General features: G+C 38.3%; 2 protein-coding genes across 5 annotated transcripts; one reads left to right on the top strand and one right to left on the bottom strand.

Annotated features, from left to right (window-relative positions):
- Positions 1-1,144: 1,144 nt before the first annotated feature.
- Positions 1,145-18,192, bottom strand: LOC139743034 (solute carrier family 45 member 3-like). The gene is made up of 3 exons (XM_071653543.1): positions 16,637-18,192; positions 7,465-7,730; positions 1,145-1,649 (listed from the first exon to the last, which is right to left on the bottom strand). The coding sequence occupies exons 1-3, from the start codon at positions 17,787-17,789 to the stop codon at positions 1,437-1,439; spliced, it is 1,632 nt and encodes a 543-aa protein (XP_071509644.1). The 5' UTR covers positions 17,790-18,192; the 3' UTR covers positions 1,145-1,436.
- A 10,984-nt stretch (positions 18,193-29,176) lies between these two features.
- LOC139743032 (protein kinase C and casein kinase substrate in neurons protein 1-like) lies at positions 29,177-116,774 on the top strand. Of its 4 annotated transcripts, none has more exons than XM_071653539.1 (10): positions 29,177-29,304; positions 55,167-55,477; positions 84,411-84,613; positions 86,211-86,348; positions 89,178-89,404; positions 90,272-90,392; positions 90,997-91,142; positions 104,144-104,191; positions 113,668-113,801; positions 115,637-116,774. In XM_071653539.1, exons 2-10 carry the CDS (start codon positions 55,264-55,266, stop codon positions 115,741-115,743), a joined length of 1,338 nt encoding a protein of 445 aa, XP_071509640.1. In that variant the 5' UTR covers positions 29,177-29,304; positions 55,167-55,263; the 3' UTR covers positions 115,744-116,774. The 4 variants fall into 4 exon arrangements, with proteins under 4 accessions (XP_071509640.1, XP_071509639.1, XP_071509641.1 ...); XM_071653538.1 differs by lacking the exon at positions 104,144-104,191 and adding an exon at positions 100,810-100,929; XM_071653540.1 differs by lacking the exon at positions 104,144-104,191 and adding an exon at positions 98,542-98,577.
- Positions 116,775-125,030: the final 8,256 nt, after the last annotated feature.

Here is a 125,030-nt window from a genome sequence, read left to right as displayed (position 1 = left end):
CCACCTCAAGTGCGGCTGAGCTCCCAGTGCATGCCAAAGCTTGTGATTGGTTGTATCCCCCTAAAATAGTCACTTTTCTGTATCCAGCAGAAATTATTGGTCACACAGATTTTTCATCACTTCTCATAGAATTTTAAAATTAATGTCAAATGCATAAAACTATATCAACGCTTGGTACCACTTGAACAAGAAACCTTCACGAAACAGCATTAACCTATTGAGGATGGGCTGATTTTGCTATTACAGTATGCATTTCCTATAGACACCTGCCCGAGTATCCTCGGGACTCGTCTTTGACGGGTTAAAAATCCTCTGGTTGGAACATTTGGTCCCACTTGTAACAATTTGAATGAAGAGATATAATAACATCCTTTCTCTATGGAGGGACATCTTTTGGTAGACATCTCAGCATCTGAACTTGATATTAATATTTGATATATGCAAAAAGTGACATAATATCATACAGAGTATTTTCACCGCAACATCCGTGTTTGAATCCTAGATTCAAGCCTCACATCTTGCCCATATGAGTGAATGGGTCTATATATGCTACCACATAGAGAGACTGACTTCTGTCCAGAGTTACTGGACTTGGAGTGTGCTTATTACCATCCTAGATGTAGTCCTTTATCTTACTCCTTCCCCTTTCATACCGCTGGCAGTATAAAACACTTCCTTTAAAAAAGAGTGTCCTTCATGCACATACTCTTTGTCCTTTAATCATTCCCATAATGATGAGGTAGTATATCAACTCTCTGTTTAACTAGATCTACAATGTATTTCCATCACTTGGTTCTCAAAATGTGATGCAAAAAAAAAATGCCTGATATCGTAGACAATCTTGACTGCACTTGTTGGCTATTTGCATGACAAAAGTGGTTTCAGACCTTAAATTGTTAACCTTAATTCAATTCAATTCAATTCAATTAATTGTGACCATACTGTGTGACCTTTGCAAGAATACCCCCCTCTCCCATGCCCTAATCATTTACTCAGTTTGTATGACCACATTACATATGTGGGGCCTAGCCGCAGGATACATTAGGCTATCATGGTAATGTTCATTTAAGTGACATACAAACTGACAAACAACGCACAAACATAGCAGGTGTACAAGATGGACACACACAGGGGGACCCAAAAATAAAAGACACTTTCTCTCCAAAATCATCCTGAGCTAAATGAGTTTTACCATTCACAACACATATCAGAGCAAAGTGGGAATTATAATATAAGTATCTATAAATGCAGCATTCTACGCAATGCTTGTCCAACATAAGGAAGGATGATAAAAAGAGATTCATAAAATGGATATTGAATGTGAGCCATACAGGAAATACAAAATAGCACATACATAAATTAATACTATACAAAACATAATGTACAAATACGGATTGGACTCGTTGTCACCCGCCACTGGGGGGTGGGGGCGCCCTCTATTTGATTCTGAGAATGAGGAAAGCGCTCGCCAGGCTGCTGACAAAGGCGCAGGCGATGTACGCCCCCGTCGACTTGGTCAGCTCGACAACCACACCGAAGGCGAAAGAGGAAATGACCTCTGAGAGGATGTAGGCGCTGTCCAAGAGAGCCAGGTCGGCCCCCTTCCCGTGGAGGTCGGCGCTGGATGAAGCCGCATCCTGGAGGTAAACCTGAGGGAGCAAAGACGGGTGCAAAGATGGAGAGGAAACAAATCAACGTGAAGCTGTACTGGTGACAACACTGTTTGCTTGTTTTTTCTTACTAAAATTCTTGTTAACTTGTAATTTCTGCTATTTCACTATCTACATGTATGACCCGCTACAACAAAAGGATCGCAAAGTCGCTGACGGGTGAGCCGAGAAAATCGAGTTTGAAGTCAGATCATCAAAATCCGTCAAAACGCTCATATTTTTGTTTTTGACATAATTTTGTAGTCTAATGTATCTTCTATCATCTGCCGAAAGTTCGAAGCTAAATGAACAAAGGAAAGGCAAGAAAATAGCATTTTTCTGGGCCACGATTTTCTGACTTTCAACGGAACAGAAACATGTCCAATGATTTGGATTTAGCGCCGCAGCTAGACTCTGCCCCTAGCAATGAGGGAGTGATCTCATTGGTCAGTGCGTGGCATCCTGGTTACTGATTGGTCGTGTGTAGACCACTGGCGCTACGCTTGAATGAACATCACGGAGGTTGCTAGGAGCGTATCTTCTATTGTCAAGCGGTGAAAACTGTCCTGCTTCCCACTGATTATGATAGCGTCGGAAGGAAAACTTTGAAGGCAGTTTTCTCGAAACGCTGATTTTTTAAACCACTCGACATGCGCTAATAAAATCATTGATATCTCCGCAACCGAATACTTTTATGAGTCATGTTATATATGACATTAAAGTGGAAGAGTAAGGGAATAATGTCATGTCATTTTCAGAAAATTGTCCTCCCCCGACTTTCGGATCCTTTTGTTGCAGCGGGTCACATATCATGTTGTAATGTGACATTGTCTTGGTATACAATGTAATTTTAGGACTTACACAGTAGATCCATTTACTGCCACAATTACAGGTATGTGATTATAATTCACTCAAAAATTATCAAAGGTTTTATGTGTTTTTATTTTGGAAGATTACACATGATTGTAAAGTACAGGGCAATTCAATTATGGGCTGCTATGGTAACTCACGAATAACCCAATCACAATTTGAAAAGTAATAATAATTTAGCAGCAGAGAGGTACCGTACGAAACATTTCATAACATTGTACAGTAGACATAACTAGAAAAGCACTCTGAGAGCACAGACCTCCGCCAAGCAGCTACTTTCCACTGATGATCTTGCTCTTCACAGAGATTAGTGATTTCCACCCATACGTATTCTTGTTGAAAATTGACCGATTTCCCAATATATAGAAGCCTTTGTTACGTCATAAACCCTCAGCTGCGCGGTGCGCTTTGCCCTACTGAAGAAATTTGAGCACGCACTTTAGTGCGCGTATAAAAACCTCACAAATGCGCAGCTTGAACTCCCAAGTTCATTGACCCTATCTGCAAAAATATCGAAAATCCTTCAAACAATATATAAAAAGTTCCAGATCACTACAAAAATTTTATCATCTGTTCCTTGTGTCACTCTCAACCTTTCCTGCAAGTTTCATCCAAATCCGTGCATAACTTTTTGAGTTATTTTGCACACAGACAAACAAACAAACAAACACACCAATGGTAATGAAAACACAACCTCCTCCCTTGGCAGAGGTAATGATTTTTATAAGCCTTTCCTTCCCACCAGATATTGGATTGGGAGCAGAACTCAGCTCTGGGTTGGTTGATCCGATAGCCTCTTTCAAGGACCCTAAGGCTTTTGATAGTACCGACAATCGCTTGAAAAGTACGACGAAGCCCAGCACATCAACACAAAGGGCCTTGAGAGGTCTGCAATTGTGATTAACGGTACTATTCATGAGAATATTTAATGAGAAGCACTTAACATTCTCACTGGTTTCGTTGTGATTGGCCCACCAGCCACTGCTGCAAAATATGCAACATTTAAAGCTTTTTCCTACAGTGATTTGCTGATTAGTTGTGATACCAAGGTGCTGGTAGCAAAAAAAAAAAAAAAAAAAAAAAAAAAAAAATCTTAAATTTTACCAGGGCTCCTATCATTTGCTTTTAAAAAGAAAAAAGACAGTATAACAATGATATAAATTCTAAGTTGTAATTTTGGCAAATGCCAATGAGTGCTTGCTAATATGTAATGCCTTGCAATGAATTCTTGCAGGATTGTGAAAGACAAAAAATATCTACAGTTCACAGTGTGTAGACAACAAAAGTGATTACAGCATCAACTGAACAGAATGACCCAGGATGATATCATTATTTCTAACATGATGACATTTTGAATAGATCTGCCAAACTTTCAAGTAACTATGCAAAGATTTTGACTGACAGCATAGCAAACCAAAAATTAATTCTACCATTTCCCATCATTTCATGCCTTTACACTAGCACACTCACATATTTTACACTTACTCCCTGCATTGCAGGCCTAATCCATGTTTCATCGACAGTCAAGTCCATATGTATTTAGCGCATGTCTCTACCTCTGTGTCTCTGTATTTTGCATTTCAGCATGGATAAACTGCACTCAGATAATTAACACGTATCTGGAAGGCATTTACATGCAGTCCACACGATATACAAAAAGTAATACACCCTTACTTGTCTCCCCCATCCCCACCATGCCCACTATCTAACCGTTTCTGAGGTACCGAAGGTACATTGTACATGAAGTACATTGTGATCCTTTTAGTTGGTGAATATCTAAAATCAGACTGAACAATAATGTACCGTATTTCATATGGATAGGTGGAAGAGAAGATTACATATTTTTGTGTCAGGGCACAGTGGGCGAACAGTGTATTATGGGTGTAGACACATGCAAGTTCATAGTCCCACATGAGATTATGGGTGTTTGTTTTCAGTTGCAAAACAATAGCAATACCAATACACTGTCACATACAGCGTATTGTACATCAGTGATATTTAGAATGTTGAGAAGTGTGTAAAAGTAATGTTTTCAACATTTCTAATATCTGAAACCAAAACAACCTACATGTAGCAGAGAAATTTACGGAAACCATGGTGACAGAGTGAGAAAGACACTTCACCTCTTTTCAAGTAAAAACTTCACAATTTTCCATGTCTCCACTAGAGTACGCATAGATGCTCCACTGGATGACAAAGACTGACTCTATCATGGCTGGATGCACTCATCTACACTCGGCAAGAAAAAAGAATTAAACACTTTTTCTAGTTCAAAACTTTCATAGAAGATTTGATGAAAATCCATGGGGGCATTTCATGAAGCATTTTTGTCCGACAACTTGTCGGACAAATTTGCTCTCAACCAATCAGATGCAAGGATTTCAGTAGCTTTCAACATTTTGTCAGACGAAATATCTGACAAAACGCTTCATGAAATGCCCCCCATGTATTATACACCATATTAAAAGTAATTTAATTGGCTATCTACCTAGTAGGTCAATATCAAGGGAAACTTTACCCATGAGTGGACATATTTGTTTTTGTCCTCCAAGGCACAAAAGTGAAAATTGCAAAAATGATCAAGCTGTCATTCATGCATAAATACTCTACCATGTAACAATGAGAGCAAACGACAAATAATGTGAAATTTCTCTTTTTATTGACTTACCAAGTTGATTGCCAATTAAATTACCTTTCATATGGTATATAATACGTTAACATTTTGCCAAAAATTCTATGTGAAATATAAACTTGAAAAGTGTTTACTTTCTTTCTTTTTTTTTACCAAGTGTATCATTGGTCTAGAGCTATAATTCTAAGCATTTGATTTATCTGCAACACCCCGGAGTGACATGAGTACCTCCTTGGGTGGACCAAGAACTCCCGCAGTATAGAGATTGTCAACAAAGCTAACAAGCATTATTGGTAGAAATTTCAGAGCATTTAGTCTTTCCAACTGTACAAAAGTGGAACACAACTTTGCAGAAAGTGTACCACTCAGATGGTTCGTGAAAATTCCTTTGATACTGATGATCTGCAAATCACAAACACTGCTGTCAAAAATGGCACACCATTTGTTTGGTCTTTCCAACTGTGCACTGTACACTGAAACACAACTGTGTGAAAAGTATACCCCTTGGTGGATTCATGAACTAGTTTTCTAAGATCACAAATATCACGAACATCAATGAAACAAAATCTTCATTATTCGGTCTTTAAACATCACTTGTCAGTGAGGAATATTCTGGGAGCTCTTGCCTTTATCAGAATAACATTTCTTAGTATCAGAATAACCTAAATTCATCCTTCACATACAACTGCATGGACAATGCAAATGACATACACTGTACATGGTAGCATTTTTTCCAGATCATATCAAAAATTTATTTGGTCTGGCATCGCAAACTTAGAAAAATTCAACTGCAGCGCACCATCGACTGGGATACAATTATTTCTGCCTTTTCAAGCAGTCGGTATACACGTATCCTGCCTCAAGTAGGGTTTTCTTTTACAATTCTAAAGACAACATTTGTGGATCGAAGTTAACACGTTGAGCACGGACTTATTTTGCTATTTACATGCATTTTCCATAGACACCTGCCCGAGTATTCTCGGGACTCGTCTTCAATGGGTTAAGGGTGATTCCTGAGAAATATGAGGTCCTCTTTGCATCAAATCTGAGCAGCACACCTGGACCGAAGTATGAATAAAACCTAACTAGGCAAATAGACAACCAGGAAATACAATGGTTATGGCACCCCTTTGGGCAGAGGTATCACAAAGTAGGGTACCGGTATGCAAAGTCTACTGTTAAGGTCACGCTTGACAAGCTCTGCTTTGAATTGTAAAGACAAAATGATTGATGTACTGTATAATACCTCAAACACAAAGGAGACAGCCTTGTATAAAATTTGTTCTGTAGTGATGGAACTTTACATTGTCATGGATCAAGTCAATGGTTCAAAATTCATGGAGAGATGGATGGTAAATAAATAATGACTGGTGATAGGTGGATAACAATACACACAATGACTTGGCTCACACAGGAGGTACAACAGATTCCTACTCATTTCGGCTGGCAGAAACGACAATTACCTTGTCATTGAATGCAAATTATACCGCCTGCAATTGCCTTTGTCTTGATAAACCTAGATTATCAAGATTTTCTACTTGCACTTTAAAACACGCTCACAAATATGCATAACAATATGTGAATTACACATGCACACACACACACACACACACACACACACACACAAAATTGCTGATATAAACTTCTCAAAGCACCTCGACCTTTAGAAGGACTACAACTGTAGACACTCTCCTTAGCAATTTCATGATTGACTAGAACACTATAAATGAGTAGTCATATCACAATCACATGGAGAGATTCTCATTCTTTTGTTCTGATATTTACAAGTAAAATTTTCTGTGAAATATGGCAATTTTATTGATCTCATGTCTTGCTTAAATGCACTGTTAAAAACATGTTTACCAGTAACAACGTGTACTTGCATTCTGTAGAGGAACGTCGCAGATTGTCAAGCCTGTAACGTTTAGTGTGAATTTTGCATCACGAGCAAAGAATACTGTATAAACTCGCTGTGAAATTTATGAGTTCGCATACATACGTCAGTACATAAGATTGTTACTGAAATTTAGATTAAAGTCTCCTGTACATCATGTATAGGCCTACACATGATGTACAGATAGAGAAACATATAATTCAGGGATGCCAGTTAGAATGAAAGCGAGGACCTGAAAATCATCTACATGAACGTTTGTACTTGAAAGGGCCAGATATTTGAGTCCACCGGGTCTAAACTCAAGGCTTTTGCCTGTAAACTGATATCCCTGGGATACAGAAACTCTTTATTAATCTTTCTTTGAATAAAATAGATGCAGTAACTGTCATCAAGTTGAAAATATATAAATGTTTGAATACCTCTTTTTTCTGGTGATAGCTTGTCAGTAGCGTGTACGGCACGGTGGTAATTGTGGCATTGGCGAAACCTGTGAAGGCGGCCAGGAGCAGTGTGAACGCGATGCTGTCAATGAACAGCATGAAGAAGGTGGCGGCCGTGAAGACGACAATGCCGAAAAGGTACGTCTGAACGGAGCCCCAGCTGCTGATGAGCGGTCCGATGACAACGGCAAAGACGGCAGAGAGCACACTGTGGAGCAGCAGCCCAAAGCTGCCCATGCGAATACCTTGAGAACAGAATATAAAGGGGGGCGTTCACACAAGTTTTAAGGGTGTCACAACCTTGTCAGACCATACAAATCACAGAACAGTACATGTTCACTCATTGGTCTGTCATAACAAAATACTGTAAAACACGATATATTCGCGGCACGAAATTTTTGCGAATTGGAGCAGACGGCCTTTTTCGTGGCAAGAAATTTTTGCGGATTGCCACTGAAGTTCAATGCATGTAGTGTAGACAAAAACTTTCGCGTGCATTTTAATTTCGCGAATTTTGGCGCTCGTGAAATTCGCGAAATTAAAATTCCTCGTTTTACAGTATTTGTAAGCTTATGAGCTTTATTTCTGCATTTCAGGGATGATTTTGCACAGAAGAAAGAAAAGAGAGGGAAGGGGGTGTATAAACATACTGTACATTGTACAAAAAATGTGCTGGGATTGTGTGTACAATGCAAGATCATCGCATTGTATTTTGGAAATTGTCACTATGTGCCTTACCTGAAAATACATGAGGATCAAGAGTATCAAAATACATACACTGCAGCACAATTAATAGTCCTGCCGCCACCATTTGAAATACACATCTTTTCATACAAAAAAAAAAACAGTCAGAAGTACACATACAAGTGTACAAAAACAAACACAATGCAAACAAAATCTGTCACTTCAGTGAATGTTATGACCACTAATTTAGTTCAAAGGCATCTTATATTTTAAACATTTCTATTTCCTGTGGGATGGATAGATTTACATAATATGTGAAGGCATTGAAATGACAGGAGTAGATAATGTAATACATAAGATTAGAGACCAATTTAGAGAGAAAACATAGTAGTTTGAGAGTTTGAATAAAAAAATACACATGAACACTGTTCATAGCAAGCTGTAGATCTGTGATGCAAGTTACGTTAAGACAACGCAGCCTCTTGGGTTGGACAATGCAAAGGGTTGTCTCGCACATACTGTGCAATACACCACTTTGGGCCTACAATGTACAGTTTATACTTTAAAGCATCATTATAGCATTCGCGTCACAGATCTAATGCTTGCTAATATAGTTTTGAGCACAATTTTAAGCATTTTTTTAAAGCATACCTTGATTTCCAGAGCGTCACAGAGTGTAAAATTAGTTAGCATTTTCTTGTCTACACTACTACCGTACTGTGGTAAAATCTAAGTACCGGTACTGCAAATCTGGAATACTTCAAAAGCACATCTTTATCCAATGTTTGAGTGACATTAATAAAAAGAGCTCAGAAGTAGAATAAAGTTTCACTGATATTGAACAATTTGTGGTGATCTCTTTTATATCATTCATAACATTCAAGGTAAAGATTACATAGTACATATTGTGTATAATTATGTAAATTATTCTCATGAATTCATCCAGTCAAAATACAAGATCAATGATGAGTTGAATAAAAAAACAGGAAACAAACTCATTGTTGTGACGTTTCGCCAATTATCAATCGGCTTCTTTGGACAAATTAAGCTCTTTTTGCTGGAATGGCCCTTACAGTGTATATGGTGCGAGATTGTGCAGAGCACGAAAGACGGCTATAGTCCATGGGCCAGGCCAGATATTGGTACCATCTGAGGTGGCAAAACCTTTTTGGTGTCATTTTGTTTGTCGGGCATAGATATGCTTATCAAGCTATGATAGCATTTCCAAATGAGTAGCTTAGTCATAGTAAATGAATTTTTAACCAATGTGGTCTCGTTGTTATATCCCTATACTTCTGAATCGAAACTAGCCGCTATACAAAGAAGAGCACTGTCTTCTGTATGTTCCATAGAGCTGTAAAATGCAGCTCTATGGTATGTTCACAGGTGTTCTGTTGTAAACGAGGTGCGCTTAGTCTTTATTCAAGGCAGCGAAGAGAATATCCAAAGGTTATGATGTCCACAGCGCTTAGTCTTTATTCTAGACGGCGAAGGGAATATCCAAAGCGTATTATCTAAAAACAACAACAACAACAAAAGCAATTCCTCGTGAATTTTACCGTATCTTTCAATTATTTATCATTTTCCAGCGAAAACGCTACGGTGAAAACGCTGATACCACGCCAATGTCGCTTTATTTCCCTCCAACAATATAAGATAATGCAAAAACAATGTATCGGTACACTACGATACATTATAATGAATGATATTGTAAATGAACAGAGTGATTTTTGTTTAAAACTGATGTATTTGTTGAAAGGGTAGTATAAAAACAGTATAGATAATCCCTTTTATGAGGAACTTTAAATATGATAACGGTACATTGGTCTAGATAAAGACTAAGCGCACCGCGTGACAGCTGTGGACATCATAACCCTTTGGATATTCCCTTCGCTGCCTTGAATAAAAACTAAGCGCACCGCGTTTACAACAGAACACCTGTGGACATACAGAAGGCAGTGCTCTTCTTTGTATAGCGGTTTAGTTTCGATTCAGAAGTATAGGGATATAAAAACTAGACCAAATTGGTTTAAAATTCATTTATTATGACTAAGCTACTCATTTGGAAATGCTATCATAGCTTGATAAGCATATCTATGCCCGACAAACAAACTGACACCAAAAAGGTTGTGCCACCTCAGATGGTACCAACAACCCATTTTTCGGGTCTTGGCCCATGGACTACTAGGGGTGTTAAGGAAGTCATCTGGGAACGAGTGGAGAGACCCACACTCAACAAGAGAGGAGGTCTCCGCTTCAATTTATCACACGCATGGGACCGGGCCGTTCGCAAGATGCCAAGCCGCCTTTACGCGCACTGGGCAAGGTCCAGTGCGCTCTGCACAATCTCGCACTTTTAAAGGGCCATTCCATCAATGGGAGTGTCATTCGCCCGAAGAAGCCGATTGATAATTGGGGAAACATCGCAACAGTGAGTTTGTTTTCCAGTTTTTTGATTCAACTAATTATTGATCATGTATAATTATGCTTTCTATGATAATTTTCTTCCATCAACATGAGATCTCTTCAGCAATGAGAACAGTCGGTGACAGATACACTGAACTTCCTGTGTTTAAAACTTTAATACCTGGGTCAAGGAGTAAAATTTGCAACTGAGGAAAAAAATAATTCTGGGGTTTCCCCCACATTCCAGACTATTGTTAGAAGCTGCTACAACTACATTCACCACCAAACTGACAATGAAAAACCCTCAACTGTACATATGGTGCTACATCTGTACCCTATTTTAGTTCCACCGGTCCTTTGTTTGATTGTCTTTGAAGTAAATTCCCACATCTGGTAAAATTTAAAGTTTTGGTATCATGACCCTCCCTAACCTGAGGCAAAGGCAAACTTGTTGAATAGCATGTGAGCTGCGGGGGGGGGGGGGGGGGGGGGGGGGGGGGGGGGGGGGGGGGGGGGGGGGGGTCTGCAGGTTTAAATCCTCCTCCACCCTTGGGCTTTTTTGTTCCTTATTTTTTTTTTTTTTTGCTTGTCAGCCGATTTGACAAGAAAATTGTCAACGTCAAAGGGTCAACCCTCCCCCCCCCAAAAAAAACCCCCCCCCCCCAAAAGTTAGATATCAGCTCCTAGGGAGAATGGTACATTCTGTTTCAATCTGAAACGAATTTATTGCATGTATTTGTTTTACATTTGAAGCAATTATTGATGCTATATAACACACTACTGTAAAACATGATATATTCGCGGCATGAATTTTTCGCGAATTGGAGCCGACAGCCTTTTTCGTGGCATGAAATTTTTGCGAAGTGCCACTGGCGTTCAATGCATGGATAGTGTAAACAAGGACTTTCGCTTGCATTTCAATTTCGCGAATCTTGGCGCTCGCGAAATTCGCGAAATTAAAGTACACGCGAAAATTCCTCGTTTTACAGTATTTATCACCAAGTAACCAAGGGACCAACTACTTAAAGGGGATGATATAGTTTTGGTTGAAATGGGGCTTCAGGTTTCCAACTGTTTTTGTGAGATACAGAGAAACTTTTTATGAAATATAAAATAGTAATTCTAATAGGCATTAGTTAGTTTATACAATGAAAATTGGTTTTGAAATGGCTGAGATATACAGATCAAACAAAGAGGTCCTAATAAAAGGTGGGACCCAGCCTTTATTCAGACCACTTCGTTTTACTTTGGGGTTTGTTGGGCAATTCCGCAGTTAGGTGGACATGACATGGATAAAAGAAATGTGCCTCTTTATCTTACTCTTTAATCTAGGTATCAACTAACGCCATGGATGTTCACCAATTATTAAGGTCTTTCAATTCAGTAGATTTTATCTTTCGTATTGATCGATTTCGCGAGATCTAAAACCATCATTTAAAATGTACATGTGGGACTGGGGATGCTGAAATTCACTTAAATGCAAATTACAGTGGGTTCCTTTAAAATTTTTTCCTCAAAGTTTTGCTAAAGGGTAAAAGATAAATACATTTAAATACCCCAGAAGTCATGTGACATTTTGTCAATTACAAAAGGGTGAAATGACCTGCGGAATTTCTCCGGACAAATGTAACGTTACTAACTGTAACGTTACTAACCATGCTTTTGGAGGTCTAGCTAGGAAATTATTGGTCGAACTGCTAAAAACATTGTGTGAACATTTGTCATGATGCAATAATTGAAATTAATGCAACACTTTGTTTGAAGTAACTTGATTTTTGCACACTTTTTGTTACAAGACATTGATATTTTTGTCATGTCCTTTTTCCGTAACGTTACTAACCAGCCCTTTAAGTTGCCATAGCAATGCTATTATTTCTTGGATTGTATTCACTCTTTTCTGTATCATAAACCTGGGAATGATGAACATGTTTTTGACATAATTTTGGCTTGAAATGAATAAATGGTAATTTAGTAGTAAAAACAAATATCTAAATTTGTTCAAATGTAACGTTACTAACCGCGGAATTGCCCTGTTTGTTTTTCGAAATCTCAGCCATTTCAAAACTGATTTTCATCAAATAAACTTTGAATATCTCTCAGAATTTTTCAAAAATGGTTTCTAATTATCTCATAAAAAGTTAAATCCTAATCCCCTGTCTCAACAACCAAAACCAAACCATCCCTTTAAAGTCACCTTCTAGGGACTAGGCAGTAAGGATGAAATACCTTGCCAAAAGGTCACAACCACTAACTGCTGCCAGAGGTATTGGAAAGCAGGAATCACAAGAATGAGAGACCCTAATATAAACTTTACAGTGCACTCCCGTTATAACGAACACCGTTATTACGAAATTCCGGTCACAACGAAATAACAATTTAAGCCGCAACATTATTGGCTCTATGTATTTTTATTGCTTATTTGTTTGGTTATAACAATAATGTTAAGGGTAGTAATTATTCCCCATGGCTGCTTCTAAGAGTGGTTAGTCAAGTACTCTCTCATCACACTAGAAAAGTGAAAGCATGTCAAATTTTCCTTATATTTTCTTTATAATTGTTGTCCACACATGATGTCATAAACTCAAGTAAGTCTCCTTATCCAGTGGTTCCAACACCAAAATTTTTAAAATTCATAAATTTTGCATCGATTGTCCGATTTTCCTTAAACTTTCACTGATGTGCTCTACTAATGTTGCTGCTTTCACTCAATCCACATTGCTCTTTGGGTTTTGATTTCCTTTACCATAAAAACAGAATCTGGAAAGGGAGAAAGAGTTTGAGCACCCAACTAGGCAGGGCAATGCAGAGAGAATTTAACCCCTCAGCAAAGTAATTTGAAAAACATTGATACTCTCACACCTGAGAGGAGAAAAAAGTCCATCACCATTACTCAAATCCACCCCCTCCCACAACCCACGCAAGAAAATGAAAAAACAAACACATTTACCTTTGAAACAATATTTTGTGAAAAATCCAGTATCGTGTACATCAAAGCGGTCATATGTGACAGATCACAAGCACTGTTGCTGACATTAAAGCAAACAAGTTGATGTGGCATTACAAAGTTTATCAAAAATTTGATGTACACAATTTCTTCAAAGTCAATCACTTTCCTAGGATACGTTAGTGACTGACTCTCCTCTGTCTAAATGCCAAAGTCCCAAATGCTTTGAAATGCAAAATTTTTCAATTTTCCATGAGGCAGGTGAATACTGTATTTTGCTGTTGTGTCTCCTCCACGCTTCACTACACAAAATCAAATACTACAGCGTACAGCCATTTCTTTTCTTTTTTTTAAAGGAACTGTGCTAATCCAGTTGCTAGCTTTCTTTTCTGTGTCATTAGAAGGTTTGGGGATGTTTTCATAGCTTTTTCTCTTTTATTTACTAAACATGTAAGTAGGAAGTATTCTATCATTTGAATGCTTGTATTTTCAGCTGAATGATAAAGAAAGAAACAAACAAACAAAACATGCCTAAAATAGGAAATTAATGCATGGTCTTCCAACTTTTTTAAGCTTTTGTTTTGGGGATTTAGAAGAATACAGTTCATAATGCAAAATTCATCATCATAGTGATAGGTAATAACTCTTGGTTTTGAATTTGATAATCAATCTGATGAAACATCTGATTAGAAAACAAAACAAAACAAAACATGCGGGCCATTTCATGTACATTGTTACTTCGGAATATCAATCATTCTGCCATTAACAGTCGGTACCTCACAAGATTCACTTTCAGCTATGCACTGTTTTCCAATCACATTTTGGTGCTTGCCATGATATGCTTTTGGGTTTTTGTCATTTTTGTTTTTGTTTTGTTTTGTTTTGTTTTGTTTTGTTTTTTTGGGGGGTGCTTTTGCACAAAATTAAAACATGCATAAACAATGATACCACCTAAACAATGTAGGAATAACAAACAAACAAACAAAAATATTGATGTCTGTCATGATTTACTTGTACTTATTATCACTGTATCATTTTTTTCTTAAATTTGCTACACTGAAATCTATGCTTGCTCCCACTACACCCATATTCCGTAAATCTACTACAGATTTGTACCTCAGCAGCATGACACAAGTTTAATCTGCTTTAAATGCAGTCTTTGCTTCAATGCAGCACTTACAGCAGAAATCCACCAAAAAAATACATAAACTTCAAAATAAAGAGAGAAAGATTCCCTACGGAATGATATAAGAAAGACAAAAATCGGATAAAAAATAAGGAAGATATGACATTTTGAAATTTTACATTTTTTCGGACATTTCTTGACCAGTCCTTATGAATATGAGCGAGTTGATGATGTCATACCCTCACAATTTTTCAACATATGAAATTTGAAAATATTGAACTAGCTTATACAAATAAAAGTATGTTGCCATTCCAAGATATCAGAGTTAACATACAAATTTGCTCTTTTTTATTTTGGTTGGTTTTAAGACAAGTTTTATATTCATACAGTTGAAATATGAGATATTTGTCATTTCTGTAATACTGTATAATGAATACGAAATTGTGAGAGCATGACATCATCAACTTCCGAATTTGAATTTTCATAAGGACTGGTCAAGAAACGTTTTCCGAAAAAATGTAAAATTTCAAATCTATGTCATATCTTCCTCATTTCTTATCCAATTTTTGTCATTTTTGTATCATTCTGTAGAGAATATTTTTCTCTTTCTTTTGAACTTTATTTATTTTTGGGGTGGATTTTCTCTTTAAGTCTGCAAGCTCTGGGGTTTTTTTGTGTGTGTGCAGTGTAAAAATCTGGAAATACAGACCCTTTCTCAAAGCATCTAAAGGGGAATTCCATCCTGACATTATGTTGCTACAATGTATTTGTACAAAAACAGAAAAGTCAGAAAAGTAGATCAATGAAAATTTGGCGGAAAAAATAGACACACACAAAAAGTAATGAACTGATTGTTTAGAGATCACAGCAAATTGGTCTCTGTAAGACACAAATGTTGAGCAGCTCTATATTTCATTTGTAAACAAAGAGTCACAAATTTTAATTTTTTTCTCATGAGATCTGTTCTAGGCACACGATAAGAGAATGTCATAGTATTTTAATAGGTAAAATGAAAATTAGTGAAATTTTGTGTACAAAACATATACACAGCTGCTCAACACCTACTTGTTGTACATCACAGGCTTTCCAATTTGTAATACTCTCTAAAACCTTTGTTAGTTCATAACTTTTTGTGTATGTCTGATTTTTTCCCAAAATTTTCTCTGCTCTACTAAATTTTTCTGTTTTCATACAAAGCAAAATACACAATGTACATTGTACATTGTACTATAGTATTAGGATGGATTTTTCCTTTGATCAGCAATCGTGCACCTTTTATTGCCTTCTGCTGCTTATGCGTGCTCAAACAACAGCTGAGATGAAACCGTGTAAACAAAAATTGAGGAATACATGGGTTTAGATATTCAAGACTACAAAGATATGTAGCCATGGTAATAGTGATATTATGGTACAGTTGTATTAACAATATGATTTCAAAACAGCATCCCAGGAAAGAAAGAAATATATCAGTGTTTAAAAGGAGACTTCATTAGGTGTATCACATGCCAAAAAAGCAAGATATTCAACAGATAAATTGCATTTCTTTGGCTGGCATTAAAAGAATGCCATTTAAGAAACAAATTATGGGAGCACTTCAACTCCAAATATGATGTACATTCATTTTCTATCAATTGCTATTTCAATCTAGACAGCACAGTCTGTTTTAAAAAACAAAAAATTAATATCTTTTACAGCATTTAAAAAAAAAAAAGGTCTTTAAAGACAATACGCAGGGATTAAAAGTTGCTGGTTTCTTGGAGGCTCTCCAATCCGTAGAGCATTAATGTGCTTCTCTAGTGGCCAGAGAAAATGAAATACAAACATGCTAATCACTTTTGAGCCTTTGTATCGTAAAGAGTAATATGTCAAATCACAAATTAGTTTTTCTTTAGTTCGGCTAACCAGCACATCTGAACTTTGTGAAAGAACAGCATACTGCAATACATCATGGGAAAAAAAAGACACAAAAGTGCCAGAAGGTTCAAACTCACCATTTTCGTAGGCTAGCCTGCTCAGGGAACCAGCCGGTGAGTCGGGGTTGCCATGGTAAATGGACTCGCCCACGTAGTCCGTGAAGTAGAGGCGGAAGCCCATCACCGCCATAGAGGTCATGAGGTGAGCCCACCAGAGCCTCTGGAGAGCTACGGGCATTGTCCTCATACCCCTGATGGTGTCTCGTATGGGGTCAAGACTGACCGTCGGTAAACAGGAAGAACACAATTGGCAGCAGGACTTCCACACAAGGGAGCATCGTGTGTGCGTGGACAGAGCTGCGGAGATGCGGTTTAGTTGTTTCCTTGGCGATGGCTGTGGGTCTACGAGGGTGATGCCGTTCAGCTGTATGGGTACTGGCGTGGCTTTGCCGTCCAAGATGGGCAGCTGAGGTGTGCTCCCGTTCAGTTTATGCACTTGGGGATTGTGGGACATAGGCAGGGACTGTGTTTCGGCAGCAAGTGGCAGGTTGATTGGGGGGTCGTGGGCAACGTGGAATGAGATGACTAATGTCAACGAAAAGAGGATCAGGAGAATCATGAAGAGCGTCCTCTGCTGGCCACCAAAGTACCTACCAACCTCTGTCTCTTCCCAGTTGACGGACACCACCAAGTAGCCCAGGCACGCTCCAAGGGACATCATGAGCGAGAAGACAGCAAAGCTGCGGTTGCGCTGCGACTCTGTCTGGCACGAATCGGAGAGTAGCGACTCGATGGGCGTGTAGCAAATCTGCGAGCAGAAATCGAGCAGGACGACTGCAAATGCGATCAGAATCAGGCTGAAGGGCCTCACAGGGATGTAGCCTTGGAAGCGGGTGGCGACGGCCACGCTGTTCGGGAGCAGCATCAAGGCAGCGATGATGCCCACGGAGAGAAAGAATATGAAGGGGCGGCGCCGGCCGTACCGGCTGGTGCACTGGTCACTGGCGGTGCCCATCACGGGCAGGAGGAAGAGTGCCAAGAAGGGGCCGAGCGCCATGACGGTGCTCATCCCGCTTTCGGAGTATCCGGCCTCCAGGAGGAGCGGCGGCAGGTAGCTGAATGCAGCAGACGAGCAGAGTTCGGTACCGCATGTGATGAGGTTCACACACGTCAGGTACCGATAACTGAAGAGGTAACTGTCCCTGGATGATGGTACTGGTATGGAACTCATTTTCACACATTCCTCTCCAAATTAATCAAACTGAGAAAAGAATAATAATTCTATAGCAATGGTACACACTGTTTACATGTCCATAAAGCAACATTCTAGAAATCAAGATTTTACCAAGCATGATCAGTGATCAGATTTCACACAGTGTTGTAATTTCACTATGCCAGGAAGATCCATTGTGATGAATCATATTGTTCTTTTTACCGGTTTCATGCTCTTAGAATTGCACTCAACACCAATCGTCTTTGAAGCATCATTAAATGTCATTTTCCTAAAACCATTGACTACCAAAACTGCCAAAACAAAACTGATTTTAATGTTTACCTGTCATATCAAACACCATCCAAAAAAGCAGAGTTCTTGTATCGCAACTGATTGCATTAGTCACATCTTTCATCGTTGCTTCAAGTTCAACATAAACAGTATCATCCATATTCACTGTGAGAGGTGAAGTTACCCTGCTCAATGAGACTCACAAGTCACTTTGCTCTCTATCGTTACAGCCTGTGATGTGTCAGTGCTTGGTTAGAACCATATTTGCTCCAATCCAAGACAAAAACATTCACACGCATCAGCTGCTGCCAATGCTCTTTCTACTCCGTCCGTTGTGTCCAATGGTATCTGTACAGCATGCTCCGGGCTGGTGGTCCCTGGAGTTTCAATTCACCTAGAGTGTCCTGTGAATAAGATTTTTATAACAGATTGAATACTCTTCATGTGGTCAGCTGTCCAAAGGAAGTTACGTTACCAACAAAGATCTTACAATTCCACCACCATAGAACCTACATGTACTACATTGGGCTGTACGATCATTAAGCTCATACAATAGATCTAACTTAGATTCTATATTGTATAGGTACTATAAATATAGACTAAATCTATTTCTGGTTTTTTTTTGTGTGTGTGTTTTTTTTTTTGTGTGTGTGTGTGTTGTTGTTGTTGTGTCGTTGTTTTTTTTTTTTTGGGGAGGGGGGGTGTAATGCACATTGGAACACAGAGAATAATTTGTCATCCCTGAAATTTACCCTTTTTATTTACTGGACGGACCCAACTAAAAAATGGTATTACTCTTAAACTAAACTTATAGGCTCTAAACTTTACTAGACTATTCACTAAATAAATAGTCATAACGTTATTAGATCTAACTCAGTAACTGTAACGCATGTTAGTAATGTTAACTTCAAGTTCGAAGTTTCGTCTAACCAATGTTAGAAAGTTTCCCTACCTGCCTGCAAATCAAATCAAACCAGACCGTCTACATCAGCGAACTAGCGATGCTAACTTGGTTGACAACTGATGACGAGGAAAAATCGGCAAAATCGAGTACTCAGTGTTATGATTATATCAGCAAAACAAAGTATATTTCGAACAACGGCCGCGTCCAGGCCAGTCGAAGATCACAAAATGACACATGCATGGGATGCCACGACCGTCACCGACCCCGATATTGCCCGGCTCCAGAGAGGGCAGACGCCCGTACAATTCGCTGCTAGTTCCTGCGATGCCGCATCCAAATTCTAACTACAGTGCAGCGCATATACTAGTACTCTAGTGATCTGTCGGCGTAAAAAGCGCGTGTATGTTCGCATCATGCGTGACACGCTTCACCGTTTAGCCAGTGACACACATATTTTGTGTGTCTTGCATGCTCGCATCGTACCATCGGGGAGGTGGAAGAGAGAGGTACCATACACGACAGGTGTAGTTTACTGTCCGGTGCGTACACATTTTTGTGTACGTGGATCTCTCGACTACAGTGTCTGTAGGTTCTTGGCATTGTCTTGTGTACATTATGGATGTTGACATTACGGACAACTCTCACACACGGGAACGAATAGCCTTTAATCAAGGCGTGTAGGATTATATTTGTACCTTCTTTTGAATTGCTGGATACTGGTATGTCACCACATGACTGCAGAGCAATGTCCTTGTTTGCTCTATTTGCACAGCTGTTTCATTTCTATAACTACACTTTATTCGAAACATTTTGTTAACCATGCAATATATCGTTCTGGAAATAAAGGTACTTTAAGAACAACAAAGAGCCTCAAGACCTACCTTTTTATTTAATTCAAATTGACAATATTGTTTACCTGTATGTATATCTGTACGTATATTATTTGTTGTTTATTGTTCTTATTATCTTCTGTGATACTCTGTTGTAATGCGATACGTTTGTGTACTCTGTTCTACAGCGCCATGAGCATCTTTTTAGGTAGAATGAGTGCTTTATAAGGGTCTCTATTATTAGATTATTATTGTTATTGTTATTATTATTATCATTAATAACATTAATATATCATAACAATTTAATTGAGTGTCTGAATATAAGAACGACCCAAGTCCATGGAAGGTCATTTCGAGTAAACTTAAAAAACAACTTCATATATTTTTTATTTGTCCAATAATATTCTATTTAACTGTGATGGGAAGGCAATATTGTATATACAAATTAGTTCATATATTATTATCACAGTTAACATTTACATTAATGGTGGAGTGGTCATTTTGTGTGATGGACTTGGGTCGTTCTTTGAATCATACAGGATAGGCTGCTATAATTATTATTAATGATATGGTAAGAGAGTTTTGTTAATTTTTTTCAGCTTTTAGTTCCGCATATGGCCTACAAAAATGTAGTTGTCTACCACAGTATAATGTCCCTCATCACTATACTAATTCATCATGTGTGTGTATTATTCTGTGTGTGTGCTCATTTGTGTGTATACATGGAGCTATAATGTGCATTATGTGTATGTGTTAAATGCGTGGAAATGTCTTCCATCTGTCTCTTATAAGCAATAATATGTGGACGATATGAACTATAAGGAACCTCTACAGGTACCCAGCTCTAAACTTTGCACATGCAAATAAGTGGATAAAGCTGTCCCCATCAACTCATGGTTGCACATAACTAATGTCAAGGGTCAAAGGTCATTGGTCAAGTTTAAATTGCAAAATGTCACACCTAATTATAATCTTCCCCTTGTCTCTGCAATGCGGGAATGTATATCTTCATGAAATTGTAACACACATATTACTACACATCAATTCTTTGAACAAGATTGTTCAAAAATGTAAGGTAAAAATGCTGTCATTTCACTAGTTTCTCCATCTTCTAAAATGGTTAGATTGTTACATTTCTAGTTACTCCTAAATTCAGACCATATAGTCAGATGCCTATATTACTAACTGAAAATATGAATTACTCCACATAATTTCCCAATAATTTTGTCTTATTCAAATGGCAGGAACTTGGTTCTTTTGCCATTTTTGTACCTATCCCCCACTGCTCTAAAGCCTTTTGCTCTTATTTTACTTCCATTTTAACTAATTCCTTTGTTTTTCCCAACCGAACTCCTCATCACTGTCCAGCAAGTCATGTTCATTTTATGTATACATGAATAGGCCTGGACGAGAGGGCGCTATAATAATTATGAATATAAAAATGACCCAAGTCCTGGACGGGTTTATCGTTTATACAAGATGAGTTCATACATAAGCTACCATTTCCCGTGTCAAACTAAATTTGGCCAAAAATTGGACTTGGATCGTTCTTATATTCAGGTCTTATTGTCACGTATGTGGTGCATGCAGTATAGAATAGAAGTAGCAGTAGCGATATTCATTAATTTTTCTTACCCGTAAAAATAACGTGAAGAAATAAGTATCAGTGCCTGCAAATCATCAATCATGTGTTTCTGGTGTAAAGTAATCACGGAGCAATGATTGCAGTTGCCATGGCAACAGCTACAAAGGTGATCACGTCTTGACCACATCCATCACGCATGTGAGGAGTGTGGCTGTTGCTCCAAAGGAAGATGCTATATATTTCACTAAAATGTCATTTTGGATGCATATCAGGCTCTCCGCAGGAGATGCTGCCTCGTTTAAACTAGGAAGCAAAATCCCTCTAAAAACTTGATCGGCCGACAGTGTTGGATTCAGTACTGATGATAGGCCTAAAATAGTACATAGTACGACTACAGCGGCGAGTTCACGAGTATACAGATCTTGTTCCGCCGGGTTGATTCTAAGTTGAAGTGACATTGAATTTATTCATTTACTATAAAATACAAAGCAGATATAGATATCAACTTTTTTACGAGGCGATTATAACAAAACATAATATTCAAGTATATCAAAATTACATCAGAAACATGTCCAATGATTTGAAGTAAAATATAAAATATTTAGGCATATTTCAAAAATACAAACAAAAATAGGGGAATTTTTATATTCACTATTCGTATAAATGCTGCTTAGCTGAGGAAACGCTTGCATGAAAGGGGGAATCCAGTCCAAAAATAAGTTAGTCGGATAAATAAGAGTAAAATCTTATGAGTTCAAATGTAAAATTTGACTGAAATTGGATGAAAAATAAGGAAGTTATGAAATTTAAAAAAAAAAAAAAAATTTTGAAAAATTTACTAGAATTTGCCACCTTGCGATTCTCGTTCTGGGTACACTTGTGTTTATAGAGGCCTTATCAGGATTTTCAGGAGCCTCTTACACAGCAATGTAAAGAAATGACATTATTTCGCTATTGGGATCTTTACTGTCATCGCATGATAAGTAATTAGCATTTTTCCACTTTGTTTAGGTCATTCATTTTTATATAAACGTATCAGAAATAACTGAAATTGCATCATTTACTTGTCTGCATGGATACATCCATGCATCGAGTCTTGAATATTCTCATTGCAGATTGGCAAACAAATGGTTTTTAAAGCCTCAAATAAGAAAATGTTCGTGCGTACAGCTGTTCGAAGCCACGATTGTAATGAGGTTCTGAGGTGAACGCGTCCTGGAGCATTTTAACATTCAACAGCGCCACCTTGTGACGTTTTAAAGAACAGTTAACGGATAGGCCGTTTTTATCGGAGAGATTGGTTTACCAGGGGCGTCACCAGCATTTTTTCAAGGGGGGTGCGTTTTGACACTAAAATGTTTACGAGATTTTTTTGGACAGACATTTGGAATATAGGAAGCTCTCAATCCCTAGACTTTTACTGTTTTTTTTTTTTTTTTTTTTTGGGGGGGGGGGGGAACCAAGCGGGGAAAGGGCACCGGCGTAACTAGGATTTCATCTTGGGGGGGGGGGGTGGGGGGAGGGGGGTTAGTATGCGAGGGAGCGAGCAAGGGTGGGGGAGGGTGTAGAAGTGCCGGAGGGGGGTGTACCCCCTATAAATGGATTATGGAATGACGGTGTGAAACGACAAATTACTGGCAACGATATCAGGAGAATGGCATAACGACTACATGCGAGCGAGGGGAGCGAGCGAGCTTGAAAATTTTGACATTTTACAGTCCAAGAACTGCCGTTTGTAGCCATATTTTTGTGCTTTGTAAATTAAGGGGGGGGGCGCGTACCGGGCGCAACTGCTGGTAATTACTGGCAGCAACATCAGGAGAATGGCATAATAATTAAATGCGAGCGAGCAAAGAGAGCGAGCTTGGAAATTTTGACATTTTACAGTCCAAAAACTGCCATTTGGAGCCATATTTTTTCGCTTTGGAAATAAAGGAGGGGTGGGGGGCGTAACGGGCGCAACTGCGGGTAATTACTGACAGCAACATCAGGAGAACTGCATAACAATTAAATGCGAGATTGAAAATTTTGACATTTTACAGTCCAAAAACTGCCGTTTGTATAGCCATATTTTTTTGCTTTGGAAATTAAGGGGGGGGGGGGCGCACCGGGCGCAACTGCTGGCAATTACTGGCAGCAACATCAGGTGAATGGCATAACAATTAAATGCGAGCGGGCGAAGAGAGCGAGCTTGAAAATTTTGACATTTTACAGTCCCAAAACTGCCATTTGGAGCCATATTTTTTCGCTTTGGAAATAAAGGAGGGGTGGGGGCGCAACGGGCGCAACTGCGGGTAATTACTGGCAGCAACATCAGGAGAATTGCATAACAATTAAATGCGAGCGAGCGAGCGAGCGAGCTTGAAAATTTTGACATTTTAAAGTCCAAAAACTGCCGATTGTATAGCCATATTTTTTTTGCTTTGGAAATTAAGAGGGGGCGCAACGGGCGCAACTGCTGGCAATTACTGGCAGCAACATCAGGTGAATGGCATAACAATTAAATGCGAGCGGGCGAAGAGAGCGAGCTTGAAAATTTTGACATTTTACAGTCCCAAAACTGCCATTTGGAGCCATATTTTTTCGCTTTGGAAATAAAGGAGGGGTGGGGGCGCAACGGGCGCAACTGCCGGTAATTACTGGCAGCAACATCAGGAGAATTGCATAACAATTAAATGCGAGCGAGCGAGCGAGCGAGCTTGAAAATTTTGACATTTTAAAGTCCAAAAACTGCCGATTGTATAGCCATATTTTTTTTGCTTTGGAAATTAAGAGGGGGCGCAACGGGCGCAACTGCTGGCAATTACTGGCAGCAACATCAGGTGAATGGCATAACAATTAAATGCGAGCGGGCGAAGAGAGCGAGCTTGAAAACTTTGACATTTTACAGTCCAAAAACTGCCATTTGGAGCCATATTTTTTCGCTTTGGAAATAAAGGAGAGGTGGGGGCGCAACGGGCGCAACTGCCGGTAATTACTGGCAGCAACATCAGGAGAATTGCATAACAATTAAATGCGAGCGAGCGAGCGAGCTTGAAAATTTTGACATTTACAGTAAAAAACAAACTACCGTTTGTAGCTATATTTCTTCGCTTTAGAATTTAAGGGGGCGCATCGGGCGCAACTGCTGGCAAATAATGGCAGCATTATCAGGAGAGCATAATGATTACATTCGAGCGAGCGGAACGAGCGATCTTGAAAATTTTACATTTCACAGTCCAAAAACTGCCGTTCTTAGCCATATTTTTTCGTCTTGGAAATTAAGGGGGAGGGGCACCGGGCGGAACTGCTGGCAATTAATGGCAGCAACATCAGGTGAATTACATAACGATTAAATGCGAGGGAGCGGAGAGAGCGAGCTTGAAAATTTTACATTTTACAGTCCAAAAATTATTTAATTATGGTTTAAAGAAATCATAGAAAAAATATCTTATTTCTTGATCACCCTTTCATTCAAAAAGCAGTTTACTAACACTTGAACTACTATTTCGGTAGGTTTTGTTTGTTTTTTTAACCAGCGGATTGGGAGGGGGCGCACCCCCCCCCCCCCTCCGTAGTTACGCCACTGCTTTTGGGTGAAATAATTGGACAGATTTCTTAAATTCTAACAAAAAAGCAAGAAAATCTTTTCATCGCGGGAATTATGATTATGTGGGGTGGGGCAAATGGTGCGCTTGCCTTCCAATATTTTTATGGGGGCAACATTTTTGTTTTCTTTCAAAAGCAAGAAAATCTTCTCATTACGGGAATTATTAATTATGGGGGGGGGGGCAAAATTCAACTATGCTTGCCCCTCCAATATTTTTATGGGGGTAACATTTTGTTTTTCTGTCAAAAAAAAAAAAGAAAATCTTCTCGTCTCTGGAATTATGGAGAGGGGGGGGGGGGTGGGCAAAATGATATGCTTGCCCCTCCATTTTTTTTTTTCATTTTTTTTTTTTTATGAGGCTAAGGCTCGCTCTTGGGCTGGCAATATGGATTGGTCAGAAGTAACGTACATAGTCCCTACATACTTGTAAGTAGCACACGTACATGCAAACGTGACTATAAAGTGCTCCGTATCGCACGGATGTACGATACGGTCGATAGATAGTAAACACTGTAGAATACTAATAGATATGTATAAAATCAGTGCTGCCAGAACCAGGGGTGCGAATTGTTTTTGCCGACGATTTGTGTGTGTGTGTGTGTGTGTGTGTGTGTGTGTGTGTCCCTGGTGTCAAATATCTAAAAAAAAAAATAGAAAAGAATAATTATTTTGCGTCCGGCGTTGAGGTCGCTCGCAGACTGATTTTTTTTTTTTTTTTTTTTTTTTTTTTTTTTTTTTTTTTTTTTTTTTTTTTAAGGATCTGAAGGGGGGTGCGTTCGCACCCAACGCACCCCCCCTGGTGACGCCCATGTTTACCGATATGTATAGTCCTTTTTATAATGAAGACAATACGAAAGACCAGTTAAAGTGCAATCCTATGATATACATCATGTTTGAATAGATAAACAGAGTAAAGTCAAAGAAACAAAATCATGCGGTTCATCGCAATCGGACTTAGACCTTGAAGATAGGGGCTATAATCATGAAGGAAAACATGATCTTCGTAATTTCATCATTATCTTTTTATCCTTTTTGTTGTCGTTGCTATGTAGAAACCGACTGGAGAATCTTTGTTCGGCGATGAAGCCGAGAGGACGATATCTCACAACTCGCCTTCGAGAAGGCCAAAAGAAGAGATAATTTTCGCCCGAGAAGAGGTTGAGTTGAGTCGAGATCTCGAATCGAACCTTCTCGGTTGCGGGCCCGAAGAGATCTATTTCGTATTCTCGGAGGCACCAAGAAACTTCCGTGTGTTCCTGATGGTGATTTGTTAAATGGTGTCATTCAATCGGGTTCTCTTGTCTGCATGTTTCCCTTCTCTCTTTCTAAAACATTCTCTTATTTCCTTCATCCCACTTATTATGTCCTCCATTTCTTTCTTCAATGCCCGTTTTCCTCATCCTCTCTCGCCTCCGCCACATTTTCTTCCTCGTCGCATGATTTTAGAAAATGACAATTTTTTTCTTTCCTTCAATGAAGTCCCAAATTTAGCGCTTCAGATATGCACTGTGCAAATCCTCCTGCGTGTATTTGTATGCATAATGTGTGTGTTAACCAATCTGGTTGTTTCTTTTATCTTCATGTCAAAAAACAAACATTTTTATCATTTTTGAAGTCCTACCTAATGTGCAACTATACATATTTTACGATTGAATTATTGAAATTTTTTGTGTGTTTTTTTTTGTGTGTCTTTTCTTCTCAAGACAATCTGCCTTAATTTTGTCAGTCAAGTAATTAGATATCGTCCTTTTTTCCCCTTCTTTTTCTTCTTCTTCTTCGTCTTCTTACTCTATCAAGTGCAGGTGGCGGTGCAGGTGGTTACTGAATGCCGTTTGCATGCAGAGAAAAACGGATAGATTCTAGAATCCCATGCATGTACGCTATCAGAGAACTACAAAGCAAAATGAATAGTGCCATCTTTTGTCACTCACAATAAACGCTCGGTAATTGGATTCGATAAAAGCTGCAGAACCGCTCCGTTTTGTTTTTGTTTGTTTTATTATTACTCCGTACTTTTTCTTCTTATCCGTTCCTTCTTTCCTTATTTTTCTTATTTCCTTTTGTCGCCCTCTTCATCTTCTTCTTCTCTTCTTCTTCTACCCTATCTTAATATTTGAGTCTCTTTACAACCATGATCACATAGTTATTGTATAATGACTGGAAGAACAAAGTGTATGATTGCTGTTAATCAATAAAAGGGGCATTGGGTATTCAAATGCTAGGGCGGAGAAGGTAGAAACCCAGAAACTTGTAGTCTGACTTCCTGAACACATCCCCGACATACATCATGATGTATATATTAATTATTTGTTCTCTTGCTCTCATTTTTATCGGTGTTTTTGAAATCACAAGACCTAGATGATGTTGATGTGGGGAAAGAGGGAAGAGTGAGAAGGACGCTCACAACTGATTACAAAGTACTTATAAAAACTAACAATAAAAGAAATACCAGTGGCATATAATTGAGAAAAAAAAACTCCTCAAAAATGTACAGAAATATATACATACAATAAGTTAACAAAGAGTGAAAATATATGGAGAAGACAGCGAGAGAAGGAGAAATATTTATTGAGAAATGAATGGAGAGAAAGAGGAGAGAGTGAGAAAGACAATTTAACCCAATATTACTGGAAATATCCAAATTAGAGATGGATCAATCATTTACTTGTGAAAAGACAGTTCTTCCTAATCTAACCAAGTATTGAATCTATTTCGTCCTTTGTACATGTTTGTTGTTGTTGTTTTTTGTCCAGATTGTGCCTTCTATACAATAATTTGTAACTTGTTTAAGTATTAACCTTTTCTTTCGTTGTTCATATATTAAAAGGGATGGCATAGTCCCTGATAGCAGACTGACGTCAAGGGATGGTATATTGGTGGTGATGAGAATTGGGCCTTTGACTTTTTGTGGTATACCAAGAAACCACTTTGAAATAGTCCAGAGGATACCATTTTGAGAGGAATTCAAAGTTTTTTTTTTTTATGAAAGTCGGTTTTGGAATGGCGGAGGCACCCAAGAACAAAGTAAAACAAAGCGATCGTAATAAAAGGTGGGTCCCACCTTTTGTTAGGATCACTCTTTTTGGGATATCTCAGCCATTTCAAAACCAATTTTCATCAAATAAGCGCTGAATTCCTCTTAAAATTACATGCTCTTTCATATTTCATAATAAGTTTCTCATTATCTCACCAACAGATGTTAGAAACCTGAAGTTAGGTCTCAACCGAAGCTTTACGACCCCTTTGAGAGGCTGCACTGAAAAAAAGTAATGAAATTCATCATCAATTTTATTCTCATTACAATGAGCACAGAATCTTTCATTTCTATAGGTAAGGTGTTGGATGTACTTCTCAAAATGAAGCTCCTCCTTGAAAATTGAATAAAAACTTGATTAACAATCGCTTCAAAGTACGAACGAATAAGAGAAAACCGTTCTCATATAAGGCGCCAAAGTACATAGAACTTTTTCAAAGATGGTAAGTGGTGCCGAACATCATCGCTATGACTCAAAACCTTTCTTATGGTAGAATGTTAGGAAGAGGGAAGAGGAAGAAGGAAAGAGAGAGAGAGAAAGAAAAACCCCAAGCAGATAGTGAAAAGAAAGAGGAATTCATGCCGGATTTTGAGAATTCAATGTCACGGAAAGGGGGTGGAGTTTAGTCCCGCAAAAGGGAACCCACCTACTGTTTCCCACCAGGACCACTGACGCCCTCCTTTCATTGAAAGGGGTACACGCACACGCCCTTTGCCCGTTTGGCCTGACTCAGGTAAGTTATTATACTCCCCCATTGTCTACAGTGTTTGGTGTCTTTTGTGGCTTCGTCGATCCCATCGGAGGTGGAAGCTCCCTGATCCCACCATCCATACGAACACATACAGACGTTCATTGGAGTTGGGTCGCGACAAATTTAGCCAAAGGGGTGTGTAAAACGCACACTCTGACCGAATAATCGCCCACACTACCCTGTTTCGGTAAAGGTTTCACCCACTTTCAACAATTTTCTTGGGACAGTTTGCTAGCATGGAATTAAAAACTCACCTTTATTGCCCTGTCCATTCTGTCTTATGCCCAATATGCCGGTGTTCCATCGGTTTTTAACATTTTTAGGCAGTCATTTACAAGCCACTTTGGCGATATATCAGCCCACTTGCCTTCATATGCCATTATCGTGGAATCCCATTGAAATACGAAGGGCCGGGTGAAAACGGTGTTTCCGCTACGTATCAGAATTCGGTGGCTTAGCGCAAATATAGCGGCGAAAAATCCCGCTGCTTCTGAAAGCTTCCGGTCTTAGATTGTCATCAGTTGACGGCAGTAATTCTATCGGATTTGGTAAGTCAATCAGTGTATCATGACGGTTTCCAGTTGCCAAACTGACCCAAATATTTCGGGATCTGTCAGATTTTGATGTTGAACGAGTGCAGTGTGTAACGGCTGCGCGCTACTATATTCACCGTGCAAACACCATTACCAGTGCAGTGTAATGCACTGTGATCGGGTAGGCGGGTGGGCCTGGCTAGCTAGCTCAGCTCAGCTCAGCAGGCGATCATGGTATATGTGCAGCGCAGCTAGTTGCCTGATGCAGTGAACGCCTTTTATATGATGGTCGTAAAACTTACAGTGTGTAATGCCATGGGTCTTCTGCTACTTATGTAGTTAACACTTCACCAATGCCTTTCATCAGAACATGGTACTGTGGAGGGGCCCGGGGGGCAAATGGTTCTGACAAAAAGATGGGGGTGGTTTGTTTATGGCCCCCCTCCATGCGTCGTGTCTAGAATTTGTGAGAGATGTGATGATTGCAAACCAAAATTGTATCATTTAAACATTTCAATTCAAGATCATGACATCGATTGATGATGCAATGTATAAGAAACACAGGAATAGATTAAAGTTTTAAGCTGAATAGAATACCATCCGTGAATGAATGAATGAATGAATGAATGAATGAATGAATGAATACAGGAAGGAAGATCGACAACAAGCAAGGAAAGAATCTGGTACTGTATTCTGTAACTTGTTGTATAAGCTGTTATTTTCGCGTACAAATATTTTTCCAAATGAAGAGGTCACAGACATTTTTGCAAGATGTTGTCACATTTTTGGCACGGGGGCTATCAATATATTAAAGTGCACTACATATAAATGCCTGTCGGTTGGAAATATTTTTGCATGTTGTTAAAGGTGCGATCCAGCAGTGATTTGCAAAATTTGTGAATATTAAACCCTTACGAAAACAGCTTTATATTGATACCATACTTACATGTACATGACACGTATGTTGTAGTCCTATCCTTAGGTTTATGTAATGATCCTCATGTAATATGATCTGTTGCTGAACAAACATTTTTTTCATGTACAATACACCTGCTAGTTGCTATACAGTATCTGTCTTGATATGACTCAATTCCAACAAACCAAGAAAGCATTTTGCATGAACTAGCTGTTCATTAGTGAACTGGGGCTAGTGTATAAGAATACTTGCATTGCTTACCAAAGATTATACTTATGGTGACATTTTTAAAGCCATTTATCCACACAAGTTCAGACAGTAGGGCCTACACTCATAGTATGTGTTCTGAATGAATGAAGTGTATCCAGACTCTTGCAACTCTTGTTGTATAGAAGTTACAAAATTCACTTACAGTTGAACCTCTCTTATCCGGCCTCCCTTTATCCGGATCTCTCTATTATCCGGACGCAATCTCGCCGTGATTTTTTAAAAATAATTACGGGAGGAAAGGGGGATTCCCAACTCCTTGAGAATTCCTACACAAACACACATGAATTACATATACTTGATACATTTCTTAATAGTTATTTAGGTAAATATAATCCCAAGAATTTAAAAAAGAAAATGATTTCATTCTTGCAAACACGAACCTCTAATTTGGGGTCTGTTACTGAGTGTAACAATGAAAAGGTTGCAGTATACACATTACTGCATGTGGTACTACAATGGGCTACTGTACATGTGTATGTATATTATGTACATGTATAAAGCATTGAGTCTCCCGTATCCGGCCAAATCCCTTATCCGGATGAGCCCCGGTCCCGACTTGTCCGGATACGAGAGGTTCAACTGTATATGCTTTGAGGAGTATTAATCTTTACAAAAGAAAAAGAGAGAGAGAGAAAAAAAAACAATTTAAAGAACTTGCATACAACTCACCAGAGAGCGAAGAAGACCTACGGTTCTGTAGAGGAGAACTTTTTTATCTGATAAGACAATCAAATTTGCATGGCTCTGTGGATCAGATCGAGTGTATATTATATGATATATGTACACTGCACTTCCCACAGCCACTGTGGAAGTGAAATCAAGTAAAACCCCAAATGTTCGGGTGCATTTTAATTTTGCGAATTTCATTGGAGCCAAGATTCGCAAAATCAAAATGCATGTGAAAGTTCTTGTGTACACTTACACGTGTATACTCATTATGCATGGAATGCCTGTGGCAGATGGCAAAAATTTCATGCCACAAAAAAGGCCATCGACTGCAATTTGCGAAAATTCATGCCGCAAATATTTCTTGCTTTGTACAGTATGTGCACATTTCTTGTCGTAAAATACAGCTACAAATGGCTGCTTACAATTGTATGTACATAACATTATGTGAAGACATGTTTGCACTTTCATGGTTCCTACAGTGTACATGCATCCCACAGTGTATCAGATTTCAAAGACAATAACTTCATACTCTCATGATATACCCACAGTGCACAACCCAGGGGCAGATCCAGGAATTCCGAAAGGGAGGCGCATGCGCCCCCTCCATTTTTCTTTTCATTTCTTTTGTTTTTATTAAAAAGATAAAGGGGGGGGGGGTGCGCCTGATGCGCTCCCACCTGGATCCACCACTGCAACATGCACTTTGTTCATGTCTAGTTGTAGCAATTTTCATGTCCGAAGTTACTCCTATTATACATACATTGTACATACTATTATATACACACTGTACATAAAGTAGTTGTAGTATGAACTGACAGTTGTAAGTATCTACTGAAACTTTCATTCTGATAGTCTGTTTTTCTGGTGCGTGATGCTTCATGTGATAAATTTCGTTGGCATCTTCTATTAAGGAGCTACACTGGGGTGGGTTTGCTGTGGTGCTTTTGAGGTGCTATGGTTTACCCACATGTGGTATTTTGTATAGATCTACCGCAAAACTTTCAAATGGTATGACATGGACTGTCCTGTAGCCCAAAGTGGGGGGGGGGGGGGGGGAGGGTGCAAAATGCAAGTTAAAGGGTGTGTACAGTTCTGGTCGAGGTGAGGATTTATCTTTTAACGGTTTGTGAGATAGAAACCACTCTATGAGATGTCAAAGAGCATGAAATTCTAAGGGGTATCAAAAGTTTATTTGATGGAATCGGTTTTGAAATGGCTGAGATATTCAAAAACAAGGTGAAACAAAGAGATCCTAATAAAGTTGTGGCCTGTCGCCTTTTATTATTATCACTTTTTTGGATATCTCCGCCATTTGAAAACCAATTTTCATCTAATGAACGATGAATCCTTCTTAATATTTCATGCTCTTTCATATTTCATAAGAGGTTTCTCATTATCTCACTTAAGAATGTTCAAAACATGAATCCCCATTTCAACCAGTACTGTACAGTCCCTTTAAACTTGGGCTGATAAAATTTGTAGTGATGATGACCCAATGGATTACTGGGGGTTACATTACCCTGATGGCTTGATGAACAGCCTTTTACTTGGATTTTCGAAATACAATGTACAACCTTCTAGGAATTAGATACTGAAAGCAGGGCTTCTTTGCCCCTCCAGATGTCATTTTTCATATATGAAGGCTTGTGTGGCAGATGTATTTCTCGATACGTGCACGTACACTGTAACTAACTGGTTAGATTCTCCATTAACTACTTTTGTGACCTCTGCAATGGGCATCAGTGTTTGCTCTTCCCAACAAAAATGCCTACATTTGTACTTGATTATAAATCAATACAATATAGAACAGGGCACCCATTATCTGGGGTGTGTATTGGTCCCCACAGTAAGCGTGACCTTTGCCCCCCAGCAATTACCCAGAGCGTGAATTGTGCAGTGTCTGATTGTACATAACTTTCTGCCTGACTGGTATTCAGACATTCTGTGCATTCTTTGAGTGGAGACACGCTATTTGAACACTGGAGTTCCGAAGTCCACACCACATGAAAAGCATTCTAATGAGTTTGTGCATATTTGATACAGTATCGTTGCTTTCGTTTATACAGCATCCTGTAAAAGTAATTATTTATTGTACAGCAGGGTCCATTGTCTTCAATGGTCAAGTACACTGTACAGTCACCAAAAAACAAAGGTAGTCACTTACTGTTTACCAAATTGGGAGCAGTGATTGAAAAGTTTTCTGATAGGCTTACAATTTGATGCATATGTGTAGGTCAGTTGAATTGTACAAATTATCCTACCATTAAATTTTTGCAATAAAGCCTAAGGAGATATCACTATTTTTTTTTAATGAACCATAACTGTAGACGGTTTATTCTAGAAACAACTTTATTATAACTATTGTTCACACTTTGTATCAACAGTATTTAACATTAAAGGACAAGTTCACCTTCATAAACATAAGGATTGAGAAAATGCAACAATATTAGTAGAACACATCAGTGAAAGTTTGAGGAAAATTGGACAATCGATGCAGAAGTTACGAATTTTTTAAATTTTTGTGTTGGAACCGCTGGATGAGGAGACTACTACAGCTTGTGAGTCATATGCGTACAACAGTATAAAGAAAATGTAAAAGAAAATTCAACATATTTTCACTTTTTTCGCATAATAAAAGAGCACTTGACTTGCCTCTTTCTAAAGGCAGGGGGAATAATATTACCCATAACATTTGTCGGTAACGAGTCAGGGGAATGTGTACTTTTTTTCAAAAGATGGAATTTTGTGAAATTCTCTTTATATTTTCCTTATATTGTTGTACGCATGTGACATCTAAGTTATTCATACACTGCAGTAGTCTTCTCATCCAGCGGGTCCTGCACAAAAACTTAAAAAATTCATAACTTTTGAACGGATTGTCTGATTTTCCTCAAACTTTCAATGATGTGTTCTACTAATATTGCTACATTCTCTCAATCCTTATGTTTATGAAGGTGAACTTGTCCTTTAATTATACTGATTAACATTTTTACATTGGTTGTTTTTATAACTATCTTACATTTTACAACTATTTCAAACCACTATTGAAAAAGCTGGGTTTTTGTTTCATCTGCAAATGGTAAATAATGCCTTTAAATCAATACCAGTATTATATCACACCTAAGATGGTGTGCTGTATCAATGCTCAGCAAAGTCACCGTTCATAGAATCAAGGCTCTGTCCATCATTCCTTTGAGAAAGTACTTGTAAGTAACATAACAGTGCATAAATGTGGGGGCTCTTCCATTTCAGAATAAGAATCAAATGAGAGTCCCTGACATCTTTTCTCTGTCTCAGTAATTTGGTTTTTGTTTTCTCAGTATCTGTATGATATTTGGACACCCTAGAGGACAAAATGTTTGAATTTTGCAATTGTTTACAATTAAAGCTTAAAGGGCTTGAAGTTTGTAGGGGTGAGGCCCTTCAATGCATAGTGAAACAAGGCATAGGTTTGTGTTTTGTGACTGCGGCTATTGAGATTATGTATTAAAGAAATGACCTACAGTGTACATGTACATTTGTACTGCGTGCAGTATACACACACTGTTTACTTACAAGAATACAAACAAAAAAATTGTTGTGATTTGTTATAAGAAATAAGCATTGGTCATGGAAGACCAAACAAGCAAATCAGAATCTATGGAATAGAATATTAATCAAGCATTTGTGGAAATGGAACCTGCACACACACACAAAAAAAAAAGGAATAAAAAGAGTGATTTTTTTTTTATTATGACGGCAACACTCGAAATGATAGAAACTGATTCTTTCAAGTCTGCCATTAATTTAAACTGTGCATGTCATACAATGTACTTCTGTCAGACCACGACAACAGACCACGACAAGGAAATACAGTGGGCCTACATTTTACTTGTAGCACATCACACATACAGTACACGTCACTCATGCACCACTCATACTTTGGCAGGAAACATTGCAGCTACTGTACATGAAGAAATGTTTGAACAATGTACACTAGTGATGTATCCATGGATTATGTAGGTACAACATTATACACAATGTGACATCCCATGACATAGGAAGGCACACATCCATGTCATTCTGCACCAGACAAAAGTGTACACATGCACAGCACGCACTTGTTAAATACAAAACATTTACACAATATGTAGAGGTATAAATCTACGCAATGTACAAGCCCTGTATATAGGTACAAGTATATTTATATCTACACGATGTACAGGTGTACCTACAAATGTATACTCTACACTGAAGTGTTGTATCTATGTGTAGACTACTGTTTGTATCGTATGCATTTCGTGTGTTCACACTGTTGTCTCTGTAGGCCAGGAGAAAACCCTGTGATGAGGGACTTTCCCGTCTAAAAGAGAGAATCTGCTAGAAGAACCCATTCCCTCTCCCCTCCCCCTCCCCCTCTCCTTCCCCCTCTCCTTCCCCCTCCCCCTCCCTCTCCTCCTCCCCCTCCCTCTCCTCCCTACCCCTTTGTTTGGTTTAGGGACCAATCTGAAAAGAGACTTGCAGGTTTACACATACTGTACAACATTGCGCAATAAACATCACATGTATGTGATGTGATGTGTATACACAGATGTACAGTGAAGCCAGTGAGCTACACTGTACAGGGTACACTACAACAACCCATTTGTTCGATCTGTAGCATAAACCAGTCATGCATGAACTACCCCATCCCTTTAATACTGTCAATCATGTTGCCATTGTAAGATACAATGTACTGCTACAGAGCAAGTTTTGGAGTTGTATTAGAGTGTAATGCTATGGTTCACTTGTACAAGACGTACAAAGTACGTCAGGTTATGAATTGGGACATGTACATGCCTTCCAGGGGTGGTATTCTGAGACCGTTTTATCTCTGTTGTAAGTCTGTTGTAACACATCGGTATTCTGAACACCGTTTTATCTCTGTTGTAACTTCTGTTGTAACTTCTGTTGTAACTTGTGTTTTATCTTGCGCACTCTTTGCCTGCGCATACCATTGTCTTAGGGTATGCGCACGCGCGTAACAGTGGGCGCAAACCTGAACACCCATTAGATTACATGGTATTCTGAAAACTGTTTTATCCTCTGTTGTAAGTCACGCCCCGTGCAAATTTATGCTTCTGAGATAAAACAGGGTGGAAGGTGTTTTAACTCCGTTGTAACTTTCGTTTTAACTTATGTTAGATAGTGAGATAATTCATCATGTCAATATTGTGGTATGCGAGTTCGAAATAAAAAGATATATAAAAAATAAAAGCAATGTATGTACAGAAAGGCAAAAGATATAGCAGTTTGACAAAATGTAAACTCATTCCACAATACAAAATTTGGTAACAGCAACACTGCAAGTATACATACCCGTTGCATAAATAATGCACATAGATAAAAACACAAACACATGAACAGAAAGGTTACCGGCACCGTCTGCAATTTTTTTTAAGCACTATTCATTTCAAAAATGTGTTTCAAAATATTATACATTTTTTATATGATTTCACTATCTTCACCAATAAGAATTCATTATCAGTGCCTTTGGGTGTTTCAAAAAAAAATTATTGCTGGGGATGGCGCGAATCCTGAGAAAAGTATTAGAAGTCCAAGGTTCCATGATGGAACTTGACGTGATATTGATCTCCAAGAGATATCTTGTGAAGATAGTGACAACAACAACAACAACAACAATGATAATAATGATAATAATAACATGGCATTGCAAGGGCTTAACTTTTTTTAGAAGCGTCTAGTTCCCCATAAACCATGAAATTTGGGTTCCTCTTATGAACGCCAGATATCTTCTTATTTTTTTTAAACAAAATTTCAAATAAAAAGACTCAATCTGAGATAGCTTTGCGAATCCCCTTCCGCACCAACTATACGTCAAAACCGGTACGTAAGAAGGCATAAATGATCAAGCTTCTGTTGTAACTTTATTCTATCTCTGGCTCTCTTTACCTGCGCATGCCATTGTCCTATTTGTGCGCACGCCAGAGAATGAGCGCTTGTTAAAACGCGCAGAGTTAAGCAAGGCGCATTTGCCCAAGGGAGCAATCTTATTGGTTGAAATGTCTTAGATGCTACTTCTAACAATATTTCCTATTGGATATGATTATTGCGATGGGCGTGGTTATCATGACTTACAACACCGTTAAAACAGTTTTCAGAATACCGATTTACAACTGTTTTAGCGGTGTTGTAACTCACAGACTTACAACACAAGTTACAACACAAGTTACAACAGAGATAAAACGGTGTTCAGAATACCACCCCAGGATGCTAACCAGTACTGTCGAAGGTTAAGAAAGGCATACTAAAGTTCTACTGTATTTCCCCGAAGTCCCGTGTACATTTCAAGTCTAGCCGGTTGCCGCAAAGACAAAGGAAAAAGTAACAGTGAAGGTCAGACACTTGTATTGTAAACCACTTCCTTTGAAGTCCTGACTTTGAACATTGTACAATGTACACTTGTATAGTATGCCTGTACTGTTTTGCATAATGTATGCTATGCAATGATTAGTACATGTGAATGGGTATTTGATAACTCGAGATGATTAGTACATGTGAATGGGTATTTGATAACTCGAGTATACCATCGCTGCACGGCTGAGCCCACCTTCATTTTAGTGTAAACGCGCAAAAGGCCAAATGCGGGGCCAAAATTGGCTGCGCATTTGGCCACACTCTGGAGGTGGTCTCGGCCGCGGCAGAGCCACGGCCGAGCCTGGCCTTTTCTTAGTGTAAACGCAAACTTGGCCAAATGTGCAGCCAATTTTAGTCTTTACGATTTCGTTATTCAGGATATTAACAGGGTTCGAAATTGGCGATGGTCCGCTGGCCATTGGCCACCCAAAATCACGTCGGACTAGCTAAAAATCGTAAAATTCTGAAGTTACTAGTCCGTCTGGCTAGCCAAAATATTGCTTCAGTGTCAAAAATTGATTCTAAGTAGTCCGCCTGGCTAGTTAAAAAAAAAGTTAAGTGCGACCCCTGATTAACCCCCCTCAACGTCGAAAACTAGTATAGTTTGAGGTGGTTTTGTCCTGCAAAGGATTTTTCCTTCGGCAAAGGCCTTTGCCCGAACGGCGACTTTGTCGCCACGGAATCCAGTTGGCAAAGGGTCTGAAAACCAGACTATACCAAATTGCGTTTGTTTACAAGCAGAGCCCCACTACGACAAAATATTGAAAGGTTTGAATTAAAAGCGCGGCCAAGCCCGGCAGTGTAAACGGACAAAATTTTGGGGCTCGGCCCAGCCCTGCACTGTAAACGGGGTCTATGTTTCCAAAGATCTCTACATAGGGGGACATTCCATATACAGTGTAGTACTGGCAATACTGTACCAATGATTACTAGTTTGAATCATTTTTTAGTTGTAAACATAACATCCACCTGTCAAAGACAATGTTGTGTGTTTGCCAATTTATCCTCTCGTTACAGTATGCTCACACACACTATACCCACACACACACACAGTATGCACACTACATGTATATGCACACTTTGCATGTACACAAGACACCTGTACACACTACAGACTTTATAAATTGAATCCCTAATGATTATCAGGGCATGAATGTGAAATGTCATTGCATGATACAAATAGGGTGACAAAAAAAAAAGAAGAAAGACAATATGCCTGCTCGTACACACTGTACCACATGACATATCACATTGTTGGACTACTCATGAACCTTCTGGCATCCATTTCCTTTACTGATAACATAATTGAAATCCCTCATGATAGTAAAACTTTCCAGTTTTGCTGGGTACAAATACAGACCCTGTGTATTGAGTGGTGGCAAAGATGCTATTTATTCCGTGAGACAGGAGCATTCAAACAGCTCCACGAACTTGTTTCTAAATATTGATGCATGTTTCATGCCGTAGTGGTAGATCTTTACAGTACAATGTACCTGTAGAATGGATGTGTGTGTGAGTGTGTGTGTGTGTGTTTGTGTGTATCAGGTGCTTTTTTTCCCATTTCATTCATTGCTTCTTTGAAGGTGCCTTACAGTGATTTCTGTTCAAAGTTGTGAGAGCATGGTATTTTTTTTCTTCATTTTTTTGCAAAATTTAATTGCATGTTCTTGTACTGTCCTAGCAATAGTGCATTCCAATTTTGACTTGGATGGGAGAGAAAGAGAGAGAAAGAGATAGAGGGAAAAAAAAAGGGAGAAAGAACTACAAACTGTGTATAAGATATTGTAGAATACAAAGCTATCAGTGCCTGGAATTTCGCTTCTATTGCAACCTCATTCAATGCAATCAATGGCATACATATTTCAGATTCATTCAGCATAACCATCACTACACATCGCGCACACACAAACACACACACACACACACACACAAAACACACACACACCACACCACACATCATATGTACGCATGATACACAAAAAGACCCCATTGAGGGTTTCCTTTTTCATCTTCATTTCATTTATAAATGCTGTGAGGGCCGTGCCCAGGTTGTGGTTTGGGGAAGAAAACCGCCCCCATAAGAATGCATGATCTGCTAGCGTATTTAATGAGTTATGTGAAATATGCTAATCTGTAGTCTGCAGTACAATGTAGTTTGCGGAAGGGAGGAAAACTACAATGTACAATGGTCTCACATTGACAATGAGTTATTTTTTTCTCTCAGTGAACATGTTTGAATTCCATTAATAGATCAAAATTCTAGGGCAGAACATTAAATGTGCAATGAACCTTTGCTGACACAGTTCTGTAAAAAGTGTGTTGTACTTTGGAAGAAATCCAAATCACATACTGTATTCAGTGTTTTTCAGTGTTTTTCATTGTTCACCTCATGATTCAGTTGCCACTGAATGTTGTCAGGATGTAAAGAGTAAGCACTGAATACATACAGTAGACTCCCGTTATAACAAAGTCCTCGGGACCGGCAATTTTTTTTCGTTAGATGAAAATTTTGTTATAACCAAACAAGTAAACAAATACATAACATTGTATCCCGAAATTTTACTTCATTATAACCGTGTTCGTTATAACGGGAGTGCACTGTATTGTGAAGTACACACAGGTCTGTACTCATAAATCCTTGATCTGTGATTTTTGTGAACTACATGTGATGTAATTTACAAGCCGCTTGTTACTCTGAATTGAGAGGACACTTTTTGTGATGCAAGGCAAATTGGATTAGTCATTGCCATGATGAGATGCAAAATCTCTGAATATTTTCGCGGCAAACCCACCACAAACATGTACAACAATGTAGAAGTACTCTCTGAACCTTTTTTTGAGTGTGTGATATTGCATGCTGTGATTAAATATGTTTGCCAATGGCAATGCATGATTTTGAGTTGTACCCCGAAGGACTTTGGCCGCACAACATGATGCAACGAATGTACAAATAGGCCAATTTCTGCATTTTTATAACCTTGGTTCAAGCACAACATACCGATTTTTATATGATGGACACCTCAACTTCAGCGTACATTGTAATTATTAAATGTAACATGACATTCATTATACAATGTACACATTGTACATTTGTGCATGCATGTAATGCCACTCGTATCAAAGGGATTTCCTATAATTAACTGCAGTGTTTACATGTATACAGTTGTACTTGTTTTTCATGATTGTAAACGTTCAATTTTCATCTTTGATTTGCATCTTTGATTTGCATGAAATATTTTCACTGGACTTTCCTTTACAACTATCGCACAAATGAAGGCTTTTAAAGGTAGGGGATACCTTTTACAGACCTCCCAAAATGCAGCAAAACATTAAATATGAACCTCAGGGGACTTGCTTAGGCCACTGCTTCGAAATTTAGAAGTCAACCGTTATCTAAAATTTGAATAATGCACAAAACTCAACTACTCAGTAGTTCTGTGTGTCAGCCACACTTAAGCCTTTTTGTTGCATTCTTCTGTATTTGTGATCTATAAACACAAATCTAAAAGTACTAGAGTTGATGTAGTAACTAATAGAGTGTGTGGTAAGAATGTATATAGAAATGTTTGTAAGTGTTGACGAACTTTCTTCACAAAATATACATGATGGACACACATGCAGTACATGGGTCTGCAAAGGTAGCCTAGTAATGTACTGGAATTTACGGTGAGCCCCGAAAACAATTCATTTCAAAATCTAACCGTCAAAAAAATGTACTAAATGTTACCTTCCACTTTCAATACTTTATGGGAGTTTCTGAAATGATATTCTCTTCAACATACCACTGTATTTATACAACTCTTCATTTAAGGCGTGCAAATGGGATTCCCTACCTTTAAAGCTCTGTCCATATGTGAATCAATAGGATTTAGATTTGATGGTCCATCACAAAAGGATTCATTAGGCAGGCACTCATACTAACACTTTGGCTTTCTCTTCAGGCATTTGTGACAGATGCTGTTTTCAATACCTAGGGCAACAAGCGTGTCCCTCTTCCGAGTTATAAACCAAGTAGAGCTTCCCATGCTTAAAAACACTGGGGATTTCAGACACCTGTGAATTAGCAATGTGGCACTCCGATGCATTATACATTGTACAAGTGTATGTGCAAGGAACAGATGTGGTGGTCAGAGCTCCGCATAATGTAGCTTCATGTAAATAGGTGTGTGATATACAGTATTTAATTTTGTAAAGTCTTATTCATGTACAATGTACAGTGTATGTGGTACCTGGTACACTTTATTCCGCTGGAGACTAGGCCTACGTGTACATTTTGAGATACATTGTACAGTCCTGAATACACGTACAGCATAATTTTGTAGGTGTACTGTACATCTACAGCTCCAATGCATTTCTATAATCAAACTACAATGTACCATGTACATGTAGCGTGTACCACAGTAGTTTCTATTCTGAAGTTATCTGCAATGTGATCTTTATCAGGTACATGTAAGAAGAGAATATGCTCTGTAGGATGTACACTGTATGCTGTTTACAGGAAAATTTGTTCAACAAATTTCACATACAGTATAATCTTGCATGGTGTGCTTGTATACAGTACGTTCCTATAGTCATGTAGACATCAATTTTAATATAGTAAAAGCAATAATTAAAGAGCTTGACCAACATTTTGAATGGTACCACAGGTTTTCTTCAGGCGTAGATGTTACGATGTGGTGTGGCACCAAAATCACTCAGCAGCTACACTGTATAAAAAGTAGATTACAGTATTAACTCATTGAGGACAAGTCCCGTGTATACATTGTACTTTGGCATGTGTCTATGGGAAATGCATATTGTAGCAAAATTCGCCAATCCTCAATGGGTTTAAAGGGAATGAAGTGCATATAAAATTGCATTCCAGTTTTGTACTGCTCAGAGATACTATTGTACGGTGTATACTCTGTAGATACAGTGTAGGGGCCTATACCTTTGTATACAATGTGTCAATGTACACGTACGTATGCTCACTAACGTCTACATTTATAGTCAAAAGCCTTACAGTATTTGTACAATTGTAATTACACCTGTACATGTTTGAATACAATTGGATTTGATTTTTTTAATCTCTTTTAACCAAATTATTTTCGTGAATGGTTGATCTGTTTTTTGTTGCCAAGGTATGTGTACATATCTATTTATGGACTACACCAGTCCTGTACATCAAATGCATGGGCGTACAAATAAATCATACTGTCTCTGACTTGTTACAGTTTTGCTCATTATGCGCAAATCACCACTGTAGGTCAGTGTATTGTAAACCATGTGCATTGTAGTGTAAATGGTATGGTAGGGTACGCTATGCAAACAGTAATTATGCAAACAGTAATTATGCAAACAGTACAGGTGCGCATACATTGTGTATGTATACTGTAAATGTGTGGGCATGTGGAGTAGCAAATGCATACAATGGATGTGTTGCCGAGTAATTTGTGGCAATGTTATGCAATCAATCAATTGTGATGCTGCTCATCATTAACCATTGCAAGTCTTCCACCCAGTCCCTCTTGTTATTAATCAGTGGATGTACAGTATCGTAGTTACCTTTGCAGGGCTGCCAACCTTTAGTGAGAGTTTGGCGTGAGACACTGCGAGGGAGCGGAGCGACCTCCTGGCTAGCGCCTGGCGGCCTGCTGTGCAGTCGTACGTACTACGTACACAGTCAGTGTATGTAAAGCGATGTAAAGCACATGTCAAAGCCATACATGTACTGTAATTTGCCAAAAGTACAAGCTACGCTCACGTGGTATAGGTAGAAACCAATCGTAATCCAATAGCTCGTCTTTGTGCGCAAACCGAAAACGATTATTATTGGTTTAAAAGCTTTACACCCGCGCAGGAAAATCTCAAAATTTTGGGCTTGGGCATATCGATATTCGGAATATATCAGAGAATTTAGAGATAAATATTTATTTTTGTAGTCATGTACATTCCATTTTGGGGGTTTTCGTTTAAATCAGAGTGAGACAGTCAAAGTTGGTTGAATTGCGTGAGTCTCACGCTCAATGCGTGAGAGTTGGCAGCCCTGCCTTTGATACTTGTTTAGTAAGTTGGTATACAACTGTAAGTAATGTACATGTACATTGTACACTGTATGTGAACCACAGCAAATATAAACACAAATTTTATATCGTGATCCAAAAACCTTTGTTATCCGTATGAATAGGCCTTTTATCAAGGCAAGTAAAATGCAGGTGCACCTCATACACAGTTTGTATGAATATACAGTACAGTGTACCCCCTCCACCATGTTTCCCATCTTGTCAACCCCACCCCCCCCCCCCCATGTCGTCTTTCCCTTTTTATACTTCCCCTTCCTTCCATGGTAGCTTCCACAGACAACATCACTTCCCTCTCGCTGTCCATTGGTTGGAGTTACAAGTACAGTTGTATCTATGCATTCATCATTGGGAAAGTCCCTAGATTTACATTTCAGCATTATTACTATTAAAAGCAATTTACATGATAGGTGCACTTACACGATAGATGCAGTCCTGCGGATACAATGTATATTGTTGTAGGGACAATCCTTAGAAATTCTGTTTCAATTGTTTTTAAAGGGACTGTACAGTACTGGTTGAGGTGAGGATTCAGCTTGTAACATTTTGCTAGATATTTAGAAATCACTTTATAAAATGTTAAAGAGCATACAATTCTAAGGGGAATCAAAAGTTTATTTGATGAAAATCAGTTTTGAAATGACTGAGATACTGTATCTTAAAACAAGGTAAAACAAAGAGATCCTAATAAAAGTTGTGGCCTGTCAATTTTATCAGGATTCGCTTTTTTGGATATCTCAGCCATTTAAAGGCCAATTTTCATCAAATTTAACGTTGAATCCTTCTTGAAATTTCATCAGAGGTTTCTCATTATCTCACCCCCCCCCCCAAAAAAAAAATGTAATAAACCAGAATCCTCACCTCAACCAGTACTATACAGTCCCTTTAATCTTTAATATTTTCCTGCCAAGATTGCCATAATATGTAACGTGATACAAGTCTATAGATGTAAAGCATCATTCAATACATAATTTTAAATGGGCGCTTCATTCATACTGTATGCGTGACGACAACGTTGTGGTCATACGAGGCTCAATATTGAATGTGCATGACTTTGTGTGACATGTACTTACCGTGGGAAGTGTCACTGGAAGTGGAAAAGGAAGTTTGAATTTGATTGACATCACCACACACATGACATATTCAACAAGGAAAAAGTTAAAAGGCTTGTTTCTGTGTGTGTTCATTGTAATACATTGTACCCCTTCTGTCTAATGTGTTGTATGCTACAGCTACCCCATCCACACTGTAGAAGTGTTTTAATATGCAGCTGTTTGCTGAAGCTATTGACAAACCAGTGCCAACGAATACTGCAGCTGACTTCATGAATACAATATAGTCCATCGACAAACCACATCACCGTTGAAAGCTGTGTGTCGCAATGTGACCTTTCATAACTGACACTCACTTTTACTTCTGGTTATCACTTATACCATAAATTGGTTTTGTTTTCATATTTCTTTTGTTAGTTTTAAATCATATTTCAATGTGCACTCTACATCATAAGGTTCATACACTGTAGTCTGTACAGTAGTTTACATAGATGAGGTACAGTTGATGCACGATACGCAGTACATTGTACACATTTACAATGTACATTGTAGGTATACATTTGTACCCATGTTATTGTATGGGGTATCCATGAAGCGTTGATGTATTGCTAACCAGGTAGGGCTAAAATTGGTAAAGCGAGATGAAAGCGGATTACGATATTCCCGCTTTGTGTGACTCGTATCCTAGCAAAGCGAACTCCAAACATGATCTAGTGACTAATCCAGACGGTCTATCCCATGACCTTGAGTGCTCTTTCCTCTTTCTTCGCTGACGAGTGGATCATTGGTAGTCTCGAAACGTCAGACCTCGTAGAAACTTGTGCATCAATCTGTCCAGACTTTGTTACCTGCTCGCAAGATCATTTTGATAGTTGATGTACAGAGAAAACAAGAAAGAAAGTGAAACCTTCTGCACTTTCAGGTGCAAATCCTGTCAAAGAGGCACTCTAGAAATAGTTGTGTTTATATCGTATGATATATTTTGGGGAGCATTTGCGAGCGGGACTTGCTAGATGATATTGCAAGTGGTAAATTCGACGATAAAAATTCAAAGCAGTTCGATGAGAAATGAGTTTTATCCATTTCCAGACAAAAGTTTTGAAATCAATTCCTCACCTTGAGGATTATCAAATATATTTCTGTATTCAACAGGAGGTAATGATTTTGAGAGTTGTTCCTTTCACAACTGTTGAATAGACTAAAAAAGAAAAATCAGCAAAAAAAAAAAAGAAAAAAAAAGAGAGACAGTTGTATATTATTTTTCATGTAAATGTTGTATAACAGGCCTGTTTTTTGTGTCATATACGTACAAGTGTAGTTCAGGTTGTAGCATTTAATGTCCAGATCAATAGATTCATTTGTCTGCTTATAGTTGTACCAAAGGGCAGTAGCTGGTCAGTGGGTGTTTTACAACCAGTCTTCAATTTGTTTTTAAAGTCTAGATGAACTTTAGTAGTATCATTATATATTTTTCCAAATCTTCCATAATTACAGTTTTTTTTCCCTGCAATTGTTATCTAAGGCCGCGTTTCTTGCGTGCCGAGAATCACTGTTTTGAAACACTGATTTGAAACATGGTTTTGTCATGACAGCGTTTATAAAATTTTTTTTTCCCCGAGCGTGTTGGGACTCTCTCAGACTGTGCCATTACATGTATGCAGCTCATTCTGCGCAATTTGTTCCTCAGCAAAAGGTCAAACAGGGCGTGTGCAAGGCAATCGTGACATCATTTAAACAGTGTTTGAGATCGCTGAACTTGCATTTAAGATTTTCAAAACACTTTGTAGAGAAACACTGTTTAAATTTACAACTAGCGTTCATGAGATTTTTTTTTCTTGCTTGAAACAGTGGACATTTTAAAAGTGCTGAGGTTTGAAACACTGTTTCTGGCCGAAATAAAGTCTTATAAACGCGGCCACAGATTATTTGAAGACAACTGTATTGTTTTTGATGTGAATTACTCTAGACATTGAGGATTCCTTGGTTTTCATATATTAAACTAGATGACTTTTGTGTGCCATACCCTTAGAAACCAACTGATTATAAACATTCTAGCAAGCCTGCAATTGTGATGAAAACCTGCACTGTACTAGTGTACAATATTACTGTGAGTTGTTTGTGTACCACTACTTAGCATTTCAATGGAGTGTAGTATTACGTACATTGTGATAATGAGCTCTCGTTTGCTTTGTGAAGGGTATATAATTGTGGTCAAATGCCATCCAGTATCATGTACATGTACATTATAGTTTGCTGGTATTAGACTGAGCGCTCTTATTCTACGTACATGTTGTGTACTTGTACATTTGCTGGACGGCAGGTGGTTGTTGATAAAATCAGTTTTTGTACACCTATTAACTCTAAATTTCTTGTTAGAAAGCAGTGAGGGAGATGATAGACAATTAAAAGACTGAACCAATTAAATGCAACGGTGTTCTTTGTGTTGATATTTGAGGAGCCAAGATTTGCATGGTAAAAATGGGTACATGTAGGTCCTACAATGTATCTCATTGGCTATTAGAGGGACTACAATGTACAACTGCAGGTGGCAACTTCATGGCGATTTCAGTCTCACTGGTTGCGAAGGCATCTCTGCGAAGTCTGCTGTTGTTGTCGTGCTAGCAGTGTATACACCCCTTGAGATTTCACAGACAAAAGATACAGTGTAGGCCTAAGTCTTTTGAGAAAATGTTTCATGATCCAGGGTAATCTCCTCTCTATGCACAATGTAATATGCTAGAAAAGTAGGTGCTTAAAGTACATTTGCATGGCATTAGAACAAAAAAGCAAGTTTGCGATTTTTTTTTTCTGAAACATAGGTTGCCTTAAATTAGTATTCATGAGACACTCTAATGTACTGTAAAGCCAGAAATGTTCACATGCATTTTAATTTCATGAATTTTGCGAGAGTCGAGATTTGTGAAATAAAAAATACACTCGAAAATTGTTGTCTACCCTATACATGTTACATGCATTGAATGCCAGTGGCAATTGGCCAAAATTTCATGCTGCAAAATATCTTGCTTTTCAGTATGTACACTGCCTGCCAATATTTCAATACACCAGAGAGAAAAAAAACCCAGAACTTCCTCAGTGTGTGTTTATGTAGGTGTGTAGGAGGGGATTAAAGTACTTGAGGTTGTTGTTGATGGTCTGGAAGTGTCTGAGCTCATCTCTGGAGATCGACATTGAGATGACAGTGAAAAATGATCTTGTCCCAGTTTAAAGGCCGTCCAGGATTGAAGTGCAGAGGGCACAGAAGTTTGAGGTGGTAAGGGGGGGTGGTGGAGGTGGGGATGCTGGGGGGGGGGGGGGGGAGAGGAAGAAGAGAAAGAGGATGATGGTGATGTGGACAGTGTCGTGTGATGAATGATGCTGATAAACGAGTGACTCGGGTCAATCAATCATTGGGTAGGAATGAAGAAGAGAAAAGGTGAGAGAGATGGGAATGAGAGAGAGCTTCTACAGTTGATGTCTTGTCAGAATGAGATGTGCATTCATACTGGCTTGATGAAACATGCTTGCAAGCAGCAGAAACTTACATTAATCTCATAGCAGATATTGCCTGCAAGAGAGATAAAATCTTTAATGTGAATGCACCTTGTGACTTTTCATATATCTTTCACCTTGTCAGCATCTGAAATTTTTCATGCCCATGTGGGTATGTCCAAAGCTATGTACGCAATCTCCAGCCTGAGATAATGATGGTATGTCACTTTTGTCATCATTTGACAGTACCAGCATCTTGTACATTGCAGTAGTGTCATATCATTGTAACGTGCAAGGTAAACTGTTAAAGACAACAATTTGAAAGGAAAGGAAAATACAAAAATGTGAGATTGAAAAATAAAATACTGAAAGGCTGATACCATTGTAGTTCATGTTGTTGACTGAAACAAACAAGAATGATTGAGGTGATACTTACATGCTCTTTATGCCAAGACAGTAGATTCAACTTTCCTATAACAAATGTATACACTGGCAATGACCTACAAATAAAAACACAAACACACTCTCAACAAACCAAGCAAGCTGAACAGTCATCAGAATGACTGGTCTCTGCCAAACGTACAGTTCGTCAGTCGAGAATGAGAAGGGCGTTAAGTTGCCACTAAACCCATAGTGTTCGAGACAACTTAATGCCCTTCTCATTCTTATAGCTGACGAGTTATAGTATTAACAACAGATCACATTACATTATATTAAATGGGTTAGTCAAATACTGGTTAGTGATTGGTTAAACAGAGTCACGTGATGGAGGTACATTCGTTATGTTCTCCCATGGGCGAACATTCTTGGTAATGTTCTCCCATGGGAAAACATTTCCACGTAACAAACAGAATGCCTACGTGTAGGATCGCGCGCACAGTGAATTTGGCTCTGCGCGAGCGAGTTATATGTAGTGCGTAGTGCGCGATAGCTGCACATGCACGCTTTGCTGTTACATGTTGGCCGTGGCTGCAAAGTTCGTAGGAGCCTACAGATCTCTACGATCTTTGGTGGTTGACGTTGACGTATTTGACTCACCCATATAATATAACAGATGATGACTTTTGTTGTCGGGAACATGTACCAAACGTTCCCCCCTCAGGGTTTGAAATGCTATTTCGGGAGGCTATAAGTCCCTCGACTTCGTCTCGGGACTTATAACCTCCCTCAATAGCATTTCAAACCCTTCGGGTGGAACATTCGGTATGTTCCCTCCCCCGCCAGTCATCATCTAATGATTGACTGGGAAGTGGATTCTCTGTATAGAATTAAGTACACTGTACTCAGTTGGAGCAGGTGAATGACAACATATTTAAGGAGCCCATCATAAAATACTGTCAAGCGAGATATTTTTGTGGCATGGATTTTTCGCGAATTGGAGCTGACAGCCTTTTTTTGTGGCATGAAATTTGTATGAATTGCCACTGGCATTCTATGCATAAAGTGTAGACAAAAACTTCTGCGTGCATTTTAATTCCTCGCATAGCTTGGCTCTAGAGAAACTCACAAAATTAAAATGCATGCAAACATTTCTAGTTTTATAGGAGGTCTTGAGAGAAAAAAAAAATCCATAAATTTGACCACATTTCCATGTGTTATGAAGCCAGCTAATGGGAAGGGGAATTATGAAAATAAACATGTCACTCTGTTATGGTATGTAATCCTAATCTCTGCATCATGCGGCTAATCCCATCTCTCAGACCTGTGGCTGATCTGCTCTACCTGGAAACCACATACAAATCTGGTTTAAATCCATTTTTAGAGGAGTTCTGTGAGCTGGCGATCACATTCTCAAAGCAGTGCCAAACTTTGGGGTGTTGGTTTGTTTGACCATTAAATCTGTACTGTGAACAGGTTAAAGGGACTGTACAGTGTTGATTGAGGGGAGGATTCAGCTTGTAACGTTTTGCAAGATATTTAGAAACCACTCTATGAAAAGTTAAAGAGCATACAATTCTAAGGGGAATCAAAAGTTTATTTGATGAAAATTGGTTTTGAAATGACTGAGATATCTAAAAACAAGTTGGAACAAAGAGATCCTAATAAAAGTCGTGGCCTGTCAATTTTATTAGGATATCTTGGCAATTTCAAGACCAATTTTCATCAAATAAAGATTAAATCCTTCTTGAAATTACATGCTCTTTCATATCTTATAAGAGGTTTCTCATTATCTCACCAAAAAAATTTTATAAACCTGAATCCTCACCTCAACCAGTACTGTACAGTCCCTTTAAAAGACTTGAAAATGCACATTTGTTCATTCGTGTGTAGGGATTTAGGTCAGATGTGAAGTATAAAGGATGGAAATTAATTTATGCTGTTGAATATGGGTGTTCTCTCTGACTTTGAAATGTTGTCCTGTAGGACCCATGGTTTAATATGGCTTTCATGATCACTTAAAATTTTCCACACTGGATTAATTGGCCCATCAAGGTCAAACTCAAGGTAATGATAATATGATAAAGTTCTATCTTTTCCAATTTTATAATATATTATCATGTGATTCGCCAATCAAGGAATATTTCATTTAATAGCAGAATCACATGTTCATATTCCCTCATTTGCAAATCAAAGAATTCTTTCAATTAATAAGATAGCAGAATTACATGTTCATATTCTCTCATGGTACCATGTTATACTCACTATTAAACTTTCATGAAACTTATGGCAGGCTTGGGTATACTCTCCTCTTGACTTTTCAATCTGCAGCTTTGATTTCACAGAGTACACTACTGTATAAGGTGTACATGTCTTTCTTTGACTACTTACTCTACTTACTCGTTTCATCGATTTTCGGCACGACAAATTTAATCCCCCAAAGCATCCTCGCAACCCCCACAGCTCTGCTAATCTTTTACGCGGCTCGGCGGTAGTTGCCGTCAATCGTAAGCATTTATTGGTGTGGCGGGGTTTGAGATGCACTTGGCTGTAAAATGAGGTGGAGTCATGTAAACATGAGAAATTGATTCATGGCGATGTACATGTGTTGTGATGTTTTTACAAGAGCTTTGCATGGTAGAGCAGATGCTTGTTGTGGCTCTCCTCTCCCCCCCCCCCCCCCTCCCCGAACTACCATATTTTAGAAAGTTATTATGGTATTTATAATTCAACACGATTATATGACCTGGGCCCTGTTTTATCAAGAGTTACATGTACACGTATAATCGATTATATAGTTGATTTCTATCATAAGTCCATGGTAGCCTGTATGGTAAGGAAATTTATATTAACTAATCGATTATATCTTTTGATAAAACGGGGCCCAGATTTTATTGAGGATGCTGCCATTGCGTCACACATATTCCCTGTACTTGCCAGTTTTATACATAATAAGCATTTGCTCAGCACCATAACTAACTGCTTCATAGTCTATTATGCTCGGGGGGGGGGGGGGGGGGGGGGGGGGGGGGGGAAGAGTAAGGGGTGCTGCCAGTAAATGTACCCAGCATTAGCAGTTGTCCTATTTTTACTCCTGGGTCAAGTGTGTCATTGTGGTTAAAGCCATCTCATCCAAGGATGTAAGCATGTGGCGGGATTTGAACTTAAGACTTCTATGTTTGAAAGTCAAAAATCGTAAATCCACCACGTACTGTAAAACACGATATATTCGCGGCCTGGAAATTTCGCGGATTGGAGTCGACGGCCTTTCTCGCAGCATGAAATTTTCGCGAAATTGAATTGCACACGAACATTCCTCATTTTACAGTATACCACAGTGCCCCATTATAGGAGAATCCCAGAAAGAGTGACACCATGCATTCAACATACAAGTGCCTCCATATAGTGTATTAAAGCCATGTGGGGTTTTTACATGCCTCGATTGGAAAGATTAATTTAAGTGTATTTGTAGCATATAAATCATTTTTTACAGCACATCATTGTGATTTTGGATCAAATTTCCAGCTACACATACAGTTGTAAATGGGCCAGGGGATATTATCTGCAGGCCTCATCATTAGTGGTTGCCTGGTGGTCCGGGGCTACTAAAAATTACTGTTAGGCCACCAAATTTTACAAATCATCTTTCGGTGGCCCCATCAGGCTTCTAAAAATCAAAATGATTTGTTATGTTTCCTATTTTCTTATTGCACTTATTTTTTTGTTTTTTTGTTCGGGCCACCAAATTTTGAAATTGATGGCTTGAACTTGCCACCAGAGATAAAAGGTAGTGTCGAGCCCTATTGTGTGCATGCAATTCTGTAGGACATCTCCAATTTGAATGCGATTATGATTCAGTCTTTTAGATAATGTGTCTTTCATTTGGCCGAAATGGCCTTTATTTATTTTGTATGTATTGCATCAAGACCATCGAGATTTTTGATGTGTTAAAACTACACGTGACACACATTCCTATCATTTTGCATACATATTTATATATTGTTTTATTATAGACTTCTGTAATAAATTTGGAAATTGATACAGCCATGGTTTATGAAATATTGATGCATTCTAAGGAGCATTTAATTTATTTAAATAGTGTCAGCTGAGAGAAGTTTACTGGAGTGAGCAAAAATGGAAAAAAGAAAACATTAAACAAACAAATAAAAACTTGGCAATTCAAGGCCCAAATGTACATTGTATGTTTAATGTTTCCTTCAAGGAATGGTGGATGATGTACTCTCTGCCATGTGTGCAGCAGTGCACCTTTTAAGTCAGTAGTTGGGAAGTGTACCTTTAAAGGTGGATGCCAGGAGATTATAATCTTGAAGGGTTCTAGCATTGAACGATGTCGCAGCTTTCATGGAGAAGTCATTGTCGATGGATCTTGGGCATGTCGATCTCTTTCCTGTGCCTAAATTTAGAACGCAGTGATATTACACATTTGTAGCATCAACAAAACAAAGACCATCATGTAAAAAAGAACTCTTCATTTTTTTTCACCTCATGGCAAATGTAGCTGCAAACAATGATTAATGTCAGTAGCCAGTACAGTGCTCTGTTTCATAAAACTGGATGCCTTGCCATAGGTTTGCATGTACTTAAGTATCATGTACAGTTGCAGTGTATTTTATGTACAGAAGTCATTACTGCAAGTCTGTGTGTTAAGCCACCATCAAACGAAGGAATATCAACAGTCAGTGTACTGATAAATTGCAAAATTCTCCTTGATAAGGGCCATAAAATGGCTAGAAAGTAAGGGTTGTTAAACCGTCCTTAAAGGCATTGTTTTGCACGTATACATACAAATATATGCAGGGGCGGATCCAGGAATTCAGTGAAGGGGAGATGCCTTTACAAAATTGAAGGGGTGCGCACGCCCCCCCCCCCCCCCCATTTCTTCTTTTTACTTCTTTTGTTTTAACAAAAAATAAAGAGGGGCTGCGCACCTGGTGCGCCCCCTCTGGATCTGCCACTGATACACATGTATGTATGTTTCCAGTAAGTTGTGAAAATCCGAACTGCAATTTCATACACTCTATAAACCCAGTCTCTGATATTGAGTTGAATAAACCCGATTCCCAAACAATAATGTATGAAAGTACCAGTATACATTTCTAAACTTAAACATTGGTTTCAATACTTGCGTGGTGATTTGGGTTCACAGATAACAGCAGTATTTGTGCAACTGTTTGTTCAACTGTGCGTGTGATTGAGTTCTATCATCCATTTGAGCATCACTTTGTACGGCTGAGTGGACAAAGTTTGACAGTTTCTGACACTGAGCTTCTGCAGTGATACACAGTGTCTTTAAAGGACAAGTTCACCTTTATAAACATAAGGATTGAGAGAATGTAGCAATATTAGTAGAACACATCATTGAAAGTTTGAGGAAAATTGGACAATCCGTTCAAAAGTTATGAATTTTTGAAGTTTTTGTGCAGTAACCGCTGGATGAGAAGACTACTGCAGTGTGTGAATAACTTAGATGTCACATGCGTACAACAATATAAGGAAAATATAAAGAGAATTTCACAAAATTTCATCTTTTGAAAAAAGTACACATTCCCCCGACTCGTTACCGACAAATGTTATGGGTAATATTATTCCCCCTGCCTTTAGAAAGAGTCAAGTCAAGTGCTCTTTTATTATGCGAAAAAAGTGAAAATATGTTGAATTTTCTTAACATTTTCTTTATACTGTTGTACGCATATGACTCACAAGCTGTAGTAGTCTCCTCATCCAGCGGTTCCATCACAAAAATTTTAAAAATTCATAACTTTTGCATCGATTGTCCAATTTTCCTCAAACTTTCACTGATGTGTTCTACTAATATTGTTGCATTCTCTCAATCCTTATGTTTATGAAGGTGAACTTGTCCTTTAAGAGAAGACACTGAGTTCCCCTGCTGGCCGCCCCCTGTTTCCAATCGACTACCATGTACTTGCACACAATATTGTCGTAGCTTCGATGATTATTGCTTGTGACTCACTCAGGAGGTTTTCACCAGTTTATTGCCCCTGTCTGACGGTGAGGTGTGTGTCACAGTCATTGTGCTGGCATCTCTTGGGCTGTTTTCACACGGGTCGAGAATAACGTAATTGCAATGCTGAATTACAATTACGATTACAATTACCATTCAAATTATCGTCATGATGCGCAACCGAGGAAGACTTCGCGGATTCTGCGGATTTGAATTTCAGAGCAAGGAGGGGAGGTGTGGCTTCTTTCAAAGTTCTGAACAAGTGCTCTTGAGCAGTAAAGTAGTGCGTGCCTTGACTGCAGTATGAGCATTTTAGGAGTGCGCTCTTTATGAAATGGGTAAAAAATCACGGTAAGCTCTGCCCCCAACAAACAAAAGATAAGTCAATCTACGCACATGACTGTTTTGTTCCGTAATTCTTGAAAATCGTGATTGGAAAACACCTCCGGACCCTCGTTTTCATCATGATAGGAATTACGATTAAAGTTACCCTTTACGATTCCAGTTTGCATACACACTGCCAAAGTGTGTCATTTGAATCATGATTCGTGTGATACATCATTGGGTTCGTGATTCAAATTATGCACTCTCAGTACCGTACGTGTTAAAACAGCCTACGACTGCTTATATGACAGTAGGTGCATTCACATTATTTTACTCTGCAGGTTTATGGCACAGCATTCGTCCAATACATCACCGAGTTCATAACGAGACACCACCGCCAACTTCACAAACCGAGCCACCTAGTGTATCGCAAGCACCATGTCCACATACAGCCAGGAGAATGGCATTGACCAGTCCAGCCGCAGCTTCTGGGAGGTGGGCCAGTACGCGCGGACGGTCAAGCGCATGGAGAACGGCCACAAGCTCAGCAACGAGCTCATCCTCCTGATCCAGGAGCGCAGCGACATCGAGAAGAAGTACGCCAAGAGTCTGAAGCACTGGTCAAAGCGCTGGAATGAACTCATTGAGAAAGGTAGGCAGAAAACTTTGCGAAGTCCCCCCCCCCACCCCTTCTCCCCTCTTTCCTCCCCACCCCATCTCATCCCTTTCCTCTCCCCTCCCCTTCTCAAGCCAGAAGCTGCAATGAGGATTTCACTAATTATGAAAATGTATCTCCTAACTCTTCTTTGACATATTGTGACATGATCAAGGAAATGACTATAACTTGTATATTAATCACTATTATGACTTTACCAATTAGGCATATAAAGTATGCACCATGTGTACATTGCAAATAACAGATCAAATTACTATAATGATTTTTCATTGCTGTACTTAATAGCATCCATGGTATTGGTTCCACATTATGTAAAAATTTATGGACTATAGTATACAATATCATATATCATTTCCTTTTGGAAGAAGTGAACCCATGTTGATTTGGAAAAAAAAAATAAATGGATAAATCAAGCAAAATAGTTGGAACTTGTTCCTCTTTCCTTGGCTATCAACCCATGACAATCACATGAGTGAAAATAATTTCTACAGTCATCAGACAGACATGAAAGATGCTGCCATGTACATTACTGTAGTCTACAGTAAACAGCTGCATGTATACACATTATATCCTCATGTAGTTTGGAATAAAGTATCAATGCACTCAAATGATTAGCAATAAAAGAAGAACTGAATACAGACCTGTGTATATTTAAAAGCAGAGGTTTATTTTCAATCAGTGCAGGGGCAGAAAGGACTGCCCACATGTAAGAGACAACTGATTCAGTGGGACAATTACCAAGAAAGTTGTGCAGAAATGAAGATGTTGATGCATCTCACATTTGTAGCATCAGAATGCATCACATCAAAATACTGCCTTGGTAAATTGTGATTGCTGGTGAAAACTCTTCGTAACATGAGAAAAGTCATATTTTTGTTCTATTATTCTGTACTTTTTTATCCCAGAGAGTGTGTATACTACATGCAGACATGCAATATCCATCAATTGATATGAATATTTATCTATCAAACTGGTGTGATTAATAAGGAGCATCTGACAGCATAGCCGAGATGTGTAAATTGTAAATGCCCTATGTGTCCTGCCTTGTTTTTGTAGGTGATTTAAATGTATGTTCAGTCATGCCCATTGCATCTATTTCCCCCCCAATTTTTACTCAAAATTCCACTGATTTGTTAGCTTTTATTCTGCTCCTTCAAGCAGAATATACTTCGCCTCAGGGTCTATTTCCCTAATCTTTCCTATCTGTGTTCTCCTTATCAAAAACATGTCACACATTGATACTCGTAGAAATGCATATCTGTGTCAAAGTATGGATGCAGTACAAATTGCATGATCATATGGCACTCCATGTATTATGCATGAATTTTTCCAGAGATTCAGTGGGATTAAGAGAGGGGAGGGTAATAGTGATGTTGGGCGGACAAAGAGGAAAATTGAATTTAAAGAGTATTGGTGTACGCTGCAGTTGAAAAGGTGTTCCCATTGTTCAACTGGATTAATGCCTATATCACAGCCGTCGATGAAATTAAAAAATGAGATTGTAAACCTGCCGAGAATGTTGTCCAGAGTGACAACAACTGTCATATTAGAGTAGCAGATGAGTCCAAATTTTGACAGACAATGCTTCCAATTCATCACCGTTTCCATTTCACTTTTGTTTCTTGTCACCTGTTTGCGCCTGTAGGTGTGGTGCTCACTGGCATTCAAACGATTGTAATGTTCTTCCGAAAATTTGCCTGATTGGGTTCAGATGGGTTATTAAACTTAAAGAAATCTGTTCTGCGTGGTTTCTACTCAAATCCTGCTTCAAATCAAACAGTTTTCTCTTTCTTGTTGTCTGTGGAAAAAAAAAAAACATCATGAATTTTCAGGGTACATTATGTAGTTTTTTTTGTGAAAAATGAATTTAAAATTAGTTTAGACAACTACACATTCTTGTACTCTCAACTTGAGGGGAGAAGGAGAGAGAGAGAGACTGCTCTGCAAGTAGAAAATATTCAAGACCATAGGTGAATTGACCTTTGAATATAAGTATCATCTATGACATGGTGTCCCATGGGCACTCTTGAAGGCTTTTTTGGGAGTCACATAATCATGATATCAACAGCATAATTTCTGATTATTATTTATCATTCTTTTATTTATTTTTCTTTTTTTTTTGTGGGGGTTGGGGAAGGGATTAACCAGCCAACCACAGGGGTCGCACTTAACTTTTTTTTTAACTAGCCAGGCGGACTACTTAAAATCAATTTTGACACTGAAGCAATATTTTGGCTAGCCAGACGGACTAGTTACTTCAGAATTTTATGATTTTTAGCTAGTCCGACATGATTTTGGGTGGCCAATGGCCAGCGGACCATCGCCAATTTCGAACCCTGGACCATACAGGCATGTACAAGTGCATCCTAAATGCCAATACATGCACAATCATCTTAATTCTACTTTCGCCCCAAATACATGTATGTTGATTTTTCAGGCTTTTGGGCAGGTAGCCACAACCTGCCAATGGTACCAGTATATCAATGTCCCTCCCTCCCCCCCCCCCACCCCTCACGAATGGAATAATAGTGAAATAGAACCAGTGAAATTTGTAAGTTTTGTTATACAAAAATTGAAACATTGAGAAATATCTTCTGCACGTGATATCCTACAGTCTTTGTGACAAAGATGATGACCGTATGTCTGATATGCCATATTTTTTAGGGCATACAACTGTACCATTTGCGAATCGGGACTCTGTTCAGACAATCACATGAGTGGTTAAGTTTGCAATCAAAACCACAGTGATGGGATGTGTTTAAAAATAAAGTGTTATTTCCCCATCATTAAAGTAATTTCCCATTTTTCAAAGACAACACTGCATATATATGGTATCATGTTACAGGATGCAATATTTTGGCATGTTCTAGATTTCGCAAACATCAGAAGATCCCCCCCCCCCCCCAAAAAAAAAAAAAAAAAAAAAAATAGATAAATAGATGAAAAATGAAAAATACAAATACAAATAAAATAAAAATAAAAAATAAAAGAAATAAAAAATAATAATAAATGAATAAATAAATAAATAAAAAATGCAAAAACAAAACCACCACAAAATACAGTGTATGTTTGGCATGGTGTACAGTATAACCTGTACAGCAGTTCAAGGTATTTCTAGGACACCATGTAATTGATGACTGACTGACTTTCGCATTATGAAGTCTCAAATTTATTTTTGGCTTCGATACTGATCTTTTGCCACATTGCCTGTACGTATAGTGTGCACTCTATATCATTCTGCTTCTACCTACAGTACCTGTACTATGAAGTTAATATTCTGTTGAGAATCAATTTTATAAGAGCAGAGAATTTCTGCAATGTTATTCAAAATGTGAAAGTTTAACGAAGCCCTATGATCTAATAGCAATATAAATACAATCTTACATTTGTATAGCGCCCTTATGAACTATTTACTGTAGTTGTTCACAGCGCGTTACATCACATTGTCTATAGGGCAACATTTATAACATACACCATACATATCTATTTAATATTTCTTTGATTGTATTATATACCCAAAACGATTTTAAATCCAATACCAAAAACAACTGATACACAATTGATACACATAAACTGTACCAAAGAGACAGTCGAGGGATGGCATTGTACAAATGTATCATTTGTGATATTTAGGCCTACATGTACCTGATGTGCTACCTTTTTCACAGTGATCTAGACGTTGTTGTCAAAGGGTAAATTTAATTGCATTTCAACTAGAGCTTTACTTTGCCTGCCAGATTTACAGCTAGAGACCTCAGCAAACACAGTTTACAACCTGTAGCATGGACTTTGGTCAGGCCTGGCTTAGGGAGGTACTGCTGTACGTACAGTTTGTATACATGTATCATGCTTTGAAAAAGGCGTAGGGTCTCTGTGAATCCACATTTGGTATCAAACTTGTGGTAAATACACAAATAGTGCTACCTGGAGAAAAAAAAAGGAGGAAAAAAAAAATCAGTCATGGTAAAATCCTTCATAATTTCCTTAAGTTTTATAGTCTCAACTCAGATAGAGCTAATAGTATGCCATTGTATGTATTTTGAGGTGATATTATATTTTGCCAATCTAATGAGTGAACAGGTGATCAAGAAAGTGTCACATGTGCCCTAATAAGTGGTGTTGAGACAGTTTTGTGTTTGAGGAGCATGATTTCACTGACACCCTGACACCCACAGCAGTTTATTGCTTTTTGGATTGCACTATAAAGAAGGATTTTATTTGCCTCCACTCACACATGGCAAAAATAAATAAATAAATAAAAAATAATGATAATGCCAATTCGACCACAACAAAACGCATTGAATTGCTCATGCCTACATGTAGACAGTAACTGGAGCATTTAAACTACTGGCACTCTCTCCCAGGAATTGATGTGGTACGTGTAGTTTGGATCATAGAATTAAAAAAAAAAAAAAAAGCATGTCATACACACCGTTTGAAGCAAATTTGTCTCAGGGGTTTTCAAAAGATATCAATATGGACTGATACATTGCATCATGATCGGCGTCACTATATGATAGTGATTCTTTCTTGTGTCCTCAAGAATGATAAAATTAGTTTTTGCACTCCAGAGCAAAAATTGATGTCCTGCTGCCATTTTTCGAGCATGGTGTGTGTAAACATGCCTCGTGTAACAATGGCTGTCACGCATTGCATAATTGTAATGTGATACTGTGTTGTGAATACCAAGCCTCTGCTACCTGCCGTGTTCTGTTACCCATTTTTGCAAAAGTTGACGGTACATGAAACTGTCTCGCATATAGATGTGGAGGAAATAGTTTGATTTGAGATCATCGCGTCTTGCACGTGATCGAAGAATTCTCGTCAGATTGCGCATTGACGATGCGACCGTCAGAAGTAAAGTAGGGCCCTCTTGTCTCCGTATTAGAGCAGGAATTAATTAGACTCCTACTCAGACGCTTCCTGAATTCAATCCTATCAATTAGACAGACGGCCAAGGGGGAAGACACTGTTGAAGCTCCGAGGTAGTGTTTATATGCGGTAGTCTCCAAAATCAGACACTTGGTCTCAAACTTGGTGGCATATTACATGTATGTACAAATGTACCAATAGTATTAACAGTAGACTTCTGTCTTCATAATGTATAAATGTTCTGATAAGGTTGTGCCTTGTCCAAATGATAGTTAACTCAGCAATATGGTTGTTATTTATCTCCTTTTCCTTTTTTTTTTTTACTCGCTGAATGTATACAGTTTTACACCGCATTTATAAAACTATAAGAGATTGTATCAACAAGTTGTAGCTCTATATTTAAAGCAATTTCTCTGCTGGAAGATCTCAGTTGATTGGGAAGTGTACTCCTTGATGTAAAGTTGTTAATTTGTGTACATTGTATGTAAACATTAAAGGGGTGAACATGTAGTATATGATATGCATACGTAGGACTGTCAAATGTACTCGTAGACAATGTGTAGTAATCTAACATTGAACCTTGCATTTTGTAGATGAGTAAAAAGTGGTCAGCAAGAACACCTACAATATACTGTAGGCCTATATTTCTTCCAATGTCTAAGTAAAAAGTCAACTGTTGAATAAACCTCTCTCTCATTTTCTCTCAGTACCTATTTCTCTCTCTGGTACATATAACTAGCCAGTTACTCCAAATATTTCTGTAAAAGATAACTTTCACTATAGCGCACACTAGAACAACATCGTCAGATTTCCAAGATCATATGGCCAATTTGCAATGAAACACCCAATTTCCCTGTATAGAGGAATAGATGAGGGAGAACCCTCCTCTGTTTCTAATCATTTTCCCATGTACACATTACTCGGTGCAAATGTACATTGTAGTTTTAGCAAGAAAAGCACGGCCCTTTTGGCGAAACACGCTTTAAAGGTGCATAGTCCCGGTAGTGTAGAGGGGGCTGTTGATGATACTGCCGATCACCGTTAGCATTGAAATGAAGATTACCGAAGTTGAGCTGTCATCAAGAGTTTAGTGCGTAGGTGTTGCTATTGTAACGTTGCCTTCGTTGTCTTCTCTGCGCATCGCGCAGTCTGTAGTAATGCCAGGGTTCGTGCATATGTGCTTCTTATTATGACTTCACAAAAGAAGTTTGCTAAAGCTGTCATTCCTCTCAGCCGAATCATGAGCCGAACTGTGATCGGACCACTGACTACAGTGGATCAGACTTCTTCGGACTCGGGGAAGTGGGCCACAGCGTAAGCGCTAAAGAGGAGTCTATAGCATAGGTCTCTATAGGAAACTTGCGCTGTGCGCCCGCGTACGCATTTGACTAAAACACCGGGACCATGCACCTTTAAAGATCATGAAGCGATGGGATACTGTGGAGTGGAAAAGCTGGCCTAGCTCAAATGTCTTACAGGCCTACTGCGGAGATATTTGCGGTGTGGAAATTTTCGCGCATTATGTATTCGCCGTGTGGAAATTTTTGCACATTTGGCGCACCCAGGAGCTGGCATGAAAATGAAAGCACACAAATATTATTGTATGCCATACATGTATATCCTAAAAATTAATATTCTAATTCTGCAGAATTAAAACACGCAATATTCATCTTACTCAGCCGAGCACGAAAAATTACTTGCGTGAAAGTATCCACTTTAACAGCTATTTGAGGATCCCCATAATGCATTATATGTATACAGCTTTATCATTGAACTTTGTGTTAGCAGGAAATGTATCTAGTAAACAAACAGCCATAGAATCTTGCCTGGAACCCGCCATTACTGATGAGCGTACACGCGATACACATGTGTTCGTTTATTTTTTTATTGATTTCATATTTTATGTTATACGTGTATATATTTGCTGACCAGTGCTATTCATGGTTATTAACCCGTTCCATCCTGAATTCTGAAATCCCCATAGACGTCATCAGGGATACACAGGCCACTAGGTTCCCGTACGGAACGGGTTAATAGTAACATATTCCGATGGGCAGCAAAAAAATCGGGTCACCCATAAAACCCATGCCACCACACTACCAGTACCAACCAGCAAACAGATTTGTAGGTAGGAAACTCAAATTCGTGTACAAGGCTTAGCTTCCACGGTTTTGTTGCACTTTGTAACATTAAGTCCTGTTTTGTAGCGGTTCTCGTATATCATCGCGGCAAGCATGTACATGTATGTTATCGCCTGCCTCCAGATGGGGCCGGTGCGAGCGTCTTGCCTTTCTTGTTTACACGAAATGCTCCTTCTTTTACACAAATTACGTCCTTCGCCGCAGAGAAGATACCATCACTGACTAATGGCCCACTCGCAGAAATGGAGAAAAAAAAAATAGGAGCCGCAAAGTTCACCGCTGACAGCTTCTGGCATTGGCGCAGACCCAGCTGGCTTGGCATGAATATGCACGTCATGTGACTTGCGGCAAATCTCTATTTCAGTTCCTTCCACAGGGATTACTTCCCTGAATGAAAGAGAAGGAGGGGGAGGGGTAAATCGATTGGAGGGTGCAGCAAGGTACAGGTTCCTTACCCCTCCCCTCCTCTTCCTCCTCTTCCCCCCCCCCCCCCCCCCCCCCACCACCTCACCCCCACATTCAGTCAGTTGGGTCAAATCCATACCTGAACAACTTCACCTTTAATATTATTCTCGATATCCCGACAAAATTCACAGACGACTCCCTACAGGAAGTTTGTCGACCTATGAAACTAAGTCTCTTTGCCTGCAATCATGATAAGTGTTAAATTGCCATAATAGATTTATTCACTTTTTGGAAATACCGAAACCATCACCCAGAATTCGCAGCAGGCAGGGAAGTGAAAGTGACAGAGCATTGTGATTAAAACAGATTGCGTGTAATGTCAACTTTTTAGTTCATTTCTTTTTTCTTAGAGCATCAAATATCACTAACAATAAATCATTGCAACTCTTAATTCTAAAGAGAACTTTTACTGACAAGCCTGTTGGGAAGGTTGTTACATATTTCCTAGAATACAGCATTTAAAGGACAAGTTCACCTTCATTAACATAAGGATTGAGAGAATGTAGCAATATTTAATAGTAAAACACATCATTGAAAGTTTGAGGAAAATCGGACAATCCGTTCAAAAGTTATGAATTTTTGAAGTTTTTGTGCAGTCACCGCTGGATGAGAAGACTACCGCAGTGTATGATGTCACATGCGTACAACGATATAAGGAAAATATAAAGAGAATTTCACAAAATTTCATCTTTTGAAAAAAGTACACATTCCCTTGACTCGTTACTGACATATTAGTCTAGCAGCCAGAAAGGGTCCCCGTGCACCCCCCCTAAAACAAAATTCTACGATATGTTCGAAGATCGTCAGAACCTGTATTTTCCGAATCCGGTTGTCGCCAGCGGAAAAAAAGGTTGCGCGCGCGTCTTATTTGCATATTTCTAAGATGGTCGCCGCCCGTTGCTAGGAGACGGATTATTTTTGAATAACTTTAGTTAGGAATAACAAATTACCATAAAAATGGTATCATTTTGAAGAGAATTAAATTTCCTACAAGCTGATACCCCATTTGATGGGATAAATAGTTGTTGTCATGAAATATTAAGGAAGGAATTATGTTTTTTAGCATTTTTCTAAAAAGATACGGAATTTGGTTATAATGTTCTTTTCCATACATTTAATATGCATTTACAAATAACATTTGAAATTTCCTAAAATTATCCCCCAGTCATAGCTATTATCATGTGAAAACGGCTTTCCAATACATCAATTCCTTTAAAAGTTACACGACATTAAAGGGGATAAGGTTCAATAGGTTTTACAGCAATATTATTTTAAGGGTTATAATGTCTCCGCGCGCAATTGCGTAGGTTCTGTATCTGGGGTTTGTTGTAGATCACTGCTATCTATTGATCAAATCTCATCGAAATCGGCGAAGAAAGAAAGAAAAATTACACTTTCTATTCCTTATATGAAATAAAAATGTTTTTTTTTCTATTCTGTGTTACCAAACTCAATCCATTCAGCTTCCCATATGAACAGTTTCTTGTCTTTTTGGATTCCCTCCAAAATCACAACTTATCTGATATTAAAAAGTTAAAGAAAAAAAATTACGTGACAGTTTCCTCTTATTGTAAGATTAAAGTGAAAAAAAAAGAAGAATCTTATGCTAAAAGCCCTAAGAAATAAAGAACTTGTTAAATGGCCTTTCAGAGTTTAAAATGAAACATGGCTATCTTATTTTTTCATAACAAAATGAAGGGAAGTATCTGTGTAGTTCATGTCGGCCCATACTGGGTTACTATTCTTCAGAAATGGTCCCCGTGCACCCCCCCCCCCCAAAAAAAAAAAATCTACGATGTGTTCGAAGATCGTCAGAACCTGTATTTTGCGAATCTGCTTGTCGCCAGCGGAAAAAGGGTTGCGCGTGCGTCTAATTTGCATACTTCTAAGATGGCCGCCGCCCGTTGCTAGGATACGGATTATTTTTGAATAACTTTAGTTAAGAATATCAAATTACCATAAAAATGGTATCATATTAAAGAGAATTAGATTTCCTACGAGTTGATACCCCGTTTTATGTAATAAATAGTTGTTGTTATGAAATACTAAGGAAGGATTTTTTTTTTTACATTTTTCCCAAGAAATACAGATTTCAGTAATGTTTTTTCCATACATTTAATTTCTGTTTACAAATAACATCGGAATTTTCCTTAAGTTAAACCCCATAAATAAGTATTATTATGTGAAAGCGGCTATTCAATACACCAATTCCTTTAAAAGTTACACGACATTAAAGGGAAAAGGTTCAATACGGTTATACAGAAATTTAAGGGTAATGTCGACGGCCGCACTTGCGTAACGCGTGTAATACTATAATAATCATTGCAAGTATGAGACCCTATCACTTCTTACATCCAAATTATTGATTAAATATCATTAAATCTTGTGGAATATGAAAGCAAATTAAATTTTTTATTCGCTATCACCTTTGATCTACTCAGCTTCACTTTTAGTTTACGTCTTTTTTCATCAAATAGAATGAAGGCCTTACGAGAGGTGTAATTTCATGACGGCCGAAACGGGCTTACCTGGATAGGGGTTTCCAACATATCGATATTAATCAAACTTCTCTTCATCAACTCTCATTCTTCTGATCACCTTCACACACATACTCACACCTCCAATATCACACACAGGCATTCATGCAGGGGAAATGAGCTCAGTCGTGAATTTCGTGAATTTATTCAATACGCCATTAATGCATTCATGGAACATCAAACTCGAATGCTTTATTTAGATGTCGAAATAAGAGTTACATGTATACCGCACAAGCGAAATATTTCTCACCATGCTCTAGCAGGAAATCAATTTATTTTTTAAAGATAAGATCGCACATACGTGTTCTCATTCTTTGGTGGTTCGCCTGATGGTTTTTAAACATATTGCTCACACGTTTATTATTGCCAAGAAACTAATAGATAGATTACAAATACCAAGGAATGGCATTGATAAAAACGAATAGTTGCAAGTCAAATCCAGTCGCTTTCAAATTCTGTTTTTTTTATAAAAAATGATTTCATGCACTTAACTTTATCACATGGGTTGATTTAAATGCAATACAACGTAAACTTGGTTGTTAAATCCGTTAGGAGTGACTAATAATCAATATTATACAAAAATGAGAGAGAGAGAAAAAAAATGTTATGGTTAAGTAGACCATGGATCTATAAAACATGAGGGAAATGTTTGAGGGAACATTAACCATGCATGCGTGTATGTATGTATGTGTGCATGTATATACTATAACTATGTATATATAATATATCTATATCTATATATAAATATATAAATATATATATATATATACAAATAGATATATATATATATATATATATATATATATATATATCAATCACGTTTATATTTATGCAGGTTTGTATACTTTTGTGTTGTGTGTGTTTGTGTTCAAGGATGTTTGTGTATGACTAATGTGTTAAACATTAGACATATTCAGAGTGTAAATGTTTAACCACAACGAATACAATATTTTCATGTTTTCCACAGAAATTAGACATCTATTATAATTAGATAAATTTGCTAAAATGATTTGAAGTGTATCTGCTATAGGCGCATCTGACGTGCAATCCACTTTATAGAGCGCATGTAAGTTCCGCTGGAATAACAACTCATGCATGAGTTAAATACACCATCCAATGTTTTCAGATATCCATGCCCTACTCGTCCGCCGGTCCTTTTTAGATAGAGTAACTACAAATGTGCATGATCGATACCCAAAAGATTATTGACATTGCACGTTAAACACTTTCACTAGGTTGCCATTGTCGCGAGTCTCGATATGCTAATACATGTATACTATCTACCACAAATCGATTCTTAGTCTACGAGTGACCGTGGTGATCTTATCATGGCTTATCACATCTTGAGGTCTATGGTGGTAATCGTGTTGATCGTAGAAGAATTATTGGACTGTTCGAAAAATTACTACGATCAACACAATGTCTTTGACAGACATCAAGGTTTGATTATCTGATGATCAGCACGATTAGTCCGCGAGTAAGACCACGATTTCGGGCGAATCGAGAAAGTGGACCCAGCTTAGTGAATTCCACGAGAGTGGTAACGTACCATAAGGATAATCAACACGACAGTTTCAATACCGTACATATCAATATTTACATATCTTCCAAGATTACTTCACCTATGTAATCTAGATTCTTTTGTATGCCTCCGCCAAGAAGTGGTGCCGGAGGCATTATGTTTTCGGGTTGTCCGTCCTTCCGTCCGTCCTTCTCTCCGTCCGTAATGAATTTTGTGGACAGCGTAACAAAAAAAAAAAAAAAAAAACAACAACAACCTGAAATTTGGCATGTATGTGTATTGGGGGTGAAATTCTGCCTATCAACTTTTGGGTGCACATGCTCAAGGTCAAAAGTCAAAAGGTCGAGGTCAAATGCTTAAAATTTCACTATTTCCCTCATATCTCTGCAATGCCTAAAGATATTTTCTTGAAACTTAGTGTATACAGGTATTACCCAATTAAAATTCACTGGTAAAAGTTTGGGGTCATAAGGTTAAGGTCAAATGTGAAAAGGTCAAGTGAAAATGTTAAAATTTTACTTTTTTTCTCTGTATCTTGGATATTGTTCAAGGTATCTTCATGTCAGGTCAGGATGATCTGCTACTGGTACCCTGTAGCCCAGTACAACCTGTTTCAGGGTCGGATTGTCGGCGACTAAACCGGCAAACCCACCAGTCTCCAACTGGAGAATGGTGAGGAGGGTGGCTGGACACCCTGGTGGAACTAGAAACAAGATCTATCTTAAGGGCATCGACTCTGGAGAGTCAACGATGGCCATCCAGCAATGCAGAAGGACCCGGCCACCCACTGCATTTTCTTGGCCACGATAGTTCTTATGAGAGTTCGTAAACATTGTGGAAAACCGGCATCTGATGGTGGGACCCGCAGGCCAGATGATGCGTCAATGGCTACTGGGGAAGAGGAGCGTGTTGCACCGACTAGGCACAGCTGTAAGGACGCAGAATATACTGCCGATAATCCTGTGCATGAAAGGAGCAGCACAAACCTGAGAAAACCTAGAATTATAGGGACATGGAATGTTCAAGGAATGAATGCTGACAAGATGGAGATCATCATAACCCGAATGGGAGAACAAAATATCAGTGTGCTTGGTATTTCAGAGACTTGGTGGCTCAACCAAGGTCGTTTCACTACCGAAGATGGCTACGCAGTTGTGTATTCAGGCAAAGACGGCGGAAAGAGGGAACACAGAGTAGGCTTCATCCTGGACAAAAACTCGGCTAAGTCTTTCTTGGGTTTCAACCCAATAAGCAAAAGAATTATTACTCTCAGACTGGAAGGTCACCCATTTAACATCTCCGTCATCCAGGTCTATGCGCCAACATCTACTGCATCTGATGAAGCCATGGAAGACTTATGATCAGCTCCAAGATACTCTTGACAAGATTCCGAACAAAGATGTTCTTGTGATAATGGGAGACTGGAATGCAAAAATTGGCAAATCAGTGACCAAGTCTAAGATCGTCGGAAAATATGGATTGGGAGAAAGAAATGAACGTGGAGATAGTTTGGAAGATTTCTGCCAAGCTAATGACCTGATTGTTGGAAACACTTTCTTCCAGCAGCACCCCCGAAGACTATGGACATGGAAGAGCCCCGGGGACAATGTAAGAAACCGGATTGACTATATTCTCGTTAAAAGAAGATGGCGCTCTTCACTGCTCAGTGTTCGGACAAGACCAGGTGCAGACTGTGAGAGTGACCACCAGCTTCTGGTTGCACAGCTGAAACTAAAGCTCAAAGTAAAGAAGAAAGAGACACCACCATTAAGGTTTGATGTAGACAACATACCGGAACAGTACACTGTTAGTGTGAGCAATAGATTTCAGGCACTTCTTCAGATTGATGATGAAGAGCTGTCTCCCAATGAACTGTGGGAAGGAATGAAAGAAGCAGTGTTAAGCACAGTTAAGGAGATCATCCCAAAGAAGAAGAAGAAGAAGCAACCATGGTTATCCAGAACAACATTAGAACTGACTTGCTGACAAGAGACAGGATGCGAGGAAGAGAGGGGATATGGCTGAGTGGCGAAGACAACACAAAGAAGTGTCAAAAGCAGTTAGAGCTGATCAACGTGCCTTCGTTGAGAGAAAATGTGAGGAGATAGAAAGAGCAGGGAGTGATTCTAAGAGGGTGTATGCTCTGGTCAAAGAAATCACTCAAAAAACATCAGCAAGGTCAGATGTCATCAATGACAGAAATGGTACCACCTTAACAGAGGGCACAGACATAAAGAACAGATGGGCCTAGTACTGCAAGGAGCTCTACGAGCAGAAGACCCAGGCATACTCTGCCAACAGCAACCTAGGGGAACAAGAGTTAGAACCACCCCCGTTATTGGAGGAAGTGCGCCAAGCAATGAGAGAAATTAGGAACGGGAAATCACCAGGCTGGGATGATATCCCAGGCGAGTTATGGAAAGCCTCTGGTGAGGAAGGCATAAACATCACGTGGAAACTATGTGACAGAATCTGGAGGAATGTAGAATGGCCCGAGGACTGGGGAAGAGCGGTCTTTATCCCGATACCTAAAAAAGGAAATGTAAAGGAGTGCTCAAACCATCGCACCATTAGTTTGATAAGCCATGCCAGCAAAATACTACTCAAGATCATCAACAACAGAATGAAACGGCAGATGGAAAATGAGATATCTGAAGAGCAGGCTGGTTTTAGAGCAGGAAGAGGCACGAGAGACCATATCATCAACATCAGAAACATCATTGAGAATTGCCGAGGACACTCTGTACCACTCTACCTGTGCTTTATAGATTACAGCAAAGCCTTTGATTGTGTCTGTCATGCAAAATTATGGAACACTATGAGAGAAATGGGTTTTCCTAGCCATATAGTGAAGCTCATTAGCAAGCTATATAAAGATCAAGAGTCTACAGTACGAACAAGCAGAGGTGACACAGAATGGTTCAAGATTGGTAGAGGTGTCAGACAGGGATGCATACTATCGCCCCAGCTTTTCAACATCTATGCTGAACGGATTATGAGAGATGCCCTGGGAGATTTCCTTGGTGGAGTGACAATAGGTGGCCAACGGGTAACAAATCTCAGGTATGCGGATGACACCACCCTGGTTTGCAACAACAGAAGAGAATTGATGGATCTACTCAGAGCAGTAAAAATAGCAAGTGAAGAGAGGGGGCTAATGCTGCATACTGGAAAGACTAAGATCATGGTTGTAGATGGAGAACGGAGTTTTGCAGATGGTGTCTTTTCTCTAGATGGTGATGCCATTGAAGAGGTGGAAAGCTTCGAGTTCCTGGGTTCCATCATAAACACCAAAGGGGACTGCTCCCAGGAGATTAAACGAAGACTAGCAATGGCCCGGAATGTGGTACAAAGTATGACAAAGCTCTGGAAAAGTAAACTCCCTTCCTCCCTCAAGGTCCGGCTACTAAGATCTACAGCCTTTGCCGTGGCATCATATGGCTCAGAATCCTGGACAATGAAGTCAGCAGACAAGAAGAGACTGGATTCGTTTGAGATGTGGTGCTATCATAGGATACTGAGGATACCATGGAGAGAAAGAAGAACAAATACATGGGTGCTAGAGGAGCTTGGAGTGGAAAAGAAACTACGGGCTGATATTGTGGCCAGAAAATTGACATATTTTGGCCATGCTACCAGACATCACTGCCTGCAGAAAACAATCATCCAGGGAATGGTTGAGGGAAAAGGTAAAAGAGGAAGACCCGCAGCAAGCTGGCTTGATGACATCAAACAGGTGACTGGAGCAAGCATTACAGAGGCTACCAGAGCTGCCGCTGACCGCAGACAATGGCGTTCTCTCATCCGAACCACACCTGCATATTTGTATGCTACGTGACTAGAGAGAGAGATCTTCATGGAACATAGTATATATTATGCATGTACTGACTGGAAGTGATTATCTAGGGAATTTGGGGTTCATGGGGTCAAAGGTCAAGGGCAACACTTCAAAATTTTACTATTTCCCTCATATTTATGCAATGCCAGCAGGACTTAAACTTGGTGTATGCATGTACAATGTTATAACCCAAAATAGAGATTCTCTGGCAATTTCTTTTTTTTTTTGCCAAAAAGGTCAAAGATCAAGGATCAAGAGAAAGTGCTGAACTTGCTTCTTCCTCCATGTCTCGGAAGTGGCTTATGGTATCTTGAAACTTAGTACATATTTATGCATGTTCTGCCTGACAGTGATTCTCTTATGAATTTCAGGGTCAAAGGCCAGATGAAAATGGTAACAATTTTTCTACTCAATACAAAAATTGCACTTTTTCTCCATACCTTGAAAATTACTTAATGCATAAACTTATGAAAGGGCCAAAGTCAAGTTAAAGTCCTAAAATTCCCAAATACATGCTCTCCTATTCATCCAATTAGACCTAGGTCAAGGAAGGTGACCATTTTGAATTTTGAATGGAAACAATGTCATTATCGTTTTCAAATTCCCAGTAACAGGGCATTTAATCTTGTTGCTTTCGCGTGGCCTTTCTTTCTATGATATACAAGAAGTAAATTTGTTATTGCTTTCAGCAATAACAAATTGGGGCCCGTTTATCTATATCATGACGAACCTCCGGAATAACGAACCTTTGGGGGAAAAAATGAACCTTCGGAATAATAAACTATAACTACTATTGTTATATTGTACAAGCTTTAACGCCGACATCTATTAACCTACTATATTACTACTTTCACTCTTTGAAAGGAAACACGCCAACAACCAACGACACAACAGGAATGGAAACAATGTCATTATCGTTTTCAAATTCCCAGTAACAGGGCATTTAATCTTGTTGCTTTCGCGTGGCCTTTCTTTCTATAATATACAAGAAGTAAATTTGTTATTGCTTTCAGCAATAACTAATTTGGGCCCGTTTATCTATATCATGACGAATCTCCGGAATAATGAACCTTTGGGGGAAAAAATGAACCTTCGGAATAATAAACTGTGACCAATATTGTTATATTGTACAAGCTTTAACGCCGACATCTATTAACCTACTACTACTTTCACTCTTTGAAAGGAAACACGCCAACAACCAACGACACAACAGGAATGGAAACAATGTCATTATTGTTTTCAAATTCCCAGTAACAGAGCATTAATCTTGTTACTTTTGCGTGGCCTTTCTTTCTATAATATACAAGAAGTAAATTTGTTATTGCTTTCAGCCGGCAGCATAGCTTTCGATGGTTTGTGATATCATTAGAATTAAAACATTGAGCTCTCCATAGCTGACAATTGTAAAGTAGTAGCCCGCCAAAGTTGGATTACCTTTTTTTGATACGCACTGTATAACCTGAAAAAAAAAAACAGATTTATTGGGTTTTTATCAATTGTACATTATAGCCACTCAAATAATGATGTATTGTTTGAGTTAGTCTTCGTACACCACTTAATTACCAACTGCTAATAGTAGTCGTAATCTTCGTTGTAATATTAAACTAGAAATGTTGCTATGACGACTGGTATGCCTCCGCCATAATGCATGATTCTCCTAATAGGTCTATAGTACATGTGGACAATGTGTGATTACATTTTCACAAAATTGGCAAAATATTATAATGGCATGTTTGTCACAAATGTGTTGAATGGTCACCTTCCTTGACCTAGGTTTAATTGGATGAATAGGAGAGCATGTATTTCACTTGATCTTTGACCTTTGACCTATCGTAGATTTTTTTCTGGGGGGGGTGCACGGGGACCATTTCTGAAGAATTTATGATGTAACCCAGTATGGGCCGACATGAACTACACAGATACTTCCCTTCATTTTGTTATGAAAAAATAAGATAGCCATGTTTCATTTTAAACTCTGAAAGGCCATTTAACAAGTTCTTTATTTCTTAGGGCTTTTAGCATAAGATTCTTCTTTTTTTTTCACTTTAATCTTACAATAAGAGGAAACTGTCACGTAATTTATTTTCTTTAACTTTTTAATATCAGATAAGTTGTGATTAATTTCACGTTCTTGGAGGGAATCCAAAAAGACAAGAAACTGTTCATATGGGAAGCTGAATGGATTGAGTTTGGTAACACAGAATAGAAAAAAAAAAACATTTGTATTTCATATAAGGAATAGAAAGTGTAATTTTTCTTTCTTTCTTCGCCGATTTCGATGAGATTTGATCAATAGATAGCAGTGATCTACAACAAACCCCACATACAGAACCTACGCAATTGCGCGCGGAGACATTGTAACCCTTCAATATTGCTGTAAAACCTATTGAACCATATCCCCTTTAATGTCGTGTAACTTTTAAAGGAATTGATGTATTGGAAAGCCGTTTTCACATGATAATAGCTATGTTTTGGGGATAATTATAGGAAAATTCAAATGTTATTCGTAAATGCATATTAAATGTATGGAAAAGAACATTATAACCAAATTCCCTATCTTTTTAGAAAAATGCTAAAAAACATAATTCCTTCCTTAATATTTCATGACAAGATTTATCTATCCCATCAAATGGGGTATCAGCTTGTAGGAAATTTAATTCTCTTCAAAATGATACCATTTTTATGGTAATTTGTTATTCCTAACTAAAGTTATTCAAAAATAATCCGTCTCCTAGCAACGGGCGGCGCCCATCTTAGAAATATGCAAATTAGACGCGCGCGCAACCTTTTTTTCCGCTGGCGACAACCGGATTCGGAAAATACAGGTTCTGACGATCTCCGAACATATCGTAGAATTTTGTTTTAAGGGGGGTGCACGGGGACCCTTTCTGGCTGCTAGACTATATGTTATGGGTAATATTATTCCCATTGCCTTTAGAAAGAGGCAAGTCAAGTGCTCTTTTATTATGCAAAAATATTTACATTTTCTTTATACTGTTGTACTCATATGACATCATGAGCCTTAGTAGTCTCCTCATCCAGCGGTTCCAACACAAAAGTTTTAAAAATTCATAACTTTTGCATCGATTGTCCAATTTTCCTTAAACTTTCACTGATGTGTTCTACTAATATTGCTGCATTCTTTCAATGTTTATGTTAATGAAGGTGAACTTGTCCCTTAAAGGATCTTGTATTGTTATGATTCATTTTATGAGAAAAATTCAAAAGAATTTAAGGTTTATTTTAGGGAACAACATTACTCTATTGGAGCTTACATGTATAATTCATGTTATTGTATATCTTAGAGGAAATCCACCCCAAAAATAAATAAACTCTACAAGAATAAGAAAAAAAAATCCTACAGAACATTCCAAAAATCAGATAAGAAACAAAAAAGACATGAAATTTTGAAATTTCACATTTCTTTGGAAAACAGATCTTGACCAGTTCTTATGAATTAGAATAATGTGAGAGCATGACATCATCAACTTGCTGATTTGAAAATTCATTATGACTGGTTAAGATGTATTTTCCAAAAAATTTTGAAAATTCAAAATGTCATAACTTCCTCTTTTCTTATCTGTTTTTGATCATTTTTGCACTGTTCTGCAGGGATTTTTTCTCTCTCTTATGAAATTGATACAATTTTAGAGTGGATTTCTTCTTTCAAAAAAAGAGAGAAAGTTAGTAGAGATGAATGTCACCTTGTCTTCATATGCAAAGCAAATAAATGTCTTGGCTTTGAACACGTATAGCTTTAGTACAATAGTCAGGCAGTATCCTCATATGATATGTATTCATTTCAGGTCTGCCAGGCCATCATCCATTGTCATGTCAGTATCACAACTAGACATAAAAGTCTAGAGGTTGAACAGACGTAGGAGGAATATCTAAAGAATATTTTATTGATATCATAACGCAGTGAACATTGGGGAGAAAGTAGAAGAGAAATCATACTTCCATTGAAAGAAGAATGCAGCTCTGTGTTCAGACTTCACTGTGATTGATGGAGAAATTGATATCAAGGAAACAGTGGTACAAATTCAAATTAATGACTCTTGCACTGAGTTGTTTTTATTGCAACTGAGTTGTTTTTATTGCAACTGATTGACAAATTGCCCTTCACAGATGTAAATAAACTCTGATTATTCAATGTTTTGATTGCAAATAGCCATGATTTAAAAAAAATCAAGAACATGTAACTTTGGTGCCATACAAGTTGTACCCAATTACACCAGACATGAAAAAATGTAGAGCTTGTGTTTTTACCTAACTTGAATAGTATGTCGAACTGCATGCAAATTAGATGTAGATTAGGTGGTGACATCATCCACTCCCACCTCTCCCATTGGCTTGTACACTTGCATGTATACATGATAAGGTTTTTTGTTTATTTGTTTGTTTTTTTTTTGTTAAATGACTCAGTAGTGTGGGGAGAGAAGGTCAATCTTCATTTGCTGATTCCAAGGTACATTTAAAAATAATGACTAGTACAGGCCTGCCAGAATATAATTGCCCATCAGCGAATACATCACCAAAGAGTATGCTCAACGGTAACGTTTCACTCACAGTCAAGATTCTTCAGCGGCACGTGCACTGTGTGTAAAGCTGTACACGTACACAAATCATTTCAGGGATTTAATACCAAACTTTAATACCCAAGTCGGGCCAGCCTTCCCATTGCAGGGTCTCACCCTCAGGATTCCCCCTCAAAAGTCATCATCACAAGGCTATTACAATGATCTGATCGAAAGTAGCTTCAAGGTGTATTACCGAAGGGTATTGAGTGATCTTTAAAGAACAAGTTCACCTTCATATCATATACATGTGGATCGCATGAATGCAACATTGAACAGCAGAATACATCGGTGAAAGTTTGAGGAAAATCAAAAATTCCGTTCAAAAGTTATGAATTTTTAAAGCTTCTGTGCAAGTCACTGGTGGCTGGATGAGAAGACTACTACAGTATATGATGTCACGTGTGTTGAACAATATAAAGAAAATAATACAGAGAATTTCACAAAATTTTTATTTTTTTTTGAAAAAGTACATATTTCCCCAACTTGTCACTGATGCATGTCAAGGTAATATCAATCCTCCTGCCTTCTGAAAGAGGCAAGTCAAGTGCTCTTTCATTATGCGAGAAAAGTGAAAATTTATGTGAAATTTTCTGTGTACTTTATATCATTCTACACATGTGACATCACAAGCTTGTGATAGTAGTCTTCTAATCCAGTGAGGGCAGCACAGAAACTTTAAAATTCATAACTTTTGAACAGATTGATTTTCCTCAAACTTTCACTGATATGTTCTGCTAATATTGCTGCATTCTCTTACATTGTAGTCCTTAATATGTATGTGAAGGTGAAGTTGCTCTTTAAAGACGTGGTAGCATTGGGTTATATTGCTACATTCTCTCAATTCACGTGTGAATCAAGGTGAACTTGTCCTTTAATGTCAAAAACAGGAAATCTAATGAAGATTATTTGTGCTCAGGTATACAGGGGACTTTTGAAGTGATGGTATCGTTGCTTCATTTAATTGCCATGTGGTTGTGACTACCACTGTTTTGGAAAAACAAGTGAAACTTTATATTTGCATAATTTTCCTACTTTATGTCTTGTTTAAAGGAAAGCTGTCATTTTTGTGGGATTTTACTTTTCTATTATTGTCATTTTGACCATGGAGAGGCATTACACGAGGTTTAATCTTGAGCTGGATATCATATGAAGAGTATATTCTGTGTATGCATGAATTTAACATCAAACAAATTTGTTGTTGGCATAATAATGGTATAGCAAGATGAGAGGGGATGTCACAATTTCATAATTGCACTCTAGAAACTTACATTAAATCAACAATCTGTGGTAGTACTGTACCTGGCACATACTGTATTTGTGTGCTTTCCGAGGATGATACTAGTATTTTCAAATAGGGACTTACGGATCATTTTTTGAGAGTTGTTGCATTTACAAGCAGGAACCACTTGGACAGAAAGAGATATACTAAGTACTATAAAACCAGAAATGTTTGCATGCATTTTGATGTTGCGAGTTTTGCGACAGCCATGATTCACAAAATTAAAGTGCTTGCAAAAGTTCTTGTCTACACTATATGCATTGAATGCCGGTGACAATTCACGAAAATATCATGCCGTGAAATATTGCGCCGGCTCCAATTTTCACAAATTTCATGATGCAAAAATATCTTGCTTCATACTATCATCCCTGCTGGAAAAGCACACTAAGCAATTTTCCATCATGGTAATGACATACATTTTATGTGTCTCCTGGGAGGCATTAAATTTTGACTCGTTAATTTCACAGCCATTAGTTTAAACTCTGGTAAATACTTCACGAAAATGAAAGCATCACATAATTTGTGGGATATACATGTACATTCTATTTACTGATACAGTACATTTCCCTAGCCAAATTCAACTAATCACACATCCGGTAATCTTTTTGTTTTTTCCTTTTAGTTATCATTTTGAACTGTCTGGAACATCTCAATCTACAATGATGCATTGGAGCAAGTCTATTCATAGAGGGTGAACTAAGCGTTTTGTTCAGAAACTAGACAACGTGGCCCAAACCCAATGACATCCAAAAATAACAATAACAACAACAACAGCACATAGAAATTAAGCATGGATGCCATGTGTACAAGATAAATGTAACTTACGATTCTAGTCTGTTATAAGGTATGGGAAGTGTAGTGCATAGATTTGTAAGTAAGGAGGTACAGTACAATGTAAAACTGGTCAAGAAAAAAATGAGAATAAGAAATAAATGAGAATTTTGGGCATAATCATAGTTTGATCACCGGTTGAAGAGAAATTTTAAAAGAGATTGTGATGGCATTAGATGGAGAGGGAGAGAGAGAAAGAGAGAGAAAGAGGGGTGAAAATGAAACGGTAATTTCTCTAACAGCCATTATCACTCATCAGAGGCAAAGTTCCATCAGATGGAATTGATTAAAAAGTGCGCAAATGTACAGTAGGCTACCAACTGAATTTAAGAATCATGATCCACTGTGCATAAATCAGGATGATGTTTGATATGAATCAGGCATCTACTTGTATTGGAATGGATACAGTGTGTTGAAGCAAGTACTTAGTACTAGAGGGTGGGTGGGGGGGGGGGGGGGAGAAAGGTGAAATATATTATAGGGAGCGTGCAAGACGCAAACAGGAACTACCTACACAGACCGCTGGCTGGTTTGTTATTCACAAGGCTAGCATTAAAGCTACAGTGCAGTCTTCTGTGGTATATAAAAAGAATCTTGTAGAGTCTGGTAAACCTGTTTGTATGAATACAGAAGAATAATGTTTGTTCTCCAGACCCCCCCCCCCCCCCCCCCATTTCCTTTGCTGGCCAAGTACAAGGTAGGTATGCTACATACACATTGATGTTTAACTACATATACAGAAGATTTAGAACTTTCAGCAAAGCTTGAAGTTCATCGAAAGTATTCCAACTGCTGTGCCATATCTAGAACTTTGTACGTCCATGACTGCCAATGCACAAGCATTTTGTTGTACATTGTATAGGAACTCTCTCTGTATGGATGGAAGCGTGAAGTATCAGATGAATGTGAACGCAACTTTCACAACCATTAGTGATCAAGCACCTGAGGTCACTCTAGACCAGAGTTGCGATGGAGGGATGATTTTAATTAAAGAGGTGTTGATTTCGTTGGAACGAGAGGGCGTCTTGTCAATCAATAACAAGATTGTCAGCCAATAAATTCCTACACATGGTGTAACTTTTCCTCATAGTTTCATTGTAATGTTATCACTTCTTTTCAAATTATATGTTATTGCTTGGTCTTGGTGCAGTAGGCAAGATACATGTACAATTGTATGCCTGGATGGAGTGGACAGACAAAGTAGATTGTCAAGAGTAGTATAATAGGGATTTGGGTGATGTAGCTACACTAGCATCCCCCTTTAATACAGTGCATTTGCAACAATTCAAGAATTTTGCAACAATTTGATGTACAAATGAGTCTGTCTCAGGCTGCCAGTTAACCATCTTTTTATAGCACTTTCTAGAATATCTGGTGAAAAATCATCAGGTCTACATTTAGCAGACATCAGTTTGTGCCTTTAAAGGCATAATTTACCTTTTGCAGATGAAACAAAAACTCAACATTAGTGCTTCAAAATAGTTCTAAAATGTGAGTTAGGGATAGAAACAACCAATGTAAAAATTTGAACTAGTATAATCTATGTAAAGTATTGTTAAATATAAACAATGTGAACAATAGTTATAATAAAAATGTTTCCAGACTAAACCGTCTACAGTTATGGTTTAATGAGTAAAATAGTGATATCTACTTTAAATATATTATAGACTTTATTGCAAAAATTTTATATGGTAGGATGTTTTGTGACAGCTGACCTACATTGTATGCATCAAGAGTGCTATCTTGAACCTTTTTTTTTTTTTTTTTTAATCACTGCTCCCAAAGGTAAACATTCACCTTTAAGCAACATTGACTGGACTGCAGAATTGGGTAGAAAATGGAATAGCCTGTGAAGTATTGCATAAAGACAGAAAATGTCCCAATTCTTAAAGTTTTACATAATTTTTACATGGCTCTGCTTAGGATACCTTTCCCTTTCCTTTCCATCTGCCCCCCCCCCCCCCCCCACTACACTACAGGTACCTCTTTTTGACACCCCTCCTCTCCCCACCCTCTCCTAGCTGTATTTTGCTATAGTGGAAAGTCGTGACCTTATAAAATTCACCCCATTATGTATTAGTAATGATTCAAATTCATGGCGATTGGTGTATTCCCAGTAGTAATGGAGGAGGTGGCGAAGAGATATAAATTCAAATCATACTTCAAAGGCACATTACACAAAGAATTTTTTTTTCCCCCTCATCCAAATTGGCATCTCATTCTAAAGGCAAGTGTCCTGCATTTCGTACTTTCAGGGCAAGCACCCAATTGTTTTTACCTGCCTAAAAGTGAGTTTTATGCATCTGGGGCTATTGGGCTGGTGGGTAGGCTATGTACCATTCTAGACTCATTAACTGGCCTTGGAGCATGTTGATATTTTTAAATACTTTTACATATAAACACGTTTTACACACACACATGGATCATACATACACTCGTTCTGATCTGCTACCACACTTCATTGTGTTTCAAATTTGATCAAGATAGGGAGGTTTCTTTTAAAAAAAGAGAGTAAGAAAAAAAATAAGAAAAGAGAAAGGAGTTGAAAGAATGTGATGGTAGAAAAAAAAAAGTGTCCTACATTCTGTGGGCTTCTCTGGTCTCATTGAAGCCTTTTCTCTATATTCACTCTACCATTAGACAGACAAGCCCTGTTTACAAAGCACTGTGAGTACCATCGCATAGGGAGTATTTGTCCTTGCTTAACGTGCATTTCTGCAGATGTGCTGTTTATTTAAAGACACATTATACATTCATGCGATGCACAGGCCCGAGTGGAGCCCTGAGAATTGCATCATAGGAGAATTAAACCTTCGGAATGGTTTAGATAAAGATTGCGTCGCCCCTTGTGCAACCCTGGAAATTAGATTCCTTTGATAAACTGGTATGAATAATGCAAACCTTTCCTCAGAATTATAAAGCTGGAAACTTTTTTTTTGATATGATGGAGGGGAAAACAATGCTCTATAGATTTACAGCGAATTCATTTTTATACCCTGAAAAAATTCCAACAGTTATTCTGGGTTCAAAAGGGGAGTGTATTCTTGGGTGACATGGGGTTACTTTTTCTTTTCATTTTTAAAAACTGATGTGTATTACTTAAAGATTTCATGTACATGATTTAGGGAGACATCATTCTTGCACCATGCACAATTTTATGATTTGTTTAGAAATGGATGCAACCTTTAAAATTAAACCCACAGGGTGCTGCCGAGTGTCGCTTCTAGAGTTCATTTTAGTGCATTCAATTCCCGAGATTCACAAAATATGCATAGCTCATGTTGTTGGTTGTTTTTTTTTTTTATGGGCACATAAGAATACTAAAATGGTGAATAGACCCTACAAATGTACTTTGCCCATCATGCATCTACAGAAGTGAGACATTTTATTTCTCTCTCTCTTTCCACACTTTACTCCACCTCAACTCAGCTGTTGCCACTGGCAGCTACACTGTATTTACATAGGTACCATGAGACTAGAAACATTTGTGACATAAAACCTTTATGCATTGGAGCCAACAGCCTTTACCACAGCATGAAACTTGTATGAATTGCCAACCGTGTACAAATTATGAGTATACTACCTGTATGCATACTAATGATACTGAAAAACTAAAAATTCAATGCATGCTAAAGTTCTTGTCTTCACTATATGCATTAAATGCCAGTGGCAATTTGCGAAAATTTCATGCCACAAAAGAGGCCGTCGGCCCCAATCTACACAAAAAAATGTCATGTCATGAAAATGTCTTGTCTCATGATACGAAGATTTTTTACACACATACATACTGCTGGTCGATATACACTGTAAAACACAGAGCAAAATTGAATGTACAGTACTAAACATGTAGTTAAAAAGAACCAAGCAAACAAGCAAACAAACATGCACTACAATAATACGGGTACTGGTATGAGTACCGGTACTTGTACAGTGTGCAGCATTGCACTGGCATTCAATGCTTTTAGTAGACAAAAACTTCTGCACACATTCTACTTATAGTGAATCTTGACTCCTTGTGAAATTTGCAATAATTTCATGCCCAGGGAAAAGTCTGTTTATACAGTATTCAGTCTCCCTTCGTTCAGTCTTTCTTTGTACAGTCTGTATCAATTGCATCCTGAAGAAATTATCACTGAGGTCAATTTGACCGATAAACTCAGTACATGTAGACATATTTTATACAATGTACCCAGTGAAGGCCTGTGGATAAACCATGAGAGTTGAAAATTAAGATGGTAAAAGGTTGTTGTAGACTTCATGATTGTAGTATTCAAACACCAAAGCTCAATGGTAGCACCCCTTTCCTTGAATGCAGGACATGTGTAATTTAACCAGACTTACCAAGTTATAGATTTGCTGTACATGTATGGCAGGTTGCTACAGAACTTTATTTTACCACTTGCCCAATCGGGCAAGCAGATTTTCAAATTTGCTGCAAAACACTTGCCAGAATATTAATTCTACTTGCCCGAAAAGAAAGTCCAAAATTTATTCAGGAAATAAAATAGAAAATCATGAGTAAGGCAAGGGCTTAATAAATCACAATCATTTGAATAAACAGCACACATTGATTTGCATGCTTAAACACAATGGAGTATACACTGTAGTTGGTCCGATCAAGTCTTGCCGTTGCATTGCATTTGGGCTTCTTCATGAAAGTGTTGGAAAGTTGCTGAAATGAGATATAAAGTGTGTTGCATCATCAAACAGCCATATTCTTCTGCATGGTCTACTTTGTGGGTAAGTTGGGAGAAATAAGTTTAAAAATAGGTGGCTTCAAATCTATTTGCTTTCCCAATTGGGGCTTGATTTTTCACTTGCCCCAGGCAATCGGGCAAGTACTTATGTAGCACCTGCATATGGCACTGGCAGTCCGTAAATATCACACACAACCCCCCCCCCCCCTCCCTTAACTCTGACTGTGTACAGTATCTACTGTCACAAAGATACATTGAAGAATAAATCAGGTGTAATTCAGCGACAGTCCCTTAGAAGGGCGGATGATGTGGCTCAGTCGATAGTGCGTCTGCCTCGCAATCAAATACCTTGGGTTTTATCCCCATTGAGTCTAGCAGAGCAATGCTGGGTGAAATCGTGCCCTCCCCTCAAGTAAAGAGACAACAACACTCCATCTCTAGGATGGAACGTTCAGTGGAGATCCTCACTCAAAAGATCCCACTTCATTCCATTCTTTACAAGGAGCAGGGTGCTATCCCGATGATGTACATTTTGTAGATTTTTCACAGAAATCAAGTGGGAATGATTTTCACATTGCTATGGATGGCAACTGTAGTAATTTTTTGTGTTTTTGTATGTGTCCACACACCAAATTGATAGTTTTCGCATCGTATCAGATTTGCAAACATTGATTTTCACAAACCGCTAATTTGGGATGCGTGTGAGTGTGGCTAGGGCCTTCAGCAAACGCTGTGCCATCCTCTCAGAAGACATTCTCTGTTTTGTAACATGGAACATTTGTGTGTGTGTGCATGTATATTCCTGATTGGGGGAGTTGAGCCCTTTTGCGTGATACAAACAGTCAAAAGAGGACAACTGCAACAACATAACAAAAACAAGGTCAACATTTTCTTTGTGAAGACAGCCAATGTACTTTGCAAGAAATCTGATTGTCATTGGCCAAATTAGCTGTTGGTCAACGGCAAATTACATTCGGTGCTCATTACATGCAATGCTAGTCGTGCATGCCAGATGATTTTTAATCGTTTAAGTAGTCGTAACCTTGTTATGTTGCTATTGCATTTCACCAATCTTAAATATGTGGGAGAATGTCTGGGGTATTATCCTTGAGGAGATACATTGTGAGGACCGTAATGAAAGAATAATTACTGTTCTGTTTAGGGGTGGGGGTGTCTTCAGGATTTCAAAACAGTATGTTTTACGATGTAAACAAGAAGTTCTTTGCAAGTGCAAGGTCTTGGTCACAAGACCAAGACGGCAATCGCATTAGACTCCTACGGGAATGCATATTTTGTGGCTTTGACTGATATGGAGCGGTTCCAACATTTGTTTTTCTCTCTTATGTGTCATTGTTTATTTGTGCTCTCATTTGTAATAACTCCCTTGAAAGGTAGACTCGTGCATGTCCTTTGCAAAATGGTGATGGCAAACTGTGAAGATGTTATCATCTTTTGAGGGAATTTGAGGAGTGTTTTCTTTAATTTAATTTCCATCAATATTTTATTGAACAAGGGAAGCACTGGTGAAATAATTGTCACACAATGTCGAAACAACAAACAGACTTGATAGAGTCATTCATTGATAGATTGGTTGCACTGTAGGTTGGTGCTGCACATCATTAGTTACAATAGGTGGGGCTACTTTTAAGAACCAGTGAGTATACAGAAACCAACAGGCCACGGGGAACTGATGATGTCATCGACAGAAAGAGGATGGTCTCAAACACTATGGGAGATTCACTTCACAAGATACCCAGTGAAAATGTGTTTGATGACATCACACGTATATTGTGCAAATAGTTATGGGCCTTTAATATAGGGGTGTGTGTGTGTGTGTGTGTGTATTTCATATATATATGCTCTTGTTTTGTCAAATAGGTAAGGATTTTATGATAAGAGGTATAAAGCTCATTGACAGAAGCCAATTTGTGTTTATGGTATCAAAGAGTGGACCCTAAAATGTACATGGATGTTGTTCCCATTTTGTATTTTATAAGGCGCTGGAGTTGTTAGCAAACTAGCAGTTGAAATCAGCATGACACTGGCACATGTCAAAGGTCATTGTCATATGTATATTAAAGTGTAGCCATGCTAATGGAGTTTCCTAACCTTTGTTGTGTTTCTTTTATGCTGTTGCTACGCTGCAGGGGCGGAATATGGCACAACCAAGTCAGCGTGGAAAGCAGTACTCACGGAGGCGGACAGGCGGGCCGAGCTCCACACCGAGATCGACTCCAAGCTGGGGTCAGAGGTCATCGCCAGCATCAAGAACTGGCAGAAGGAGAACTACCACAAGAAGATGATGAGCGGCTTCAAGGAGACGTTCGACGCCGAGGAGGGATTCAAGAAGGTAACCATGGAAACGCACGGATGCAGCAGACAGTGCTTCCAATACTTGTCATCATGTGCATAATTCCAAGTGAAAATAACCAACTGTTAGATACCAAGGAAATGGTAGGATGATTGAACTTTATTTTTGGATTATATGGACTGTCTGACATGGCTCTGCCGCTACAAATCAGTCTTTGTCGTCAAATGATGGTTTATAGCAACTATCAGTTGTAGATAAATTGACTGGCACTTCAAGAATAATGTAGTGTTTTCATCGTAGACAAATGTGTATGTAATTTTCGTTTGAATTTTTTTTTATATATCCTATGGAATACCAAAAAGTAATTAAAAGTAATCCATGTTCGATGTCACATTTTAGGTATTAGCACACATTAATTCAAATTCTTATCATTACAAACACCCCTGGAGAGAGCTGGAAGGACTTTTCTTATATGAGGAAATGATTTATTCATTTTATAAAAAAAAAAATCACTAATCCATTTTGAATAGTTAGTTTTTTCCCTGCATCTAGATATTTCATGCTTATGTCATTATCATTTGTTTTAGTATTCATTGCTGCAGTGTATAAAATGCCCCAAGCTGTAATGATATTTTCTGTGCTGAATGCATTGAATTTTATAATTAAAAGAGAAATAAGTATATGAATAATAGATAGATAATTGAATAAATTTCTAAATTCGTTGATAGATAAATGACTGAAGGAAAGAAGGGAGGGGGGGGGGGGGTGGCACTGTTTACCCCAACCAGGACAGAAAGGGTTGAACGAACTCTACAATTGAGAACTACAGAGTCTGGCCAACAAAGTGTTCATTGCACAAGCAAAGCTTGATTGATACTTACTATAAAGCCGTGTATACAATGTACCTGTTTCAAGAGTGAAACTGTGTATTATCCATGTCATCCATTTACTTGAGACTCAATATATTGTATCAAAGGTGTGCGGTAAAGGGGCATGAAACCTAAAGCATACAGGCATGTGGATTAAAGTAGAACATATCAGTGAAAGAATGGAGGGAACTCGGACACTGTTGAAAAATTGTGCATCTTTAAAGTTTTGGTGCGGGCATTTGCTGGATGAATAGATTACTTCAGTCTGTGATGTCATGCAAGGAAAGCGATGCAAAGAAAATATTCTAAAAATACCACAAAATGTTATTTCTTCATGAAAAGTACCTACTCCCTGAAGTTGCTACTGACTTTTCCCGCTGTGTTCTGAAAGAGGCAAGTCAAGTGCTCTTTTATCATGCGAGAAAAGTGAAAATATGTTAAATTTTCTGTAATAGATATATCTTCCATGTGTCATGTTAAAAAGTGTTGTAATCATCTCATCTAGCGAAATCTCACTGAAATTTTATAAATTCATATCTTTTGAATGGATTATCCAATTCTCCTCAAACTTTGCTGATGTACGTATTCTCCTGATATCACTGCATTTCCTCAAACCATGTATTTGGGTTTGATAAAGGTTTGAATAGGAAGTTGCTCTTTCAGGGAAGCTGTTTGCCCTGTTACCTTTTCCTCCATTTTCATTTCACTCTGCTTTCCTTGAATTTCCAAATCCTATGTTGTACTTTAATTTTTCTATCTCACCGCAGGCTCAGAAGCCATGGGCAAAGTACGTCACCAAAGTCCAGGCCTCCAAGAAGGCTTACCACTCGGCGGTCAAGGCTGAGAAGACCGCTCTCCTCCAGGAGGCATCCTTGTCCGGTGACTCCTCCATCTCCCCAGACCAGGTAAAGAAAGGGGCGGAGTCGGTCAGTAGAAACGCACGGGCGACGCGGATGTGGAGGTTTCGTCATTTATACGAACAACGGGAAGGAGGGAGGGAGGGGTTGGGGGGTTGGTGGTACAGATGTCAAATGCGATACCACACTGAGGTTCATGTCAACTCCCATCAATGAAGTGCAACCAGGGCCCCATTTCATAGAACTTGTGATCAATAACAAGTTACGATAGTTGTTACAAGCTACCGAAATCCTTGCATGTGATTGGCTGAATGCAAATTCGTCATGGAAATGTGGCCATTGTTACTGCTAACAAGTTTTATGAAGCAGGACCCAGATGAACGAAATGGTGGGATTTCATCAAAATCAGGCATGAGATATAAGAAGTCAGGGAATTCTCATATACTTTGAATAACTTTCACATGTTTCCAGGCAAAAGTCACATGAGTGGCAACCGCACTTGCAAATCATAAGAGACAATGATGTCATATCTCTCATTAGTCTGTACACAAAAAATATTGTACAAATCTTTTCTTTGGTACTAGATAAGTTAGCTTTATACCCCCTTTTCCCCTCTCAACATCATTATTGCTTCTTTGTACACTGTAGATTATTTCATTTCATGTTTAATTGTCATTTATTGTTTCTGCGTGGTACAAATCAATAAATCACTGTAGAAAACACACATGTTGATTCATCATTTATCATGGCTAACTTTGCGCATGAGAGATAAAGAAATCATTGTGAGAGAATACAAAGGTATAAAAAATTTAACTATCATGCACAACAATTTGATACAGAGAAGGCAAGTTATCTTGTGATTTTATGTCAGAAAAAGAAAATTAGGCACGGTCAGATTGGCAAAAGATCGAGAAGTTAAGAGCGGGAAGTTTGGGCCATTGGTGCGCGCGCATGCAAGAGTATGCCACCCGATGGCTAGTGATTGTGACGTAACAATGCACATCTGTCATGACAGTGGCCTCGCGCTTCGGAGGCACCGAACGTGAACGGATCGAGAAGTTTCGCGGGAAGTTTCGCAGGAAGTTTGCGGTCACACTGGCAAAACTTTGAGATCTTAAAGGTCACGATCTTAAACTTCACGATCTTTTGCCAGTCTGACCGCGCCTTTTTGAGTGAAGATATACATACCTTTCAAGGGGAACCATGTGAGGGGATGACCTCATTGTTTCCTTCAGTTTTTACACATGTAGCTGCTCCTAACATTACTGATTACATGAAAACACGTGGAACTAAAATTCCAAACTTTCTTTCTAGACAATGTCCCACTGTAATGAAACAGCCACTACTGGTATTATGTTCATCCGATTTCACTGTTTTATTGGAGCTTTAAAATGGAACAGGGTGTGGATCAGCAGCTTTCATGGAAAAGGGTGGGGTGGGGGAGGAGGGTAAATGGGGCCTTGTGCAAGAAGGAAGTCACACCCACGTATTTGCTCACTCTTATGTGTTGCCTTCTGGTTTCCTGAATAACTGGTTCACAAACAGGTTGTGCATGTTGCACCCTCAATGTGAATTTGCTTGTCATTACCAGGAGCTGCATGCTCATCAAGGGGTTTTTCAAACAGTTTTGGGTTTAGTTTAATGTAGTTTAGTTTAGTTTTGTTTTGTGTTTTTGATATTCATGAAGAAGTAGCATTCAGGTCAAGGTAAATTTCCTGAAAGCAAGCCAGATAACATGAAAAGGAAGGACCAAAACATACATGTATGTATTTCCACATTTACTGTTGCCTGCATACAACGGTAATGTATGTATGTTTGTGAGTGTGTGCTATATACAAGATCTATTATGCTTCAACTGTGCCAAAAATGTGATCATGTCACACATGTGGGGGAAAAAACAAAACTTGCGTCAACTCTGTGTTTGCTTTAATCATTGATGTTGTTTTTTCTTGCCAAAACCAACAACATGGAGGAATCATGTGATTTCAATCTCTACTGCATTGTTGGTAATGAAAATAGATTTGAGCGGTACTGCCTCTATGGTTATCTGATATGTTTGGAATTGCTTCCGATTTACATTTCCATGTTAATTCTTGGTGGCATGAATTTACGAAATTGAAAGTAGCTTTAAAAAGAGAACGAAACCTTGTTTTGACCTTGTGAACTGAGAAGAGCTACTGTGATGTGGAAGTTGTGCTCGGTAATATCATCTTTTGCCATAATAGAGCAATCATGTGTTACTGGTGTCAACACGTAAGTCTTGTCATAATGTGATTGTGTCATACAACATTATGACATGAAATATAATGACATTAGTCTCACAACTGATCGGACGGTACCTGTGCCCAAGATCACTTTAGCATTCTTTTTTTCTTTTTTGGGGGGTTGGGGGGAGGGGGGAGGTCTAGGGCAATTACCCCCATGGCAATTACCCCAGACCCTTTCCCCGACCCTCACCCTAATCCTAAATCCAGAACCTAAACCTAGCCCAAACCTAAAACTAAACCCCAAACCTAATCTTAACTCTAACCCTATCACCAACCAGCGTATCAGGGCAATTACCCCCCCCCCCCCCCCCCCCCCCCCGCTAAATTCTGGTTAGTGGTAAGGTTAGAGTAAAGATTAGGGTTAAGGTTGTGTTTAGGGTTAGGAGTTTGGGTTAGGGCTAGGATTAGGTTCAGAATTAGGATTAGGATTAGGGCCAGGGGAAGGGTCCAGGGTAATTGCCCAGGGGTTAATTGCCCTTGACCCCCAACCAGTATTTATCTAGTGGTAATCGCCCTGATACAGCTTTGTTGTTGTTGTTGTTGTTGTTGTTGAACTTGTTAACATTTGCTCATCTTCAAAAAAAAAAAAACAACCCAAACATATATCTAGGCGAAGAAGCTACACGAAAAGGTGGACAAGTGTCGGCAGGAGAGCAGCAAGCTGAAGGATAAGTACGAGAAGGCGCTGGATGACATCACGACCTACAACCCACGCTACATGGAGGACATGAAGGTCCAGTTTGACAAGACGCAGGCCTTCGAGCGCAAGCGGCTGGAGTTCTTCAAAGAGACGCTGCTCGCCACGCACCGTGTCCTCGATCTCTCCGTCAACCCAAGGTAGGGACGGGACGCCCCCGGGGGGCCCAATTCAGAGACGGGCCCTGAAAACTTTTTTGTTTGTTCTCCCTTTATTTTTTTTTTGCTCATTATATATATAAGTCAACTTGTCTAAGTCAAATCTATTTGGACTGAAGAAATAGCTTCAACTTGGAGAAAATTTGAATTAAAATCAGTAGAATATAAAGAGAAGAGGACTTGAAAAGCCCGTAGACTTAGGGTGATTATTTAACTTATTCAAGGTTAGCTTAAGCAAGGTTGACTGTATCTTGTAGTTCCAGCTGTTGGGCTATTCATGGTGACTCTGTGACATACGTCCCCATCTAGTTGCCTGAGCAGCTTACTATGTATCCCATACATATGCTGCATGGTGGGCTTATTGTCGCAAATGAAGAGTTTTATGGCAAAATGAGCTAACTCCATTCTTGTTAGGTTGAGATATTTGTGCTTAAAGCTGCTAAAAAAACAGAAAATGATAAGAAAATATGGGATATTTTTAATCATAACTTCTAGAATATTCCTTGTTATGTTACAAGTGAGGTGTCACCGGAAAGGTTTTGTTTTGCTCTATCTGATGATGAACACACTAAATGTTTAAAAATGGCACTTAGCTCATTTTGCAATGAAACTCTTCAAATTTTGATGATGCGCGTCAGTGTGTTTTTTAATCTGCCTGGGTTTCAGCCCCTCTCTATGGCACTCTGTAAGGGAGAGGAAAGTAATAAAAGGAATGAAATGGATATACCGAGTTAACTCTTTGGGCATGATGTATTTCAGCCTGTATCAGAGAGGCAATAGAGGCCAATCTGCTTTTGCCTTACGATTTCTCTGTCACTGTCGTTTTGTCCCGTCGCAACTCCGGAACAGCTTTGCCCAGGTATACACCGATTTCCACAATTCGCTGCAAAACGCCGACGCCGACAAGGACCTCAAGTGGTGGAAGAACAACAATGGCACGGGCATGTCCATGAACTGGCCAGCATTCGTGGTAAGATCTCCGGGATGAGGTGTTTGAAGTAAACTGTCTTCCAGTTTCCGTGGTAACACGTGATGCAGCATTGTAGATGAGAGTCCAAGGATTTGTAGGTGTAAACTGGGAGTATGACCCACCTTAGCACAGAATTTAGATGTAAAAATGTATTACCTACTGTTGTCCAAAACGTTCACAGAAAATAACACAGTCCTCGAATGATTTGTTTTCCTTTTCATGATGTGGAATTAATAAGATAAGAGGTAGATTATGATGATGATGACGATGGTAATAAAAGTTATAGTAAGTATTGGCCCAAAACTGGGATGTAAAGGTCAAACTTATTGCAAAATATATGATGAGCAATATCTCAATAGAAACATTCTTTGTGCACGCATATTTTGGGAGTTTGTCTTGTTTTGTTCCTTTTTGAAAGTGTTGATGCTCCTTTGGAATGATCTTAATAGCCATGTGATTTCATGACAAGATGACCATTTATTTGCAGTGTTCAGCTAATGAGGGCACTTTCGCTTGAAGTTAAAACTACTCACTCCTCACTCCCTCCCCATGCCCCCCCCCCTTCCTTTCTCCATGTGCTCATTTCTCGTGATCACTCTTGTAGGAGTACACAGATGAGATGCATGCTATAAGCACCAAGAAGTCGAAGGGCAATGTTGGCGGATCCGGAGGCGAGAACGTGGCCATCCACACATACCGGTCCACATCGGACTACTCGAACCAGGACAACGATCAAGGACTTGGCGACAGGTGAGAAATTGATATCTCTGGATTTATGGTAAAAAAGAAGAAGAAGGAGAATGAACGTTGTGATTTTCGTAATGTTGATAAAATATCAGCTCTGTTTGACTCACTCTGTCATCTTTATGCTTTTACTGTTTGTCTTTCTGTATGTTTGTCTCTCTTTAGTCTTTGTTTCTCTTTGGAGGCTTGCTTAGGTTTCCCTGTCTTTGGGACATTCAAAATCATTCGTGGTTCAGGCTTAATTTGTTTTCTTTTGTTTGTTTGTCTGCTTCGCTGTCCTCTTATTTGTCTGTTTGTCTCCTGCCGAATGGCTCCTTTTTCTCGGGACTTTGAAAAAAATGCAGTTCTTTGTCATCCAGGTCCATGTCATGGAGATAGAACTCAAGACCATTAATCTACTCATCTTGATCGTACAAATTGTACATACCACTCTTTGCTGCTGCTCTGGAATTATCAAATAAAATTCACATGAAATATGCAAACACACACAAAAGTGAAAAAGACCACACCCCTCCCCTCCCCTCCCCCTCCCCTCCTCCCTAAAAAAAATGAGGTAATTGTACTGGAGGTTTGTCATGCTCAGGCTATGCTATTAATGCTTTTGCTGTTTATACTGGTTGAGTTTACATATAGAACCTGAATGATAATTTGTGTGACAGAGTGAAACTATTTCACCCCATCCCCTCAATGAGACAATGCAAAGGTCTGAAACATTATGAAAGTTGAAATGTTGCTTGTTTTCGCTTTGTCCCAAAACACTTTGCTTTTAAGCACAAATTGAGGCGGGGTAGCTTTACAGGTTTAAGGTAAAATCCCTGAATTCCCAGAGCTCCCTGCCATGTTTGAAATGCTAAATGCAGGTTAAAAGCACTTGAGTCTAACATCAGCCAGTCAAGTCCCTGAAACTTTATGCATGCAGTTTGGAGCTGTATCTGTTTGTATAATTTTAACTCTTCTTTGTTAGTATTTCATAAGGTAGAAGAATGCTTCCCTTTCATTTGAACCCCATTTTGAGTATACATCTTCTTTTTTTGAGGGTTGCATAATTATCAAAAGCCTCTAAATTGCTCACTCCATAACTAATGCTTAAAGTGGATACACTCTTTTCAAAGATTTAAGTTAATATTCCTCTCTGAAATCGGCAGATTTTCATCATTCATTTGTTTTGATTTTCTGCTGATTAATGAGTGTAATCAGTCCCATCTAGTCTTTCTCCAACAAAGGAGATGTCTGTAAATTCTGAGTTGCCAATTTGATGATGAAAAGATGATTAAACTGCAGCATAATGGGACCAATCCTTGGTTTCCCAGAGCTCCTTGCCTAGTTTTGAATGCAGGTGCATGATTCTATGACTGAGCCATTGAGTGGGTAAAAACAGTGAGCTGATCTTCGGCAGTCTGCTGTTCTGTTCAGAGCTTGCAATTTTTTATCGTTCTTATGTTTGGATTTATTTAACATGGCCCCCAAATAAGCACTTTAATGCTAACAAGAAAGCACTACACAACCAACAGCTTTATGTCTCCTCAAAAGGACTAGGCAAGGGGGGTGAAGTGCCCTGCCTAAGGGCAAAACTGCTGCTGCCAGGGGATTTGAACCTGCGACCTCATGATTGAGTGTCCATGGTCTGAACCACTGAGCCTCAAGTTTCTGTATTTGCTGTAGAGTAGAAGCTTTGGCTATAAATCGGTCTGTCAATTTATTGTTGGGAGAATATATTTTGTGATGTTAGTTATAGAAATGATTTTCTTCATTATTGCAATGATGACACTATCAATGATGCTATTGGTATGAATGATGATAATAATAAAAGTGATGAAAAATAATAAAGATGATAATATTATTGTGAATGGGAATTAATATTATGATCAGAATTGTAAATGCAATAATGACAATGATATACGTAGTATTTGTTAATGATAGTAGTTACAGTAATAATGATTTTAATGGTTAGTTAATATCATGATAATAAAGTGAATATGTACTCTACCAGGTCTATGACTTCAGATATAAATATATGAATATGTAAATATATAAATATATAAATATATAATATACAAATATATAAGTATATAGATATATGAATATATAAATGTATGAATATGTAAATATATAAATATATAAATATATAAATATATAAATATATAAATATATAAATATATAAATATATAAATATATAAATATATAAATATATAAATATATAAATATATAAATATATGAATATATGAATATATAAATATATAAATATATAGATATATAAAGAGAACACCGAGTAGGGGAACATTTCCCTGCTATCAGAACTATAACTTCAAGGTGGAGTTCTAAGGCCCTTATTTGCCTTCACAGCTGTTGTTGGGGCCCCCATAATAAGGACGTCTGCATCTAACCAATTAGTGTAAGACTTTAATTCCGCTGGTGAAAGCTCTGGGAGTAATTGGACCGGCTTAGCGCCGACTGGAGAAATTCAAATGGATGGGGGGGAGGGGGGGGGGGAATAGTCCCTGCATCCCAATGTGACGGGAAGTGATGGTTGCGACTGCCGTTTGCGAACCGGCAACCCAGGCTGTTGATTGCTAATCCCAACCTGCTGACGGGAAAAACATTTCCTTGTGACTCCCATGTTGTGAAGTGTTTTCAGAAGAGATGAGGAAGACTGGTGAGGGAGGAGATTAGAAAATGTTTCAATCTCCATTTTTCTGTTCTCCTTGCGTCTGTGAATGTAACCTTTTTTTCGATGGTGGGGGGGGGGGGGGAGATGAGATAATTGCGACTTTGTGACCACGTCAGAGAATGTCCGTAATGACAGTCCTTGTAATGACACATTTCATCTTCATCTCCTGAGCTTTGTTGTTGAATTGTAGCATCAAGTAATGCATATGCCACAATTTTCATTTATTTGTTTGTTTGTTTGTTTGTTTGTTTTTATGTATGTGTCTGCCACCAAAAAAAATGGAAGAACATAGATAAAGTGATGACATAGAGGTTGTTTTACTCAAGTTATCCACAAGAATGTTAGTTTATGTCCACAATATTTTTTTTGTTTCTTTACATTTTTTTAGATTTGTTTTTTCTTACTAGTGGGGAAAGTAGTTTACTTTCTTGATTCTATCCATGTGTAATGTTATATGGTTTGATAATTGTGCTAATTTCACTTGAAAAAAACCAAACCAACAGGAAATAAAAGATGTACGTAATTGCAATGTTAGGTAGTAATATTCAGTTGTGTTTTCATGCTTTCATTTTTCTCATGCATTCTCGGATGGGCGGCAATTAAATGTTAAATTTGAACTTTGTTCCTGTATTCAATTTATACCCCTCCCTCTTGTATTGAATATACATTGTGTCTACTGTTATATATTTTTATCGTGTTTATTTAATTTGGTGCATTTGAATCATACTATACACCGATTTTGGGCCCAAAATTTGTTTCGAACATTCTGAATGAAAATTTTTGTTCATCCCTGCTTCTGGAATTTTGAAACATCATTTTGAAACATTTTACACCAATACAATAATCCTCCATACATGTACATGTATTTGTGTTGAATGGATGATTTTTCTTTTGCAAAATATGGCACAAATTTACCGTAAAATGAACTCCAATAATGGTTCTTTTGGTGTTTTTTGACCCTGTGTTTGTGTTGGTGTTTCCTCAATGTTCAATGATATTTCCTCCGTATTCAATGGTGCTTTGTCTCTGTTTGGTGATCTTGCGTCCATTCGTGGTGGACATTCCCTCTGTGTCCTGGTGGCCCACCCCTGGCCACGTAGTGCTAGTCCCCCGGTGTCCAGTAGCCCCCAGGCAGCTTTCAGGTGGCCCCATTACCAGGGTTGGGATGACGAACCGCAGGCTGGGCAGGGGTACGGTAGTCCCTATCAGATGAGAGGATGTGTGTTATCCAATACATTGTACCATTTTGTCACCCCAAACTCCTTTGTTAATTGATTGCTTGTTAACACATCTGGTGAACTTTCCCCCTCTCCCATAAAAAAAAAAAAAATGTCATAGCAGTTTATGGTTATTTACATTATCCATGTACCTGTGTCACTATTCTTTTCTTTGAGTTGTGTTTCCATGGTTTATGAGTTCTTTTTATTAATGGTGCTGTTAAAGTGTTGGTTTCGTAGTAATTGGGTGAGGATAGTTTCATATTGATCATGATTTGTCATCCCTTATATCAATTTTGACCCCCTTTTTTTTGGTAATTATCATGTAATCTTTATCTTTCTGTGATAGCGGTGTGTGCTAGAGCTGTAGCCTTTTGCACTAAATGGCTTTTGAAACTCGCGTTGTATGGAGCCACCATTTATAGAAGATGTGCAATGTATAAGCCTTCTTTTTAACACAGTTTGTATTGAGTTTCTCTTTTTTTTTCTTTTCTCGTTTACGATTTCTTTATAAATGGAAATGTATGTGAGATCGTTTGTCCAACCAGGAATTAGCAACTTAGGGCAGTTGCACAACTGTTTTTTTCCTTGTAGAAAGCTTTGATTATGAATGTGAAAATATTCTGTTGCTGTGTCCACCATAAGTTACCAGGGTCAGCTGTTGTTGTTATATTGTTATTGATGTTTTTGTATTCACTTATTTCTAGCTTGACTGTCTTTCTTACTCTATGATATCTTGTCCGTAGAAAGGATGTGCCAGAGTCATAGCTTCCCCCACCCGCTGTTCATCATTGTCCACTTAAAAAGAATAAAAAATTAAAAAAAATTAAAAAATAAATAAAAGTAAAACTAGTATAACGCTAGGTTCCCTTCTTCTGTGAATACAGTTAAGGAGAAATATCCGCATTCAAATATATCACACATATGATTGGATACTCTACTTAAGAAACTTTGCAGCAAGTCAAGGCAATCAGCAAATCAAGCTAATAATAACCAAAGTAGTGGGCACATCCCTTGTGCTAAACATCGCCATATTTTCTAATGTCAATTCATCCCCACGTCTATCCTCCCGCGAATATTGCAGAACCTCCACTTATTCCAACTACGGTATCGAGAGCCTACCCTACCTCAATGGCAGACTGAGTTTCAAGTAAATACGGGGAGAGTTTAGTGGTCTTATGTTGCATCTTGGAGATGTAGAATGATCGCCCATTTCTTCTCCCCCCCCCCCCCCCCATTGGTGGTTTGTGCACGGGGCATGTCTCTATAAAAGAGTTTGTTATCTCTCTGAGATGAACGTCTTAACAGACTGCACCCCTGTACGGTAACAATCCTAACCCAGACTTACAGTATTGGAGGTGGCCTCCACCTCACATCACAGTCCACTTGCTCGGATCTCATTTTTCTCTCCTTGTGTGCCCCACCCTGTTTTGTATCCACCATCATTCACCATAATCCCCCCCCCCCCCCACCCACCACCACCGCCATCTTCCCGTGAATTTTTTTTTAATGTCAGATTCTTCCATCATTCTGTTTCCTTACTGACCTGTCCTTAACCCAGTATGTATGTTGGTCATTTGTTTTGACTGTTCGGTGTCACAATGTCAGTTCAGAATCATAAGGTTGTTGATACTCTTGACAAAGTTGTGGGGAGTTGCGCCCCTCTTAATACTCTGAACCGACACAATGCTCAGTGATGACCCTTCTCCCTACCCTTCAGCAATTGCTCTTGACACTTGTACTTCATCTTTACTAGTCTCTAACCTCCCCCATCATGAGAGCAATGTAACAATGTCCCTTTTTCCTCCAAGTTGCATGACTCTTGAACTTGTTGCATTGTATACAGCTAATTGGTCAGAGGAGAGTTTTGTAGGTAGACTATTTGAACAAGATGAGTGCTTTACAGACCAGGGGATGCTTTGGTATTGACCCAGTAGGAGGAGTCAAAAGTTGAAGATTAGTTTCTTTTAATGTGACTAACATCATGGCCAGGACTTCCCTACGACTATTTAGGTTATGCAAAAGTGACTCCTTATCTTGTCCTAATCGACTGTCTTCATCATCAGTTCCTTACTTACATGTCTTCCTTAGGTGCCTTGATTGTACTTGCCTGTGTTTCTTCTCAAATTTGTCTTCTTGACAATCACATAACCCTGTGTTAGTCGTTCTCTGCACAATCGGTCACACCTTCACCTCTCCCTTTTCCTTTCTGTCTCAACATCCACTTGGTCAGGCTTTGACTCTTTTCTGAGCCCGTAAACAGTCAGCTATTGTCTTGGTTAGTCAACTGACTGCAAAAATCTACCCATTTCACACTGTTGAGTAGTTTTTCCTAGAAATCTGTCAGTCGACTCCGGCTTTTAAAGCCTGTACCTCTGAGTCTTGGGTTGAATATGATCAGGACTAACTTAGAGTAGTCAAGAGATCTGGTGTCGTATTGCTAGTTAGCTAACTTCACCATAGCCAGGACTTGTTTGATACTGATACAAATGCATATATTCCTCCCCCCCCCCCCCATTTAAAGTTGTATGCGTGTTTTGGAACAGTGAGCAGAATAGTGTCTGATGAAGGAATATTTCTAGGAGGTTTGCACTGTGTGATAGAAGTGATGTTGTACTCAAGGGCAAAAAAAAATGGACACAGAAGTTTCTGACAAGCTACAAGAGTGACCATGTAATGATGAATTAAGTTTTGACAGAGGGAATGCACAACATGCCAATGACAGACAGCCATTAGATATGAAATGCTTCCAGACCTAAACTCAAGACTCTTGACTCTGTATAATAAAAGTATTTCCGGCTCCTGTCAGGTGATAGATGATGACACTGATTGATCGCATGATTTGTCAACCTATCCTACGTTGATGATGCGAAAAATCCTGTTCCTTGACGGTGTAGTCTCTCATGTGCTTCCCATATAATGATAATAATAATAATAATGATAATAATAATAATAATGATGATGATAATAATAATGATAATAATAATAATAATAATAATAATAATAATAATAATAATAATAATAATAATAATAATGATAATGATAATAATGATAATGATAATAATAATAAAAAAAAAGAAAAAATGAGGGATTATTTAAAAGCAATGAATTTGCAGATAAGAAAGAGGTACTAGTATGCAACTGGTAATCTGAATGTTGTTGAGATCATTCTTTCACATAGGCACAAGACTATCCTCATTTAGCTTCCAGTTTAAATACTTGTTATTATATATCTTTATAGGGACTTTGACTTTTTTGTTGTCGTTCTTGTGTGCACATCATCTCATTGTGATAATTCATTTTGTTGGATTCTTCCTTCTGAATCCCGTATTGTGTCAATCTCTTTCTCACACCAATCCCCATATACATATTCCTGTCGTTAATTGCTTGTGTGTTTTGTTTTGTTTTTGTACGGTATTGTATTCATATGTTGTTGCATCATACCTCACTAAACATACGTCTGTGTTTTCTCTTGTTCTTCCCCGTCGTCCTAAACAAAAACGAAACAAATCTTAATCAGCCCCGACCTCCTGCCGGCAACCGAAAGCAACCCAGAGTACGGAAAACAGTGAAAATATATGGCTCATGTTCTACCAAAGTAGAGTCTGGACCTGATGCTGTGGTTAAAAGACAATTATTAGAGCTCATTTTGTGTATGGAATGCTCTATCAGCACACAGTTTGATGCCAGAGATGTATGATAAAAATGGAAAGTGAAATACAATTTTGATAGACTTAGTGTGCAGAATCGTTTGTAAAAGTAAGCATCCTTGCATTGAAATATCTGTACATTGATTTATATTGCTAGATTTGTTTTTAGAGATGAACTCAAACTCCTTTTTGTGCTGAAACTTGGCTTTATACACAGCATCAGGTCAAACTCAGGTTTTGGAATTTGAGCCATTGATCATATATTCTTTTTAAAAATTTCATTTAATCCCATAGCAATTATTTCTCCATGCTGATTGACATATATACATCTAGCATGCTGAGCCATAAAGATTTCAGCTGATGTGTGTACAGTATCCATCTTACATGCAATATGAATGGTATTGACTTTTGAATGCTCAATGTACATATTTATCAACTAACCAGCCATTTACTACTATTCATTGCATTACTGGATCAACTTCGTCATACACAGGGAGATTAAAAATAAGGGGGAGGGGGAACTGGAATTCCAACCCTTCATTATGGCCAGTTTTCAGTATATTCAGATTGAACAAGAATTTGTAAGTACTAATTAAAGTTTGTTTCTTGAAGTGGTCCATCAAAGGAAAGCTTGCATATTGACACTTCAAAGATAAACATTGCCAAAGAAGACAGATAAATGTGCAGGGTCTTTCAACTTGGTTATGTGTATGATCTTTCTTTCTTTCTTTCTTTCCTTTCCTTTTATTTTTTGCTAATGTGAAATTAATATTTTTTTTACTTGTGATGTTACTAATGATAGTATTTGATAGAAAAAAATTAAGATAGGAAGATTCAATCATCGCTAACTTTGAGTTGAAGTCATACTCATTTTGAGAATATGTGACTGAGGCTCTTCTTTAGATCCCTTGGGGAGAAGAGAAATGTTTAATTGTTTTGCCATATCATATATACACACCTTTTTTCTTTTTTTTTTTTTGAAGACAATGGTTTAATAGAAACTCCAGTAGCATGTTGGACCATACAGCTCAAGTTTGGACAGTGCCTTTTGCTTGACTCTGTTTTCAAGTCACACACACACATATACAATGTACACAAGCACACACGTATACACACAGAGAATATTAATGACTATGAAATGTCACATTAGAATTTCATGTGTTCCAGTAGGATGTTTTCTGAGAGTAAGAGTATTATACCTGTACGTGCTAGCAATTGTAAAATGATGGCTTTCGCTTAATACCTCTGTGCGGGTTCTTATTTCATAAAGGGCAGAGGGAATTACAGATTACTGTCTCTATACGAGTTCTCATTTCATAAAGGGTGGAGGGAATTATGGAATGTATCCGAGGATAACATCACCATAGTAACCACTGCTGGTTGCAAAAAGAAAAGAAAAAGATGGTCCAAAATTGAATGTATTAAACTAACATGCTGTAGAGATTAAGTCTCTTATGTGTGTTATGCCTCTCTATTTATATACTTCTTCTTTTTTTCACCGCAATAACTTCTAGTAGCATATTGACGGTCCTAATGTAATGTGAATAATGATGAAAAATTCATGAGAGATGTAAAGGTCGACAGTCTGATCTGGAAGTCCTCCATGGTGTATCTAAATCATACTTCACATCTTCAAGTTAAAGCAGACTGCAGCTTCTCGAATAAGTATTATGGTTTTGTTTATGTCAAGAAGGACAGCTGCATTTGTACTAAACCTTTTGACCCTAACTAGTGTTACTCATTAACATTTATTGTGACTTGCAGCTCTGACTCAATCTCTCTCTCTTTTTTTTTCAAGATGTTCTTCCCTTTTTTTATCCAGTTATGGTTCTGTATCTACATTGTATTGTCTGTCCGAGTTCTTGTAGTCTAACCTTTGACCTCGTCGTAATGTGGCTAAATCACAGATTTGCATTGAATATCATCGGTATCTGTATCTATCCCCAGTCTCTTGTTTCACTAAATGTTAAAATCGGGCACCATGTTAAGAGTTACATCATCTCATCTTCCTCTCTTCATCATCCTCTCATTCCCGTTGCCATGGTAATCATCACTTTCCCTAACCCTCCTTCTTCTCCCCTCCTCCTCCTCCCCCTTCCCCCACCCACACCACCTCCCGATACATTGACTGTGGTTAGTGATGAGGGTGTGTCCCAATCTCGCAAACCCACCCCAGCCCCACGCAGGAACGGTTCCCTACCATCCCACCTCCACCCCATAGATAGAGGTCAATCCTGGTCCTCTGCATCCTTGAATCGGTGAGTGTGGAGGCGGTTTCCATGGCACCGTGTCATCTCAGTAGGGCGACACTAGCGAACACCGCTCCTCAAAATTCTGTTCCCCCCTCCCCCTTTATATTAGCACGACTTCTTTCTTTTATTTTTTTGCTTTTAATACATTTCTTTTTATTAGAAGTTAATAATTTGCATGTTCAGAAGAAGAAAACTTGATTTCATGCCCGACTCACCTCAAGTTTGCCACAGGCTGAAAGTCATTCTGCATTTTGCAAGACACCCCAGCAATGGCTACACTGTAGTTGATTTGCCATGCCCGTTTCAACCCACAGCCCATAGAGTTCAAATTGTGTGTGTGAGAGAGAGAGAGAAAGAGAGATACATTAATATAGAAATATACTAGATGGACAGATAGAGAGAGAGAGAGAAAGCAAGAGAAAAATTATGCACGCTTTTATGTTTTTGCCACACCCTCGATTTCAGTTTCCATGCATCCTTGCATTGGATCACTCACAGTCTAACTGCATTCGGCAAGATGATAAATGTCTTGGCAGTCTCCGTGTCCACATGAATGATGACTAACTGCCTCATGGCTTAACTCTCAGAAAAATGACTGACCTTGTCTTGAGCCGAGACTAACTGCCCCGACCCTTTTAACTTGCCATGCGGACTGTTCTGTTCATTCCTCAACAGAGTAAAAAGTTATCATCCATTTATGAAGCATTCATCTATTTCGTCTAAAAGAAACAAATCTTTTTTTTTTTGTTTCCTCACTCCCTATTTGCTTTGCTTCTTATTTAAGAGCTCTTTTTAAATTTTGTTCATCGAAAACAAGAAAATTGTGGGGTTTTTTTATAAACTCTGTTTTTTCACCAAAGAAAATGAACTAGCTTGATTTAGTTTATTTTGCTTGATGTGTGCAATATTTCCCATTGCTTAACCAAGAAATAATTTTTGCCTTCAAAATGAGTGTGTATTGCCAATGGCTAGCAGCCCTGTTATTTGCATTTTAGATGTTTAGTTGCACTTGATATAAGTTATGTCCATGAATATATCTAATATGCATGGCAGATTAAAAAAAAAATAGCAATGCCAACATGTAACTTTTCTTGGGAAGGGTCTATCATGTATCACAGGCTTAGTGTATACTCTCGTGCAATTTAAAATCAGGTCAATATGTCGGCACCCATGCTCACGCTTGACCAAAGCTCATCTGCTGAAGTTGTCGATGATGGACACACTCCATCAGTGGTCAGTCTGTGGGCAGTGAGTTATGTCCAGTAAAGTTCAGTGGAGTGATTTTTTTTTTCTTCTGGTGGCACGAGAGGGGAATTCCTCTCATCGGTCAGGCCCAGATGAAACCCATGCAATATGATAAAATATTGCCTTCCTGTCCTACTACATATATTGCATGGCAACTTGACTTCAGCACTCTGAAAGGCCAGATTTTGTTTGGGAATTTGGCTCTGTGCTGATATCCTTCCCCTAGCCGCTGGTCAACATTGCGATTTGTAGCCCGCCTATTCAAGTCCTGATGAACAGGCGGGGATGAAATTGATCAAGGAAGGAATTACAGATTTTTGCAAAGCATTTAGTTTGGCTGATTTTACACTTGGATGGAAAATGTATTGAAGCTGGGTTTGTGTCATATTCATACACCTTTACCATATATGTTCATTTCTGTTCTTCATTTTATGTGATGGGATATATTTTATAGCTCTGAGCAGTAAATATCATGTACAAGGTATATCTATCATTGCTTGCAATCAGAGGGGAATGCTTTGAAATTTAAAGAAATTGCACCATTTCTATACATAATGTACATTTTTGACAAAAAGGTAAAAGGTATGCTTTACATTCTGTTTTTTTTTCTTTTAATTTTCTGATCATCTGCTTGGCGTTATATATGTGGGTATATAATGCAGATCATATGCTTTTGATGTCAATCATGTATGAATAATTGTTTCCACCGTATTAAAAAGCTCATGTCATTTCATTGATGTTCACTATCTGATGAATATTCATGGTTATCAAGGAAATATTGACCTGATGAATATTCATGACCATGAAGATATTTACCTCATGAATAATCGTGACCCTCATGAAAAATATTCACCTTCACACCAATGTGCAGAAAGCAAAAAAAAAAAAACTGAACAAAAAAAAGTTCTTGCATTCAAATCAGCAAAAAAGCATCAGGTTTGCATGCTGCCTCAAAACATATTTCATGATTATATATTATTTTTGTTCTGCATATGATTTTATCATGTCTATACAATGATCAGTAACAATTAGATTCACCTTGAGAAGCACCATATTTCTGTTCTGTATCAATTACATGAATGAATACCATGTCCTTGTGTGAATATGTACTTTCAAGTTGCAAAGTTTACAGTAAGATAATTACTATGTTTTGTTTTGCACACAGCACTCTGAACACATGAATATGCATGAGATGGAACATTAATTCACTTTTTGAATTATCAGCCAGGCAAACAACAAAACAAAATAAAACAAAAACAACACTGTAACTTGGATTTCGTGGTAGCAGTTTAACTCATTTTTAGTAGGTATGACTTGGGCAAGTTAATGTGCATACATGTATACAAATAGTATAACATATTGGATCTGACTTTATGTGTAAATGTTTTTTCCCCCATCCCCATTTGTCGTTTTTCTCTTCTTGGTGATTGTCACTGTGTATTGGTGGCTGGTCATATTGAATGTTAATGTGTGTTACTCCATTCCTGTGTGTTTGTTGTGTGTATGTGTGTGTGTTTCTTTGACTGTGGGGATGACTTGTACTCTTCTTTCTCTCCGTTTCTAAATTCCTGTCTGTATGGGGTTTTTTTTATGTCTGTCTGTCTAGTCTGTCTGTCCATATCTACTGATGTGCTTATACTTTCTATGTCTTCACTCTGTTTTACTCCAACATATTTCCATTGATCCTTCGGGTGTATTTTTTTTTACATTTTCTTGGTTGTGACACTGTGTGCATCTTTAATAATGTCTCTCTTGTTTGTTTTGTTGTTTTTTCTTTTATTTTCATTATCCTTCCTCCCCCATATCCCTTACAATCTTCTTGCACCTGTCGTTGTGTATCTTGTACACCTCTGTGGTTTCTCTCTTCTCTTTTGTTTTGGTGGGGGTGGGGCATGTTAAATTGTGTGTTAATGGTATGTCTGTCTGTCTGTTGGTGTGTCTGCGTGTTTGTTGCGTCGCCCTTCCCCTTTAATAGCTCTCAGGCATATCCGGGCTACTATCAGCATTCAGATTACGACTTTGGGTAAAGTCACCGGAGATCTTCAGAGGAATTTCACGGTCATTTGTGGACGAAAATAATGCTTATATTGAGCCGCAGTCCAATGCGTTGGTGGATATGAATGCAGGGGTTAGACAATTACTTTTGGCTATGTGCACATGGGGAATAGAGTTTGGTTTTTTGCACAAAGGGAACATAGATTAGTTTCAAACTAGACAGCCCACAGGTGTAGGGGCAATTGGTGTAGTGCAGCCATTCCAGCAACTTCTTTTTTGTTTTTGTTGTTTGGGGTTTTGGGTGTTGTTATTCTTTAGCAAAGGACCTCATGTGGTAATGCAGTTTGATATGCAGAAGGGTGTTCATGCACTGCATGAGTCTATACGGAGTTGAGGCTTTCTCGTCTCCATCGGGCACATCTCAAAGGGCATCCTTCTTTGCTGATGGCCATGCTAGTCTTTGCACAGGGGTTTTGTAGAAACCGAAAGATGGGAATTTTAGCAAACGAATGGGATCTGCAGTGCTGCAGCCGTGTACTTTAGTCTCTCGTGTACAGTCATTTTTTTTAGTTTTTCTCGTCTTTTTTTTTCTTTTCATTTCAATCATCCTTCCTGACACTCCCTGGAAATTTTTAAATATTGTTCCATGGTAAAGACTCAATTTTCAAAACCTCAAAAAAGTTATCTACATGTAATGTCACAGCCAACAAACTTTTTAAAGTTACAAATCTATCTATGACGCTGGGAAGAGAGGTACTCAAGATGTGAAGACCAAATGTTTTGATGGCAATATGTTTAGGCAAGCTATAAATATTCTTTATTTTGACCAATAATGAACCTGTTACATGATTGTTGTTGTTTTTTTCTTTTGATGAAACAAGAAAAATGTCAGTATTCTACAAATATTCATAACAGCTACTTCCCAAATAAACAGCCAAGTCATAACTATTTTTATATACTTCACAACCTTGTTAGCTTCATGACAGTCATATATATTAATATTTGTAGATGATGACTAGTGGGGTAGGGATCATACACAGAATGTTCCTTGTGAAGGGTTTAAAATGCCACATACATGTAGGAACATACAACTTTCCAAAAGACTGGGTTAGAGCATTCTGCTTCTATTTCACTCAAAAAACATTTTGTCATCATCTGTTATGGTATGTGGGTGAATAATCAAAGTATTTATGGAGTATGTTTCATCAACTTAAATTTTCCATGGAAGCCATTATCTATTTAAAAAAAAGTGCAGCTTTACCACCAAAACCAGATTTGATTACTGGTATATTCAATGCTTTTCTGAGTCAAACTTCCATGCTTGCTGATTATGTTTTAAGTATTTGTCGTATCTTTTAACAATGTTTGCCCTTTGTCTAGGGGAAAGTGTTTCCCCAATGGGAGAACACCTCAGAATGTTCTACCCGTAGGTCAACATAAAAAAGTAGCCTTCAAGCAACACAAAAAAATAGTCTGCCATCACATGATTGAAATTATCCAGTCAGTGAGCAGTATTTGACTGACCCATATGATATTACAGAATATCAGTAGCAAGATGTGTAAGAAAAAGTTGTTATACATCCTTTAGTTTATTAGAAAGAACTTATTCATTTTCTCTTCTTGGGAGGCAAGGGGGGGGGGGATCTATTGCAGGGTAACTTGTGGAACGTCCTCTGAAGATCTGGGGGGCATTTCATGAAGCATTTTGTCCGACAAAGTTGTCGGACAAATTTGCTCTCAGCCAATCAGATGCAAGGATTTCTGTAGCTTGTAACAATTTGTCAGAAAAATATCCGACCAAAACGCTTCATGAAATGCCCCCCCCCCCACGTCAATATTCCCTCTATTTATCTTCTCCCCAAATATGCTTTAACATACAAAAAGTTGTGCCATTTATTGCCACGAAATGTTATACCCTCTCATTTGCTGATAATGAAAACTAGCAAAGCGATCTCACATAGTTTCTGTGGCTAACTGGTGTAGTTTGTGTGCAATCTAAACTAGTGATAACTGTTTTGCTGTGTGTGAATTAATTTAAACCTTAGCTTTTACTATCGTACTAATTCATAATCTGCAGTATACAGCATTTAGTTTGAGTCTGTGTGAGTGTTGATGCTGTTATGATGGTGGAGGCCTGTAGATATTAACATAGCACATAACATTTTTTATATTAACCCGTGAGAAGAAAGTAGAAATTTTACACAATAGGCGTTTTCACATCAGCTCGATGTTTCGAAATAGCGCGCTATTTTCTGACTTGAGAAATTATCCCGATAGCGACGCGCTATTTGATAATGTGACCACAAATTAGTGTGCTATTTGTATCGCTCTGATCGAGAAAATTTCTCGAGTCCAACTCGGGAAATTTCTGAAATAGCATGATAGTAGCGCGCTATTTGATAATGTGAAAATGACTCGAGAAATTAGCACAATGCATCCCATCATGCCTAGCGTGTGTGACCCGATTGATCGAGGCAAACTGCACATGAGGAATTTTTGAGAGGGCACACACATTGCTGATGCTGTTTGCACATACTCAGCTGTCGAATTAGCTCGAAAAAAATTCGGGCTAATTCTCTTCGGGCTGATGTGAATAAGAAATGAAATTGCGCACTAATTCGCAGTCGCGAAAAATATCTCGAGCTTGGATTTTTATCGGGCTGATGTGAAAATGCCTATTGGTGTTGTGAACTGAACAGCCTCTCTCATTATGCTCAAGAGTTCTTCAGCCAGCATGTACTCCAGCTGTTAACCCTAACCAGGCCGGGCTTTTTTGGGTGTTCTGTGGCCGGGGAGGGGTTGATTCAACCCCTCCCCCCCTGAGATCTCGGCCGTCGATCGTGCAATCGCCATGAAATTTGGCACGTGCATTACCTGTGGCGTAATCTACCTAGCTATACAAAAAGAAATGGAAATTTTTGTCGTAATAATTAATTATGCTAATATATGCATAAAATCATACATTTTGCTCTAAATCAGAAATTAAAGCTCCCAGAATCATAATTTTTGGTGAAAACATTCTTTGTAGCATTCCTAACAATGTACTTGGAAAAAAAATTTGGTATCCAAATCAATTTCTTATGTATTTTATTGTTTTATGAATTTCTTATGTATTTCCCTGTTTTTTCGACCTTTTGTTTCATCATTTTTTTTCCGCAAAATTTATGACAGAACCTATTTCAAGCATAATTATGCTAAAATTAATTAGTTTCAGCCTATGAAAGTGAAAATAATCATATCTTTATGAATAAGAAGAGAAAACTCCATTTGCATAGACTTTATACACAAAATCACGTTTTTGAGCCATTTTCGGTCTGACAGGCATGTATAAAACGTTATGCAGCGTCGTAACGGTATGTGCGATTTTCGCTTTAATGGTGTCAAAAGATGCACGAGACTTGAAAGTAAAAAGTCAGCGAACGGCGCGGTCTAAAATTTTTCGCGCGGTGGAGTAGTCGCGAAAAATGTTGGGGGGGGGGGTGATCCAACCCCCCCCCCCCCCCCCCCCCCCACCGGCCTTTTTAGGGTTAAAGGACAAGTCCACCTTCATAGACATGTGGATTGAGTGAATGCAGCAATAATATTGGTAAGAACATACAATGTATCAGTGAGCGTTTGAGGAAAAACGGACAATCCGTTCGAAAGTCCATGTTTTGGGTTTTTTTAGTTTCTGCTCAGTCACTGCTGGATGAGAAGACTACTACAGCTTGTGATGTCACATTTGTGCAACAATTTAAAGAAAATATAAAGAAAAATTGACATATTTTCACTCTTCTTACGTAATAAAAGAACACTTGACTTGCCTCTTTCAGAAGGCAGGGGGGAATAATATTACCCTTAACATACGTCAGTGACAAGTCAAGCAAATGTGCACTTTTTTTTCGAAAATACAATTTTGTAAAATTCTCTTAATATTTTCGTTATATCATTCTACACATGTGACATCATACATCGTAGTAGTCTTTTCATCCAGCAGTGACTGCGCAGATACTTTAAAAATTCATTACTTTTGAACGGATTGTCAGATTTTCCCCAAACTTTCACTGTGGTATTCTACTAATATTGCTGCATTCACTCAATCCACATATATGTATGAATTATGAAGTTGGACTTGTCCTTTAAACATTTGAGCCATGCATTCTTCAGCAGACAAAACTCAATCCATTTAAACAACCAGACTTGTAGTTATGTCAGCCATTTGTAGATGGCCAGTCACTAAGCCTTCAATTTGTACAGTGTCTGCTATTCTTTCTGTTTGAGCCAAATCCAGCGTACCACACTCTGCGATGATTATTCCTTCTGGTTTGCAGTTTCTTTAACGTCTCATTTTTGTTTTCCATGGTAACTGAGCTAATACATTACTTTGAAATGAGATTTTTCTTTTTTCCTTTTAAATGGTAAGGTCGCAACAAGGCCTTCTGCAAGTGACTTGGATTAAAAACTGCATCTGATTTGGTCAGTGAATTTTTAAGTAATGCAGGATGTTGATCTGCTTGACATTGATCTGCTCCTTAAAAAAAGAAAGAAAAAGAAAAATTGATGGCCTCGGAGGGTTGCTGAGATGTGCAATTCAGTTCATGAAAGTACATCTCAACATTGCAGAGAAACAAAGTTCCCGCTGTACTCCCCTTTGAGATAAATCTGTTGAAGTGTAATGAAAATGTGAACAAGTCTGTCAATTGTGTGTGTATCAGATAGAGAGTCACACTTTGAGATGAATCTGAGATTGTTTGCAGTCTTGCAATCATATGTCCAGTTGTTTTGTTGAAGAAGGTATGGTGATTGTGAACTGTCTTTTTAAAAAAAAAAGAAGAAGAAGAAGAAAGATACACCATTAAGTGTAAAATCAAAGCTTTGAGATAGTTTTCAAATGATTACAAAAAGTTACAAAGCATCTTTATTTTCTCCTCTTTCATTTTTTAGTTGTATTGCAAACCCAGTGTACATTATATAAAGCTACAGTACCATCTACCATGGATGATGCAAAAGAGATTATTCTTATGCGCTTCAAAACATGCAAACAAAAGAAAAACATGTGAAATTTAACATAATAGGGGCCAGAATTCAAGCAATAGATTCATTGTGAGACAGGTGTTTTGATAGGCAAAAACTGCAGAATTCTGAACAGGGTTCTGAACAAACAAGTACCACAGAACAGAATGTCAACTGTGTGTATCCAGTCAACATGATAATTCTCTGAGACTCCAACCCCTAGCCTCTGTTAAAGGACAAGTTCACCTTCATAAACATAAGGATTGAGAGAATGTAGCAATATTAGTAGAACACATCATTGAAAGTTTGAGGAAAATCAGACAATCCGTTCAAAAGTTATGAATTTTTGAAGTTTTTGTGCAGTACCCGCTGGATGAGAAGACTACTGCAGTGTATGAATAACTTAGATGTCACATGCGTACAACAATATAAGGAAAATATAAAGAGAATTTCACAAAATTTCATCTTTTGAAAAAAGTACACATTCCCTGACTCGTTACCGATAAATGTTATGGGTAATATTATTCCCCCTGCCTTTAGAAAGAGCCAAGTCAATTGCTCTTTTATTATGCGAAAAAAAGTGAAAATATGTTGAATTTTCTTTTATATTTTCTTTATACTGTTGTACGCATATGGCTCACAAGCTGTAGTAGTCTCCTCATCCAGCGGTTCCAACACAAAAATTTAAAAAATTCATAACTTTTGCATCGATTGTCCAATTTTCCTCAAACTTTCACTGATGTGTTCTACTAATATTGTTGCATTTTCTCAATCCTTATGTTTATGAAGGTGAACTTGTCCTTTAAACTGGAGATTCTCCCGCCTGGACCCCCTATCAAACTTGAGAGCGTGGTCGCGTAAGCGTGAGCTTGAGGGTTCGGGTTATGGATGCTCTCTCTTAACCCTTCTCTTGAACACATGTGACAAAGCTAAAGTTGGGTGGGGGAGAAAGCTACATTTTCAGCGGGGAAAAAATATCTCAAGTGGGAGACACACAGCTGAAGCTTGAGAAATTCAAACTGAAGTGGAGGAGTGGGAGATTTTTTAGAAAATGGCCTCAAAGTAGGAGTGATGGAGCCTCTGAATTCTACCCTTTAGGTGATATTACCTTTGTACCTATATATTCTCTTGTACAATTTATAGGGATTCGCAGTGATACACTGGAGCTGACTTTTCTATTTTGAACATGTCCAAAATCTCCAGCATATCTCTGTGAATCCCTGTAGCTAACAAGTAAAAAGAGCATTGATTATGTTACAGACTATTCTAATATTAGCAGTGGATGTGAACGTCATCTTCAAATTTTTAACTTCGTTGGATATTTGTTGGGCATTTAGATATTTCCTTTATACATATCCTCTTGTACAATTTTGTGTTGCATTCATTCATTGCTATGGATTATTCATCCATTCCTTCCATTATTCATCTGTTTATCATTTATTCAATCGCATGAAAGTTTGTTTTTTTTTTTGTACTATGCAATGTTTATAAAACAAAGCCCCTTGCTTAATTTATTTCTTTTTTATTTAGCTGTTACAACCCTGTTCCCTACCTAACTTCCTAATCCCCTCACTTTGGTCGAGTAAGACCCCATTTACAGTGCAGGCCGAGCCCGGCCTCAATTGCGTGACTCGGCCCCGCAATTTTGTCCGTTTATAGTGCTGGGCTCGGCCCGGGCTTCTAATTCAAACAACTAACCTTTCAATATTTCGTCGTAGTGTCGATCTGCTTGTAAACAAACGACTATTATTGGGAGCGCGCCGGTCGCAATTTGGTACCGTATTTGGCCCAGTTTGCGTTTACAGTGAGAAAAGGCCGGGTTCGTAAATCGGGTCTAAGAGGACCCGTATCACTACTCTTCATTTTGATAATGAATGCATAATACTTTGTCACTTATTGCACTCCACTGCTTGGTCAGTATGACCACCTTGGTCATACTAACCACTAGCGATGCCGTCATCACTACTATTAAAATTGACTGCACACCAATGCAGTCCACTACACACCTTGTTGATGTTTCAGGGGCTGCGAAAGGACAGCATGACTTGATGGATCAAAGGGTCATAATATGCATGTTTATTGTTTAGATCAATTGTTTTTGAGATCATAAAACCAATAATGAACCTTTTGCTGACCATAGATGATGTGTTATTTTAATGCACCGATAAATGTAGTACACAATGCATCTCTGTATGACGTCATTCACTCCCAAATGAGACTTTGTGTTGACCGAAGTCCATCTGAGACTGATCATGTTTGCATGAGAATTTTTTTTCCCACCATGCATTGCCTTTTTATCCCCACCCCACCCCAATACCACTAGCATAAAATACCTCTTGCAATGCACTTGGCTTTTGAACCCACTGAAGTACTTAGTAGATGGTGTGTGATTTGTGTGTATGACTGTGTAGGTGTCCATGCATGATATGTATAGCGTGCATTTAAATGGAAATGTCTTTATTCACCATGTATTAACATCGTCTGAATTCACAAAACTAACTAGCAATCTGTTGATATGTTGAATTGTATAGCGGTAGTGTGCTGTGGTGAATTTGGGGACCAAATTAACTTAATACACTCTGCCTCATGATATGTATTGAAGCCTTATGTAATGTTTCTCATGTTTTGTTTTGGTTTTTTTTCTGTCTGCTTTTTAAAGAGTGTTGATTGTAAATGTAGCTTTAGCAGTGTATGCTGTACTAGTAATCATGGCTGGCTAACAACTACAAAGCTATAACTGCATGCATGAGTAAAATTGTGTCATATTTGCATATACACTTGTACAATATATCATGAGCACGCAAGGTTCGGAACAGCAGTGCAACCATTTGTACAGCAAGTGCTATTGATTTGTAATAGTAGTACTTTGTAGTAATTCCCCTCTAACTTAACTCCTGCAACTTAAGCACTCTGCAGAAAAATGTATACTGCTTGGACTAATCCACTATTAAAACAAACACCTTCCCTGCATGCACATTGATTCTCTCAGGACTGTGCAGAAGAAAGGTGTATGTCACTCTGGCCAGAGATTTTAGCCGAGTTTGCTGCCATCTGGTGATGAAAATTTGCCATTGAAATGGAGCATGAGAATTCTCTACAAGCACATATATGTATCATCGTAGGGGTTTACATTGACTTTTTGTCTTGCAAATTGACTCCCAAAGTTGCTTGTTTTCTCAGAGAAATTTACTGTAACAGATGCTTTTTTACAATCAAAGGGAGGTAAAAAGCTGTATTAACAACCAATCTGCTATTTATAGTTCAAAAAAATCTGCAAGAAAGGCCTCATCATTTTTTTAAATCACTGCAACTATGAGTGGACGAACTCACTGCAAAAAAGTGTTTCAGTTCCATGCCTTTGTAATGAGAAAGAGCAAGTAAAATGAAAGCTACAATGACACACCAATTTACGTATAACATGGCAGTTCTGGTGAGAAGTACAGTGCGTAAATAGCCGGTTCTGAGAGAGTTAATGAAACATATATTACTCTAATCCTTTATAATGCACAGATTGTTTTGATCTTTATAAACATTAAGCACATACTACAAGAACAGAGTGGTCCAAATAATTGCTGTGTTTCGTTATAATGATATAGTGAGGGTGCACTTTCAAAAAAAAAAATGCGTCAGAACTCTTCTACTAAATTAAACTTCTGCATTTAGGATGATGCTTGATATGAGTTACACCCATTCAAGTTTAAATGTTAAAAGTATGCCATCTCATCAAATTCATCCCAAGCTGTTGAAATTGTCCCTAACTGAGACAATGTCATGATGGAATTGCTACACCAACTATTCAATACCTTTATCACTGCTTGAAATCTGGTGCCTCATTTGAAATAGCCAGACCCAGGCCATTACCATTTCTTGTGCAGCAAATGTTCCCTGTTTTCATCATGTTTAAAAAACAAATGACAATGAAACAAAACTTGGAAAGATTCCCCCAAACCCTGACTTGAGTAATAAATAAAATAACTGATTGACTGGGGCATGAAGTTACACCCTTCCAGCAGTGAATAGATGCAGTTCTCAACAAGAGAGGGCGCTGTGATTACTTTTGATGAAAAGAATTACAATTGCCCTTTTCAAACACAGAGGAAATGGCACACCAATATCTTTTCTTGAGTATGGGTGTTTGTGACTCACTTATCCATATCATCTAGTTTCGCCTTTCCCTTGTTAAAATGGGATAAGCCCTTTGATAAGAATCTAAGCAGCAATATCTGATAAGAGTATTGCATGTATTACAAATTTGAAGACTCGATGCCATCCATCGCAGTGCATTTGTGAGTGTTTAAATGGACAAATGCGAATGCTCGTTTCTGGATGAAATGATTAGTTGCTAGATCATCCTTTAGCAAGTTATTGAGGTGGGCATGTTGGGCTTTAATAGTGAGTAAGGTATAGAGGTTTAGAGAAGACATCTTAATTTTTTTTTTTTTCCGCATGTAGAGCTCATTAGTTTTGCGATGGTATTCGAAACAAACAATTAGCCTGCTTTGTCCCATTCAGAGGCAACCAGGACTCGGCGGTCACTCCGTTTGACGATGACGATGACATGGACGACTTGGGGAAGGAAGGCGTACAAGTGAGGGCGCTATACGACTATGAAGGCGTGGAGGAGGATGAGCTGACCTTCAAACAAGGTAAAATGGAGAGGGGCTTTAAACACAAAAGTTTTATGGGGGGGTGGGGGTGAGATTGAAGGGGGGATTGGCAAACTTTACAGCTTTGTTTTGACAATGAAATTTATCAATATAGTAAGATATTATCAACATTTGAAGTTACCATTTCAGATTGTTTTTTTTTTCTATTTTAGGCTTTGGTTCAATTCTGAAGGAGAGGATTCTCATTTGAGATTCACATGCTTTTGTATTGATTAGAATTGTTTTCATACCCATCTAACTATGAAAGTCTAAGAATGTCAAACCTCTGAAGAATGTTACTTCTTTATTTAAAAAAAAGGGGGACTTTGAAGTTTCCGTTGAGTTGAAGCCCACTGACTTCCTCTGCATTCTACATGGAACAAAAGAATAAAAAATTGGAGGAGGGAATAAAGGCATTGAAGACACTAGAACAACTGCTATGACCAAATTACCAAATTATCAGATTATCTGTGAATATTGGCTACTCACTATGCACAATTAAGTATTCAAAATCAAAGCATCAATTCCACTTAGCCTGCATAGAGAAGGTGACGTATGAAATTGTTATGTTATTGTCCCCGCCGAACGAGTTCGAGCAGGGGACTATGAAACGGGCTCCGTACGTGTGTGTGTCTGTGTGTCCGTCCGTCCGTCCGTGTGTCCGTCCATGTGTGCGTAAGTGTGCGATCAAAATGTTCAATTTGCTACTTCTCTGTCATTTATGAGCCAATTTTGATTCTGTTTGCTTTATATGATAGCACTACATGGGAGCTTTGAAACTTCTACACAGAATTTCAGTCGTGACCTTTGACCTTGACCTTTGACCTATATTGTACATTTTGCTACAAAATGCTACTCCTTCACCATTTCTAACCCGATTTCGATTCCATTTGCTTTATGTGATGGCACTAGGTGAGGGCTTCAAAACTTCTACACAGAATTTTGACCTTTGACTTCTTTGACCTTTGACCTTGATTTTTGACCTGTATTGTACATTTGGCTACAAAATGCTACTCCTTCGCCATTCCTAACCTGATTTCGATTCCGTTTGCTTTATGTGATGGCACTAGGTGAGGGCTTCAAAACTTCTACACAGAATTTTGACCTTTGACTTCTTTGACCTTTGACCTTGATTTTTTGACCTGTATTGTACATTTTGCTACAAAATGCTACTCCTTCGCCATTTCTTACCCGATTTCGATTCCGTTTGCTTTATGTGATGGCACTAGGTGAGGGCTTCAACACTTCTACACAGAATTTTGACCTTTGACTTCTTTGACCTTTGACCTTGATTTTTTTACCTGTATTGTACATTTTGTTACAAAATGCTACTTCCGGCGTAAATTTTGTAAATGAAAATTGTTGAATGGATTATCTGATCTTTCTAATTTTCACTAATGTGTTTCATTATCTATTGTTGTTGGTGGTGTTTGTTTTTTCTACATGCACTGAATCCACAGATTAGTTGGGGGTAATTCCCAATGCTATTGAGCCTTTGTAGAGAAGGCAGTAAATGGAATGAACCAGAACTCTGAACTTTGATCACTTTTAAGGGATTGTCTGATGTTTCATCTAATTTTTGCTAATGTGTTTCAATATATTTGTTTTTCTACAATCGCTGAATCTGCATTTTAGTTTGGGAAAACTCCCCATTCATGAACAAAATTACAAATTTGTTTGTGAGTCGAGAGAGTGTAGGTCTGTGTATTGAAGACTGAAGATGTCATCATAAATGTGCATACGTTGTGTATACATTAATAGTAATAATGCCTGTACTTTCGTATTCTGAGTGTATTAATACTAATGTGATGCATGATGCCTGCCTCGTTGCCTAGGTGACGTCTTCGTAAAGCTGGAGGACGAGGATGAGCAAGGATGGTGCAAGGGGCGCGCCGGGGAGACGGAGGGACTCTACCCCGCTAACTACGTGGAGGAGATATGATGTGTTCCCGTTGCCGGGCGGGGCTGCTGGGCGGGGCTAGGAGGACCATCATCATTGCGACATGAGGAGTGCTAGCTTTTACTTGCATCCATTCTCACACATCATTGGAGGTCCACTCCTATTCTCCTCCTCCTCCTCCTCCTCCATCATCTTGTCGCTGATGATGTCTCTTCATCCTGACTCACATGGCAACATTTTCTTACTCGGTCCCAAGGACCTGAAAATAAAAAGAGAAAACTATTAATCATGAGGAAGTTATCCTGATGTTTGAACGGAATCAGTGAAATTGTGCTTAGTCTTCTTTGTTTTTTTGTACGAGGATAATAATACAGAAAAATAACAACATAGGCATAATGATTCATGGCGCTGTATGAAATTATAGGATATTTATTCATTAGGGAAATACTTGTTGATGTTTGATTGATGAAAGCGTGTGTGCTGTGTGTCCGACGGATTGCGGCAACTGTACGATCTCACTGAATAGCGGTGTCACCGTTTTCTGTTGTTATGAAATGCACCTGTACATAACGATGGACAATGTATCATACTGTTTTGGGGGAGTTTTCCTTTTTTTTTATATATCAGTGGGAAGTAGCAGCAGATAGACCAAACCATAAAGAGAGAAGAGCACAATATCGATACTTTTTGTTACATCTTGTGAGTAAGTTAAGCCATCCTGTGGTCACTAGGGGATAAGACGTCATGTGATTCATCATATGACTGGTCACATGACCTGTTCTGGATATCGCACAGTTCAATGCTGTTTCTGCTTGTATTTAGTATTTGCCACACTTCACTCTTTATGGATGGGCAGATGAAGAAGGTTAGATTTAATGTGGAGATGAAAAAAGAAGTATGAAGACAAAGATACTGTAGAATGATAGTACACACAACACTTTTTTTTTTTTGGTCTAAGTTTTGTAAAGGTTTTGTGAAATGGAAGAGTAAATCTTTTATGAAAGACATAATTTTCCAGGATTATGTAATACGTGAACAGCATGTCATTAAGATTATAGCATTGCTTTTGCATTTTTTTTTTTTTTGGGGGGGGGGGGGGGATGGGAACCTTTTCATTAAATTGGTCATTTAACCAGGATGGCATGTGGTTCATGTTCTGCCAAAAACTTTTTATGTCCTCTTTTTTTTTGGGGGGGGGGGGGGGGGGTCTGGGGAATTGCTGAAATTTGATAGTACTTTTAAAGTTGTGTGGTTGTGTGAAGCTAAAAGCCAATTATTTTCCTCCTTGTTCTGTGCTCAAGTAATCCCTCCCCCTTTTGATACGTACAGCTTTCAAGACACAAATGTAGGAAATTAACAGATTTCAGTTGACTCTGCCCTCACCACTTCCATGGTGTTACAGGTATTAAAAAAACAACAACAAAGAAACAAATGGCATGAAAATGAAAGACATGTTTTTAAGTTTGTTTAGTTGTTTCTTTTAACTCTCTCTCTCTCTTTCTCTCTGTAAGACAAGTATATTTGATCATTTGTATTGAAATACCGATTTATATCCGCCCTCTGTTTAAGATATATCTTTCTCTTATTTTGTAAACTTTTTTTTAAAACCCCAAATGGCAACTGTAAAGTACTGATACATTGTAAATAGCATGCTGAGGTCAGTTGCCATGGTTACTCAATGGAACTGCCCAGTGCTCTTATTGAGTCTTGGTCCTTTGATTGAGTTTGCTGTTTCTGGCAGAAACTTTCAGATGTTAGAAATACAGACATGTATGTCGCTGAACACTGAAGTTTGGCATCTGCGTCCATTTTTTTGTTACCATGTTTGTAGCTTTTTTCCTCTCTCTCTCTCTCTCTTTCTTGTGATTAAGTTCATTCTTTTACCAGGTACACATGTGTATGTTGACATTTTAGAGTACTTTTGATATTGTACGGAAGATTCCCAAATGTGGAAAGGACAATTATCTTTCTCGTGTGGGCTTGTATTAGATATTTCGGAGAATATCTGTTATGATGGGATACATCTAGCATTGTATTTTGACATTTATATATGTGTAAAGATTTATGTACGAATCAGAATTGTTTATATCTTTTTGATTTCGATGTATACAGATATTAAAAGTACTTTGGTTTATGAGTAATGATTTTTGTTATTTCTACATGTATTCCTGATATAATTTGGTTCTATTTGTTAAGAGGAAGTTGTAATTTTGTCTCCAGACATTTTTTCTTATCATAAAGCAAGGAAAGCAGTTACCCTCTATTGAATGGCCTCAAGATAACTCTTGAAAATCAGAATATCTGATTCCTAAAGTTTGATTAGGTTGTCTCTATGACAATGGGAAATTACAAAAAGAAGACATCATTATTTGTCGTGATTTTTTTTTCCACTTCTATTTTCACCAAAAAATTCTTAAAGTGCATACAGGTGTCTTCCAGTCAATGCAAAATGAAATTTGATATCCGTGGATACAAGTTTACTTTGACAGTAGATTCAATTCTTTAACCCTCTCCATTGTAAGAGTGATTTTTTTTTTCTTTTCTGTCATGACATCTTAAAGTTGTTATAAAAAGATAGCTAGCATGGGGCACTTTTTAGATTTAGGTCACTTTATCTGAAAGTTCAGTGTTACAAAAGTCCAAGTAAAGTTTGTTGTAGGCGTGTACACACTCAGCTGTCCTTGTCAGAGAGATTGTGGGAAGAACGCACGTTTAATGAAATCATTTTGCGGAGTGAGTTTGCTGTATTCAGTGTGAAATTTGAATTGTGTAAATCAGAACGTTTTCTACTAGTAATGCAGAATGTATGGGACACATCCAAGTGTTATAGACCTTTTTCTGCATTCTGTGTTTATGTGATACTTAATGAATTTATACACTTAAGTAGATAGAATGACATGCTTTTGTAAAGACAGGAGCACACTTGTGGAATATCATTAAAAAAAGGACACAAGATTAAGAAGAATTTCATTTGCATCATTGAGAAGACTTTATGCACAAACCACAAGCTATTAAATGATGAAAACAGGAAGTAACAGTAAATCAGAAAGGTGTTCATTATCTGTTTTATAACCTTACACTGGAAAGACATTCACCTGCACCAAAACAGCCTTGCTTGACTGCTGGTAGCCTGATAATGACCAACCTAGGGGTAAAAAGCAAACATTGATAGCAATAAATCTCTCCGTTCTGAATTAGAAGCGTTGGTCAGCATTCAGAGGCATGTGTAACTGCTTGCTATTGTTGAACACAGTGTAAGTTTTGTATATATTGCATAGCGACCATTTTGATGTACTAATTGGTAGACGAGAAATAAGTGAAGTCCAAATACATTTGTCTTTTTCATATTTTAATTTATGTCAGCCTCTTGTATGAACGAACCCTTTGCCATCGTTACATCATTCAGAAGTTGGTAATATTCTGTGTTAGTCGCAGCTAGCATAGATTCCTTTCTGTTATGAAATGATGATATACGTACATGTACGTGCATCATCAAAGAACCTCTAAGATTTGCTTGAGGGTCTGTAAACCTTAAAACAAAAAGTGTGACAGACATTACTATGTCGACTATGATACTACATGTTTTTGATTGCGTAAAAGACCCTGTTCACTGTACGTTAAGGGAACGGGACAGTGGGATATGTTTGAATACGTCACAGGTGATGTTTAATGAAATTGTGTGGATAAAAAGCCAGGATGCTATACTTTTATGGAGCAGACAGTATCATAGCTATCTCACAGCAGGAAACGATGTAGAAAATGGATAGATTAACATCGTGGTGTAAAAAGGGTTAGGGATTCAATAATGCCAACTGTGCGATGACATTTTTGTGGAAGAACTGGTGAAGAAAAAGCTCTTGTACTGGCATAGCACAGTCTTGTTATGCACAGATTTAAAAGGACTCTCACACGTTTTGATTCGTCTTGGCACCCAAGAGTAGCAAAGGTACACACCTTTGCTTCAGCAATTTTATTCTGTGCAAGTGGGGCTGGGTGCGGACAATTGGAATTGAAATCTTTCAACAGTAATTATGGTGTGCTCAATTTTTTTTTTCCTTTTTTTATATCAACAAGAGCTTTCAGCAACAAATTCTAAACATGGCGATGCAGGGGAAAAAAAAAGAGAATAAAATATTTGGATGTGAATTGATATGACAGGAAAAGTATATCGCGCCATTTTGAAGAGAATTATTGATATAGTGTCCAGCCCCTACTGAAATTCTTTACACATTGTTGGGTGTACTTAACACGGAACTTTTCATAGTTATTTTCAAATAGCGGCAAAAAATGTCAGTTCAACAAGCCAGAGAGATATTAAATTCCTCTTGCAATGTGCAGTTTGTATTTTCTTATTCATTTCATTCCATTTTATCCTCTTTTTTTTTTTTACATAAGTGAATCTTTCTTTGTGACGTAGTGTGTATGTCATCATCCACGGGAACATGTTTCTCCTGTTTATACATACTTGTAGATCCTGTTGGGCTTGGTATATTGTACGACCTTATACCATTTATACATAATGAATATAAAAATATTATATATATTTAGTCACAAAAAATATCAGTCTGTACATGTGTTTTGGGTGTTCATTGTGAGCTTTCAGTGTTTGTGTGTGTGATTGGTGAAGAATGAGCTTTCAACTGATTGACAAATTGCCCTACGTCGACATAAATATACATAGTGTATGTCCATGTAGGGTAATTTGTCAATCGGTTGCAATAAAAAACAACTCAGTGTAAGAATTTCATCAATTTGAAGAATGAGTTTGTTGGCACAGGGGAATCCCGTTATAACGAGATCGTCGGTTTCGGGTGATTTTTCTCGTTATATCCGGATTCTCGTTGTATCCGAACACTTGTGGAAAATACACCTTATATAAACACACTCTGTTAAAATTGGATTTCATGCATCGAATAATATGACGACTTCATTTTGATGAACAGAAAAATGGAAATGCGACTCGAAATGCGAGAGTATTCTCGAGAGCATTCTCACGATAATTACAATCATCTTCTTTTTTTCCTCGACGCTTAATTGTTATCAATTGTTTCAGATTTGATATCGTATAATCATGTCGTAAATGGGGCCTGCTTTTTGTTATCCACATGCTAATCATTCTGCACATCTGAGAAGAGAGAGATGAAGGAAAATTCACGCAACTATTATAGGTAAGGTCATCGCGCTATCAACGCTGCCTTTAGCGTAACTCGCATGGATGAAAGCTGTGACTAAAGTCCGAATTTATCTTTCATTCTATGACAAATTATTGACATAAATCATGTGTATTATGGTGAAAGTTAACATCACAATTTATACCTCATTTTTTATTATACCCCCGCCAAACGAAGTTTGAAGGGGGTGTATAGGAATCAGCGGACGGAGGCGGTCGGTCGGGCGGTCGGACGGTCGGGCGGTCGGTCGGGCGGTCGGGCGGTCGGTCGGGCGGTCGGTCCGTTGCAAATCTTGCGTCGCGAACTACTTCCTCAGTTTTTAACCGATTCCCATAAAACTTGGCACAGATGTGTGCCTTGGGTTGTAGATGTGCAAGACGTATTTTTTGACAATACCCAAAAGTACGTTGCCATGGTAACGGCATATTATGGGCAAAAATGGGTACAAATCTTGCGTCACGAACTCCTCCCACAGTTTTTGATCAATTTTTATGAAATTAGGTACAGATGTTCATCTGAATATGTTAATGTGCAAGACACATATTTCCGCAGTGGCAAAAAGTGCGTTGCCATGGTAACGGCATGTTATTGGTAAAATATAGGGCAAAATGCTTCATGGCAAAACTGCTTCATCAGTGTTCTTCCAATTCTCATGGAATTCATATTGAATGTTTGTCTTAGGATATAGGTCAGCATGACACATTTCTTGACAGTGACAAAAAGTATGTTGCCATGGTAACAGCTCACATATTATGAGCCAAAATGATGGAAAATTTTGTGTTGCAAACTACTTCCTCAGTTTTTTGCCCAATTTCCATGAAACTTGGTACATATGTGTGCCTTTGGTTGTAGATGTGCAAGACGCATTTTTCGACAGTACCCGAAAGTACGTTGCCATGGTAACGGCATATTAATGGCAGAAGATCAAGGAAAGATCTTGCGGATTTAACTACTTCCTCAGTTTTTTGACCAAAGCTTATGAAATGTTGTTTTGACCAAAGCTTATGAAATGTTGTTTGGCGGGGGTATAACCAGTCGCTGTAGCGACATTTCTAGTTTCCTTTAAGGACACTGTGCCCAACATTCTGTTTTCTCTCGCTATCAAATGTACAGTGCGATGAGCGAAATACGTGCTATATACTTTTACTGCCAGAGCGCCATGTGCTGCCAGCTTGTTGCGAAGCACAATGTTGAATGCGTGCTTTGTGTGAATGTTTTACCCGGCAAGATTGACGGGTGTATGCCGTTTACAGACACAAAAACCAGTACCCGGTAACTGGTGAACTGAAATAGTATTTCGATTAGCTGGAGTTGAGTTAATTCAAATTTTAGCTTACGACCTCATCATACTTTGATTTTGACATCTAATTCAATTTCTCTCATAATCAGAGTTTAATACATAAATGGGGTATCTAACTGAGCGGCTAATGTTTGCGAAAGTAGCGTATAATAGCAGATTTTAAATTCCGTCAGGATGTAGTAACAGTTGCAATCAAACTCAAAAACAGTTTTCATTTTTGCAACCAGTTTTTCTTATCGCAAAGAAATTTTGAACATGTTCAAAATCTCTTCCAAAACTTTTATACTACAATTCGCTTTTACAATTACAGTTTCCTGCTCACAATTAGATACTTCCTTTATGCATCTTCGGAAAGGTTAACTTAAAATATCGGATACAAAAACTGGAGATGTGCACCATTTAAGAATGTCAATTCGAATTGTAGCGTTTGGTGATGACATTTAGGCATATTCTTTAGCAAAAGCTACAGCTTCTAAATATTCCGATGCTGTTCCATCACGGCCCGTCACCTTGATTGCGTTCTCTTTGGCACTGGCAAATCTTAGTCTCTGCTTGCACGCAACGATAATTCAGACAATTCACTGGCAGAGAATTGACCTTTTCTGGTTTTAAAATAGTGCATGATTTTTCCCGTTTCATTCAGTTTCAAAAAAAAAAAGTTGTCGTTATATCCGCACAAATTCGTCTTTGTTTTTCTTTGTTTTTAGGCCAGAAAATTATCTCGCTATAACCGGAACTCCGAATCCCCATAGGCTAACATGTAAATTTATTTGAGACCGGACGATTTATCTCGTTATAAGCGGATTCTCGTTGTATCCAATCTCGTTATAACAGGATTCCCCTGTACAACCACAAATTTCGTGTTAGAATATTTCCTTTGTATGTGTTTAGTGTATACCACGTATGTGTCATATATTGTTGTGAGGCAGTTTTGCAAGTGGTCAAGTTTCATGATCAAGAACCACACTGCTGTAATGAGAAGTGAGTTTTATTCTGTTTTTAACCCGTTGAGGACGGACTGATTTTGCTATAACACGCATTTCCCATAGACATCTGCCCGAGTATTCTTGGGACTCGTCTTCAACAAGTTAGGAAGCAAAGTTACCCATGACACCCACTTGGAAACAGTGTAACATTGCGTTTGAGAATCAATGTTTTGGCAGTTTGTAAATTTTGCATGTAAGTGTACCAAACAACTTTGAAAAATGTATACACACACACACACACAAAATAAAACCATCGCAAAATATGTTGCTTATCAGCCAGTTCATAAGTAGCTCTTGTGCACATTTCTGATTATTTTGCACTGAAAGCATTAACAAGTTTTTTTGCTATTTCATTTTAAAAAACTAGGCTTTAATTAGCACTTTGTTGCGGTGAGGTGGATGCACTAACAAGCACACTTTATATGGATTACATGAATAATCATTACATCACAGATGCTTGTCTCACAGATGCTTGTCTCAGTGAATTTAAAATCTTAACATGAATTAGTGCAAATTACCTATTACTGCCCATGCACAAAGTAGAACTATGAACTGGCTCATACAGTAATGGCACAAGCATGAGACGAGATGAGATGAGATGAGATGAGACGAGACGAGATGAGAGTAATTTTATCTATTTCGTAAAAAACATATCATTGTGTGTGTGCTCTATTTAAATACTTAACATTATTTTGGGTTGAACCATGATATGGGTGTGTCTGTGCGTGGTTGGAGGTGTGTGTATGTGGTTGAGTGTGTGCACGTGGATGAGTTAGTGTGCGGTACACGCGCGCGTGTATTGTTTAGTTATTTGAGTTTGTCTGAAGAATATGAGGTATTCATCAATATCATATGATATTGATGAATATCATGGAGAGCTCCACGAGGGAGCTCTCCATGAGCTCCCTCGTGGAGACGATATGAGCTCCCTCGAGGAGACTTGGTATGCATTTAATATTCTTGTTTATATCTCTTTAAGATCTATAATGTTTGGTTTATGTTTAAGTGCTGTCTGGGGCAAATTATTTGTATAGGGCCCCATTTCTCTCTCTTTCTCTTCTTTCGATCTTTAAAATAACAACAACAACATGAGACGAAGGGAGCCCTCTCTTGACGACAGTCACAGACAGACACAAATACTCGAGAAAGTAGGGGAGATTATTTTTATTTGAATGAAGTAAAAACAGGGTCAATTGTTGTTCATGCTTTACACGTTATAACTTTTCCCAGACGCAACTTTGGTTATATTTTCCCCCACAAACACATTTTCAAGTTTTCCCATCCCGCAGACTGGAGAGTTGTAAATACTTTCAGAGTCCATAAAATCTGCCCAGTGTATATTTTTCATTCTTTGTACTGATCTGAATATTCATCCAAGTCTTGTACAACTTTTACCATGGCTGAGATTGCCAGTAGTTTGTTGGAATAGGGTGGGGGGAAGGGAAGAGGGCAACTAATTTAATCTGAGTCATTCATTTTCCCCTGCAGGACTAGAATATCCTTTGGTGAATAGCAGTCCTCAAACAAGCATGAGGTATACCAGTCGGTAATGTAATTAGTAATTTCTGACAATACAAATTCACCTATTCATCTGCACGAGCCTTTCACTGACCATGCAGCATACATTGTACACTCGAGGGCAATATAATTTGTATTTTTGTTTGCTTTTTGACTTCAACTCTCCAATCTGCGGGATCACATCCACACATTAGATATGAGTACCAAATCCATCAAACTGACAGGATTGTGGCTTGTGCTGTTGTACAAAATAAGAATAAACAATACATCAACATCTTCCCTTTCTTTTTGTTTCCTTATCCCAACTGTTTTAAAATTTAGTGTATATCCTTCATTCCTGAATAGAATGATTAC

The sequence above is a fragment of the Diadema antillarum genome, unplaced genomic scaffold (genome assembly GCF_040938485.1).
Source record: "Diadema antillarum isolate AM-2024a unplaced genomic scaffold, OU_Dant_1.0 seq00001042_RagTag, whole genome shotgun sequence".
NCBI classification, from domain to species: Eukaryota; Metazoa; Echinodermata; class Echinoidea; order Diadematoida; family Diadematidae; genus Diadema; species Diadema antillarum.
Note: the sequence above shows the minus strand (reverse complement) of the source record. Positions and strands in the feature narration are given on the sequence as shown.

Excerpts from the sequence above, each read along its gene's own strand:
- LOC139743034 (XM_071653543.1), bottom strand. The coding sequence starts at position 17,789 with ATGAGTTCCATACCAGTACCATCATCCAGGGACAGTTACCTCTTCAGT. Across the intron at positions 7,731-16,636 it reads CAGGCTAGCCTACGAAAATG|GTATTCGCATGGGCAGCTTT; the intron begins GTGAGTTTGAAC and ends TCTGTTCTCAAG. Across the intron at positions 1,650-7,464 it reads GCTATCACCAGAAAAAAGAG|GTTTACCTCCAGGATGCGGC; the intron begins GTATTCAAACAT and ends TTGCTCCCTCAG.
- LOC139743032 (XM_071653538.1), top strand. The coding sequence starts at position 55,264 with ATGTCCACATACAGCCAGGAGAATGGCATTGACCAGTCCAGCCGCAGC. Across the intron at positions 89,405-90,271 it reads GATCTCTCCGTCAACCCAAG|CTTTGCCCAGGTATACACCG; the intron begins GTAGGGACGGGA and ends ACTCCGGAACAG. Across the intron at positions 91,143-100,809 it reads GATCAAGGACTTGGCGACAG|TGATGAGGGTGTGTCCCAAT; the intron begins GTGAGAAATTGA and ends GACTGTGGTTAG.